The 144,179-nt window shown below is 43.7% G+C and overlaps 4 protein-coding genes across 6 annotated transcripts in view; 2 read left to right on the top strand and 2 right to left on the bottom strand.

Annotated features, from left to right (window-relative positions):
• megf6b (multiple EGF-like-domains 6b) overlaps positions 1-72,031 on the bottom strand; it is a 112,983-nt gene extending 40,952 nt beyond the window's left edge. Inside the window, exons 1-7 of one of the 2 annotated variants that reach the window (XM_060909941.1) lie at positions 71,932-72,031; positions 70,449-70,583; positions 68,267-68,376; positions 54,331-54,435; positions 19,250-19,372; positions 2,564-2,686; positions 119-241 (exon numbers count right to left, since the gene is read on the bottom strand). In XM_060909941.1, the coding sequence (XP_060765924.1) occupies positions 119-241; positions 2,564-2,686; positions 19,250-19,372; positions 54,331-54,435; positions 68,267-68,376; positions 70,449-70,583; positions 71,932-72,017 (805 nt within the window). In that variant the 5' untranslated portion in view covers positions 72,018-72,031. The remainder of the gene's footprint in view (positions 1-118; positions 242-2,563; positions 2,687-19,249; positions 19,373-54,330; positions 54,436-68,266; positions 68,377-70,448; positions 70,584-71,931) is intronic. The other variant, XM_060909942.1, reaches the window with a different exon arrangement.
• Positions 72,032-84,391: 12,360 nt separating this feature from the next.
• On the top strand, positions 84,392-100,277 carry LOC132874417 (aflatoxin B1 aldehyde reductase member 4-like). The gene is made up of 7 exons (XM_060910584.1): positions 84,392-84,704; positions 86,588-86,775; positions 87,891-87,995; positions 88,094-88,190; positions 90,475-90,574; positions 98,608-98,737; positions 99,692-100,277. The coding sequence occupies exons 1-7, from the start codon at positions 84,413-84,415 to the stop codon at positions 99,851-99,853; spliced, it is 1,074 nt and encodes a 357-aa protein (XP_060766567.1). The 5' UTR covers positions 84,392-84,412; the 3' UTR covers positions 99,854-100,277.
• A 348-nt stretch (positions 100,278-100,625) lies between these two features.
• Positions 100,626-107,713, bottom strand: LOC132874428 (mRNA turnover protein 4 homolog). Its single transcript, XM_060910605.1, has 2 exons — positions 107,605-107,713; positions 100,626-100,863 (listed from the first exon to the last, which is right to left on the bottom strand). The coding sequence occupies exons 1-2, from the start codon at positions 107,692-107,694 to the stop codon at positions 100,720-100,722; spliced, it is 234 nt and encodes a 77-aa protein (XP_060766588.1). The 5' UTR covers positions 107,695-107,713; the 3' UTR covers positions 100,626-100,719.
• An 8,721-nt stretch (positions 107,714-116,434) lies between these two features.
• Positions 116,435-138,165, top strand: LOC132874354 (aflatoxin B1 aldehyde reductase member 4-like). Of its 2 annotated transcripts, XM_060910473.1 has the most exons (7): positions 116,435-116,743; positions 118,617-118,804; positions 119,229-119,333; positions 119,432-119,528; positions 119,820-119,919; positions 136,452-136,581; positions 137,540-138,165. In XM_060910473.1, exons 1-7 carry the CDS (start codon positions 116,452-116,454, stop codon positions 137,699-137,701), a joined length of 1,074 nt encoding a protein of 357 aa, XP_060766456.1. In that variant the 5' UTR covers positions 116,435-116,451; the 3' UTR covers positions 137,702-138,165. The 2 variants fall into 2 exon arrangements, with proteins under 2 accessions (XP_060766456.1, XP_060766457.1); XM_060910474.1 differs by lacking the exons at positions 136,452-136,581; positions 137,540-138,165 and adding an exon at positions 126,050-127,715.
• The last annotated feature ends 6,014 nt before the right edge of the window (positions 138,166-144,179 follow it).

The raw sequence follows: 144,179 nt of genomic DNA, 5'->3' as shown, positions 1-144,179 counted from the left end.
ATCAGGACAGTTCAGCTGGCCAAAGAAATGGATGCAAGATTCATCCAGGAGAACATTAAAGCCATTGAGGTGAAGAAAGAAGCAGAAATAACTGAAGAGCAATGAGCTGCTCCTTTACCTTTGCAGGTCTTTCCATCATCCGTCAGGTTGAAACCCGGACGACACTTGCAGTAGATGCTGCCCCCATTGCTGTGGCATTCCTGGGAACAGCTACCGTTCCTCAGCAAGCACAGGTTCTCCACTGCAACAGAACACACACAAATGCTGTATAATACATCATTCAAACATTTAAAGCGGAGTTCAGAATAATCACATACTGCATTTCTAATGTCTTCATCAGCACGTTAAAGTCAGCACCAGGGATGAAAACGGAGTTCATTTTGGACTCCGTCGTCACTTTGAGTGCAGATTTCAGATCTCAAAGCAAATCAGTGTGTTTCATGTTGAATAGAAACTCATGTGAAGTGAAAACCTTGTTGTGTAGAAAGGAATGCATCAGTGCTGGAGATGGCATCATGGGAAAATTTATCAATGGGATATCTGTTAAAGTGCACGGGCACACACACACTCTCACAGGTGCAATGTTTGCTGTCCTCCGCCAGCCTGTTTTTGGGTCGACAGCGGCACTGGAACTGAACCGCTGACTGCTGAATGCAAAAGTGTTCACACCCTCCATTACTAATGGCACACAAGTTGACAGCTACACACACACACACACACACACACACCATTCATATATATACAACCCCAATTCCAAAAAAGTTGGAACAAAGTACAAATTGTAAATAAAAACGGAATGCAATGATGTGGAAGTTTCAAAATTCCATATTTTATTCAGAATAGAACATAGATGACATATCAAGTGTTTAAACTGAGAAAATGTATCATTTAAAGAGAAAAATTAGGTGATTTTAAATTTCATGACAACAACACATCTCAAAAAAGTTGGGACAAGGCCATGTTTCCCACTGTGAGACATCCCCTTTTCTCTTTACAACAGTCTGTAAACGTCTGGGGACTGAGGAGACAAGTTGCTCAAGTTTAGGGATAGGAATGTTAACCCATTCTTGTCTAATGTAGGATTCTAGTTGCTCAACTGTCTTAGGTCTTTTTTGTCGTATCTTCCATTTTATGATGCGCCAAATGTTTTCTATGGGTGAAAGATCTGGACTGCAGGCTGGCCAGTTCAGTACCCGGACCCTTCTTCTACGCAGCCATGATGCTGTAATTGATGCAGTATGTGGTTTGGCATTGTCATGTTGGAAAATGCAAGGTCTTCCCTGAAAGAGACGTCGTCTGGATGGGAGCATATGTTGCTCTAGAACCTGGATATACCTTTCAGCATTGATGGTGTCTTTCCAGATGTGTAAGCTGCCCATGCCACACGCACTAATGCAACCCCATCCCATCAGAGATGCAGGCTTCTGAACTGAGCGCTGATAACAACTCGGGTCGTCCTTCTCCTCTTTAGTCCGAATGACACGGCGTCCCTGATTTCCATAAAGAACTTCAAATTTTGATTCGTCTGACCACAGAACAGTTTTCCACTTTGTCACAGTCCATTTTAAATGAGCCTTGGCCCAGAGAAGACGTCTGCGCTTCTGGATCATGTTTAGATACGGCTTCTTCTTTGAACTATAGAGTTTTAGCTGGCGACGGCGGATGACACGGTGAATTGTGTTCACAGATAATGTTCTCTGGAAATATTCCTGAGCCCATTTTGTGATTTCCAATACAGAAGCATGCCTGTATGTGATGCAGTGCCGTCTAAGGGCCCGAAGATCACGGGCACCCAGTATGGTTTTCCGGCCTTGACCCTTACGCACAGAGATTCTTCCAGATTCTCTGAATCTTTTGATGATATTATGCACTGTAGATGATGATCTGTTCAAACTCTTTGCAATTTTACACTGTCGAACTCCTTTCTGATATTGCTCCACTATTTGTCGGTGCAGAATTAGGGGGATTGGTGATCCTCTTCCCATCTTTACTTCTGAGAGCCGCTGCCACTCCAAGATGCTCTTTTTATACCCAGTCATGTTAATGACCTATTGCCAATTGACCTAATGAGTTGCAATTTGGTCCTCCAGCTGTTCCTTTTTTGTACCTTTAACTTTTCCAGCCTCTTATTGCCCCTGTCCCAACTTTTTTGAGATGTGTTGCTGTCATGAAATTTCAAATGAGCCAATATTTGGCATGAAATTTCAAAATGTCTCACTTTCGACATTTGATATGTTGTCTATGTTCTATTGTGAATACAATATCAGTTTTTGAGATTTGTAAATTATTGCATTCCGTTTTTATTTACAATTTGTACTTTGTCCCAATTTTTTTGGAATCGGGGTTGTATATTCATATATATATATATATATATATATATATATATATATATATATATATATATATATATATGTGTGTGTGTGTGTGTGTGTATATATTTTTTTTTTTCAATAAAGCAACCACAGGAACACACACACACGTACTTTTTCAGGATTTTTTTTAACAAACTGTTAAAGAATGTGTGATACGTCATGATCTCTAGAGGTTCCTCAAATCATCTTACCGATGCAGGTGCGTCTGTCTACGTGCAGGCGATACCCAGGGTCACAGTGGCAGTGGAAGGAGCCTCGGGTGTTCACACACTTGTGCTGACATCCTCCGTTATGGATGAGGCACTCATCAGTATCTGTAGGGAAAAACATCACAGGCTCTTTCCCCCCAAAATTCAGTAAATGCAGTTTGATTGGCTTTGCAGCTGCGCCATCAGTTTCATCTGCACAGCTAACACATGATCACCTGAGCCACCCTTGAACAATTTTCACACCTTTAAAAAAACTCTTCCAGTTGAATTCTCATCATTGGAGTCTGAACGAGGAGGAAAAGTGACATCATAAAATTCCACACAACCAATCGGAGAGAGAAAAAAAATGAAGAAACGCAGCTTCTCGCTTTGCAGGCTGTGTGAGAACGAAATCGCGTGACAGCATTACAGCCTCAGTGTGTCAGATTTCTGCTGACCTGTGACTTCATGCCTCACCGAGACGTCACACAAGTTGCTTGGAGTTTAATGACTGCTGCTGAGATCAGAACTAATCCGACCACACCTCATTTACAAACGCACTAACAATCCGCTCGAGCTGAAGTGAGATCAGATCAACATTGCTCTTTAAGTCGGTGTTGGATCAGCCAGACTACTTTCCCATGGAGTTGTAACACTAACAGGAGCGTATAAACAAGGTTTACACAGATTCCCATGCTGTTCAAAATGACATCCAGACAAGCTTTACTGGATTCAAATCGGATCGCTTTCTGCTCCGAGAGCTGTTTTAGGACAGAGATCTGCTAACGTATATTCTGTATACAAGCTGTGGTTTGCCAAACCCCACCACCACCTTCTAACACATAAAACACATAGTGCTGGACCTTCATGCCAGCAAGACAACCCACATTAAAACTGCTTGCATTCACGGGTTGTGTTTACAGAGAATTTATAGGTCATTTAACAAAACTTAAAAACATTCATTCAGGGAAAATTCTACACAATTAGAAGGAAGGATTAGAAGGGATCCTAGATCTTGAGTGTCACAGAAGAACATTTTTCATGCTGCTGTTTGGGGAATGAGGAGTTTGAATCATGGCGATGCCACCAAAGTCTGAGAGAACGTTACTGATGCTGCTCTCTTGCCTTAAGCAAGGTATCAGGTCTCATCTGCATCCCTCCATCAACAATCCATCCCACTTCCAAGCTGATGTTCAGCTTTTCAGCCCTGGATCTGAACACACAACCAATTTGTGGTCTATACTTTGATGTTCTTCACTCCTCCAGCTCCTGAGGGTGTTTGGTGGTTCCACTGGGAAGACTGTATTCCTCAAATTCTCTCTCTCCAAGCAAGACTCAGCTCTCGCTCCCATTCCTCTCCCCTTGTTACTTTATTATAAAACGTTGTGCTCTCACTGCTTTCTCTTCAAACAAAACCTGCGACGTCTTGTGCCAATGTAAGCACCATTCCCTCCAAAAGGAATGAAAGAGCCCAGTGTTGTATAGCATCACCTCTCTAACATAGAACACAGCAATAACCAGGTCTGGAGCCGTGCATCAACACAGAACCTCTGCAGGACATGAGGCGTCATCCAGCTTTCCTTGGCGACTGTGAAAGAGCCGTTCTTTGGAAATGTGCACCATATGGGATATGAACATTACAGAACGGCTCGGATGCATCTTCATCCTAATCGATCAATGGTGAAATAAAACTGTGTCCATAAAGCTCAAGAAAGACGATGTGTTGGTCAAGTTCAGGAATGTTCTTTATGTGAGTGCCAATAGTTTCTGGAATTGTTCAAATGAATTCCATTAATGACCTACGAAGTGGAAATGAATTCAGGGTCATGCATAAGAAATTCCACTGAACTCCTGCTGGTGATTTTGCATTGGAAAGTAAATCTGAGTATGAATTGAATTGGAACCTCCTGACAAATTACCTTTGTGAAGTTTAATTAGGGATTTAAATACAGGGGCAGGGAAAATTAACCCATGGATCCTCCAAAACATACAGTCAGTGTATTACTATGAAGTACACCAATTTTCACAAAGACTACAGGAAGAATGTCTACATTCAGTACATCAATTAAAGTCTTAGACTGCGAGCTGGTCTAGTGGTTAGCATGTCCACCTCTCAACCAGGAAATCGTGAGTTCTACTCATAGTCGGGTCATACCAAAGACCATCATAAAAATGATACCTACTGCTGCCTGGCAAGGCATGCTGCAATACAGATGCAAGTGGGGAGTCAAACTCTTGTGGTTAACAGAGGACCTGCTCCCCGCTGTAACCCTAGCTGGACAGGCGAGAGGCCGAGGGCTATAGAAGCAGAGATCGGCACCGCCCAATATGCCTTAAGGGCCTGATTAGTACTGGGATGGAAGACTGCCTGGGAAGACCAGGTCCTAAGCACTGGAAGGACTTTGACTTCAGGTCTTAAGGCCTCTTCCATTCCCTCTGAAACATTTGATGTAGAAGCCAAGACTTCCAAGCAGAATGCTTTTAAGTAGGTCAAGAACTCTTAATTATCCAAATATCAGTGTGTCTGTCTGCTGCCATCCTCACAGCTGAGGGTCGGCGATCCAGGAAGCCATTAACTAGCTTCCATGTGATTATAGCTCACCAGAGGGACATGAGGAGAACATGCAAACTCCATCCAGAAAGACCCCAATCAGCCACTGGGCTTGAACCCAGAGCCTTCTTGCTGTGAGGCAACAGTGCTAAATTAGCCACTGCACCATCGTGCCACCCAATTATCCAAATATCCAAAGCATTAAAGAATGCTTTTTCCTAAGAGTGTGCCAATTACCAAGGCATTTCTCAAATTTACACACCACCTAAATAAATATTTTTTTCTAATAATGTGATCAAATCGAACTGCAACTAAAATTCAAACGCTTGGATCAGACTACATGAATTCCGCCTGGTGGCACGGTGGTTAGCACTGTCGCCTCATAGCAAGAAGATTCCGGGTTCGAACAGCACAGCCGACGAGGGTCTTTCTGTGTGGAGTTTGCATGTTATCCCCGTGTCTGTGTGGGTTTCCTCTGGGTGTTACAGTTTCCCCCACGGTTCAAAGACATGCAGATTTGGTAAAAATACCCAGCCACTGTGGTTGGACAAGCCAGCACGTACTTGGTGCCAGTCCCAAGCCTGGAAAGACTGGGGAGGGTTGCATCAAGAAGGGCATCTGGTGTAAAAATCTATGCCAAAGGGGGTTGAAAATCAATTGGGGCTTTGCCTTGTATTCTTCCCCGGTCACTGTGTGACAAATCAAATAAATTCAGCCTGATTTTGATAGCTTTGTTATGGCTGACAAATTTACAGCATCAGGTCTGAATATGAACATCGGGGAAGATGAACAGGCCTTGTAGTGTAACATAATCGAAGAACAGCAATGTGGTGTCTGTGACACCCCATGATGCCCTGAGGAAACATCTAGCATGTCAGAAATTTTGTATTTTCCCCACCTAGTTTGACGACTCCAACAACTTGTTTCTTGATCATGATAGCATTGTTGCATTGATAGCATGATTGACATTTTCTTGACCCTAATTCTTGAAGGGATGCAAGGACGTAAATGATTGGTGGACATCAAACTTGTAGCATTGCCAGTCTACCAACCAAGACACAGCAAAAATTTATGGCACTAGGATTGTCTAATCTGACATGGTGACCATTGTGGAAGATAAAAATACCATGTAGCTTCTAGCTTTGCTTTATAGAGCTACCATTTTTCCATAGCATCCAGCACTTGCTTACAGGTTGAATATGGAGCTTGTGTTGTGGACATATCTGTGCTTATAGAGACTGCAGGTCCTTCCAGGAACGCTGTCAAACCAAGTTCTCCTGTTCCATTCATACACTGCACATTTGTTTGGTCTGGAGGTTTAACTGGTAAAATAGACTTAATTTTTTTTTAAATAATGGACACCAGGTTGACACAAGGAGTTAAACCTGCTACCTGCTGGCTTTGTTCTGTACAAAGTGAACAGCTCAACACACAAGGGATCTGTAACACAGTTCAAAACGGCTGATCTGTGCTAATCCAAAACCAGTAATCCCACCAAAAATTCCCCATGTGATGGAGAAAGGTGAATCTTCTCAACTTTGTTTCTTTATAAATTGCTCGTGATGAAGTAAACTTGGCGGTGCTGGACACCTCTCTGGCCAAGTATGCACTTGATGCAGAATCAACACCGAGATAAATCCTCCATCTTTCCTGAGAAGTATGAAGAAGTGGCCTGAAGAAGCAGCCAGCTCGTCTGGGTGGTACAGTGGGAGTCGGACTAAACACAGCTCCTGTATTACGATGGAGGAGATCAGTAGATCATTCGTTATCTAAAACCACCTACACAACCTTTTAAATGCTGTCTGTTCTGACTGTAATGCAGCTACAAAGCACAGGTTTTTATTAATGTGCTCATTTAAATAAATTATCGTTTCTATCGTAACATTCACAGGGACTTGTACGGTGGATGTTCCACATAAATGGATTAAAAACATGTGTAATCTTTGATGTGGTGAAGTTTTCTGTAAGATGATGTTTACTGAATAATTATGGAAGGAGTCTCCAGTGTCAGAGCTTTGTACGCAACAGTCAGAGGTAAAGGTGTAGTTTTTGTATATTTTCTGACATATTTACGCTTCTTTGCTGTTTCTCTGTAACATGATGGAACATTTTTGCTGCTTTTTTTTCTGTCATTGTATTAAAGTGACCCAGGTCGATGTGTTGGTTCAGGAATCATTTAACCCACTCCCCTTTCTGAATTGTTTGAGCTGATACCCATCCCCATAGCTGGTACTGTATGAATCATCTTGCTTCCTAATGCGAGGCATCCTACTGTAACCACGTTAGTCTGTTTACAAACTGCTCGGCAGCCAGTTCAGAAGAGTCACGTGAGGTCATGCGCAGGTCAGAGGTCGCGACCGCAGAGGCACAACAAGCATGGCGGATCACCCAGATTGAACGAAGACTCCTAAACTGAGACAAATTGAAATATTCAGGAAAATATTTTCAGAAAAATAAAACTTGAGAATTGAAATATTCCAAATCTAAATGCACCTGTGAGCTTGAAGGCTCTCAAGCACTCGCTTCTGTGTCGGAGGCCGTCATGTTTGTTGTGACCTCACTCATTATAATATTATAATGAGGATAAACTTCAACCATTTCCATACCCAAGGGTAAACATTAGTATGGGGTGTTTGTCCAGCTCATTCTCCTTCACGGGCATGAGGCAGCGGGCAACACAGTGTGTGATTCAAGTACCTAGCAGTTATTCTAGTGCCACGGGGTACTATTCATCTTTTTAATACATGGACCTGTGTCACTTTAACTTCAAGAGAGAAAAAAAAAAAAGAGACTGGTGAGGGAACAACTATTTATAGCTGCTATAACGTAAGTGACAACAGGAACGTATTTAGCAGACACTGTATAACATAATACGCAAAATGTTTCATTAGTTACTTTATAATATTATAATCTGTGGTATGGTACAAGATTAACAAACCACTTCATGATGTCCTGTTATAGGAAACTAATCACCTTAATCACCTTCAGGGTCATGGATCTGGTTATATCCTGTCCCATTTTGTCCATAATCTATTTTCTTGTGTATATGTAAATATTTTTAAAAAACATTTGCATAGTTGCGTACTTTTAATTTATTTAAATTCTCTCCTGTGTCTTTATGTTCTTTTGTCTGATCCTGTAACACTAAATTTCCCACCTGTGGTTAATTTCACAATAACTGCACAACGCAGAGGTTTTTTCTTTTTGTATTCCTTGAATAATACAGCGTCGATTCGGAAAGTCACTTGTTCATCACACACTTGGAGCAAAAATTAAGCTGACTGAGCACTCACCTGCTCTCAGGTGTCCCATGCTGAACCTGTGATATGCAATGAAGCACTGTGGCCTGTAACAGCCCCGAAAATGGTGCCAGTACCCGGAATAATATGTCGAATAAACAGAGCTGAGATGAAGCCCAGTGAAGACGAAAGAAAGCAGCAGCCACACGTACGTGAGCATGCTGAGGAACACTTCAGTCCCGGTGATGGACACCGATATGGAAACACGCAAGGAGACTGGGGTCCGAGTGAGGTTCAGTGCTCAGAGAAGAAACCAGGAGTCAGGAGTGTTTTTCCTTTCATTCCTCCCTCACTCAGATATGGTCATACTCACCTCTCTCTCTCTCTCTCGCTCTCTCTCTCCTCCAACCTCACACTTCTTTTATTGTGGGCCAATTCAACAGTCACAAAGAACTTCAGCTTTCTGTTAAAAAATAAATTCACCCCCCAAAAAATCTTTCACCTTTAAAATGAAATGTGCTTATTGTACATCAGGCCCTAAAATGACTTTGTTGTATTTGTTACTATGTGCTCACATCATTATATGGATGAAAGACGACGACTGAGACTGAAGACTAAATCTCTTACAGAAAATGATTATATTCCCGTTCACAGTGCTGTTCTCTAATCAAGATGTTTGCAGGAAAAAAAAACAAAAAAACAAAAATGAAACAATACATTAATGGAGAGAGAAATTTCTCAAGTGCATTCATAACACTGGGCTTCATACATTTGTAACATCGAAGGTTTTTTAGCGCAAGCTGATCGTTTCCATATAACAAAGCATTATATTTCTACAACATAGTGGATAAATCAGTATAATACTGTAAATGCATTTCAGACTTCAGTATAGCAGACTGTGTGGAATTCTGGGAAAAGATTTGCAGTTTAAAAGACCTTGCGCTATGATACTGTCATAAAACAATATCGTAGAACCAGGGTTAGGGTTAACCCTAGGCTTAAAGTTTTAAACTTTTTAAGAGGGTCCAAGAGTCCGAGTCCATGATTAAGGGCTGTTTTCATTTCCTCATTAGCTCAAAGTTGTGTCAAATTAGATTTCTCAAGCATCACACTGTGTTTCACTAATCTACATGAAATAAATGAAACAATCGAGATGTGGAATGGCAATGAAGTCAATATCGTGGGAAAAGGAATAAATACCAGCATTGCTCAAACATGTTGAAAGGAATTTTCCAGTGTTTTAAATAATGTATAAACTTAAATAAAAGGTTTAAAAAAAAAAAGCCTCTTTTTGTATTTTGTTGAGAGATGAAATAAAAAACAGGGTCTGGTCGTTCTGGTCATGTTCTCAGCTTTCTGGAGCCTGATTTCAGTAATAAGCAGCTGACAGATCATCTGATTACATCATACTTACAAAGCCAGAAAACGAGGAATGAAAAAGACATGATTTAGCGTAACGGATTTCCCACAGACTCATCAGTGAGATCAGCAAATGAATTCGACGTGACAGCAGTAATTTGTGTGATGAGAAGCACAGCGGAGTGTTATTCAGCCTCCAGACAAACGTGCTGTCGAGATAAACGCTGCCCCGCTTCCACAGGTCAGGAGACAGAACGTGTTTAACATCAGCCTGACCCTGGATTCCTGCACATTCAGACTCTTATCAGTTTCTTTTTCCTTTGATCAAAATGTGGCTTCTCTCTCAAAACACAAGAAGAAACTCAAACACCAACCTCCGATATATTTTTCCATATTCATTAAACTCTCTGTAATACCAGTGAACACACAGCATGAAACTCTTCTTTACTACACTGCATCTGTGTTTATATAAAAATAAATAAAGGCAGAGCTCCTGATGAGTTTATGAGCAAAAGCACAAAATCCCCCTGAATAGAATAATAATATTACAGCACCATGAATGAACCATCAAATTGTGCCGTGTCATGTTTTTCACCTCAATAAAATCACTGCATTGTCTTGTGACAGTGAGACCAATAATGAGAGATGCATCGCAGTTACGATTCATATTTATTCCTTTCTTTGATGCCGCATGCCATGCGCCAGAAACAACACATTTATTATGGTGTGAGACTGCTGGGTGCCTGGGGGACAGCAGTGAACCAACGCTTTCACTTTACACGACTACTGTAGAGTTACCATCCAACATCACACTCCATATGTCAAACAGCTCTCTGGTTACATCCGTCACGTCAACGTGCGCACGCCATTAGGACCAATTACCATGCACCTGTTCCTGATTAGAGTGCAATCACAGCAAAACTATCAACTGTCCAACAAGCTAGTGGACTGATACAACTGTTTTAACTTATTTTATATGAAACGGTCATGAACATTTTCTGTAAAATGTGTTCGTAAATATAATAATCCCACAATTTTTTAAAAAGCAAATTAAAAATAAGCACTGGATAAAAACCCATCTATCTTATGGAAATAAAGATACAAATTTCATTGTCTGGTAGTCGAGTGTTTGAGATGCATTGCCTTGCACTTATGATCGGGTTTCCTGTGGTGGTACACGGACATCGTATGTACGGACGTACATACAGACAACATACGGTCACAAAAGCCATCAAAAATCAAGTCAATGCTTTACCATATTCTCTTAAGTATAGAGCTCTGCTATAACTACAAATTCAGTTATATTACTGCTTCTATAAATTTATATTTGACTATTTCTACTATTTTGTTTGCTATTGTGAGAGAATTTTGTTTCTAGCTTGTGGTTTAGAGCTTCAGAATGTGTTGGGATTCCCATAGACTTTCTGTCTCTGGAGGCACAAAAAGTGTGAAGATCTCCATCTCTGTAGCCACAGTTATCTTTTTGATCCATTGGTGACTAGTTGAGAAAGACTGCACTCCCATTTCAATATTTTATGGGCCTCACAGTTCCAGTCACATACTGGGGCCCCCCACCACACACACATACATACCATACACCCCTACACACACACAAACTGTTTTAGCTTGCTACAATTATTTTTGAGAGCATGGTGAAACTGTTGTATTATTTCGCATGAATTTATGATTGTTATACTTGGGAGGTATTTTAACATTAAGCTCCTTTAAAGGTCCCATGGCATGGTGGTTTGCTGATGCTTTAAACAGGCTCGTGGAGGTTTCTGGATGTTATATCCGCAGCCTTTCTCGAAATGAACCCTCGGCACGTAAATATAGCCTCCTGGGAGAAAGCCCCATTTCAGCGCTTTTCCCAGTGCGTCGTTTTGCTAATGAGAAGCAGGAGGCGGGGAAGGGTAGAGGGTGGGGGCGGGCCATGGGGGGAGGGGCTTGACCAAGCTGCGTGCACACACGTACTCGCTGCTATCAGCGCCTGTAGCCACGCTGCTAAGACAAAACCCCGTTCTCCCTCAGACTCCTTTCGTAAACTCAACGTGACACAGAGAACAGAGAGTGTGTTCGGAGTGGTAGTTTACGAACGTATAATACCCTAGGCTTGAACACGCACTCCATAACCAAAGAGGATAGAAGCAGCAACTACAGCAACATAGCGCTTATCCAACAGAAGACATGCATTGCAGAGCAATAGTCAAACATAAGCTCATAAGTTACAGTCAATTTCCAGACTAAACTCAGTTTAACAGAGCATGCTGCATGCTCTTTAGTTTTGTAGCGCAGATTACCTGGCTAACTGCAGGAAGCGGTTAGCTGCACAGCTAATGTAGCCACTGCTAGGCTAACGCACCGATTTTAAAACACGGCAAAACGACTTAACAGTTATACACTTACTTGTTCGGTGTTTGTGGCTGATGCGGCAGGGATGCTTGGTACGGACCCAGGCTTCAGTGACAGTTGATGTGCAAAACCTGCCCTGTACTGTCCCAAGTTGTGGAAACATTCATCAGGAAAATGCTTCCGACAAACATACACCGTCTTAGGTAGATTCGACGGTGTATTATTGGAGTAAATAAAATTAAGCCACTGAGTCTTCAGGGGCTCTCCCGTCGGCAGTAAAAACAGACTCCTTTCTGTGTTGTCACATCCATGTACAGCGCAATTTCCATGTTTCGCTCGCTTAGGTGATGCCATGTTGTTGTGTCCTCTATGGTCTCCTCACTACAACTGGGCGGGGCAATCCATACAGTGGGTGGGAATCCAGAGGGGGGGGGGGGATCATCTCCCTTGCTGACGTAGTAAAGGGAAGAGCTTATCAACGCGCCGTTTTGACGCGCCATTCTCAAATGTTGGGCATAGTTTGGTTTACACATTATGAAATTTGTAGCCACTGGGGTGACTTAAGAAGGTCAGAGGAACTCATTTTAACGTTAAAAAACCTCAGAAAGTGAAAATTTCATGCCATGGGACCTTTAAGCTGAGCCCAAGTATACGGAGTTTAAATGTTTAGAGGACCTCATGTATATGTGATCATCTTGTGTTCTCCACCAGTGGTCATCATTGTAAAGGCATTTCGTGTGACAAACACAGACTTGTCATTAAGTAGTAAAACCCTTAGAATGCCACATGGTAAATGCTAGCATGTCCGTTTTCTTTTGAAAAATAGCAGGAAATGTGTTTTGGCTAAATCAGAAGTCTGTTTCTCAAACAAAGAAAAGCCTTTTACATTGATTTTAATAGGAGCCACCATTTTGTTTTGGGGCGGTCCTGGGGCGGGTCTCCCAAAAAGGGATGCAACATAAAAAGTAATGGAAGAAACTTAAATTTCAGTGTTTTCCAGGAATCACTCACACTTGCATAGTTTCTGTGCAATAAAAGCGTTTAAGGAAACTTCTTTCATGTAGGTATATTTTTTGGCTACTTTAGATGTACAGACTTCCACAACATTATACATCTTTATTTAATTTTGTACTTTCTGAACTACATTTAGAGCCACAATTACTGTAAACTTAACGATTTACAGTACAGATCGAATCAAATCAATAAATAAACAGTCTTGACTTAATAGTCTATTAATGTAAGTCTTGACAGACAGAGGGTTTTTAAACAATTTAAGAAATAAATCAAAACAGATTTAATGTAATAAGTTAAATATTAAATTAATTTTAAAAACTAGTTGCTAATTGATTCATTCATTAACTAAAAATTGCAATCACACGGCATCTTAACCCAACCCTCACTGGTAATTCAGGTCTGTCGGTATAAAGGCTGTTAAAGGAAAAAGACTGAAGTGTTTATTTTATTTTAAGACTCCGCAGCCAGACTCCCTTAGGACCATGAGCCAAACCTGTGCTCTGATATGATCTTCAGACCTTCCACACTACACTGCTGGAGAGACAAACTCCAGCTGCTTCCAGTTTCAGTATTTTTTTTTTGCCTGGTTCTGAAGTGCCACGTGCTCACAAAGATACAGACTCTCCTCCTCGCATAAATCACGTCTAGAGCTGATTAGCATAGACATTCCACAAACCCCATGGTATTCCAGGAGGTGTTTAGGGTGGAGATTGGAGAGGAAAATGATGATAAGGGTGGAGAAGGAGACGATATGAAGCTTTTGGAGGGTCAAGCAGGCGCCAAATTCAAGATCAACTAATAACATGAGATTATTTGTCAAGGTCTGTGAAGTAACTTTAATTAGACTGTCAAGGAGCTGGAGTGAGTAAGATGTACTGCACTGTGTGTGATGAGGAAAAAAATCATTTTTTAAATGATATAAAGATCTGGAAGATTTGTTGGCGTTTCATAAAAGGTCCTGGCATGAGCTTGGTACTGCAGTGTGGGCACTCACAATGCTGACTCTCAACATTTTCACTGGCGCTCATCATGGAGGCACTTTCAGCCAGTAAAAAGATCTGATCAAGAACCGTACACACACAGCTTCTGATCTATAATTTATCCAAAAGCTTTAGGAACACCAAATAAACACATGGCACATCTCAGACATCATTTACAGCTAATAAAGACGCAGATGCACTAAACAGGAAATACAGCAATTATTTGTCAGTGTCGTCATTTAGTGTTTATATTCTTACTGTTGCACGATCCTTGATGAAATATGAATTGCGATTTTTTTTGGCACAGGATTGAAATCACAATTCTGAGTCAGGATTATTTGATGCTAAACCAGAAGGTCAAGGACATAGTAGCTCATCTGGCCTGCCATTAAAACAACCATGACGACCAAAACATCAAACAGAACTGAAATGTGACGATGTGAGAGAGGACACACTGTTTCCACGACAAACTGTTTACAACAGGAAAATCAGCAAACTAAATTTTGTTCCCCGAGGGAAGATCGACCCAAAACATCGATCAGAACTGAATTCGCATGATGAGAGAGGAGATATAATTCTAGTCAGAAGAAAATGTGTTAAGTTGACCTAATTACTAATTTGTTAGCAAAAAATTGACAATACAATGACCAAGTTTTGTGCAGAAGGTCGAGTTCTTTCAAATAAAACAATCAGAACTGAAATCCATTGAGAACTGAGGGAGGACACATGATTTAACTGAAAATAAACAAAGTTGTAAACAAAATTGTTTACAACAGGAAACTCAACAAAATCCTACATTTTGTTCCCCGAGGGAAGAGCAACCCAAAACATCGATCAGAACTGGAATTGGATGAGAAATGAGAGAGGAGATACAATTCTAATGAGAAGTCCGAAAACTTAAGTTGACCTAATTAGCAGTTCGTTAGCAAAACAACCACCAAGTTTTGTGCGGAGTGATGAATTCTTTCAAACAAAACAAACAAATCGGAACAGAAATTTGTGGAGAATTGACGGAGGAGATATGATTTAACTGAAGTGTGAACGACGGACATCACGCCACGGCAATAACTCATCGGCCTTATGGACAGATGAGCTAAAAACGTGACTGGCAATAAAATGATAAAGATGATCAACTCATTTATGAAGAAATTATATTTAAAAATCACAGCATCTCTGAATTGATTGAATAAAAAGACATTTCTCTCTTCCGTGCGTCAGCCCTGCGATGACCTGGTGACTTGTCCAGGGTATAGCCTCGCTAGCCTGGGCCCGCCCATCCTAAGCGTGACGCAACACGAGGGCCTGTTGCGAGCTTAGTCTGGCCAGGCAAGCTATAGACCCCTTTCACTGACGTCACCCGAAACCGGAAGTAAACAGACCCTGCGCCATTTTGGAAGACCAACAAATTCGTGATTGGGGGAAATAACGGCAGCGGTATGTGAACCCACGAGAATAAAGTGGAGTGGCAAACGACTTAAACAAATCTGAGCTGTTTTATTTATGATTTATTGGCCCAACAGTAGACTTGAAAGAAACCTGTGTGAGACTTGGCAAAAAACTGTGGATATAATGGATAAGTCTGTGCATGATCTGCGGACACTTTGAGGTAAGCAAACGCAAGAAATTCAGATTTAAAACATGCTAAAGTGGCCTCAAGTTGATAACTGTATGAGGAGCAAGCCTCCCAGACTTCTACAATTTAATAATAATAATAATAATAATAAAGGATGGTTTGGGGCTTGCTCTCCCTCCTATTATATAAATAAAGCATAGTTGTTGTGTAGGCATATATCATAAATACATATGTATAATTTGGATAAATTAACCTAAATTATGGATACCTTAATAGTAACAAAAAGTATCAATTTTTCAACTGAAAAGATATATTATTAAAAGATAAATATCAACAAGATTACCTTGGCCATAACTATGTGTAGGTTATTCTTAATAACAGCTGTAATATCACGAACCAAGCCACTAACAACATAATTGTAAGCCTGTAGCCCTTTGTAGGCTTTCAAGTCATCAGCAGTGTAGGCAGTGTTCGAACTACAGGGGTACTCGGGGGATCCGAGATCCCCTGAAACAGACATGAGATCCCTTGAAAACATGATTTGGGAAATGTTGGGGGGTCTCTAAAATATAGGCAAAATGATGTTTATTGACATAGCAATCGTGTGTAACGGGAAGCATTTGCATATCCGAAGTGTTGTGTTTACATCAAAGATAAAATAAACCGATATGACAACGACTGCTGCTGCCAGGTTGGTTGTTGAGTAGCCTGACTGTTTTTTTTTTTTTTTTCTTGCGTGTGGTATCACTGTTGACGCGAGGTTGTTTTTTGAACATGCCAATGCGGACACGATTTCCCCTGATGAGTTATGACTTCAGACGCGATGCGTGTGTGGAGTCCACGTGATATGTGTGTAAGATAGGCTTCTCATGTGTTTGGAGATCCGCGCTCCGAGACAAGCGCAAGCACCCCCCCCCAAGGGAAAAAAGGGACCCCCCGAAAATATCGGCATAGTTCGAACACTGAGTGTAGGCACTGGGTGTAAACAACAAATAGTTTACAATGTCTGGGTAGCAAACAGATGGCAGAATTGGTGTCCGGTCCTCCTTATGTTTCCATTCTCCCTTGCCCCGAGTCTTATCATATGGGTCAAACCCATCAATCACAGCCAGTTTCTCCACATACCGTGCCCTTTCTGCAGCTGGTAATGTACTCACATAACCAGAATTATCAGCCATCGTGTCACTTTACTCTCGCTCGTACTTTGTTTTATGTTGTGAGTGCATGTACTTGGTCTTCCAATATGGCGCCTAACAAAATCTCGCGGCGCGGTGACGTCATGCGGTAGCCCTCTATCTACAGCTCTTCCAAGCTCCCGAAAAATCGGGAACCAATCAACTTTGAGCATCTCCAACAACCCTGGGTAGAGGCGTGTTCAAGGCACTGATGTAGTAGAACTGTGACCGGAAGCCATAGATTGTTTACAGAATCTATGCCGGAAGCGCTTCATTCACGCTTCCGCATCTATTACGCATAGATGCTGTATTGAAAGCATTCAACGGGAAGTTCTCATTGAAAACAGAGCAAAGAGCAGCCCTGGAGGTATTTATTGAAAGGAAGGACGTTTTCGCCTTGCTCCCCACCGGCTTCGGTAAGAGTTTAATCCATAGATTTACATAGACTAGATTCCTCACCGCGTATTCCAGAACGTCCGCACAGGGCGGCCATCTTACCACAGACAAGGGGTATGAAGACTTACGCAAGCACAGCACTCATATTATGATTTACAGGAAATCAAAGTACTGACTTTGATGACAAGGTGATGTGTGTGTGTGTGTGTGTGTGTGTTTTAATTGTAGATGTTTATATCAGTATGTTTAGTTTTATTTTAACTGCACATTGGAGCCTAGTCAAATGAAATTTCAATCTTCTGTGCTAACATATATTGACTTTGACATGATAATCAGCTTTGAATGTTCTTTTTGTAAATGTAAAGATATCTTTTTATCCTTGGAAGTATAACCACATGTGATTAATTAAATGCTTTTTTTTGTCACAAACTACCGTGAGTCGCTGTCACTGTTTTATACTATTACTTACTCGGGCAGTGCATTTGTTATTATGCTATGATGTGAGTTTACATTTGTTATTATGCTATGATGTGAGTGCATTAGGGTTTTGAGGTGGATGAAATATTTCTGAAGTTTCAGAAGTGAGTAAGCTGTTTATTTAACTTCAGCTTCCCCTACGGCCCTATCACATGTAAAAATATTTTCACTAAAAATTGGAAATAAATTGTATGGTTATTTGTCCTAAGGCCGCAGTTATCCATAAGTATGCAGTGTTCGGCTTCTCACAGCAGAGGAATTTCAGCATGCATCCTGTCTTACAGTCTATAGTATACTGAAATATTTTCGCCAAGCTATGCGTATTTTTTAAAGCATAAAATGATTATTCATCATTAATATCATAAATACATACTTCCGTTTTTTTTTATATAACAAACCAAACCGTTTGAATATCGATTGAAATTTGAGGACGTTACGGTCATCTGAAAAGTACATATCGCTACCAACACAATGTAATGGGTAAGCCAGCTGTCTGAGGCAAGATGGCTGCCATGTGCGGACGTTCGACTTCGTTGACGGGCAACGGGGACGAGGCATCTAGTCTTCTATGTAAATCTATGGTTTAATCTACCAGTTAGCCCCGTCGCATCGCATACGTCAGAGGAAAGAGTGATGTGATTGGTTTAAGCTTCGTCACAGCCTTTTCTGGCTTCGACCAGTAGCAAACTGAGGCATTTCCGGGAGGTGGGTCAACCACGGGCTCTGGGAAACGGTTGGGCTTAATATCTTGGCCAGACCAATAGCTCGGAGAGCTTTGAAGTCGCGTTAGCCAGGCTATAGCCTCGCCTCTCACCCACAGTCAGCTGGGATAGGCTCCAGCTTGCCTGCGACCCTGCACAGGATAAGCGGCTACAGATAATGGATGGATGGATTCTCTCTTCTGACTCGCTGATTTCTATATTTTATTTCACATTTTTCACTAAATCTACATTTCCCCCTTCAGTTCAATATTTAACTTTTTACCTATCAACACTTTAGTAAAGGCTGAGGGTTTGGCCTTGTGATTTATTTCTAGTTTAAAAAAAAAAAAATTGTGAATCACGACCATACTTGAAAATAATATATTGTACACTTTTGGCATATTGGAAAAATGAAGAACATAATGAATGCTCCAAGTGGCAGGTATTGACGTACCTGATACTCTGTGCTCTTTTACCCATACCTGCTCCAAGTGATTCACTGTCCATTAGATGGCAAGATCCTTTCCATGATGGAGTGAAGTTGCACAACTTAATGAGTATTGTATCGATCACGATGAAAGGAGGAAACCCGAATGATGGAGTCACGACCTCTTTAAAAGTCAATAAGCCACAGCAGAGATGTAGCGTAATGTAATGATGGTACATGCTGCAGCAATACGCCACAGACTATCATGTAACGTGAAAGCTCATCACCTCCAGATAGAGACAGAAAACGTCTGCAGGTCTCATGTGATAATGATCAGATAACTTCACATAAAAACAGACATATTTTGTTGCAGATCATAGAAATGAATCGAGTTACAACAACTTGCACAAACTTTATCCATCAGAACTTCCTCATGAGTGCTCACCTTGGCAGGTCTTGCCGTCCTCCTTGAGTTCCTGTCCAGATGGACATTTACAGTAGAAGCTGCCAATAGTGTTACAGCACAGAACCTCGCAGCCTCCATTCGTCTCCTCGCACTCGTTCACATCTCAGAAAGAGAGAGAAAGAGAACAAAAAAGACACATGGTTCACACGCAGAAGTTCAACCAACGCCTTCAGTAATCTATGCCAATTCCAAAAAAGTTGGGATGCTGTGTAAAACAAAAACAGAAAGAGATGATTTGCAAATCATGGAAACCCTATATTTCTTTGAAAATAGAACAAAGACAACATATCAAATGTTGAAACTGAGAAATGTATTATTATTATTTTTTAATATACGCTCATTTTGATTTCAGCAACACATTTCAGAAAAGTTGGGACAGGGGCAACAAAGACTGAAAAAGTTGTGTAATGCTAACAAACAAACAAACAAACAAACAAATAAAACACTAACTAGACTGCATTTCCGCAGAGAAAATGCAAAGTGTGCTTGCTGAGCTGTAGCAGAACAGCTATCATGCTAGCATGGCAACATGCTAACAGCTACAGTAGCATACTAGAATGGAGGAGCTCCTTATGACATCACTCCAAAGTTCTACCCATCAATTTCAATGGCACGGAATTTTGCCAAAAAAACAGGAATACAGAACGAATGACAAGGGGTAGTGCAACCATTTTAACAAGCACGCCATTCCAGATCGGGCCCTACATTTCAGCGTTGGAACGGTGTCCAAAACTCTTCATTTGAATGGGGCCAAAAATCAAATGGAAGCCTATGGAGGGAAAAAAGGATGTGTGAAAACCAAGAAAAAGACGAGTGCAGGTCTCAGATGAGGGGATGGATATGTGTGGGGACTTGTCCTGAGGCATCGTATGAAGTCTCTTGAAGTTTGGTCACTCAGTTAAAAAATTTGACAGAGAGTGAAAGCTTTTTTCCTGAAACTCCATTCATTTTCAATGGGGCCAAAAATGAATGGAAGTGAATGGATGAAAAAGTGGGGCATGAAAAGCAAGGGAAAAAATGAGTGCGGGTCAGAACCGAATGCATGCGTGTGTCTGGGGAGTTGGCCTGAGGTATCACATGAGGTTTGGTGCGTCTGCGATGAAGCGTGTCCGAGCAGGACGATTCAATTCGTGAGCCCTATTCATTCTCTATGGGAAAAAAATGACAGAAAAACGACAAGAACGAGAGAACAGGTGTGTCGATCCAAAAGCTGAAAACAAGCATGCCATTCCAGATCGGGCCCTACGTTTCAGCGTTGGAATGGTGTCTCTATCTCGAAAGCCATAGGAGGAGTAATGGATCCAAAAAACGGGTGAAAACGAATAAAAAAAATAAAAAAACTTAAGAACAACAATAGTGTGCTTTTGCAAGCACACTAATTAGGTTCATTGGCAACAGATCAGTAAGATGATTGGGTATAAAAAGAGCATCCCAGAGAGGTGGAGTCTCTCAGAAGTAAAGATGGGGAGGGGTTCACTGCTCTGTAAAAGACTGCGTGGGCAAACAATGCAACAATTTAAGAATAACGTCCCTTAAATGTAAAACTGCAAAGAATTCTGGGATCACATCATCTCTGGTACATATCATGAAAAGATTCAGAGAATCTGGAGAAATCTCTGTATGCAAGAGACAAGGCTGAAAACTGACATTGGATGCCTGTGATCTTCAGGCCCTCAGGAGACACTGCATTAAAAGCAGACACGTGTCTGTAGTGGAAATCACTGTATGGGCTCAGGAACACTTCAGAAAACCATCGTCTGTGAAAACACTTCATTACTGCATCCACAAACGCAAGTTAAAACCAGATATAAACAATATCCAGAAACCCCGCCCCCTCCTCTGGGCCCGAGCTCTTTTATGATGGACTGAGGCGAAGTGGAAAACTGTCCCGAGGCCTGACGAATCAAAAGTAGAAATTCTTTTTAGAAATCATGGACCCCACGTCCTCCAGGCTAAAGAGGAGAGGGACCATCCGGCTTGTTATCAGTGCACAGTTCAAAAGCTGCATCTGTGATGGTATGAGGGGGCATTAGTGCACATGACATGGGTAGCTTGTACATCTGGGACGGCATCATTAATGCTGAATAATATAAACACGTTTCAGAGCAACATGCTGCCATCCAGACCAAATCTTTTTCAGGGAAGGCCTTCCTTCTTTCAGCAGGACCACGCCAAACCGCTTTCTGCGCATATTACAACTGCATGGCTCCGTAGTAAAAAAAGAGTCTAGGTGCTAAATTGGCCTGCTGCAATCCAGACCTGTCTCCCATTTAAAACATCTGGCGCATTATGAAGCGCAAAATACGACAAAGGAAACCTCGAACTGTTGAGCAACTGAAATTATATATCAGGAAAGAAGGGGACAACATTTCTCTTTCAAAACTACTGCAGCTGGTCTCCTCAGGTCCCAAACGTTTACAGAGTGTTGTTAAAAGTAGAGGTGATGCAACACAGTGGTAAACACGCCCCTGTCCCAACTTTTTTTGAAATTCAAAATGAGTCTATATTTTTCAAAAAGCAATAAAAATTTATCAGTTTCAACATTTATGTTGTCTTTGTATTATTTTCAGTTAAATATAGGCTTTCTATGATTTGCAAATTATCACATTCTGTTTTTATTTACAGTTTACACAGCGTCCCAACTTTTTTGGAATTGGGGTAACACTATGTATAAAGAACCAGGTCAAGAACCATGAATGTCTAATGATGTATAACTTCATGTTGGAAAGGGACACATTTATGGCAAAAGTAAAAAAACACACATATTGTATTCAGCCTCATTTCAATAAATGAATAAAGATGATGTTCATGTCAGTCATTATGGACTTCATAACACGTACACAATCACACTGTGTTGTAATCCTTTTTTAAATGTGTGAGAATCTAAAATCAGAGCCACAGCCTATAAAATAATGAAGGAAATCCTCCAAATATCGCAGAGGAAGTAAACAGCAAGACGCTTCATCATTCCGTCAGCTCCACCCCATGTAAGAGATCCCTCACCGCACACACGCAGATATTTTCACCACTCACACCTCTGTACTGTGCATTTCTCCAACAATTCATTTCATTTCAGTAAACACCATCACACCGGCCTCCAGACACCAATTACAAAGTAGAAAGATGGTTAAAGAGGCAGAAAAACAGCTTTCATTATGAATGGAACTCCACCCTGAGGTGTTCTGACAATTACTGCAATGATTACGTGAACCTCTCTTCAGGAGAACTTCAGGAAACTGTTCCAACACCTGGCAAAAGAAAACCTCCAGCCCAATATACATATATCCTCCATGTGGTCATGATTTCACACATGAGGTCTGGACCACAAGCTCTGAGCAACTACATTCCTGCAAGATCCTGAACTGGGATTCCAGGTCAGTCTGAACAACAAAAACATGGTGGAGCTTCTTCTGTCTCTCTTGGGGAACCCATAAATGTTCTATGTAGAACTCTACCACAGAATATTTTCCCATCAGAAAGGGTTTCAAGGACAGTGAGCAAGTTATGAACCTTGAATTATCCAACAAACAATAAAGAACCGTTTTTAATCATCTACCTGTACTATTTAGCTAAACAGTAAACTCCTGACAGGTTCTAGATATTCTTAAGAGGATAACCATTTGAAAAGCAGTCATTTGAATTTCATACCATAAACCCACCCAGAAGTTCCTTCAAGAGTTCAGGGTTGTGTGGAGAACTCCTGAAGGCCCTATGTAGAACCATACAACAGAGTGATTCTCCACCAGAAATGGTTCCAGCAAGAACCCATGTTCTTTATAACCAAGAGTGAAATTAAATCAAATTGATGCTGAAATGTTTTCACACACCGGCACAATCTTCAAACAAGGGGCTCCATCTAGCACCCTAAAGGTCTCTTGAACTTGTCCCTCTTGGGGAACCCTTTATATACAGCCCAACAACAGAAAGTTTGCTTTTCAAAAAAGGTTCCAAGTAGAACCACTTCACCAAAGAACCATTAAAGGGGAACTGAAGGCAAATTATCAAAATTCTATTTCTCTCATTTTATTAAATATAGGAATGCATTTTTGATCGCTATTTTGTCGCTGCTATAGCAAGTTATGAGTGTTTGAAATATATCAGTCCATATGTCAAAGCAATGGCTGTAAACGAGATTCGTTGAGACCTGTGCGAGACATCGTAGGACGGAAGTAAAACGTACAGCGGAAATCAAAGTGACCGACATCTGCCAACGTTCCCTGTCACAATATAAGGTTACTAAAACCGAAAACGTAATTGAATAACGCGTTAAGAAATAAAGCAAGTTTAAAAATGACTTCAGTTCCCCTTTAACCACCAAAACAACATGTGATCAATTGTTTTCTTGACCGTTTCTCTAAGGGTTCAGTGGATATTTACAGGATCTTAGGTATAAAAAAAAAAAAAAAAAGTTCTCTTCAGTGTGTGTAGTCAGGATCAACAAGGTCAAAGGTCACAGCTACTTCTACAGCACTGAAAGTTCAAAACTAGCACAAATGTCCGAGTAACGTTTACTTCAACAGTTTGGCTTAAATCCTAGACCAGTGTTCCTCAAACGTGGGGCCTGAGCCCAGCTGAGCACGACTGCAAAGGAAAACCATGGAAAAATAAGACAATAAAGCAAATTGTTTCAGAAAAAGTAAAAAATAAAAAAAATAAAAAACGGAACCTCAGCCACTGAAAACTTCAGTCAGTCATGTTGTGCGTTCAATCAAATTCTGTCAATTTTGGTGCCAATTCACGTGAAAAATTTGGTGCTAATTAATAAACAGAGTGAAAGTCCCCAACACTTGTACTCAGGATTATGTGTATGATTGACTACATCGCAGCCCATTTGCATATTCATGTAATGTGAATATTAAATGTAATGCACATTATTAAATCAAGAGCAAAATTAATTAAACTGATCATTTCCATTGTAAACACTTACACAAAAAAGGTATAACCTCAACAACCCAGTATGTAAGCCAATTTATTTCCTGTTACTCGATATAGAAAATTATTATTCAGCTTTATTAGGCCTATACAGTGGATAATTATTAGTATTCACATTATCAAGCAAAATTAATATGTATCGCTTAACTTTACTCCTGGATGATAAACAACTATTGTGCAGTGTTGGCATGGCATAACTTCATATCCAACATAAAATGTGGGTTCTGAAGCAGAACCAACGAAGAACCACTGACCTCTGAAATCATGCATGGGTCGCCCGCAGACTCCAGCACAGGACACACTCATGCATGACTCCAGAGGGCAACGGCAGCTCACTTTAAATCCCAGCATTGGTGCTAATGGGCTCAAGTTCAAAGGTGAATGATTAAGACATGGATTTGACTCCTTCAGAAGGTTTTCATGGTCAGAAAGAGCTACAACTACAAGTAAGCAAGCACTCGGTCATTTCAATTAGATGACTGAGTCAGAGTATTTGACAGATCCATCCCTGATCTCTCCTGCAGCAAATGGGAACTGAGCTCAGAGAAAGGTGGATCACGAAGCATCAGACGGATTTCCATCATCCAAAACCTGTGACTTCAAACACCAGGAATGTTCAATTGGAATATTTAAAGTCCTCATGGTGTATTATCATCATTTCTGTTGATACAGGAAACTGATGTGCGACAATTAACTCCATTTTCTCTTTCAATAAACCTGATTTAATCTATATTGTTCTCCTGGCAGCTGCTGCTAAACATAAAAGAAACTCCATTCCTTTCTTCTGATGTGCACGTGGTGCCCCTTGAGGCAGAACTCACACTGCTCTTAAATATTTATTCAGTTGTTTCTCATCATGTTGTCTGTTCATGGGTTCCTGCACTTTAACAAGCTACCAGTCAGAGCTGCTGAAGATCCTGCAAAGCTCCGTTACAGCACCTGAGCACCAGCTTCGGTTCTCATCCACACTAATTCTTTTACAGCAGGCCAAAACCGTGACTTTTACAACTTTGGATTTCTTTCACTGGATTCTCAGTGTGGCCCGTAAACACGCCCGTCACTCCACAGGAACTGTTATCTGACGCCAGTAAAAACCATCAGCGTCTCCTGAGCAGTCAGTGAACACCTCAGCCCGCCCCAAACCCAGTATATCACAAAACCTGTAAATACAGAAGCTCTGTGTGTTTGCATTCCTGATATGTATTGTGTCTCTTCCTGTGATGTAGCCAAGCTGCTATGTAGCCTAACGCTGATAGCGTAGCTTCGGAGTCTTGTGCTAACAGGCTGCAAGCCAAAGTAAAGCACTGGGGTTTGATAGCGTCGCTTGGATAGTGTCATTGTTAGCACAGAGAGACAGCATTTCTACATCACATAATTGTGAGATCATGGCATGAGGAATTAAAAAGAAAAAACAAAACAAAAACGGTGACTTAGTCCACATCACATTGGCACGTGTTGGAAAATGACATGAAGTGACCTGGTTCATTTGGTACTGGGTTACAAATAACTGCTATGAAATAATAAAAACTATTTAAAACGGCATGACAAACGTTTCCGGTGACAGAAATGAGCGAAGCAAGCCGTGTGAGAACGTTGAGAAAAGTTCAATTTATGCAGAGAAGAAGTGAAGCGGGCGGTAGATTGGACAGCAATAAGAGGGACAGCGCTGTGTTTCTGCTTTCCTCCTGAATGAAAAAAAATCATTATTTCCAAATATTCGCTCCGGTCATAAAAAAATAACTCCAAGAAGTTAACAATGAAGAAAACAAATATGTCCTTCAACACAAAAGTGATGCATAATTAACAGTTAGTTCAGAAAGAGCCAATAAGTCTAATGCTTTGCCATCAACCTCTTTTAGCGTATGATATCTTGAGGAGTTGAATCAAAGATGACCTAAAGAATATGGAGTTGAACATTACAACGCATTAGGATGCAAAAGCTGTTCGGAAGAAATACAACAGGTTGGAGAGCAGGGTTTTAGAGAATACAAGTTATTAGAGATTATTATCCATACAGGACACTTTTTCGATGGAATAAAAATGTGTTCTATTCCCTTCTAGCGGGTTCCATTCATTTGGTTTGATAGCATATCGCTTATCCTACGCGCATTACGTCACTCTATTCAATGGAGAATGAGCGTTGAATATAGTTTACGATATTGCATGGTTGTCAAGACATGACGTCACACGTCGGAGACCTAAAACTTCTGTTTTAGTGAGCGACTGTGACAATTTATAGAACAAACATGGCCATTAGGTTTGCTTCGTTAAATACGGAAGATTTTGAGAGAATTTTGAAAGAGAAAGACACGTTGAACACCTGAAAGGAATGTGTATGTATAATAATAATAATAGGATTTTTTTTCATGGTATATCAGATATATTCCACTCAGCTATCTGTCTTCGATTTGTTCAATATCATGCTAGCTGAATGGAATATATCTGATAGACCATGAAAAAAAGCCAGCCAATATTATTTAAATATACAGTATGTAGATTATATTACAACTTTTGAACTGTTACTTTATGATTTTATTATGAACATTACAAACCATTTTTGTTACTTGGTGTTAGTGTGTAAAATCTAAAATACTTAAATCTAATTTCTGTCTTTATCCTATGTGTAGTAATTAAAACAATTAGTGAACTAAGTTGTGTCTAATATAAATATATACATACAGGATGACATTATTATTTAGAAAATAAATAACTACACAAAACCAAGCTTCAATATGAAGGAAAGTCTTTACACAAAAGTTAAATTGCTCTGTCTACAGGTCTTCAAACCTGCTGCCGGAGGTCACTCAGTCCTTTTTTTTTTTAAAGGAAATTCAAGCATCCAGGATTCTCTGTTAAACCTGATCTGCACTCCTGAAGGTCAGCATTCAGAGTCATACTACCATTTATTTACGCTAAACACCTGAAGGACGGAGCTCATGTAGTCTTCTAGATATTGCAGTTTTAAAATGGCCACTCAATACACGGTTCTAGAAAGACGCCTAAAAATAACACAACCTCCATCTCTGGTTATTTATTTTTTGAGAAAACTAATGAGACCTGAAACTTTGTATTTTTCTGATTAAGAACTTCATCCTGCCGCTGGAATTTTTAGGCAAATCTGAGGTTGTCAGGTAGGAAGTTTTTCTTAAATTTGATGGTTTGATACGGAACAACCCTAATATCAGAGACACAAAACACAAACCTCATACAATTAAATGAAAATGACTGTGCGTGTCGTTTGTGAGCGACTCGGCTGTCTGAATCGACTCCTTTAGGTGAATGTTGAGACACGATTTGCATACAGGAGCTTTTTTTTTCTTCAACTTCTGTATATTCAATATCTTTACTAAATCAAGTGTAATTTAATCCTCTTGTAATCTCTCATGACAATTTCAGGAAAAGAACTATAAAATCACTGAACTGGGGGGAGGGAGAGAGAGAGGGGGAGTGATAGAGAGAGGGGAGTGAGAGAGAGGAGGGAGAGAGAGGGGAGTGAGAGAGAGGAGGGAGTGAGAGAGAGGAGGGAGAGAGAGGGGAGTGAGAGAGGAGAGAGAAAAAGGGGAGTGAGAGAGAGGGGAGTGAGAGAGAGGAGGGAGAGAGAGGAGTGAGAAAGAGAAGGGGAGTGAGAGAGAGGAGGGAGAGAGAGGGGAGTGAGAGAGGAGAAAGAGGGGAGTGAGAGAGAGGGGAGTGAGAGAGAGGAGGGAGAGAGAGGAGTGAGAAAGAGAAGGGGAGTGAGAAAGAGAAGGGGAGTGAGAGAGAGGAGGGAGAGAGAGGGGAGTGAGAGAGGAGAGAGAAAGAGGGGAGTGAGAGAGAGGAGGGAGAGAGAGGAGAGAGAAAAAGGGGAGTGAGAGAGAGAGGAGGGAGAGGAGAGAGAGGAGAGAGAAAGAGGGGAGTGAGAGAGAGGAGGGAGAGAGAGGAGAGAGAAAGAGAAGGGGAGTGAGAGGAGAGAGAAAGAGAAGGGGAGTGAGAGAGAGGAGAGAGAAAGAGAAGGGGAGTGAGAGAGAGGAGTGAGAAAGAGAAGGGGAGTGAGAGAGAGGAGTGAGAGAGAAGGGGAGTGAGAGAGAGGAGTGAGAGAGAAGGGGAGTGAGAGAGAGGAGTGAGAGAGAAGGGGAGTGAGAGAGAGGAGTGAGAGAGAAGGGGAGTGAGAGAGAGGAGTGAGAGAGAAGGGGAGTGAGAGAGAGGAGTGAGAGAGAAGGGGAGTGAGAGAGAAGGGGAGAGAGAAGGAGAGTGAGAGAGAAGGGGAGAGAGAAGGAGAGTGAGAGAGGAGTGAGAGAGAAGGGGAGTGAGAGAGAGAGGAGTGAGAGAGAAGGGGAGTGAGAGAGAAGGAGAGTGAGAGAGGGGGGAGTGAGAGAGAAAGGGGAGAGGAGAGGGAGAGAGAAAGAGGGGGAGTGAGAGAGAAGGGGAGAGGAGAGAGAGAAAGGGGAGTGAGAAGGGGAGAGGAGAGAGAGAAAGGGGGGAGTGAGAAGGGGAGAGAGAAGGGGAGAGGAGAGAGAGAGAAAGGGGGGAGTGAGAAGGGGAGAGAGAAGGGGAGAGGAGAGAGAGAGAAAGGGGGGAGTGAGAAGGGGAGAGAGAAGGGGAGAGGAGAGAGAGAGAGAGAGAAAGGGGGGAGTGAGAAGGGGAGAGAGAAGGGGAGAGGAGAGAGAAAGGGGGAGTGAGAAGGGGAGAGAGAAGGGGAGAGGAGAGAGAGAGAGAGAGAAAGGGGGGAGTGAGAAGGGGAGAGAGAAGGGGAGAGGAGAGAGAGAGAAAGGGGGAGTGAGAAGGGGAGAGAGAAGGGGAGAGGAGAGAGAGAGAGAGAGAAAGGGGGGAGTGAGAAGGGGAGAGAGAAGGGGAGAGGAGAGAGAAAGGGGGAGTGAGAAGGGGAGAGAGAAGGGGAGAGGAGAGAGAGAGAGAGAGAGAGAGAGAGAGAGAGAGAAAGGGGGGAGTGAGAAGGGGAGAGAGAAGGGGAGAGGAGAGAGAGAGAAAGGGGGAGTGAGAAGGGGAGAGAGAGGGGAGTGAGAGAGAAAGAGAGGGGGAGTGAGAGAGAAGGGGAGAGAGAGGGGAGTGAGAGAGAAGGGGAGAGAGAAAGAGAAAGGGGGGAGTGAGAGAAGGGGAGACAGAGAGAAAGGGGAGTGAGAGAAGGGGAGAGAGAAAGAGAGAAAGGGGGAGTGAGAGAAGGGGAGAGAGAAAGAGAGAAAGGGGGAGTGAGAGAAGAGGGGAGTGAGAGAAGGGGAGAGAAAGAGGGGAGTGAGAGAAGGGGAGAGAAAGAGGAGAGAAAGAGGGGAGTGAGAGAAGGGGAGAGAAAGAGGGGAGTGAGAGAAGGGGAGAGAAAGAGAGAAGGGGAGAGTGAGAAAGAGAGGGGAGAGAGAGAAAGAGAGAAAGGGGGAGAGAGAGAAAGAGAGAAAGGGGGAGAGAGAGAGGGGAGAGCGAGAGGGGAGTGAGAGAAGGGGAGAGGAGAGGGGAGAGAAAGAAAGGGGGAGAGAGAGAAGGGGAGAGGAGAGAGAGAAAGAGGGGAGAGAGAGAAAGAGATGTAATAATATGTATGAGTCCTAAAATATTGAGAATTTCAGAGTCTATACTGCCTCCTACTGTTAGTTTGGTGTACACAAAAGCTCCATAAAAGCTGAAAACATAAAAACAGTAAATATTACATTTTTATTTTAAATATAGTCTAGTCATATTGCATCAGTAGGTATTCTTTCAAGTTGCCCCATCTCATCACCTTGGCCAGACAGGACAATAATTCTTTACTCCTCTTTCTATCTGATCAGATAAAATATTTTAAAGCGCTGTTTGACAATCGGGAAACTTTTCAGGTCCACAACATTCCGAAAATCAAACCTCAGATTTTTGTGTTTCTCTGCTGCCAAAAACTCCCTTCTGAGATGGAAATGAACTGCACAGAGTTTCAGAGCTACAGGTCGTACACTGGGCGTCACTGTGGTGAGACGAGGTGTGGAGGTGCATTTCTAAAACTGATCACCTTTCTTACAGTCCACAAGAGGAAGGAATATAAAGTGAAAAACTGTTGAGTGATTTTAAGGACCGATTTTCCCGTCCTGTGCAGCGATGTGTGGACACGGTGGTGACTGTAATAACACCTGAAGTGGGGACGATCCCTGTGGATTTCCGGAGAGGACACTTTCTGACAGACTCACATTTCACCCACATGTGAAGCTCTGCTGCAGATGTGTCTCACATCTGTTTCAAGTCCTGGTTTTTACTGTGCAACAATAACAGTGTTCTGCTTCAAAAGAGACAATCTCTTCATAAATCATTTACAACCTCATCATATGGGAGCCATTTCCAGAGAGGACATTTCTGATGGATGAAGGATCCTGTCTGTCAGAGGAACTTAGTTTACAAAAAAAAAAAAAAACCACTTCCACTTCAATATCTTTCTATAGTGAATGAAAGTACTGAATGTGTCCCAAAGTAAAACCAAATTAATGCTAAAATAATTGTAATTCTGAATTTAACCAGTAAAAGTGTCCAAGTGTAATAATTAAAGTAGAATTAACTGACATGACCCCAAGGTCAAAACTGAGCCACATTTGACTCAAACATGTAACAGAAATGATATAGCATCCAATCCAAAGCATATACAGTCAGCTCTAGAATTATTGGCACCCTCAGTAAAGGAAAATAAAATATGATGGGGGAGGGGTCTGTAGTTAACTGGCTTGAATTCATTTTACACTGAAAATATGAAAGAAATCTTAAATTTAATTAAAGTAAATTAATTAAAAAAAAAAGAAAATGCTTATAAAAATATATACAATGTCCAATCTGAGCTTTAATATACATTTTCTTTGAACAAAACCACAAGATTCATTATTATTGGCACCCCTGCAGTAATTTTTTAAAATCATGCTTAGTGAAGATACCAATCATCCTGGAGCTGACTAACTGAGCACGGGTGAGTTCAAAGCCTCGTTTAAGAACCTGCAAGTGATTTTGGAGAAATGGTGAGATTTGAGCTCACAACTTTCTAATCAGAGGCACAGTTGGCAGCAGGTCGGTCTAATTTTACAGATTTCTACTGACATTCAGTTCCCAGAAGGTCAAGATGTTCCTCAAACCTGGAGAAAATGAGCTTAATCAGGCACATCCTCACTCAAAAGAACAGATCACAAAGGGAAACTTGGGTGTAGGAGTCTTCTAATGACACGCAGTCCTGTTTAGACATTAACCTCTGCGTTTACTTTAAATATCCTTTGGAGATTTAACTACAATCAGAAACAGGAAAAAAACAAAACGATCAGAGTTAATGAGGTATCTGGATGTAGTAGGCGGAAACAATTTCAGACCACAGCAGTGCAGCTGAGAGAACACAAGTGAGAACAGGAGCTCATTTGTTTTGCTGATGTTCCAAATCAACTGTTGAAAAAATGCTGTGGCATCAAAGGAATAAAACACTTCATGCTCTTGTAGGAAAAGAATCAACTTCGGGATGGTCAGAGTGACTCTGCTTCATTACATTACACCACCCCATCACTGATTATTTTACTATAATAGCACCACACACAGTGGATTATTCCTTACTTAAAGGATATGGGACATGAAACATAAAAGCACGCTATATCGGTTTCTTTCCATTAAAAATATGAATTAATTGCATCAACAAATACAAAATCATCTATTAAATTCAGCAAAATCGTTATATTCGTGATGATTATATGGCATTTCTGCTCGACTTCCAATATGCATTTTTTGCAACCGGAAGAGCCGCTGTCACGTGATCATACGTCACAAAAACTTTTGGGCACAGCACAAGCGGGTAGATGAGTGGAGAAGTGGATGACAAGAAAATTGTTTTTATAGTCTTTAAAGTACATTGGACATCATACACTGGACATCATGGTGTATTGTGCTGTTTATGGTTGCAATAATTCCAATGGGAAATGCCCTGGAGTAAGTTTTTTTGCATTCCCCAAGGACCCGAAGCTGAGGAAAGTGTGGGCTCACCTGCGCATGCGCAGTAGGCTTCGCGCATGCGCAGTTGGCTTGGTAGGACAACTTTACAGAACACTTGTTGAAAAAAAAAAAACTTTGCACCTACTGTTTCCCACAAACTGTATTCGGACCATTTCACTGAGGATTCTTTCAACATTAATACTCAGGTATTGAGCGATATTAATTCATGAAACAGGAAGCATAAGGATGAGAAAAAAAAAAAACAGTTCAAATCGGGAAGCCGCGCACACCTGCGCCAGGCTGCACAAATGCGCGCAGCTTCCCGACCCAAACCGCCTCTCTCTCATCCTTACACTTCATGCCTCATGCTCTATGAACCAACATCGCTATATTTTTTTTTTTTTAAATCGGATCTGCGCAATTCAGCCGTGAAAAAGGCGGCATCCGCCGAAAGGCGCGCTGTTTGCATCCCTGCACGGAGGCCAGGGGACAGGGCAGGAATATTTTTGTTGATATGAGTGATCCGGTGCGATTTCGCGACCCCCCTGTTGAAGACCTCTGCGCTAAGCGACTGAAAGCCGAGGTAAGGATTAGTATTATAATTTTGGGTGTATCAATTATTGATTATCATAATTCTGACTCGTTTCGCCATTTTGAATGTTTTCATCTCGGACTCTGGAAGCATTGTATCTCAATCAATCTCGAAAAATATCAGCAAAAAAAAAACTAGCTTGCAACGGACTTTAGCTAGATCTATGATGAACTTTCAATGTATGATACAAAAATAATACTTCTTTCAACAGATCATTAGCCTTTGAGCAGAATTGTTTTTAACTTACCAGGAAGTGTTATCCAGCCGACCGCTTTCAGTTTCATGGGGACTGAATGAACTCTCACTCTCAGAATCATCTGACCCGTCAGAGTAAAGACAAGATCCATGTTCATGTGAATTTCCAGCTATCGGTTCGAATTGATAGGGTCTAACTTCACATCTCTGTGAAACATCGGGAATGTCACTGTCGATGGTGTCCATTTCGGTAACCTGTTTACATTAGATTCCCAAGCGCTGGCTCCTTGGAAAGTTTTTGTGACGTCACGAGTCACGTGACCACCTAGCTCATTAACGAATCCTTGTTTTACACTGATGTATAAAAAAACTTGAATAAATGTGATGATTTTCACATTTTTGACGCCCTGCAGTGATTTAGATGGCATTTCTTATGTCCTTTATACATAATTATGCCCAGGTAAAAATCCATGTCCCATATCCTTTAAAGGTAGACTGCCTTTCAGATTTTTCAAATGTAGGTCATAAAAATAAATTTTTCCTGACACCCAATTATTTTTGTTTAGTGACCGAAAGCTACCGAATTTGAATCACGGACTTCCAATTTTATTCTTTTTTTTTTTTTTAAATAGAGTAATTAATGGTGTTTAGAGCCACACATCCCTAAAGTCTCTGCTATTTTTTCCTGCTTGACCATGACCCGATTCAAGATACTACATCATGCATCACGTGGTGGGCTTTCCCCGTTCACACAAGGCATTGTGGGATACAAATTTGAAACAGGAGAGAAAAATGGAGGACGTGAGTGTGCAAATGAAACGTGAAAGAGCAACTACAGTAACGGAAAGAAAGTGAGAAGAAAAGACGTTATGTTCTATACGAAGGAAAGGAAACGCAGGACCAAACTAATAAATATGGGCGCTCAGCGAGCACCTCGGTGTGATCAGCTGTTCGTTTAGCGACAGAATGATGGAACTGTCAGTGCACGCTCAAAGGGAAACCTGTAGATGGCAGTAATGCAACACTGTGGATGCCAGCTGCCGTAAAACCCAAAAGAAGGCAAACCTGCGCATGCGCACACGGACTTCCTCTGTCTGCTTGACTGCGCGAAACGAGTGATTTCATGCATATTATTTGCTTTAATCCCCTCAAATTAAATAACTTCCCAGCCACAGAATGGCCAGATATTTTGTGAGATATTACAGAAATAAACAGATATCACAATCACCACATTTCAGACGGAACTAAATCTCATAGATTTTATGAAATCGAAAGGCCGTCTAGCTTTAAAGTATTAATTATATAAATTAACTTGAGGGAAAAAAAATCATTCGACCAACAACAATAAAAGGAAACAAGGAGTCATTCTTGACAATTCACTTAAAAGAATTATAGTTGAAGGAATTGAATCACTAAAGTGAGCTGTAATGGCTGGTGAATAAAATCGTTGCAATAAACTAATCACTATCATGATAAAGGAGACTAATTTTGGACTAAAACTACTTGCTTAATAAATTAAAAACGATCGTACAAACATCTTGACCATCGCATCAAAGAATAACACAAGAGCTCATTCTGCCTGCCGTAGAAATGAGTCGAACTGATGAGTCAGCGTTTAGTAAACACATTTCTCACCACAGTAAAGAGGACACAGGCTGTGTACAAATTCTCTGCATATCTCTCTTTTTAACCAGCTGCATTTTGGTTTTCACACTTTTTTTTTGTCCCAAAGGCATGTGTTGACAGGACACGGCAGACAAACACCCGTCGTCACTCAGTAGATAACATAGCCATCCGTAGGCTGGTCTCAGACTCCAAAATACCGTCTGGAACACAGCAGGGACGCAAACTAACACACCAGAGTGAAGCGGGTCAGAGTAAACGTTCTGTCGCTTCGGTTTTCCTTTCTTAAAAAGGCAAGACAATATATGGACAGGAACAGACTGAACAACTCGTCTGGTTAAGCGGGGGGGGGAACCTCCATACTGAAACACGTTAAATATGTTTATAGTGAAAAAAAATTGTGTGACGTGTTGGTGTCATTTCTGTAGTCGGTTTTGTTATTTATATTTCCTGCGTTGACATCATACAGGTGGCTGTTGTTATTGCTAACACAGTTACAATTTCAACTCTCTCAAACCCAAGGAATCCAAATGTAGAAGTAATGGAGGCTCTGGAGCAAATTCTGGACTCAAAATCCCAGAATGCAATGCAGCTATACATCTTGGCTCGGAGATGGTGATGGCGCTCATGGCAATATTAGTATAAAAGTTCAAGCTCGAGCTGGAAGCTAATCTGTTCAAGCATGATGTACAGATGAAGAGGTGAGCCAGTTGGACAAACTAAAGCATTAAAGGAACAGTCCACCGTACTTCCATAATGAAATATGCTCTTATCTGAATTGAGACGAGCTGCTCCGTACCTGTCCGAGCTTTGCGCGACCTCCCAGTCAGTCAGACGCAGTCAGACGCGCTGTCACTCCTGTTAGCAATGTAGCTAGGCTCAGTATGGCCAATGGTATTTTTTGGGGCTGTAGTTAGATGCGACCAAACTCTTCCGCGTTTTTCCTGTTTACATAGGTTTATATGACCAGTGATATGAAACAAGTTCAGTTACACAAATTGAAACGTAGCGATTTTCTATGCTATGGAAAGTCCGCAATATAATGATACAGAGCTCAGATATCAATGCGCTGCCGAAGCGCGCAGAAGGTGTTAGTACGCCTGTCATTATAGTGCGGACTTTCCATAGCATAGAAAATCGCTACGTTTCAATTTGTGTAACTGAACTTGTTTCATATCACTGGTCATATAAACCTATGTAAACAGGAAAAACGCGGAAGAGTTTGGTCGCATCTAACTACAGCCCCAAAAAATACCATTGGCCATACTGAGCCTAGCTACATTGCTAACAGGAGTGACAGCGCGTCTGACTGCGTCTGACTGACTGGGAGGTCGCGCAAAGCTCGGACAGGTACGGAGCAGCTCGTCTCAATTCAGATAAGAGCATATTTCATTATGGAAGTATGGTGGACTGTTCCTTTAAAGCCCTGCTGCATCACTGCCTTGCAGTAGAAATGAAGTGAGAGCTAAATCACTCTGCTCCACCATCGACAGGTATTCAAATGGTTAAACCATTAACCAGCGTGAAAACAGAATAAGTTGATGAAAGAAGTGAACTAAACTCAGTTTAAGGAATAGCATGTTGGGGGGGAAAACCCCCCCACAAATCTTCACAAATATAAAGTTAGGCAGGACTCATTTCTGTTTGTGCCAGAGTTCGTTATAATAATTGTAACATGTAGCTAGTGGCTAGCAGTTTAGCATCTAAACGTACTTTATCATGTTTAGCATAGTGTGCTTTCACACCCATTAGCCCATTTACTGAGTCTGAATCAGTGAACTTTGTTTTGTTTGCTTTGGTTTCATTTGGTTGCACAAACATTATCTGAGGGGTGTGTGTGTGTGTGTGTGGGGCTGAAAACGTCCTCGTAATACTCTTTCCTTGATTGGTCAGAACTCTTCATAACCTTTATAAACATTGCATACGAATTGAGTTGTGCAACACGACAAGAAAAAAATATCACTGGAGTAACGCCCACTTTCCATTACAACGCTTTAATCGCTCTACTTGATGTAAACAGAGAACGAAAATATGCTTTTCAGACCCTCAGGTCTGACCTTTGACCTTTTGCATGTGCCATTTCTGTGCACTACCTGTTGGTGCTGGGCAGTTTGACCTTTTGTTCCCGGAGATGTGGTGTAGAAGCCTGCAGCGACACGGCACGAGCGTGAGGAATGCCCCAATTACTACAGTGTGTGCTGGAAGGAAACACCGCAGTCTGATTTGGTGCTTTTAGGCGGGTTTTGATAACAATGTCTGCATATTTCTCTCTTTTTTTTTTTTTTTCAAAATATGCATCAGAAATTAAATGCGTGGATCCACCCTGTGATTTGGATCCTCTCCAAAATTTTATGGATTCTTCCTTGTCCCATGCTACACCCTTCCACCAAGTTTCATGGAAATCAGGTTGGCAGGTTTTGTGCAATCCTGCCGCCTGCCAGAAACAAATCGCACAGAAAACAACCGCATAGGCAGAGGTAAATAACAGCTGCAGGATAATCTGATAAATGGCATATCACAATATACTATTCTGATATAGCTCAGGTCAGAAATTGGAAATGATTGGAAGCAGATTGGATGCAATATTTAAAAAAAAATGTTTTAAATGATCGAAAACTGGAAAAAAAAAGTTCATTCTTTCCAAATTTTAACACCTTTTCTACTTTAAATTATTTACAGAAATCAGATTAAAGTGTCACAGCATCAGATTTCTTTTAATGCAACACTGTTTTGCTGGCAGTTTATCATCAAACCTAAATATCATGACACATTGTGTATCATAGAAATGTCTTCAAGTATTGTGATATTTGTGTCATATCGGTCTCCACACCTGAAATTAATACTGTAATATATTTTCTTTATGCTGTAACCTCAATGTCGACTTCACGCAACCTGTGATAGAATTAACAACCAGACAAAATAATGTGATAAACGTTCAGTAAACATTCGACAGGTTCTCAGAAGCTTAGACTGTAATGTTCCAGAAATAACATTCTCAAAACACTGTAAAAACACAGAGTTACTTCATGTTCTTACATTTATCTGGTAGTCTTGACCGCAGTGTTGTAAACAAAAAATAATAGCGAGGAACTATGTTACTCCATCAGAAATGTTTCAGTAATGCTGCAGGAACGTTTATAAAAAATTTTATTAAAACAAACATTCAGATAATCAGAAAACTTGACTCATTCTTGGAACTAAAATTTTCCAGAACCATACCATTTGGAAAATGTTTGGCTAATATTAAAAACATGCCAGCTGGGTATTGATGACCCATTGATGAATAAGATTACACCTGTTATCTGTGTCCACTTATTCAAGATGACCAAGTGCTGGCTCGGGTTTGTCCAGCTCCGATAACTACAGCGTCCTCAGGCTGGATGTTATCAGCACAGATGTGATCAGCAGATGTGTTATCTTGTCCAAACCCAGAGTAAAGCTGTTGAGTGAAATGGCTTTCACTCTCATGTTAAACACAGGCCCTGCTTTCATAATGAAGCCTTCAGAGAGTCCGCATCTGTCTGTCTGTCTGTCTGCTGAGGGTCATCAGGGCAAAAGCGTCAGGAATGAAGACTTTAGCATGACAGAACGAAGCTTGGGAACCGCTTTGTGTTGTCTCAAATACAGCTGTTGGTGTGAAACCACACTTGGTGCCCCCCCCAAACCAGTGGAGGTTTTACATGATGCTCAGAATGTGGCACTTTGAAAAAGCTCAAGAGCCCGAGTTGGTTTTATTTTCAGTCACAGCAGAGCACTTCCACAAAGTTCCAATTTCCAGAAAAGCAGCAAGTAACAAAGCATTTATATTTTTTTGTTTGTTTTTACCATTTTCTACCAAGATGCACAAAACCCAACCTGTGCATCATTCCAAATTCTGCTCATTGTACATCTCAGGGCAGTGTAACACACTCGGAGGAAAGCTCTGCTGTCTGCCCTCTTCCTCATACACGAGATCACAGATGCTCATGATTGGCTAGTGTCAGTGTGATTGATAGGGGAGAGAACCCACCCTCCAAGAGAGCATGGCCAATTTTGTTTGCCTGGCTCCCAGCCAAGGGACGACTGTCAAGTTGTCAGGATTCTAGGCAAAGGTGTTTCTGCTGCTCCTTTTTTTTTTTTTATTTCCTGATCAGTCAGATCTCTGTTTGAGGAGCAAATAAGAAAAACCATAAAGGATAGTCACTGTAGAAAAGATGCAGCAATAGATTTCAAAGGTGGAGATTGAGAGATATATATCTATATCCATCCATAAATATCAATTACCTGTATAAAACCGAATTTAATCAAAAAAAAAAAAAAAAACACCACACAGCTCTAGAAGGAAGACCACAAGAAAGCTCCGAACTCCACGGCGTCCAACGTTGTACTGACTCACGGCGGCGTGCGTGTGCATCTCATGTTAACCGGAAGTACGTCACTGCGATTTGGTAGAAAATAAATAAATTATATTATATATATATATATATATATATATATATATATATATATATATATATATATATATATAAAGAGCCTTAAAACAAGTGTTCATGAGTGTGGAGATTTTATATAAAATGTTTAAAATTGTGCTTTCTTTAAAACAAGAAGTGATAAAGCATCCAGAGGGAAGATCTGGAGAAGAATCAGCTCCTTGGTGCCGAGTGTACACGGAGCGTCAGTAAGGGTGAGGAATGAGACTGAAGACTTGTAATCACTCAGTGATTCACTAAGCATCACGACAGGAAGTACAGCAATAAAGAACAGGAAACAGGAATGCCAGGTTTATCACGAATGAAATGAAAACAGATGAAGAAAGTGATGCATCAAATTCAGAAAGAAAAAAACAGGTAAAGTGAGGATCCATAGGCAGAAAATTCCAGAATAAAGTGAGAATGTCAGATGTCTGTGTGTGTTCTGTGATCAGAGCCGGTGGGACAAACCGGATATACAGTAACTGTTTGGAAATTTCCATTCAGCTTTATGTGAATTTTAACACTATTTTGTTGGCCACATAATTCCACATCTGTTCCAGATGTTGTTTGAGTTTTGATGTCTTCAGTTTTGTTCTACAGTGTAGAGAATCATCACAATACAGAAACACCTATGAATGAGTAGAGTACGGGTGTACAAACTTTTGACTGGTAAATAAACGGGGTCACAGAGCTCATTCATATACACTGTTTGGACAACGAAGGTTTTTTTTTTAAATCTAATTAATCATCATCATTAAACTGATCAAGATAAAGTACAAAGTTAACAAATCTCGAATGTTAAGTTTTTCCACGACGTTGCTGCTTCTTCCCGTACACAGGTGAAAATCAGCCGCACGCTTTTGGGGATTGTAGTCTTTTGAGTCTTTTCTCAAAATCAATTTTACTTCATCTTCAGCATTTTCAAATAGCTGTAGCTGATGAAAAAAATCATTTAATTTTGCTAACATTTTGGAAATTAGTTTTAAAATTGTGAAATATCTGAACGGAAAGCCAGACTGTGTTTGTGTCTGAAATCAGTACACAAATGTCATCATACAAAGAAGTGAAGAGCATTGATATGATGATGACCTTCAAGATTCTGAAGCTTATGGCCAGAAAAGTGTAAAAAAAAAAAATGCTTTATCAAAAGGAGGAAAACTACAGTCTCCCACTTCTACACATAAAAGCTCACAAGTTGGAGGAAAACCTGAATCTTTTCTTTCTCCTTCTTCATTCTCCCTTCCCTTCCTTCCCATTTACACTTCCGATGTTTCGTGACTCGAGGTGGACGGGGGTAAAGGCGTGGTGGAGAAGCACAACGCAACGCAACACTCAAACTCGTAAATGATTTCAGTGTGAGGGCCCCCAAATAAAGGGGTGATTAGGTTTAAAAAAAAGTCTGACACGGGATTTAATAAATAAAATAAACTATACAGCATTCTAGTTTATGGTTCAGACTTAATGTTGATGCGTTTTCTTAGCAGGAAGTTAAGCAGAATTCACCCACGAATAAATCCAAAGTACATAACCTTTATTAAATGTTTTAAAATCAGTGAATAGTCAATCTTGTGTGTCCAAAATTTAACTAGTATCAAATATAATCTGTACACACTGGAAGAAACACAAGAGAAACACGGATTACAAGAGAGTTATAAAAAAAAATAATAAATGAAAAATACAATTATTTTATTTTTAAAAAAAAAGGAAAAAAGTGTTTTGTGCCTGGGGTAAATTAACTAAAAATTATCTAGTTAAACCCAAGTTCATTTTGAACAGAAATAATTGATATGGTGAAAAGGAAACTATAAAAAACAAAAGCAAGAATTTTACATTTATGCAAAGTTCATTTTAAATAATTAAAATTTAGGTTTTAATTTAAAAAGAAAGGCATGCTCCATAATATCAGAAATGCATTTATGAAGTTTAAAAGTGCTAGTCTTATGAAAATGACATCACCCCTGGAAATTATACCTTTTAAAACTAGACATGTTCAATAGCTTACCATTTAAATTGTATTTTAATACGAGCCTGGGGACATGTTCTGTTTAGCTGGTAAAGTTCAGCTCTTGGAGTCTGCCATTACATAAATGCATTTCTGCTAAGTTATTGTTAATTCAAAGGAAGTGATGTCATATGCGGACGCTTGAAAGTTCATGCCATTTCCGGCTTCTTCTGCTTTGCAAAGTGTAGCACGTTTTTAATGTTTTTTTTTTTTAATTCCAAAACAAAATTAAAGCTAGACGGCCTTTCAATTTCATAAAATTGGTGAAATTTAGTTCCCTCTGAAATGTGGTCATTTTGATATGTTTATTTCTGTAATATCTCACAAAATATCAGGCCATTTTGTTGCTGGGAAGTTATTTAATTTGCTTTGATCCCCTCAAATAATGTGCATGAAATTGCTCACTTGGCGCAGTCAAGCAGACAGAGGAAGTCCGTGTGCGCATGCGCAGGTTTCCCTTTGAGCGTGCACTGACAGTTCCATTATTCTGTCGCTAAACGAACAGCTGATCACACCGAGGTGCTCGCTGAGCGCCCATATTTATTAGTTTGGTCCTGCGTTTCCTTTCCTTCGTATAGAACATAACGTCTTTTCTTCTCGCTTTCTTTCCGTTACTGTAGTCGGTCTTTCACGTTTCATTTGCACACTCACGTCCTCCATTTTTCTCTCCTGTTTCAAATTTTGTATCCCACAATGCCTTGCGCAAACAGGGAAAGCCCACCATGTGATGCATGACATAGTATCTTGAATTGGGTCATGGTGAAGCAGGAAAAAAATAGCGGAGAATTTAGGGCCATGTGGCTCTAAACTCATTAATTGTTCTATTAAAAAAAATTTAAAATACACTAATAAAATTGGAAGTCTGTGATTCGAATTCCGTAGCTTTCAGTCCACTAAACAAAAATAATTGGGTGTCGGGGAAAATTTATTATGACCTAGACTTGTAAAATCTGAAAAGCAGTCTACCTTTAAAACAGCAGAAGCTCAAAGGATTTGCTGTGGTGTGTTTTTCAGAGGTTTTGTCTGCATCTGTATGCATTCCTCTCACAACTGAATCTCATTAAATGACTGTGGTTGAATTAATTCGATGATAAACAGTCAGGTTAAATGTGTACAGCAAGTATTTGGTCCTGCATAACTTTGTGCAGCTTTACATTCTTCCCTTTTAAGATTACAACGTCTCTACTGACCGTAAATAAGTTTCCCTCATACACAGAGGCACCGCTATAAACCACGATGAAGGCCGAGTTATAACACTCACTGCACAGATCTTTACAGCTGACCTGTGGAAACACGTCGATAATTTTAATTCCGCTGTTTCTCGCGAGGCTCCATGAGTAAAAGTTTTACAATTTATAGTATGATAAACAGCCCTCAGGGGAAAAACCTTCACCTCTCATTTCCATGTTTGATAAGTAGTTTACATTGAAGGAGCCAAGAAGGCAGGCATGTGTAACAAAGACCCCATGGAATATTTTCGAGATAAAAGTTTAAGACCCGAGATGTAGCACAAGTCTACACATTAACTGAATTTATTCTCTTCTAATCTAAAAATAGCACGAACATCTAACTTGGGCATGTTCTCGTAAACGTTTGTGCCCGGCCCTGAACCCTGAGCACGAGCAGGTGGTTCAGGACAAATGTAGCATTAAACCATGAACACTGAACCACAAAACATAGGAGGCTGTTTTCACACTTGCATGAGATCCATGAAATCCTACAGGAGCAGCTGAGCTTCTAAAAGTTTGGGGTTTTTTTCTTTTAAAAAGGTTAACTTTTCAGAAAAGTTTTTAACCTTCCGACCAATCAGGTGATGAGTTGGGCAAGAAAAACGAACAAAGAGAAAACTAAGTGAAAAACAAGTCTTACAGAGTCAGCATGAGAAAATATTTAATTATCAGAATTCCACTGTTGTTCTGTTGAAAAATAAGAGCATGTGTATTTTTGGGATACGACAGATGATGCTCACGTCACACAAGCAGCTCAAATTCTCTTTATTTTCTGCCTCTAAAGCTACAGCAAAACCAAACAACCTCCTCATGAGCAGACTTACACCGATATTTATTTAATCTGCATTACAGATAATAATAAATCTAATCTAGAGAGCAAGCTAGGCTAGTTAGTTAGCTGTTACTCTCTATGACTGGTAAAAGCATTGTTATAAGTGTTGCATGGGTCACTTTTTCATAATCAGTGATGTTTCCATTAAAATTTTTTAAATTACAAAATGTGAAAAATACTTGTGTCATTCTGAATCTCCAATCCAGACCAAAGTCACAGCACCGGTCCATCCGAAACCCTACAGACCACCAGAGGTGAAGGTTTTGTAAAAATGCCTATGTTTATGATGTCTTAAAGCTCGGACCTTCACACCTGACCCTGTTGACCCAATATAAAGCGAGCTCATTAGCAGCACTGATCCCTCACCCTCCTGGATCGCCACGATGGACCTCCAGCACAGCTTCAACACTGCTGCATTCAGCAGAACACGAGCACCAAGGAAATCCATCATCCACTATAATATTCTGATTGGCATGGATTCTGACCACAGTATAGCTCAGAGCCCTTTCACTTTTCACTAAGGACATGGTGATGACTGATACGGGTCAAAACGCTAAAGAGAAAAAGGGATCATGATACTCTTGAAAGAGTTTGGATTGGACGGAGGAATTTTGAAGCTTGTCCAGTGTCTTAACCTGTAATTACACAGGAGGAGTCAAATCACTGAATAGAGCCTTGTGGAACCAAAACATGATGTTCTGTGGCATCACTCGAAACAAGTTTTGTGCCATCTTTAGTTTTAAGAACCGAGGTACCAACGTTCAAGTTTATTTCCAAAACACTTTAAAAGCTAAAACTCTTAAAATAAATTCTATGATTCAAATAAGAATGATCTATTTATATTTTATTCTATCCACATTCACTGGATATGAGCAATCGCGCACTCCGATTGGCTACTCTACTACAACCCCGATTCCAAAAAAGTTGGGACAAAGTACAAATTGTAAATAAAAACGGAATGCAATAATTTACAAATCTCAAAAACTGATATTATATTCACAATAGAACACAGACAACATATCAGATGTCAAAAGTGAGACATTTTGAAATTTCATGCCAAATATTAGCTCATTTGAAATTTCATGACAGCAACACATCTCAAAAAAAGTTGGGACAGGGGCAATAAGAGGCTGGAAAAGTTAAAAGGTACAAAAAAGGAACAGCTGGAGGACCAAATTGCAACTCATTAGGTCAACTGGCAATAGGTCATTAACATGACTGGGTATAAAAAGAGCATCTTGGAGTGGCAGCGGCTCTCAGAAGTAAAGATGGGAAGAGGATCACCAATCCCCCTAATTCTGCACCGACAAATAGTGGAGCAATATCAGAAAGGAGTTCGACAGTGTAACATTGCAAAGAGTTTGAACAGATCATCATCTACAGTGCATAATATCATCAAAAGATTCAGAGAATCTGGAAGAATCTCTGTGCGTAAGGGTCAAGGCCGGAAAACCATACTGGGTGCCCGTGATCTTCGGGCCCTTAGACGGCACTGCATCACATACAGGCATGCTTCTGTATTGGAAATCACAAAATGGGCTCAGGAATATTTCCAGAGAACATTATCTGTGAACACAATTCACCGTGCCATCCGCCGTTGCCAGCTAAAACTCTATAGTTCAAAGAAGAAGCCGTATCTAAACATGATCCAGAAGCGCAGACGTCTTCTCTGGGCCAAGGCTCATTTAAAATGGACTGCGGCAAAGTGGAAAACTGTTCTGTGGTCAGACGAATCAAAATTTGAAGTTCTTTATGGAAATCAGGGACGCCATGTCATTCGGACTAATGAGGAGAAGGACGACCCAAGTTGTTCTCAGCGCTCAGTTCAGAAGCCTGCATCTCTGATGGTATGGGGTTGCATTAGTGTGTGTGGCATGGGCAGCTTACACATCTGGAAAGACACCATCAATGCTGAAAGGTATATTCAGGTTCTAAAGCAACATATGCTCCCATCCAGACGACGTCTCTTTCAGGGAAGACCTTGCATTTTCCAACATGACAATGCCAAACCACGTACTGCATCAATTACAGCATCATGGCTGCGTAGAAGAAGGGTCCGGGTACTGAACTGGCCAGCCTGCAGTCCAGATCTTTCACCCATAGAAAACATTTGGCGCATCATAAAACGGAAGATACAACAAAAAAGACCTAAGACAGTTGAGCAACTAGAATCCTACATTAGACAAGAATGGGTTAACATTCCTATCCCTAAACTTGAACAACTTGTCTCCTCAGTCCCCAGACGTTTACAGACTGTTGTAAAGAGAAAAGGGGATGTCTCACAGTGGGAAACATGGCCTTGTCCCAACTTTGAGATGTGATGTTGTCATGAAATTTAAAATCACCTAATTTTTCTCTTTAAATGATACATTTTCTCAGTTTAAACATTTGATATGTCATCTATGTTCTATTCTGAATAAAATATGGAATTTTGAAACTTCCACATCATTGCATTCTGTTTTTATTTACAATTTGTACTTTGTCCCAACTTTTTTGGAATCGGGGTTGTACTAGGATATCAGCTCATATATTGTGAGTAGAGAAAAACAAAATGGCAGAGCACATCAAGTCAGATATATCACTTTATCAAGTATTTAAAAGAAACAGAAATAGCTAAAAAGAATATAGGTTTTTTTCCCCCCTGCAATATCTCCTGTTCCACACTCCAGCCCAGTTGGTGGTGGTAATGCACCTCTAAGTTAGTTTGCCAACCAGCAAAAAACCCTAAAGAAGAAGAAAAACAAAATGGCGGCGTGCGTTACTGAACAAGCCAAGGACGAAATAAAACGTCTACTCGAAAACAAAACTCCCAAAAAATAAAAAAAAGAAACAAAATATGAAATAAAAGTATTTGATGGTAAGAACGCATCGTTTTATTTTACAAAAAATTATTATTAATTATTATTATTATTATTACTACTACTACAAGACTTGTAAGAATGCTTTAAAAGTGTGGCCGTTTCTTAGGCGTATGGTAAACTTGGGTGGAAAACAAAAATGGAAAAAGCTAATTAGTGTGCGATTCCTACAATTTGAAGAGAATCGCAGATTACGAAAAGCACAAGGAAAGGAGAGGAGAGAAGAAGTGATAGTATACTTTTTTTTTACCCGTTTTCGGGCTCAGGCATCAATATATTATTATTATAGCATTTTTCACAAATTACTACCTTCATCTCGCCGGTCTGTTTACATTCTCAGTGGAAATGATTTTGTCGGATGTTTTGTATAAAGTTTCTATTTATCAAATTTGCAAAAAATAAAATGCCCTGTTTCTCAAAATCCAATGAATGTGGATAGAATAAAACCGTTATTCCTCTCAATCTCACTGTACATGACTTATAGAGAGCGTGCACGTGACGTCACGAGGTCACGTGATATTTGTTTATCTGCCATCTTGGACGGCATGGCTGCACATAGAACTTAGACAAACCCGTTCTAATTATCAAGTGTGTGGGAGTAGATCTTTCGAGAATGGTTATATCTTGTTCAGCATTTGGTTGTACCAATAGACAGGGCCAAAAGGAGGGCGTGTCATTTTATAGATTCCCCGCAGACGAGGAGAGACGCGCAAAATGGGTGTCCACTGTGCGAAGAGAAAACTGGTACCCCAGTTCTACCAGCCGAATTTGTAGTGAACACTTCATATCAGGTAGGTGTAATCTTCTAATACATTTATATCTGATATTGAATAATAATTCGGCACAGATAAAGATAGCGGTGATTTGTGATGTTTTTTTCAGACAAAAACATACATATTTACAACCCTGTCATTATCTGGAACTGAGTTTAGATTTCGAACATTCTTACGATAAAACGTCCTGCATAGTCTCTTTATGATAAACGTCTTAATGCCACTTACCCGTGAGGTTATCAAGTAGACATTCTTCTTCAGAACCTTCCAGAGGTATAGTTGGGATACGCATCCCGCAACAAAATATTTATAAGCTTCCAGGCTCTTGTAAGCTTTGAGGGCTTTGCCAGTGTAACACGATTCACGATTAACAAGAAAATTGTAAATGTCGTTTGTGGTAGGCCAGATCGGGCAAATCGCCGGCACCGCAGCTCCGAATTTCCCTGAACAAGGATTGCAGCAAGTTGTACGAATCTGCAATCCCCAACCTGGAACACTTTTCCACGTAACGCTGCCTCACGTCACCTTCAAGATGCTGAACAAACTTAGACAAGTTATTGCGCGATGTAGATGGGGTATTTTCTTGGGAATTACTCCCTGGATCCATTACACTCGCGCAAGGTAAACAATCCTGAAGCCGTCCAATATGGCGGAGTAAACACGGACGGGTCACGTGACTGCACATCCTCTATTGAGGTTTTTCACCTGACGTCACAGGGTCACGTGACGCCCCGGTGTCCGCCATTTTGAAGGTCAAGCTAGCTAATGCCAACAACATAGTAGCTGGTATGTTACTGTAGCAATGTTTACGTTCAGTCATTTGGATGACTGTTAAAACCTTTCAGTCTCAAGTTTTTCCTTTACTGGATTTACTAGTTTACTGTAATTATGATCCGGCAGCTATTTACACCGGATCCAGTGTAAATAGCTGCTGGAGCGCGCTCCGGCTTGCTCCCCCTCAAATTAAGCAGCGCGCTCCGGCAGCTATTTACACTGGATCCGGTGTAAATACTGTAGCTGCCGGATCATAATTACAGTAAACTAGTAAATACAGTAAAGGAAAAACTTGAGACTGAAAGGTTTTAACAGTCATCCAAATGACTGAACGTAAACATTGCTACAGTAACATACCAGCTACTATGTTGTTGACATTAGCTAGTGCTAACAGCTAGCTGCTAGTACACTGCTACAACACAGACACCGACCCTAATAATACAGTTCTTGGTCATTGCCTGGTAACAGCAAATTTATAACGGGCCATGTCTCAACAGACTAAGAAGTTATTTCAATGACATTTAATAACATTTTGTTTATCCTGAGGACCGAAAGTAAATGAAAATGTGAACAAACCTTAGCTGTAATAAGATGGCGACCACCGGCTCCAGGGATGACCCGCTGATGTAGGCATGTTACCCAGCCTGACACAAAATATTTGTAGGCATCCAAACTCTTATACGCTTTCAGATCAATACCTGTGTATGGCGATGGGTTTTTAACGACATAGGTATACAGATCATGTGGGCCGAAGTCAGGTAAAGACGAGGGCTTCGTGTACTTCCGTACGTCAGTGAACAATCCTGGTGGAAGCAGGTAAATGTCGTTCTCTAAGCCTGCTAACCTCAATTTTTGCAAATACCTCTCCCTCTGCTCGCCCTGTAAATGCCCTACGTCGCTGGATAGTGAAGGTGTTTTCTGCATCTCGCTCCTTTTTCTTTTATGTTTTTCGTTTGTCGCCTTCCTCGCATTCAAACCGATTCGAGCCGTGACGTCCAAAATGGCAGCCTAACGATGCACCACATGACTTGGTCACGTGGGTGAAAAACCTCAATAGTCAACTCGGTGCTACACGCCTCGTCAGCTATCAGCTCATGTACGACTCAAGTTCACGGTTTCTTTGAATAGTTTAAAAAGGTTTTTGTTGAATTCTACAGAAGGACGATGTGAAGAACCTTTCAGCATCCTAGATTTAACCATCAAGAGTGAAATCATCACAAGCAAGACCAGAAAAAAAATCTTTGTAAATTCAGAAGTAGGAAGAGGTCTAATTCCTCAACACTTACAAGCTGCAGCGTTTTTTTTTTACACGGGGATTCTACACGTATACTTTGCTAGAAGGAAAACACTCTGATGTATGACAATCGATAGATCCTTAAAAATGTGCAGGAAATCCAGAAAGCCAGATTTATTGCTATACAATTTCAGCAAAGTGTCATCCATCAGCCCTGAGCACTCCATCTGTAAACCTGTTCAGCCGTTATGTATTTGGAAAAGCAGAACATTTTCGACTTTGTACTCCAGCACACTGGATTTTAAATGGGGTGAATGTGTCAAAGATGTTTATGGGCATATATTACAGGACTCACAGCTCTTAATACACTGTCCACCATTTTAGGAGACTAGGATAAATCAGTGTGTAATTATTTACTTCACTGCATGGTAACATCACACTTGATTTGAATATTTTAAAATTTCAGTGCTCCATCCATCTATCCATCCTACACATGTAAAACAGCAACGTTTATACTCCTGCTGTAGCGCAAGATCTGAAATCGTTTCTGAGGAGCACGTCTGAATACCACGTTAACCTGGTGATTGGATCTTTCCGTGTCTGTCTGCAGTCTGAATGTAGACCAAGTACAGCTGTTGATTTGTAAACAATGCTGACTGTCGTCACTAATCTAAGGACACGCACTGCTTTTTTCTGCATGAGAATAGAGATCGGTGTGGTCAGGATGGTTTTCTTTATCTGATTTCCTCCATTTTATGGCTTTAAAAATAACAGGGCAAATTAAAAAGTGATTTAGTACTTCACTGCAATTTCCTTGCAAATCTGCAACCTGTAAAGATCACCAGATGCAGAGTGAAGCTCTGCCAGGTTCATAATAAAAACCTGTTAAGCTCTAACTTGTTTTCTGGCTTCAGTGTTCTCTTCCAGAGTCCTAACTCTGACTCAAACAGAAGAAAAAAGGAGGAGAAATAATGTTAGAAACTAAGAAAGCCATCAGTCACTTTATCCACTTTTCACATTAGCAAGCAACCAGCAGTAACTTGTTATTTGTGGGTGTGGCCATGCCAAGAATTTATTTTTAGCTCAAGTGAGAAATTATATTAGCTATACATGTATTAAATACGGGGTGGCACGGTGGTGTAGTGGTTAGCGCTGTCGCCTCACAGCAAGAAGGTTCTGGGTTCGAGCCCCGTGGCCGGCGAGGGCCTTTCTGTGTGGAGTTTGCATGTTCTCCCCGTGTCCGCGTGGGTTTCCTCCAGGTGCTCCGGTTTCCCCCACAGTCCAAAGACATGCAGGTTAGGTTAACTGGTGACTCTAAATTGAGGCTACGTTTACACTAGACCGTATCTGTCTCGTTTTCTTCGCGGATGCACTGTCCGTTTACATTAACCCCCCTGAAAAAGCGGGGAAACGGGAATCCGCCAGCATCCACGTATTCAATCTAGATCGTATCAGCTCCGGTGCTGTGTAAACATTGAGAATACGCGAATACGCTGTGTTGAGCTCTAGCTGGCGTCTCATTGGACAACGTCACTGTGACATCCACCTTCCTGATTCGCTGGCGTTGGTCATGTGACGCGACTGCTGAAAAACGGCGCAGACTTCCGCCTTGTATCACCTTTCATTAAAGAGTATAAAAGTATGAAAATACTGCAAATACTGATGCAAATACTGCCCATTGTGTAGTTATGATTGTCTTTAGGCTTGCCATCCTTCCACTTGCAAGTAATAAGTGATATGCGCTGGGATCTCACACACAGCGGCTCAGTCCCGAATCGTGGCTTGTTCACTTCACTCGCGTGCTCTGTGAGCTGCGCAGGGCCGGAGTGCGCACCCTCCAGAGGGCACTCGCTGTTCAGGGCGGAGTGATTTGGAGCGCAGGATGCCTGCGGAGCCGAGCGTATCCGCGTATTGGTGTTGCTGTGTGCACGGCTAACGGTTTTAGTGTAAACGCGAATCGTTTTAAGAACGTTAATCTGATGATCCGCTGATTCGACGTAATGTAAACGTAGCCTGAGCGTAGGTGTGAATGTGAGTGTGAATGGTTGTCTGTGTCTATGTGTCAGCCCTGTGATGACCTGGCGACTTGTCCAGGGTGTACCCCGCCTTTCGCCCGTAGTCAGCTGGGATAGGCTCCAGCTTGCCTGCGACCCTGTAGAAGGATAAAGCGGCTAGAGATAATGAGATGAGATGTATTAAATACAAATTAAATGCTGTTCTAATCAGTGTGAAAAACTGAAAGATTGATCCACGTTACTCAACTTCATAGACGAATAGCAGCTTTGTTCTTGGATTTAATTAGCAAACCAAGCTGACAAGCTACAGATGCTCAGAGGCACCAACGATCTCTGCTACTTCCTTTCAAGCTTTATTTTTCTTCAGAACATCTCTACACACGTTTAATGAGAGGATGGATGAGACAGGATAACATAAGATGAAATTATGGTTAAAGTTGTTCTGCCATTTTTGCATCCAAAAAACAAACAAACAAAAAAGCCCAAAGTAAATGGAAAGTAGGAACTAAGGTTAAGAGTGAGGAACTGAAGAAACATTAAACCTCACGTGTCGTAGGATTGGTCTGAGGAATCCTTCGAGACAATTATTAGCTCATCCGACCGACAGGTGATGAGTTTATGCCATCATGTGTTTTCTGTCATCCATCCGGCATCGTCCACATTTCATGAAAATCGTTTCTTCTCTCAATTCTTCACTGATTTTTATTCTTTTTAGTAGGAATGTAGAACTGCCTGGGGTGCATATAGCTTCTACCCAAATGTGCATAATTGCAATTAATAATGAAAATATGGAGTAATTAAGCCCTAATGAGCAGTTTCCACACAAATCACTTTTCCCTCAATTCTTCACCGATTTTGATTCTTTCTGGCATGAAGGTAGGGGAACCTAGGGTGCATAGAACTTCTACCCAGATTTGCTTAATTACAATTATTAATGAAGTTATGGACTAATTAAGCCTTAATGAGCAGTTCAACAAAAAACACTTCTCGGTCAATTCCTTGCCATTTTGGACTCTTTCTGGCAAATAGGTCGGTATTCCTAGGGTGGATATAGCTTTATATATATATATATATATATATATATATATATATATATATATATATATATATCTTGCATATAGTGTATATAGCTTGCAACATTTATTGTGCAACATGGCCCACTTTAGATCGTTCCTTCTGGACTAGATGGGGTCGGAGTGAGCTATGCCTTCATTGATGGTCTGGTTTGGGTTTGCTGCGCTATCACCGTCTACCTAATTTTGCACAGAATTGCGAAAATCTCATTATTTGGATCAAGTTCTTAGCTCTGATCCTATGCCTCCTTTCCATGTGCTACACGCTTCTGTCTTCCAAATGATGTCTGTTGGATTGAAATGAGACCACTGAAAACCCCCTCAGTGTACCACTTGTTTAGTGATAAGCCACAAACAGAGCAGTTGATGAAGAGCCACAGGAGAAAACGATCATGGGAACGGGATGAGCCAAGAGCTCAAAGCCAGAAAAGACATCCTTCATGGGGTGCCAACTCCAAACCTGCTTCTCTCCGAGCTTTATTACGGGCTAACACCACATGAATATGTCAGGTCAGATGTCATCACTTGTTGCTCCACCATTACAGGTAAGTATGATGGACAGGAATTCAGTAACAGTAGTGTATTAGTGTGGAATTCCTGCTTGACATCATAACTGGCAGAAAATGACTTGGTGTTTATAGAGCTCACGCCAGCTTGTCATCTATTAAGAATTTAGTCCTATCGGTCAAAATGGAAAAAAGAAATCAACAACTTTTGTTTGAGGAAAAAAGGTCAACTTGCTGATTTCACTTGATAGAAATGTCTACTCACACTGGGGGGAAAAGCAAGTGAATGATAAACTAACTAACTATCATTTCAAATCTTCTAAATGTCTGAACATCTGAGCAGAGAAACTATTACAATTCTGCTTCCAAAGACTTTTGTTCTTCTACAGTGCAAAATTACCATATTCTCTGTATGGTTTATGGTCTGGATTAGACCTTCTATCTTAGTTAAGTGAAAGTTTTTGTGATGCATGGTATTTTGGTCCTTTTGAGCTGGCACTTAAGATGATGGGTGTGTCATGCATCACTTTGAGAAGCTACAACTTTGTTGAAAATATGTATAGCCCAAATACCAAAGCGAAAGCCAACTTGAAAGCATGTGCTTCAGCACAGTGGTACTCTAAGGACCATGGTGTTTGTATAATATTTTTTCCTCCATCACACTGTTCCTGTCATTTCATGTTGCTAAACCCTAAGGACATCCTACAGATCTACAGAGCTGCCACAAAAGGCCAACATGGAGTCTATGAGTCTCCTAGACCCACCCCACAGGTAACAGCGACCAATCACTGTCCATGATCAGGCTGGGTGTCAATCACAGAGCAATATAAGCATCACACTATTCATAAGCTAATAGCTTTCCAAAGGAGAGAGGGCAAGACCTTATGCAAAGCTCTCCACAGTCCGGACAAAACAATAGTAGCAGGTCTCGACATGGCGGGAAAAAGTCATGTGGAATTGACGTTTCCTTTTACCACTTCAAATGCGCGGATGGACATTTTGGAGGCAGGGGGTCGACCACATGCAGGATCTGGAGAATGGGTGTAATTGAACCATCGTTTAGACCAAACAAAGAACTGAAGAGGAAAGGGCTTAACAAGACGATCATTGATTCATGGCAGAGACAGGGCATTGCTCTCAGCTCAACAAGTAAGTACTTTTAATTTAAACTAATAGTGTAATTCAAAAAAAAAAAAAAGTCCAATTATTGATTGACCCACATTGACGCAAATAGAGTTATGCAATCATTAGCTGATTTACAGAAAGTGCAAGCAATACTTCTGATGATCAGGTTATTACCAATATCTGGATATATATTTTTTCAAATATCAGAATTTATACACAAACTACAGATAAACATGCATTATGGCACAGTGTACATGTTTATAGTCAACAGACAAGCAAAAGATAAAATGAGCCCTATTCAGATGGGATTAATTTACATGGTGCACTCAGTCAAAATCACATCAAGACTGCTAAACTCACCTCACAACCAAAAACTGATTTTATGATGCACGACAGCAAAATCTGGGTTAAATTTTTTTTAAATATATAATAATAATAAAAAAAATCAGTGCCCATGCCATAATATTTCAGTGTATTCATACACCATACGACTGGTTTAGAGTTGCATCATTCTGTCAATCCATCTCATAAAAGCTCTTTCCTTTCCTTAAATTATCCCCAACTGTTTGAATATGATGGGACAGTGATTATGGATAATGGAGGGGGAAGAAGCGGTGTGAGGAATTTCCTGTCTTGTGTGGATATCACAAAAGCAACAGCCTCTTCCATTCCCAACACACCACTGAACTGCTGGCTTCTGTTCCTCATTTGCAGGAGATAAAATTCTTGGCCTTCGATGGCTTGAGACCAACATCAGACAGGAGGAAGCTCAAATTCAGCCATTAAGGAAGCACAAGGAAGGACAGAAGGTTGTGCCAAGATACCGTGATTGAAACATAGCAGCTTGGGAGATGTGAAACAGATCCACCAAGACAAACTGTTCTTCATGAAATCTATAGCCGGACGTGTTGCATGCATCAAGTTGGATGTAAATGTGAACCGTAGTTACTCACCATACTGACAGCTCGGGCCGCGGAAGCCAACCGGGCACTCACAGAGCCGCGAGGATCCTTCTCTGCACCGGCCTCCATTAAAACACACTCCATAGCTACAAGTAGCTACCAGGAATAAAGAAACACATATCAGAGATGAGCAAAATCCTGACAGGTGATGTAAACATTAAAAGGGGGGGAAAAAAACAAACAAACATATAAATATGTACCATCTTACACACAGCTGAGCTTTAACAATTAATACTTGCAGCATGTTTGGCACATTTACCACACTGGAAGTGAAAAACTGTATTTGTACAGAACTACATATTGATAATAGTATCAGAGCGTTACCAGTTTTCATGGATATAAGGGTTCAGATAAATGTAACACTTAAAAGAAGCGTAGAGATGTTGATAATCATGCACCAAGCGAAACACCAATTAGTTCTCAACTTGTGCGTAAAACAACAAAAACACTTGGAAAATATCTGCAGCTGGGGGCAGCAATTTTCTAAATATGTAAATTGTGGGATCACGTGAGCATGTCGTCACCGGTTTTTGTGGACTCACGTCATTCTTTAAAGTTCAGTCATCTACAGTGTATCTGGTGGGCCACGTCACTGTTAAACATGTTTTAGGAACAGAAGAAACAATCACGAACAAATGAACAACAAAAACTGTTTATTCAGAAAATAAAATCACGTGCAAATCACGTGAAAATACAACTGGATATCATTTGGCAAGTGCCTTTACAGGTGACACTGAATGACTGCATGTCATTTGTTCAGGGACATTGTGCTTGCGGGCTGCTTTGCAAACTGACACTCTATTATCCTTCACATCACAGAATGCATCGGTCAGTGCAGTAGGAGAGTAGGATCTGTACTTGTGTCTTTTCAAGGCAGGACAGTCCTGCAATGATAAGTAGATAAGAGCTAGGGCTTCTTTGAAAATAAAAATTCAACATGAAAGAAGGACATTGACAACAAATGGTGTTAAAGTGATAAAGCTGATAATGGACATGTCCTATCTGGGCATCCGTAGAAAGGAAAAAAAAAAAATGTATGGGCACTTCCTGTGGACCACGTGCTTTTGTTGTTATGGACCTTCTCAATGGAAGCAGATGGCATTTGAGCCGCTCTGTTCTAAGTTATCAAATATTAATAGGATTACATCTTTTTTGTGAAAAGTTATAACAAATTGAAGCTATAGGCAAAATTATATCAAATACCATTGTATTTCCATACCTGACTTGACACAATGCGGAACATTTTTCCAAAAATGACATCTGCCAGACCACAGCTGTCAAAATGACCCCTGATGTTGGGTGACTGAACACGCATGTGCGAGAAAAAACAAAACAAAACACGAAACGGAAATTCCACAAAAAACAGGTAACGGCACTGTATATTAGCTTCAAAATACAGTTGTGCTTATAAGTTTACATACCCTGGCAGAATTTTTGCTTTCTTGGCCTTTTTTCAGAGAATATGAATGATAACACAAAAACTTTTTTCCCCACTCATGGTTAGTGGTTGGGTGAAGCCATTTATTGATACACAACTGTGTTTTCTATTTTTAAATCATAATGACAACAAAAAACATCCAAATGACCCTGATCAAAAGTTTACATACCCCAGTTCTTAATACCGTGTATTGCCCCCTCTAACATCAATCAGTGCGTTTACATGCACATAGAGAGAATCGAATTTCTGCCGTTGCTCAACTGAAATCGAAGTTCAAAATGCCATGTATACACCTTAATTCGGCTGAAATTGAACCGAACTTGATTTCTCGGAATCGAGCTACACGACCTAGATTATGCGATTTCTGCCAAGCTACTTAGTGCATGTAAACCCTATTGAGCTACGTATTCGAGCTACTTACTTCAGCACTTCCCCTTCCGGAAGTGACGAGTGACGAGACCACAAGGGAAACACAACAGCCTCGGTCGGCATGACAACGAATCATGACAACGGCATGAATCTTTTCTTTTTGTGGCATTGTTTGCACTGTTAAAATTTAGCTCACTTACTGTATCACCAAATACATCTGTACAGCTGTTGCATAGCTGTGAATTGTGTACATAAACAAGTCATTGTGTGTGTGTGTGTGTGTGTATACACACACACACACACACTAGTGCATCTCAAAAAATTAGAATACCATGAAAAAATTCTTTTCATAATTTAATTCAAAAAGGTAAACTTTCATATATTCTATATTCATTACATGTAAAGTGAAATATTTAAAGCCTTTGTTTTAATTTTGATGATTATGGCTTATAGCTCATGAAAATCAGAAATCCAGTATCTCAAATTATTAGAATATTCCCCAAGATCAATCAAAAAAAGGATTTACAATACAGAAATGTCCAACTTCTGAAAAGTATATTCATTTATACACTCAATACTTGGTTGGGGCTCCTTTACCATGAATTACTGTATCAATGCAGTGTAGCATGGAGGTGATCAGTCTGTGGCACTGCTGAGGTGTTATTGAAGCCCAGGTTGCTTTGATAGTGGCCTTCAGCGTATCTGTATTTTTCAGAAGTGGAAAAACCCGGGTGCAGAAAGTAAAAACCCTGCCACATTTTTGCTCCAGCCAATTCAATGAACCAGCTGATCCTAATGACCACATCCCCTAAGCCAGGTTGATGAGCTAATTGGTGAAATCACCTGTGTTGAGAGCACAGGCAGAAGGAAAACCTAAGCAGGACTTTTACTCTGTCAATCCAGTTTTTCCACCTCTGGTATTTTTGGGTCGGGTGTTTCTCATCTTCCTCTTGACAATACCCCATAGATTCTCTATGGGGTTCAGGTCAGGCAAGTTGGCTGGCCAATCAAACACAGTAATATCATGGTCAGCAAACCATTTGGTAGTAGTTTTGGCACTGTGGGTAGGTGCTAAGTCCTGCTGGAAAAGGAAATCAGCATCTCCAAAAAGCTGATCAGCAGATGGAAGCATGAAGTGCTCTAAAATCTCCTGGTAGATGGCTGTGTTGACTTTGGACTTGATAAAATACAGTGGACCAACACCAGCAGATGACGTGGCACCCCAAATCATCACAGACTGTGGAAACTTCACACTGGGCTTCAAACACCTTGGATTCTGTGCCTCTCCACTCTTCCTCCAGACTCTAGAACCGTGATTTCCAAATTAAATGCAAAATATACTTTCATCTGAAAAGAGGACTTTGGACCACTGAGCAACAATCTATTTCTTTCTCTCCTTAGCCCAGATAAGACACTTCTGACATTGTCTCCGGCTCAGGAGTAGCTTGATATTAGGAATGCGAAAGTTGTATCCCCTTTCTTGAAGATGTCTGTTCGCGATGGGTCTTGATACACCGACACCAGCCTCAGTCCAGTCCTTGTGAAGCTGTCCCAAGTTCTTGAATCAACTTTTCTTGACAATCCTCTCAAGACTGCGGCCATCCCTGTTGCTTGTGCACCTTTTCCAGCCACCCTTTTCAGCAATGACCTTTTGTGGCTTACCCTCCTTGTGGAGGGCATCAGTGATCATCTTCTGGACAGCAGTCAAGTCAGCAGTCTTCCCCATGATTGTGGTTGTGTGTACTGAACTAGACCGAGAGATACACTGTGTTCATACTGTTTTACTCAAACTTGAAATGAAATATTCTAATATTTTGAGATGGGTTTTTTTGTGTTTTTGTACTGTATGCCATACTGATTAAAATTAAAATAGAAAAATGCTTGAAACATTTTAGTTTGTGTAATGAGTCTATAATATATAACATTTTCACTTTCTTAAATAACTGATGGAAAATATTGAACTTTTTCACAATATTTTAATTTTTTGAGATGCACTAGTACATGTCCAACATCTGAAGAATGTCAATAAAAACAAAAAAATTGAACTGTGTGTGTGTTTATTAAGACAAGTTAAATTGTAAGCAAAAAAATGGACTTTAGAAAAATATACAATTGTGCAAAATAAGTTGTCTTACAAAACAGTGGTCTGCACAGGACAGTTTGTAGCCATACAGTCTGTTAGAGCAAGCCTAACAGCTTGAGCACGGAACTTGTGAACACGGAACTGCCAGTGTTGCCAGATTGGGCGGTTTTAAGTGCATTTTGGCGGATTTGAACATGTTTTGGGCTGGAAAACATCAGCAGTATCTGGCAACACTGCTGATAACTTTGTTTATACTCTTGAATAGCTCTTCTTCATGACGACAACCAGAAGTGTACCAACACGATGGGGCGTGTAGCGCCACCTGTGGCTCGGGTGCACAATGTACCTCACACAATAGCTCGATTTGCTCGTGTGCATGTAGGATTGGATTTCTCTGGCACCCCTGCTGGGACCCTTTGCTCGATTACCGACAGCAGCTTGATTTGGATGTGCATGTAAACGTACTGAATGACAGCCTGAAGTCTTTTGTGGTAGTTGTGGATGAGGCTCTTTATTTTCTCAGATGGTAAAGCTGCCCATTCTTCTTGGCAAAAAGCCTCCAGTTCCTGTAAATTCCTGGGCTGTCTTGCATGAACTACGCGTTTGAGATCTCCCCAGAGTGGCTCAATGATACTGAGGTCAGGAGACTGAGATGGCCACTCCAGAACCTTCACTTTGTTCTGCTGTAGCCAATGACAGGTCGACTTGGCCTTGTGTTTTGGATCATTGTCATGTTGGAACATCCAAATATGTCCCATGCGCAGTTTCCGGGCTGATGAGTGCAAATTTGCCTCCAGTATTGGCTGATAACGTGCTGCATTCATCTTTCCTTCAACTGTGACCAAGTTTCCTGTGTCTTTGTAGCTCACACATCCCCAAAACATCAGTGATCCACCTCCGTGCTTTACAGTAGGAATGGTGTTCCTTTCATCATAGGCCTTGTTGACACCTCTCCAAATGTAACGTTTATGGTTGTGGCCAAAAAGTTCAATTTTGGTCTCATCACTCCAAATTACCTTGTTCCAGAAGTTTTGAGGCTTGTCTCTGTGCTGTTTGGTGTAAATTTTTGTTGGTCTACCTGACCGTGGTTTGGTTTTAACAGAGCCCCTGGTTTTCCATTTGTTAATCACAGTTTGAACACTGCTGACTGGCATTATCCACGGAATTGATATCTTTTTGTATCCCTTTCCTGTTTTATACAGTTCAACTACCTTTTCCCGTAGATCTGTTGACAATTTTTTGCTTTCCCCATGACTCAGAATCCAGAAACGTCAGTGGCTGGATGAAAGATGCGAGAGTCTGTCTGGATCCCAGAAACTCACTCAGCTTTTATGCACACACACTGATTACAAGCAAACAGATCACAGGTGAGGACGTTACCTTTAGTAGCCATTCAAACCCATTTGTGTCAACTCCTGTGCATGTTATCAGGCCAAAATCACCAGGGTATGTGAACTTTTGATCAGGGTCATTTGGGTAGTTTCTGTTGTCATTATGATTTAAAAAGAGAAAACACAGTCGTTTGACAATAAATGGTTTCACCCAACCACTAAGCATGAGTGGAAAATATGTTTGTGTGTTATCATTCATATTCTCTGAAAAATGGTCAAAGAATCATAGATTCTGCCAGGGTATGTAAACTTATGAGCACAACTGTAAATAATATGCTGCAGTTATTTTTAACATCATACTGATGTTTTAACACTAACAACCAAATCAAGATCTTAAGATCAATTTAGAAAATTCTAATCCTCAGAAAATTCTCACAAACTTTTGTACCACAGCATTCATTTAATTACCTTTTCCAAGTAGCTAGCTAGCTAACTTTACTAGCTAGGGTTTTGTGCTGGCTAGCTAGCTAGCTAGCTATGTTAGCATTAATTCATCTGTTAGCTTTGAATACAGTCTAGGTGCAGGACATACCTATATTCCAGATCACTATCAGTGTGAACATCCATGTTTTTTTCCCCCATTATTATAATCTGTATTTTTAAAAAAAATAAATACCAAACTCCTATTTTAAGGCTAGCAACCCTTAGCAAAAAGAAGTTTATTCAAGTGTACTATGAGTATACTTATTTTTTACTAAAACTGCAGAAGTATACTTGAAGTTGACTTTTTATAAACTATATTTTATATACTTAAGAATAGTATAGTGAAGTATACTTGGCTTATACTGAAAAGTATAAATAAAAGTCTAAGACTAAGTACATTAATACGAAGACTTATACTTTAATACTAAAACGTATACTTTAGTATACTTTTCACGTTTTTCTGCCACAAAGTACTAATACTTAGTATATCTTGCTCCAAGTGCATAATAAGGTCAAGTCATTGACTCATGCTTAACATTTAATTTATATATTAATATAATATAATGCTGGAGTTTAAAACTTTACAGTATATAGTATGTGTGCTCAATTGCATTATCTTTATGTACCTTAAAATCATACACAAAAACAGAAAAACTTTTGACTTGACTTTATTGATCAATTTCTCCAGTAAGGAAGGACTTGATTTCATAGGTCTTTATTTTTGAAATGTTTGAAAATATATCAAACTTGTTTTCAACATTGTCTTGTGATTTTGTAAATGCATCACACTCTTGTGTACATACAGTATGAGTAAACTTTAAGAATACATTAAGGAGTATATTTCCAGTATATAAATAGTAAGCTACAAGTAATATGCCAAGCAAACTTAAAGTATAACAAGTAAACTAGTGAAATAACCAACGTTTATAACAGTATACTTAAAGTATACAATAATAAACTAAAAATAGGGACTTGAAGTATGTAACTAAGGGGTATTGTGGCTCAGTCAACTAAAGCGCCATACCATAAATCTGGGGACCTGGGTTCGATTCCAACCCAAGGTAATTTCCTGATCCCTCTCCTGCTCATTTCCTGTCTCTACACTGTCCTATCCAATAAAGGTGAAAAAAGCCCAAAAAAAGAAGTATATCGATAAGTGTACTTGCGGTATACTTTAAGCATGCAAGAGGGATATACCAAGTACATTGATAGTATATAGATGAGTGTACTTGTTGTATACTTTAAAGTGTACTTTTGCAAACTTAAAATGAACTTTAAAGTATACTTTTATAAACTTGAAATGTTCCAATTTAGTCCCAAAAAGTATTAAATTTGTATACTTTCTAGTACACTAAAAGTACATGGTCTGTAGTATACTTGCTATACTTATACTCATACTGAAGCATACTTAATAAAATGAACTTTAAGTATACTACTTTTTGCTAAGGGAAGCTACTGGGTAGCTAGCTAGCAAACGTTAGCTAGCAAGGCTAGCAGTTGTCCTGTCAGGTCTTCTGAATAGGTTGCTGCACTTAGCCTGGTTTGCTGATATTTGCTTTTTAGTGTTTTATTAAAAGTAAGGGGGAAAAAAATAAATGTAAAACTGTAACATGAGGGGGGAAAATGAATGGGAAAAATAAAGCAGAGGAGCATTCTTTGCTGATTCGGCACTCATATCACATGGGCTGCTGTATTGAAATGTAAAAGACATTTAAAATTATTTTATTGTACAAATTACACAATTTAAAATAGTCCGTCTTATTTCTTCCACCCAAGCCTGGTTTATAGAATAAAATGTGATATGTCTGTATCTAAAACTAGTCAGCTTCACAATGCCTAAATATCTAAATATTGACAATATTAGACTCTAGAAGTTTTCTTTTATAGATGATCCATAATGTAGACTTAGTCATTTGCTTTGTAAAAAAAAATTCTAACGTTATGTTCTCTGCAGATCTTTCAGTTGGTGTATTCCAGGGTTTACAAAGAGACCGAACAAGCCATGTCATGCTCAGACACTTAATCCACCGAAATGCATTTGGGACTTTTCTAACATTTTCTGCTTTTCATTATTTATACAGCCCAAATAAACTTCAGCTGCTGGATCACAGCTGAGCATTTCCTTCATTATTTGCTGCGTTTCGCTGACATTTTTGTAAAACACCACAGAGATCGTAGGCTCTTCCAAGTAGTGAGCTGAAGAGAACAGGGGCTGAATGTGTTTTCAATCAGCAAGAATTACAGCCACCAGCCATGCTAAATCCCCTCCAAGCTAAGCGTTCTTTCATTTTCTTTCAGCCGTGTGCGCGCGTGCTGCTAGGAAGCTACAAATCCATAAACGCATGTTATATGACCTGTCAGGTAGTCTGTGCCTCATGGGTGCCCCTTAGGCAAAATACAGACCATCAGACATCACAGTCCATGAACACCCATCACTCAAAACTAATGACCCCCCACATCTTTTAGCCTGGATGTGTGAGAAACACTAAGGCAGAGCTGGTGATAGTTTTTGGTGGTATTCTAATCCACTTTAAAATAATTACTTAAATGTACGCATCTTTATGTAGAGAACCAAGAAGACCTTTACAGTAGACCTTTATAACTCCTCATTGAAGCTACATAATTACACCCACAATTGATAAATGTTAGTTTATTTACATTGTTTCTGTACTAGTACAGTATTTTCTAAGAATGAACCCTCACAAGCTCTTGCTTTATTCATAAATGGCTGGCCTTGAGTATTGTTGTGTCTCGGGACTATTTTTTTTCCAATCTTATTTTCTCACAATTTAAATATTGTCAATATTGCTAGTTTTTCTTTATCTCACCTACGCAACAGCCACCATCCTAGGAGGAAAAAAAAAAAAGCTGAACATCCTTTGAGTAGAATCCCAATTGCCGTCTTTCATATGAGAGAGTTTATAGATGACCACGATTGACTATAGATAGTTTTCACTGACGTCACGGCATTCCGGGGAACGCCCTCCAGCTGCCATATTGTGGGGCAAACAAAGGACCATTGCCATTACCGGCTACGTTATCTCAGACGAATTTATAGTCAGTTTTCTAAAATAAAGATCAATGTCGGCAAAATCAAGCAAACGGAAGTATATGGATACATTGGACGACATCTCACGACAACGGTATGCAGCCAAACTGGCCTTGATTGGGGGAATTGACCCCTACGAAGTGGACAAAGATGCATTTTCAAGTGACTATGCAGGGCTGCCATCCATATCGTACCCTGATATTGTGAACTATTTCGTGAATAGTAAAAGTGCCTACACACTTGACGACCTCAAAGCATACAAGTCGCTGGAGTCATACAATTATTTTGTCTGTGGCTGGGTCTGTGAAGTCCACCATATAAAAAACAAGCAACAGTTGTGTCCTAATTACAGCCAAGGTATGTAAACATTGGAATTTTAGAGCTCTCAACACTGCATATAAGTAAGTGTGTGTGTGTGTGTGTGTGTGTGTGTGTGTGTGTGTGTGTGTGTGTGTAATATTGAGTTGATTTAAGACTATTATGAATACTGTGCAATATTACTTTGCATCGGAAAGCTGCGCACATTTGCGCGAAGCTGCGCAGCTTTCCGATTCACTTTTTTTTCCTCATCCTTATACTTCCTATGTTTCATGGACTGTAACGGATTTGCTTATTTAGTAATTTTAAAACAGAATTTACTTTGAAATTATAATCAGACACTCCAACGCCCCCCCCCCCCCCAAAAAAAAAATCGGATCTGCGCAATTCAGCCGTGAAAAAGGCGGCATCCGCCAAAAGGTGCGCTGTTTGCATCCCTGCATACAGAATAGACCTAAAATGTTTTTCAAAAATGACCCTTGCGTGAGTGAAGTGACAAGTGTCAAATAGAAACGTGACAAACGAGCGATATTAAGTGTACATTACAATGTAAACGTACACTCAGCAGTTCCAGTTAGGCATTCTCCAGAGATTGTTTACACGATGTTTTGGTTTCCAAAAACAAACTTAAACACAATTGATTGTTTATTTAAACAACTTACCACTTATAAAATGATCGGAGCAGACTTTGCTGTGTTTGGAAGGCTGATAATCCTTGCGGTTGATTCTCGCAAGCCATAGATTTCTCCTTTGTATGCAGAGTTTCTTTGTTTGCTCGCTTTCGTGCTCCCGTACAGTGGGAATTCCATAAAAGCTCCGCTTGACGTCATCATCTGACCTATTACGACAGCCGTGAATACAACAGGTGTGCACCATTGCTAGCTTTAAATAGCCTGCTTGGGTTCTTTTGAAGACCTTGTACTCGCGCATTACAATGTGTGCTCAGTGGCCCGAACGGTAAGCTTGACCCGCAAGATGGCCGCCACTAGGGAATCCCCGACTCTGTGACGTCATTTGAAAACTATCCATTGGCTCCTTCACTGACACAACCCGTTATGGTCTCTTGGACACCTAGTCACTGGATCTCCTGATAAAAAAAAAAGGTAAACCACTCAAGAGCCCTTTTAAAATGGGTGATGGATTCTGTCTCCAAACCAACAGGACATCACCCCCCTCGGTGGTGTGCCTTTAAGAAGCAATCCCATCCTTGATCTAGTGGGAATCGATCTCAAACAGGAAGCAAACACCTCCCTACCTAGTTCCACTGAAGGAAGGATGGAAAAGATGATGCATGATGCTTGTCCGTCTGACTTTTAGGAATCCTGTTACGGTGTGAGGCCAAAATTTTCAAACTGAAGCCAGCAGTTCCAAGTTTGGGGGGGGATACGCTTTCATTAAAGTGTGCAGAGCCACAGGTCCTAAAATGTTATGCTATTTTATCAAATTGCCCTTCTGTCTCAAGATAATTACATTCATAAAAAGAACCAAAACATTTTAGAGCTTTCTTTCACAAGTCCCAAACAGGTACAGCACAATTACAAAGCATTTTAAATTATACCACTTTGGAGAGTAGATGAATAAACCCTCTGCCTAGCTGCAAAGTACAGTCGTTGAAAAATGCAGAACAGGAACAGCCTTTAAAAAAGCCCATTCCTGTGTGAATGCACTCAGAAGCAGTAAATAGACCTTGAAACAATGGGTCATGAAAATGTCATGTCTGAAACAGTGAGAATTCAACAGTCACGTGGCCTTTGTGACGCTCACATTGTTGTGTACAAGTCAGTGACGTCCGCTGGCCCTCAGACCACCCACTGACACCTCTCAGAACATCCCGTAAAAGCTCCCGAGATCCACATGGATGTCTGCTCAACACTGGATTCAATCCGCTGCTGAAAAGAGAGCTGAATGAAAGCGGTGGTGTAGTATCGAGGAGCAAGTGAATGGTCCTCTCATTAGAATCAATTGGTCCAAAATCCACTTCCGATTCCCCAGTTTGCATTACTCTACATCTCCATTGTACAGAAAGAGATTCTTGAAGACGAGAAGAAAAGAAATACTGGTTAAAGCTGAGGAAGTCTTCCAAAGCATCTTCACTGCTAAGAGCACTTACAAAAGAAGAGTCAAGGAGTCAACTGGTGTACTTGAGAAACAGAAAAACAAGTGTTCTGTAAGTGCGCTAGGCTAAAAGCCCATTAGTGTGTTTTTTTTTCCCCCATTTATTTCCTGGACTTGAAGAATGGAAATGGGTTATGTTAAGGATCTCAAACTGGACGTTAAGTCTTCCCACTTCCTGTTTGACTTTTCACAAGGAGTTCCTGCTAATTCTGTGTAAAGCTACATCTTACATCTGGGTCAGATTTGTTATATTTAATGGAACGGAGCACACTGATTTTAAAGAAAGAAAAAAATTCCAAGAAAGAACATTTTTTTTTAAATTCAATATGTCCTCTTTCAGCTTCTAAAAGGCTTAATCGATCAAACACTTGACACTCTTGAGCACCAACATGAGCAGCAGCCAAATAATGACTGTCATTAGACTAATTACCTTAGCCAGGCTTTTGTAGCAGTATGGTGGTGTAATCTTCATGGTTACACCCTGTCTTTATCCCGGCCACTCTTTAATTCCCCAGGGTGTGAAGGCAGAACCCTGGAGACAACCTTTCATTCTGTGGATACAACCTAGGCAGCGTTCAGGTCCACATCTGTGATTCTGCTCCAAAATGTTCAAGCTACAAGCAGTAGGACTGAATCAGGGGCATCTTGAGATCTTCAAGTGTGTTTCAAAACAAACTGGCGTTTGGTTTTGGCCGGGATAACGAGTGGTATAACCTTCACGAACACACAAAGAGCCCTTTGAGGGTAGTGTTAGATCCAGTAACACGACCCGTAACCTGGGAACTGTCTGCAGCAGCCCTGTGTGTCTGTCTAAAGGTCTTTTCTCTGAGCAGTGCCATGAACCTAGCTCAGGAATCAAGCTCTGTTTATTCCGCACTTTCCCTGTTACTACATCCACAATGCAGTGTATCTTTACCAGTCAACCTGTTCTGACAGAAACAGAGTTTTATTGGGGTGTAATGTAGATTAAAATAAGATTTACTTCTGTATTTAAGAGTCAGTTTCTACTTTACTTCTTCCGACCTCAGCACTGCTGCCAAAAAAAATTCCAGGTTTCAAGATGACAAGGCCATTCTTCATAGAGTTATGCATGCTATTTCAGCTCAAAGACTTTGAGTTAGTCCAGCCCATTGGACACAAGTCCTAAAAGACCAGTGTTAGCACACTGACTCTGGAATATCTGATTGAGCATATGGTTCAATCAATGGTCTCATTATTTTTTTCTGCCAGCACTGTTTTTCAGAATTGTTTTTCCTCGCTTACTCACCAAGCTGTAACGTGATTGGTCAAAGGGTAGCAAAGTGCTTGTCATTATTCTGCAAAGATATCAAACATAAATTCACACTAGCAGGTGATAAGCCGCTCAAGTTGCTTGTAGTCGCATGTAGCCACTGATACCATTGTTCCTTGTGGGCGTGGCCTTTCCACTTTTTTTTTTTTAATAGTTCCAATGAGAAATGGTAGTAGCTATATATACACACAGTATATGTAACTTCTAAAGTTAACTAGTTAAACACAAGTGAAATTAGACACTAATCAGGGTGAAGTTTGGTTGTTGATTCACACGTTTCCTGCTCAGCTTTGTATTCGCTGTATTCTCAGATCAGGTTGGCAAAACAAGCTAGCTGTACTAGCTACACACACACACTCGCAAAAGGCATCAAATCTGATCTCTGCTACTTTCTTCCAAGCTTTATTTTTCATATATGACAGCATAAAATGAAACTACAATCATTTTTTTCTTCTAATCATTAAATGGGAACTAATTTAGCTGTGACCAGGGAACTGAAGAAACTTCGGTCTGAAAAATAATTTGAGCAAATTGTTTGGATTTGTTGCCTTGCCTTAAATTGGTCATACCAAATTTACACAAAATTGAGAAAATCTGTATAAAGATGCTGCTTGTTGTTGAAATCGCAGCTCAGTGTCAGGAATGTACATTAAAAAAAAAAAAAAAGTCATGTGTCACTGTAGGGCTTGATAGTCAGTGCGTTTACATGCACACAGAGAAAATCGAATTTCTGCCGTAGCTCAACTGAAATCGAAGTTCTAAATGCCATGGAAACACCTTAGCTCGGCTGAAATTGAACCGAACTGGATTTCTCGTAATCGAGCTACGCGACCTAGATTATGCGATTGTAGCCGAGCTACTTAGTGCATGTAAACCCTATCGAGCTACGTAGTCGAGCTACTTACTTCAGCACTGCCCCTTCCGGAAGTGACGAGTGACGAGACCACAAGTGGTTCAACAAGTGCTGAGCTGCTTCGTTGTTGTCCATCTTCTCTCTCTCTCGATGTTGCTGTCCTCGTCGTCGTTCTTCTTGTGAACACGGAACTGATAACTTTGTTTATACTCTTGAATAGCTCTTCTCCATGACGACAACCGGAAGTGTACCAACACGATGGGGCGTGTAGCGCCACCTGTGGCTCAGGTGCACAATGTACCTCACACAATAGCTCGATTTCCTTGTGTGCATGTAGGATTGGATTTCTCTGGCACCCCTGCTGGGACCCTTAGCTCGATTACTGACAGTAGCTCGATTTGGATGTGCATGTAAACGCACCGACTGTGAACATGTGGTAAAACAAGTACTGGTGATTAAGAAAAACAAAAACTGTCTAGTGTGAAAGCAGCCTAAGGTAACGTAGACACGAAATTCAACATTGGATTAATCATGTGGTGTAAATACGCATCGTGTTCGAAACGTATGAACACAATACCAAGATAATGCAGTACTTACGGTACAGACATCCAGCTTCCCCATTGAGCTGCGACCATCCCGGGCAGCACTTGTGCACCGTCTCATAATCCTGTTGATACACTTGTCTGTATGCAGTGTAATACGCCGTCCTGCAACATGACACACCAATCCTTTATTACATTCCAACATTATCAAAACAACCTCTTTACTGAGTCACACCCCAATAATGACCTGCTACAGAACCATGTGTGACTCCGTCATCACTTCCTTTGCTTTGACGATGATCGCAATAATCACCTCAGCACTCGCCTCAGGTCGTGTTTGTGGTTAGATAGTGAGTGAGAGACCTGAACCGTGACTAATATTTAGCGATAAACTTCAATGCACAAAACATAAACAGTGTGTAATTTGTGAAGCATCTTCCAGCCTTTCATGTTCCTTTCTCAAAGCATGAGAGAGACCTAGGCTTTGTGGTAAAGCCACAACACTGGGGCCTGTAGTTTGGGGCCCTCTCTGGCTCCGTCACACTGCACTCATGGCTCTCCGTTTATGAGCTCTAATTGCAGGCTGGGTGGCTTTTAAGAGCAAGGCTCAGCTCACTGGGATGTACACAGAGAAAGCAAACTCAAAGCTTCAGCCACGTAGGAATGCCAGGATGTCCTGGAGATGCCTCTCAAATTGCAGCTTTCTGGAAGAGCATGGTGACACCTTGCAGTTTGGGGTCATTAAAGAAAATCTACTGATTAGAGAACAAAAAGACGAGCAAATGAAAGAGACACGTCTTGATGTATTTTTCCCCCTCCCGGAGTTAAAATGCACAATTTTCCAATTCAAGAGTAAAACTGAAATATTTCCTTCACTTAATTTCTTGCGAGAAAAATGAAAATTTTATAAATCAGACTTCTTTTAAAAAAGGAATAAGGTGCAGAAGGTGACTGTTAAATAGTAAATACAAAGCAAATAAGTGATTTTAATCAATCATGAGTTATCTCTATTAATTAGACTCATCTATCAAAGGGTTTCCAAAAATATTGTTTATACTGTAAGTGAAAAGATAGTAGAGTGTGTGATAACCTCAATGTCAAGTAAAATCAGGAAGGTTAAATGTGGAGGAGAGAGCATAGGGCTTTGATCAGATTAGTTAAAACAACCTGGATCAGAAACAGTACACAGACCTCGGTGGATATATAAACTGTGTCAATAGCATGGAATTTGTGGAATTTATTAATTCAGTAAAAATATTCCTGTCTAAGAAGGTTTTCACATATTTCAATAATGTCATTTGATCCTTTAAAAAGCCAGAGGTTTGTCAGTTTGTGTAGATGGAAAAAAAATGCAACCAAGTTTCAGTGAGTCAGTGATTGGAGCGTTATAAATTACCAGTGGATATTACGTTCAAGAATACTGTATAACCGTAATCATTCTACACACATTCACTAGATATGAGCAATGGCGCGCTCCGATTGGCTACTCTACTACTAGGATATCGGCTCATATACTGCGAGTAGAGAAAAACAAAATGACGGAGTGTGTTGCTGAACCAACCGAGGATGAAATAAAAAGTCTACTCTAAAACAAACCCCCAAAAATTATCATCAAGTATTTAAAAGAAACAGAAATAGCTGAAAGAATATAGTTTTTTTTGGTCCCCCCAATATCTCCTGTTCCACACTCCAGCCCAGTCGGTGGCAGTAATGCACCTTTAAGTTGGTTTGCCAACTGCCAAAAAAAACAAAGAAACCCTAATTTTTTTTTTTTTTTAAAAGCAACAAAATATGGAATGAAAGTATTTGATGGTAAGAACATATGTTTTATTTTTCAAGAATTATGACGACCACATTTTTCACAAACTGCTCCTGTCATTTTGCCGGTTTGTTTACATTCTAAGTGGAAATTATTTTGTCTAACGTTTTGTATAAAAAGGTTTTATTTCTCGAATTTGCAAAAAATAAAAAATACTCCATTTCTCAAAATCCAGTGAATGTGGATAGAATAAAACAGTTATTCCACTCAATCTTGTCGTACATGGATTATAGACAACTCGGTGCTTCGCGCCTCGTCAGCTATCAGCTCATGTACGATTCGATTTCGTGGAATAACTGTTAAGGATTCTATGGATGGAGATTTTCTTGTATGCATCTAAATAAAGCGATAAACGTAGTGTCAGATAGAAAGACTGATAGAAATCTTAATGAATGAATGAATGAATGGAGGACCCCACCTCCGCTCATAGCCCATGCACCACAGCTGTCCTTCACATCCTTGTTTCCACATTTTGACCATTCGGGTGAAAGCCTGCACACAGGGCTGCACACGAGCCAGCAGCTTCACCTCATGTTCTGTACACACATTAGGCCTGCAGAGGACACGTGAACAGACAGTGAGTCAGAGACATTATCTAATGAGTCATAACGAGTCAACATGCGTGTGTGTTGACCTTTTAATTCTACAGCTGTATCTCATTCAAAAGCATTTCCTAATCCACCAATAAAAACAAAACACCAAATATCCAACATCTAGTTTAACTGAAATGTCTAATGGTTCTAATCTCACAACAATTACACAAATCACATCAGGATAAAAACTATAATATGATATGGATGTGTCCTGTGATGAAAAAAAATTACTTTAAAAAGCCCAATTTCAGTTCAGTTTCCAGCACAGATTCACTTCAACAGTTCATGATCAGGTTCAGTAAGTGCACAAAAGCAGGAAAATCACCAGACTCTGCAGGACAGGCAGCTGATTTACACACACACACACTTCAAACTTGCACTTTTACAAAATGAAAACTATGAAATCACATCTGAAGTGACGTGATCACGACACCCTTCATTCACACAGAATTATGATATAGTGCATTGTACACTGGAAGCATTCATTCTAATATTTTTTTGCACCAAAAACAATCTGATTAGACGTTCATATTTTGTACTGATAGCAGCTTAAAAATCAGATAGACAATCTAAACATCAGTTCCTGCGTAAACTTTTACTTAATTCATTCCTCAGCTTGTACTGTTTAGTAATCATTGTGTGAAGGTGACATCTGAAGATTAAAAAAAAAAAAAAAAACACAAACCATAATTAAAATTTTACTATCTGTATACTTACACTTCTGTCTAACAAGACTGCATTTGGTTGTGTGGTTAAAGAAATACTGAGTATTATTGTGCATGATTTTATTGCAGGATATTATTGTATAATTTTACAAATATGATTTTTAAAATGGATTCAGAGTTGACAGAAATAAGTGTCCTGTCGGTCTCATGCAGTAAATACAACTTTAACAAGATGTGTATGTTTATGCAAGTGTAGGCTGGTTGTTGTACCTTAAATACAGTATTTACCTGTATATTAGAAATTATATATGAAAGGAGAAACAAAAGTTCTTAAAAATGCAAAACAACTGAACTCTAACATCAACCTAAACACACACACACACACAAAAAAAAAGGGAAATAAACACTGAACTAACATTTCAAGCACAGTTCCTTCACGATGCAAATCACGTGACTGCAGGTGAAGGCGCTGGAATTAAGGTCACGTGACTGCTGCACCTGGTTAATTAGTGATTATTATTTATGGTCTATTATTATAATAGAGGTTCTCAATGTACTGTTACAGCTAAGTGCTGCTCCAAATCCACCCTACAGTGCAGACAGGAAGCTCTAAACCCTGATGATGCTCAGATTCATAACTCACATGTGAGGCATCAGATCTGACCCACGCGACGTGGCGTGAATTCCGCTTAATAACAGCATCAGAAAAGCAGCTCGTAGGAGATCCATCCTCTGAGGACCAAGGGGGAGTCTGCATGAAGCTCTGACCAGGTTCATCATCTCAGAGAGAGGAGGAGAAGAAGAAGTTGAGTCCATGCTGGAAGACACCCGAATGGTGTCTCAGGGCTGTAGGAAACTCACACAAGATGACAAGCAAGGGGCAGAACAACCTACTGACTGACACACACACACCAGCCCACCTATCCTAGAAAGAATTATGATTCACTCCTGAATCGATTCTTCTCAGTGAAAACTACCCAACTGTTGATTTGTCTGATTCAGGATCATAAGTGTAACCTAAGACCACATTTACAACAGTTTATGAATAATTATCAGTGTATAAAATTATTTTATAGTGAAACATCTACAAGAGTCGGATCTTTCAATTCATGCTTTCGAAGAATCGTTTAATCGTTTCGAAGAACCGACTCCTTTCTGCATCGTCTATCTGAACTGATAAATAATCGGTTATGCGGCCAGACATAGCTAAAAAAAAACAACAAACAAACTCTAATAACACTAGTTTTGTACAAATTTACACTTACTGAATTGATTTCTTAGTGTTCAGCTCAGTGTCGATTCAGTGTCATTTGAATATGTGAGAGTAATACTTGAAGTAAGAGAGAGGGAGAATTTGTAATAGATAGGAGGCCATTTGAAATGGCCATCAAATATCACTAATATGTTCAAAGATTTCATATCAGAAACCAAAATAAGACTTCAGCCATTTTCTTTTACATCCTTTATATCCAATAAACTATAAGTGACTCAATTAGTCACTTAAAAGTCATTTTTGCCTGAGATGTGTGATATGAATTAAGTTTCTATATCAAAACTGAACAAAATATGTAAAACATCCTCACAGGGGTGAGTTCACATAATTTACATCACATCACAGCTTCAGAACTATTATGCAGTTCAACTTGTTTTGTCATGTCCATGTACCTTTCTGTCCTGTCCTGAATGTGCCTGCACAGTGTTTGTTATCTGCTTCAGATATGAATTAGACGAGAAGAGAAAAGCTCCAAAACACGTTACAGGATCAGGGTGAGAATAAAAAACACAAACATAAAAGCAAAAGAGTGAGGTTGAATTGACTCTCAGAGTTTATTTGTGTCCAAACAAATGCAAAAGGCATGTAAAGCATTCACAGGTTCAGATATTACAGATCAGGGTCAGGTGATGTTCAGGGACACATCCTTCCACAGTCAGAAATGTGATCAGCAAGCTGAAATGCAGCTACAAAAACAATCCCTGGTATTTCAATACTTTACAGGAGGCTTTTACAGGAGTCTAGGATAATGGTGGTAAATGAAGGCGCTACAGATCAGGGATAAGAGTCTTCAGTATACAAAGATCACACTGTTTTAGCATTAGTGAGGAAAGAGCTGTTCAGATGGATCTGTTTTTCACACTGAATGGTCAAGAAGAAATGATAAAAGTGGCTTTTTAAAATTATACTTTATTATATTTGCTCTGGTGGAGCTGGGAATGGAAGTGAAGTGGACTTGAAGTTCCCTCTAAAACACTCACTATACATACAGGAATCTCTCATATTTAAAAAGGTCTACATTTATATGATGTCTAGTTTATAGTGAAGAATCTGGATGTGTTTGTGTAAATATTTTATTTAGGAGAAAGCTGTGCAGTGTGAAATAATCATCCATAACTGTTCACACACTAAAACCGCACACTGCTGCCACCTGGTGGCCATTCACAGAAGTGCACTGTTTAACAGTTCCCCGACATCTCAAACTACCTGCTGCTGCAGACATCGTTCTACACTCGGGTGACCGGATTTCCCGAGTCTGAAACCGGGACACTTTTGCGCGCGACCATGCTCATGCACGCACACCTTTTTTTTTTTACGTAAACGTGACACTCAGAGAGGTGCTCTTATCATTTTGTTGAAGCTCACATTCAGGGCCGCTGACAGCTTTGGCTGGGCCCGGGACAAAATGCTCTGAATGGGCCCCCCCCCGGGCCAACCCCCACACACACACCCACCTCTCTTATCCCAGTCTCTACTCACATGATTGGGGTGCTCTTGAAGAAGCAGCGATGGACGGGGGATTTCGGGCAGAGCTGGGGGCGAACATAGTGTACTGTGCGTGCGTACTGTCCAGTGTGAAAAGCAGAGAAGAACACACCGCTCGAGAAACGGCGGGATATGATTGCGGGCTAATGTGAATATTCTTAGCTTCAATCAGATATATGAAACACAATGTTATTAAGCCGTTGTGGTTATGAAATGATTCAATGCCTTGTGCGTTTGATATGGTGTTCAGTGTGACTTGCTCTCCCCTCGTTTGTAACATGAATTGCGTGCCGTGTGTGCCTTGGTTGGGGTTACTTTATGGGGCTGGAAAAAGTTGGCTGTACCTGGCTCAGCTGCCCCACTGCCTTTGCTAGTACCTGCTGCATCATCTGAATCTTTTTTAAAATATTTATGCAGTGAGCCCGAGTCTCTTGGTTTCTTCCTCTCTTTTTCTCTTTTCTGTGCTCCTGACTTGTGCATGTTGGCAAATGGCACGCACGCTGATTGTCGAAGCATTTTTTTCCCCTTAAAGGTGGGGTACGAGATTTTGGAATAACGGTTCCGCAAGCCATATTTTGAAAAGAAACACACCCGCCCTCCCCATGCTCCTCCCCCTTATAAAGCCTGAGAAATTCCACCTTTATAATGGGTGTCTATTGCGTTACACACCAGTGGAGCTCGTTAAGTTAGAGTGTAGAGAGCTTGGAAAAATAGCTCAAACTTTCTCATTTAAACTGTTTTCAGCCCCAATTTTCACTCCACACACATAATTTTCTCAAAAGTAGTAGCCACACTTGTCCTGATTCACACAATGTGTCTACCTACATGATAGGACTTGCAGTTTTTGAATGAGAAGCCTGAAAGTGAGGAGAGGACAGCCGCGCAGCCCCATAGACTGCCATTATAAACTTGGCAGAAAAGTCACTCGTTTTTAACTTGCTCTAGTGACCTCATTTTTTACACTACAGACAAAAAATTACATCAGTGTGTTCAGGAGAGCCTTGTGGCGCTCACTGTGAAAGAATTTTGTGAATATCTCCTTCCGTTTTCGTGTAAATCCCCGTTGTTTGGAGGGAGTGCACTGAGAAAATCCTGTGACACTCTGCTCGCAGCACGCGGGTTGGGGGAGGGGCTGCTCGCTCTCTCTCTCACACACACACAGAAGGGACGGGCTGAAAGAGTCAGACCAAACCATTTTTGCATTAGGGGTGGTAGGGGGTTCTTGACGCCTTTTTCAAAGACAATAAAGGCAAAAGATCTAGAAATCATTTATTGAATGCAAATATTGCACATTTCTCCCCCAAATCAACGCATTTTGAAATGAAATAAAATAATCGCAACTTCATGAGAGCCCAGTTCTGGGGCCCCCCCCATTCCTGGGCCCGGGACAACATACCCGTTTGTCCCCCCCTGTCGGCGGGCCTGCTCACATTTATCAACATCTCACATGAAATAAAACAAACAGGCATTTTGTTATCTAGTAGCATAGTGGTATACAGATCAGTTAAATTATGGTCAGACAACAGATTTTGTAATGGCTGAGAATAGGCCAGGCTATGTCCATAGGCCAAATTTAAACTGATTTATTTCACCTGTTTGTGAGAACACCAAGAAGAATGCATATGCACATGTAGGCTATATCTCTAAAATTGTATGCACTATAGCATGAACTTAAAAAGTAGATATGTGACCTCAACATAGCCTAGGTCAGAATCAACCTTACTAAGAAACTCTGCCACCTCAACATTCCACCACCCCTCATCCGCTGGATTCATAACTTCCTCATCAACAGACCACAGGCTGTCAGGATAGGCACAGTGACATCATCCACCATCATCACTAACACGGGAGCTCCGCAAGGCTGCGTTCTCAGCCCTTTCCTCTACACCCTCTACACTAACGACTGCATCAGCCCCTCACCCGTCACCACATACTTTAAATATTCTGACGACACTGCCATCCTTGGTTTGCTGAGCGACAATGACTCCATCACGGCCTACCAATCATCCATCTCCCTTTTTACCCAGTGGTGCACAGATAACTTTCTGGAACTCAATGTGGCAAAAACAAAGGAAATGGTATTTCATAATTCAGACACCACTGTTCTGCCCTCCACCCTCATCTATAATCAGAAGGTTGAACAGGTCAGTCATTTCAAGTATCTGGGACTCATTATAGACAATAAGCTGACATTTGATCAACACATCACTAACATCCACAAGAGGTCTCAACAAAGGCTCTATGTCATCCGTAAGCTCAGTGCTCTCTCTGTCGCCCCTCATCTTTTGTCCATTCTGTATTCCAGCATCATTCAGCCTATTCTACTGTACTGTTCACCCTGCTTCTATAATATGCTCTCCACCTCCAACAGAAACAAACTGACAAAAATCACACACACAGCATCCAAAATCATTCACCACCCCACACGCAACCTTACTGAGCTCAACCTCAAAGCTGTCACACGCCTCGCAGTGTCAATAATTGAAGATCACAATCATCCTCTTTACCCACTTTTCACACTGCTCCCATCTGGCCGCAGGTATAGGACTTTAAGATGGAGACGGGCACGTTTTAGTAAGAGTTTTGTACCGTCTGCCATCTATGCACTGAACTGCCTCCCCCAGTAACCCTGTACGGACTTTCCTGGACTGGGTAAATAGTGACGGACTGTCTGATGCAGATATGTTGTAGGCCTACTGTCTGAATGGTTTCCTGTCCTAGTGAGCATATTTGATTTGATATTTGATTTGATATCTGTTCAATGTCTTGATGCCTGTCGCTTGTTTTTGTCTGAATGTTTTCTGTCTGTGTGTATACATTTTATACCTGTTTAATGTTGGTTATGTCTTTATTGTACTTATATGTTGTAGCTGTTCCAAGTCTGACAGTTGGTGAAGACAAATTTCCCTTGAGGGGACAATAAAGATCGATCGATCGATCGATCGATCGATCGATCGATCGATCTATCTATCTATCTATCTATCTATCTATCTATCTATCTATCTATCTATTCCCCACAACTGAATGAATAAAGCAAGATGTGTACAAAAGTGAACACTTTAATGGAAGGTGCAACAAGCTGTTCAACACAGCAATATGGCCAAACTGTCAGAATGGTATGTTAAACAGAAACAAAAAAGAGACAAGTGATTTGAGAATATACACTCAAACAAAACAGCAGTAAAGGAGGAGAGGGGCGACAGCCCGAGGAAAGCCCCCACAGGAGCGCACAGCATTTGCAACATAGGCTACCCAACTCAGTACAAGAACAAAGCACAGGAACAAAGCTAAGGCGACTGTCAATCCACCCACCCTAAACAAAATGCATTAGCCTACGTATATTTACAAGAAGAGTGAATCTTTTCCAGTTTTAATGTGATCCTGTATATCGGCGTTACCACCATGGGCTACGGAGAAGGAACACTTACAGTGTGTGCAGTAGGCTTCGTGTACATTGTTCTGCACCTCTCAGAGGAAGGGGTAGATGCCCTGTAAACCTTTGGAAAAGGTACATTTTCTTTCCGGCATAATTGCTGCGGCATTACTGCTGCTAGCTGCTAGACAAAGAACATTCACGCCAGTTAATTAGGGCCCGAGCCCTATGGGCGAAGGCCCTATTGTTCTTGTAAGAGTTCACTATTATTATTCTTCTTCCGTCTTCTTCTTCTTCTTCTTCTTCTTCTTCTTCTTCTTCCGTCTTCTTCTTCTTCTTTATTTTTCTCCGCTGTTGGGCCATTTTCGGGGCGCTTGCCATGGGCGAAAACGCACGAAATTTGGCACCAGTTCCGAGAATTGCCACCGCTACTCAGAACCAGAAGCCCAAACTTGGCCGGGGCTCCGGGCCTCTATAGCGCCCCCTAACTCGTTGTGATTTTGGCCTCCCGCATTAAGGTGCCTGGGTGCCATGTAGTTTGTAGTAGTGGCATGCCATTTGGTACGCATATGTATCTCACTAAGCCGGACAAAAATGTAATGCCAATGCATTAGCCACGCCCAACAGGAAGTGAGGTAATTTCACTTTTGTGCGAAATGCATGGCCACGAAAACGGCGCAACTCCTCCTACACCGTTCATAGGAATGTCACCAAAATTGATACACATCATCTACAGACATGGCTGACAAAAGTTACTAAATACGTTTCACGTAGGATAAGCCGTTCAGAAGTTATACGTCAATCAATTTTCGCTGCAAAATTTTACATGCTTAAAAATTCATAACAAATCTTCTGATTGCTCAAAACTGCTCATACTTCACACGCAAATCCCTCATTGGGCTTCTGACACGTTACCCAATTTCTGTGATATTTCGCCACTGGGGGCGCTATTTTTGGGCAAAAATTCCAATCTTTCCTCAAATTTGGTCAAACCTCACGGCCACCCTCTTACTACCTCCCATGTCATGTCTACCACATTTTGGAAATTTTCGTCCATGGGGGGCGCTGTTTTTGGCCGATGCAATTGCTCCAAAACTGGTTTTTGGTAAATAATTCCATAATGCTTTTCCTTCACACCACTACCTTGTGATAGTACGTTGCTGTTGTAGACACTTATTTTTCCAACTCATAATCGCTCATGTACAGCATAGCGCCACCTACTGACATGGGAAAAACCAAAAAATTTATTCTTCAAAAATCTATATCTCATCTTCTATTTACTCAATTGTCATCAAACTTTATACGCAAACTCTTCATAGCTCACCTGACATCTACACCAAATTTTGTGCACTTTCGCCCCTGGGGGTGCTGGTTATGGCTAAAATGATATTGCAGCTTCTGATCTGTCAAACTTGCCAAGCAAACTCTTTACAAGACCCTTATTGGCGCGCTTGCCATGGTCGACAACGCACGAAACTTGGCTCCTTTTTCTTAGACTGCCACCGCTACTGAGAACCAGAAGCCCAGATCCAGGCGGGCCTCAGGGCCTCTATAGCGCCCCCTAACTCGTTGTGATTTTGGCCTCCCGCATTAAGGTGCCTGGTTGCCGTGTAGTTTGTAGTAGTGGCATGCCATTTGGTACGCATATGTATCTCTCTAAGCCGGACAAAAATGTAATGCCAATGCATTAGCCACGCCCAACAGGAAGTGAGGTAATTTCACTTTTGTGCGAAATGCATGGCCACGAACACGGCGCAACTCCTCCTTGACCGTTCATAGGAATGTCACCAAAATTGATACACTTGATCTACAGACATGGCTGACAAAAGTTTCTAAATACGTTTCACGTAGGATAAACCGTTCAGAAGTTATACGTCAATCAATTTTCACTGCAAAATTTTACATGCTTAAAAATTCATTACAAATCTTCTAATTGCTCAAAACTGCTCATACTTCACACGCAAATCACTCATTGGGCTTCTGACATGTTTCCCAATTTCTGTGATATTTCGCCACTGGGGGCGCTATTTTTGGGCAAAAATTCCAATCTTTCCTCAAATTTGGTCAAACTTCACAGCCACCCTCTTACTACCTCCCATGTCATGTACACCTCATTTTGGGAATTTTCGTCCATGGGGGGCGCTGTTTTTGGCCAACGCAATTGCTCCAAAACAGGTTTTTGGTAAATAATGCCATAATGCTTCTCCTTCACACCACTACCTTGTGATAGTACGTTGCTGTTGTAGACACTTATTTTTCCAACTCATAATCGCTCATGTGCAGCATAGCGCCACCTACTGACATGGGAGAAACCAAAAAATTTATTCTTCAAAAATCAATATCTCATCTTCTATTTTCTCAATCTTGATCAAACTTGATACGCACACTCTTAACAGGTCACCTGACATATGTGCCAAATTTTGTGAACTTTTGCTACTGGGGGCGCTGTTTTCAGGCAACAATTTATATCTCGGCTTCTGATAGGTCAAACTTGATCAAACTTTACAAAACAACTCTTCATAGGTCCCTTGACATGTATACCAAATTTGGTGAACTTTCACCCCTGGGGGCGCTCATTGCGCTGTAGCAGTTGCAGGAGAGGTGTTTACAATCATGAGGCACCAGGAGTATGTTGTTTTGGTTGCCTTAAACACACATGACTTGTGGACCACTGGGGGCGCTCATTGCACTGTAGCAGTTGCAGGAGAGGTGTTTACAATCATGAGGCACCAGGAGTATGTTGTTTTGGTTGCCGTAAACACACATGACTTGTGGGGAATGGGTAGGCAGTCGGGAGCAAGTGTTGTAGCGTTACATACAGACTAATAGATGTCTAACAGAAGACAATCCTATGTAGCTATAGCTTGGTGACTGATGAGGTAAATACATTAATTTGGTTGGGAAGCCATGGCATAAAATGTTGTGTCCATGACAACATCTCAGCGCACCGTGTACTCTGTGTCCAATTCTGTGCTTTGTCACCATTGTGGGAGTAATGTCTCTTGCCAAAGAAGCTGTGGAAGGTATTTCGCGGGGACGCATGCCCCCGCCCCCCTTGGCCGCTGGCGCGAGGGCCCGTCGAGGCCGCTTGCGGCTTTAATGTTTATTTTATTGTTGCATGGCAACACGTTCTGTTGTCTGGAATAATGTGGCTAAATAAACACCCATGCCACAGGGCCAGTAACCAGGAAAGTTTGCGATTCCTGTCAATTCATCAAAATAGTAAATGCAGACATTTCTCCGCTAATGATTCCCACGCTGCTCAGTCGCAAACGTCACGAGTGGTGAAAACTGGGACATATCCGTGTCCCGACAGACTTTTTTTGGGACTCGGGACACACAACCCCAAATCGGGACTGTCCCGGTAAAACCGGGATGTCTGGTCACCCTATTCTACACGGACAAACAGATGAAAACATGGAGGAGTACAACTTTTAATATGTGGCTGGGTTAAAGATCTGGTGATCAGGACACTACAAGGTAATCGGATCTAAGTGCAGGAGGAGTGTCTATTAGCAGGCATGGTATTTATAAAAACAAAAACACAAATGAAAGCAAAGCAGAGTATTTAAACAGCATTATAAATCTAGTTAGAAACAAACATGATAATGATACTTCGCAAAGACTGTAAAAACAGCGTCTGTATCTGCGCGTGCTGATTGCGCTCAAATCAGTATCAGGTGTTTCCCATAACGACCAGGTTGCAAGAGCTCGCACAAGGCGTGACAGTCAAGTGTTGGCCTGCTGTGTGACCACAACTTTTAGCTCACGTGTATATTGCCATGCATCACCACCAAAATGCCTCATTTTCATCGATAACCGATCGCAAAGCATCACAAACTGTAGTGTGACCGTAGCTTAATGAGGCGGATGTGACATCAGATGCAATCCAGCAATTGTACCCTACTACGAGGAAAAATTAGCTACAACTTGGAAAAAATTTGTGGCCCACTAGATGGCACTTCGTGGCGCACTAACAGGCCGCTGTCTAGCGGTTCAGAAACAGTGAATAATGGATAAGTGAATGAATGAAAATTTGACCTTGGAGAGACAGCTGCAGAGTTGAGCATCTCTAAAAATCAGTGAAAGATTTATCATAATTCAACCAGTAATTGGATGTATTTATACATAGGTATGTGAGAGTAGAGTTATGCCACTGAATTAGGTGAATAGAAGATAGGACATACTGCTTTCCATGGATGTTTAGGGGGTGAGGAAGGATTTATCCCAGTTGGTTCAAGAACCAGAGAACTGGCCAAACTGAGTAAACACATGCAATATTTGAGGGTGAGACTTGCATGCATGCACACAACATGAACTTTTCTTCATGATCTGTTGTTTCTGGAGTCTCACAAGGTTCAGTTTTGGGACTGGTGCTATTTCTTTTGTTTATTAATGACATCTTTAATTCAATCAAATTTACGCCTATTTGTGGATGACTGTGTTCTTTATTGGGAGGCTGTTAATCAGCAAGATTGTCAAGTCCTCCAGCAAGACCTTCATCGTCTGTTTCTATGGTCCAATACCTGGCAACTGACCTTCAATGTAACTAAGTGCTATCACCTTGGGATAACGTGTAAGAGAACTCCCTGTTGATTTCAACTATTCACTGAATGGTCAACTTATCGCAAGAGTTTCTTCAACCACCTATTTGGGAATAACTATTACTGATAATCTATGCTGGAATGAACGTTGTGACAACATTTGTAAAAAGGAGACTCTTGGTCTACTCAGGCATATTCTATCTGGTTGTACTCAGGAGGTTAAGAATACAGCTTATCTTACACTTGTACAGTACGTCCTAAACTCGAGTATGCTAGTAGTGTATGGAATCCCGACACACAGTGCAACATCGATAAGATTGTAATGGTTCAATGCCAAGCGGCTAGATTTGTTTACAGTGAATATTCTTGTTTCAGTCATGATCAAAGCACTGGGCTGGGACACTTTGGAACATCGTAGATCTATCAACTAAGTGTGTATGTTCTACAAGATCTATCAAGGAGATCTTGGCATTTGTCTTCCACCTGAAGTGTCTTGTAACACAAGAGCATCCAGATGACCTTACTGTCAGCCTTTTCACCAATGTAGAACATCGAACAATATATTTAAATATTCATTTTACTCAAGAACGATAAAGACTTGGAATAATTTACCTATATCCACAATTCCTGAGGCTCTTGATAAATTTAAAGCCATTGCCACAAGTATTTATATGTAGATATTTCATATTATATTTCATTTTATATTATTGAATTCTAGTCTAATTTAATTCAAATGGCACTTGATTATATATAGATAATTTTTTGAACACATACTGTAGTTATGCTGACTTAGCAGTATACTTACTGAAGATTAAAAATTAAAGATGTCTCGTGTGCCTTGGAAATTAATAATTAGTGATACTAAGGGGTCTACTCTAAAAAGAAAGACCGTGAAAGATGGGTATGACTACGTAAACACCATGAAATAACATTTCCGGATGTGTTTTGAATTAAAATCAGTTAAATTTTATAGAAACAAAAAAAAGTAACTTGTTTTTATCTTCAGTCTAAAAATAAATCTCAGTTCCACAGTCTGCTTCTCTAAACCGCACCGCCACCTGCTTCAGTTATTGATGCATTTGAAAGAAAAGTTTGCATGTCAATGTTACCAGGTAATAAACAAAATTAGTCTAATTATGCAGGTGATCATAGAAAATCGTGCTTGCTGATTGGTCGAGAGATTCGGACTATTTCTCAATAATCACCTCGAGCGACTCGGCAAAATGGCGGCCGATCGCTTCATCACTGTAAGTGAGAAAGAATTACAAGTTATGAAAGAAAATGCTGTTCCTAAAAGCACGAAAGATGCTACGAAGTTTGGTCTAAAACTATTCAAAGGGAAGGTGGGATTGTGATTTATTTTATCGATTTCAAAACAAAAGTATTTTATGTGACTCGGCGTAGATCAGTGACCAGTCTGCGCTGCAAACTTATTACATTTACATCCCACTTTTAAAGATTGAAAAATTGTTTTATGATCACCTGTGGATTTATACTAAAACAATTATCCACCTCAGGTTCTGTAAATATCGATGACTTATCCATACAGGACACTTTTTTGATGGAATAAAAACGTGTTCTATTCCCTTCTAGCGTTTGATAGCATGCAGTATTTTAGCATATCACTTCTCCTAGGTGTATTACGTCACTCTACCCAATGGAGAACGAGTCTTGAATATGGTTTACCATATTGCATGGTTGTCAAGATGACATGACGTTACACGTCGGAAACATAAGACTTCCACACTAGTGAGTGACTGGCAATTTGTAAACAAACATGGCTGCCAGGTTTGCGTCGTTAAATACGGAAGAGTTTGAAAGAGAAAGACGTGTTGAACACCTGAAAGGAACGTGTACGAATAATAATAATAGGGCGGCACGGTGGTGTAGTGGTTAGCGCTGTTGCCTCACAGCAAGAAGGTCCGGGTTCGAGCTCCGTGGCCGGCGAGGGCCTTTCTGTGCGGAGTTTGCATGTTCTCCCCGTGTCCGCGTGGGTTTCCTCTGGGTGCTCCGGTTTCCCCCACAGTCCAAAGACATGCAGGTTAGGTTAACTGGTGACTCTAAATTGAGCGTAGGTGTGAATGTGAGTGTGAATGGTTGTCTGTGTCTATGTGTCAGCCCTGTGATGACCTGGTGACTTGTCCAAGGTGTACCCCGCCTTTCGCCCGTAGTCAGCTGGGATAGGCTCCAGCTCGCCTGCGACCCTGTAGAACAGGATAAAGCGGCTACAGATAATGAGATGAGATTTCAAAACAAAGTATTTTATGTGACTCGGCGTTGACAAGTGACATCTTTATAGTCAAAGATTTAAACATCCAAAATATGCACGTTTTCTGTTCTAACCATTTGCGTTGAGATTCTGAGTTGGAACTTTTGCGACGGTCCCTTTACGCCGACTTTACGCCCTTTGCCCCTTGTTTACGGCACGACTGTGACGCGCTTTGCTGATATGCTGCTGAAGGCAGTAAAAGGGACTCGGTTCGACACTCAGAAGCTCGCCGTCACACTCAAACTTTATTGTTCAGAGCAGTTTGTCAGCATGTCATTGGGTCAAAGCCCACGCAGAATCCCAGCCACGGTTCTGGGCTCCATGGCGTTCGGGGGGCGCGCGGACGCGGACACGAGCGCGAAGATGGTGAGGGTGTTTTTGGAGCGCGGGCACAGCGAGCTGGACAGCGCGTTCATGTACACAGACGGGGAGGCGGAGACTCTGATCGGGGCGATGCAGCTTCCTCCGGCGGGTAGGGGGCAGCAGAGCAGCGCTTTCAGCACAGGAAGCAAATAAATAAATAACGCTTCAGTGAAGCCTAAAATAAAATAATCATTATAAAAACCTATCCACTGCTTTTAAAGTTTATCATTATAATTTGTAAATGTTTTGCAATATTAAAAGTAGCATTAAAACATAGTTTAGTAAAAAGCTCTTTCAGCATGGTGTTGAAATGGCCTCGATATTACTGACATGACTCTAAAGCACACATTCATACAGGAACACACACTGTCGGATAGGGGAGACTGGGGTCGGTTGTAAGCATGTCACATGAGGTTAATATCCGAGGACATACACAAGTGAGTTAAAGGAGTAAAACATGGCAGAGATTCAGGTGTAACATCTAAACATTTAGTGTTTATCCTTTTAGATGCAGATGATCAATCGGTAGTCTTTTGCATTTACTTTCCTACAACACATCCTTCAAAAAAAAAGAAGGCACAACTTTGTTCATCACACACTTGTGAAATTCCTCTCTGCATTTAACCCATCTGAAGCAGTGAACACACAGAGCAGTGGGCAGCCATGCTAACAGCACCCGCGGAGCAGTTGGGAGTTCTGTGCCTGCCTCAATGGCACCTCAGCCCGAGGCTGTCCCATATTAACCTAACCGCATGTCTTTGGACTGTGGGGGAAACCGAAGAAAACCCACACGGACACGGGGAGAACATGCAAACTCCACACAGAAAGGCCCTCGCCGGCCACGGGGCTCGAACCCAGAACCTTCTTGCTGTGAGGCGACAGCTCTAACTACTACACCACCGTGCCACCAATGTTGGTCGTATATCAATTACACGAATAACAACTGGCCTGAGTTTCCCGAAAGCATCGCAGCACAAAGATCGTCGTTAAATGGAAGAGCCAGCAGCACAACGAATGCTCTCGCTCGCTCACTCTCTCCTTGTTAAGATGCTCTTGGGAAACCCACCACTGATATCTTATTTGCGTGATTTGACATATCACAAGTCTTTAAGGTTTATCTTTGAACCACAAAGTTTTCCATGAAAGAAGCCGTTTTTCACGAGTGTAGAATCTCGTTTGTGTTTTGCTAAATATCTTGTTGTGGGACATGGTGGAGGAACATGAAGTCCTCCTCCTGCATTCACCCACACATGGGGGTCGTCCCAAACTTAACCTTTTTTTTTTTTTTTGCTTGACCGAATGAATTGTGATGTTATACACCACTCCCAGCACAGGTGACTGTGTAAACGGTTTAGTTCCCCATCTTGTAATTACTGTCTCCTTTTTCACTGTTCCAGAAGTCTTATGAGCTCAGGTTGTTCTTTATAATCAGGACCTCTGGATGAACAGTTAACTTTGACTGTAATTAATTTATCTCTCCGGAAAGACTTGCTGTTTTCTTGCACACAGCACTGAGTGGTGCTTCACTCGGCCAGACAGGGTTGGGGTTTTTTTGTTGTTGTTTTTTTAAATCTGGCTTCCTCACATCCTTATATTTTACAGAAGTGATGATATAATTTGTTGAACACAGTTGGCCTGTGTGCAGTGAAAATGTCACGTGATCGCAGTAGAATTGCATCACTTTTCATCAGCACTTTGTCCTGGTCAGAGTCACGGGGGATCTGGTGTATATCCCAGGAACACTTCACCACCCTGCGGCTCTGTTGGGCACTTATACACCATCATTATTATCAAACTCATAAAAGTGTACTGAATAATCATTGCTGCTCTAGTTAAGTGATCTCCACCATCATTTAAAAATAAAATTACTGACCGATTAGATGTCCGTCATGGGTTTCTGGACTGAGTTTTTGAGAATCGTGGTCATTGTGTGATTAATGTAATTAAAATCTGTCCGATTGAAACAGGCTGAATTTTCATGCTTTGTTTTAGTTCGAATTTCCACCAAAGCGAACCCCTGGGATGGTAAGACGCTGAAGCCGGAGAGCGTGCGCTCTCAACTGGAGACGTCGCTCAAGAGGCTGCGCGCTCAAAGCATCGACATTTTCTACTTACATGCTCCAGACCATGAGAATCCTATCCTGGACACGCTGAGAACCTGCAATGAGCTGTACAAAGAGGTAGAGCAGTGCAGCATGACTGCGAACTTCTACATCCAGGCTCCAGGAAAACGTTCTGCTCTAATATGCCGAGCAAATGTCACCACCAAGTAATAAATTACCCACAGGACCTACTAAAAAAGCTGTAGGAGCTGCCAGTTTACATTTATTAACATGGGGGTGTATTGGACACCGTGGTAATAATAATAAATTATTATTTTGCTAACTTGCTAGTTTTTAAACAACAGTCCCATCTGGAGGTCTGAACTGGCATGATGTAGCTGAGTTTGAGGAACTCTTATGCCGCTTTTCCACTACAAACGCGTCTGAGTCGGGCTGAGCCGTGCCGTGCTGAGTCGGGCTGAGTCGAGCTGAGCGGGGCTGTTGGAGTTGCATTTCGACTACAAGCGCGCTGAACCGTGCTGGCTGGAAGTGGGTGGACACATTGGGTGGAGTTAGCGAAAGTGGGTGGACGTCACGTGATGTCGTTAAGCAGCGCAAACAGTGACATCAGTGAGCTTTTAAGCGGTAGTCTCACGACCCGAATAGTAAACAATAAACATGGAGGACATGGAGTCGTTAGTGTTGCTGGTCTTGGTGCTGTGGCTTGTTGTCACCGACAACGCCAACAGATACTGGCAAGAGCGTATAGATGAGGCGAGGCGCATAAGGCATTATAATTCTCGTAATTCTTCTCCTTCCGGGTTTGCGGTGTTTACAGATCCCAGCGTGCTCGCGGGGCGTGTGTGGGCATGTGAGGACACTCCTCCTCACCAATCAGTGCACAGGGGAGTGTCTGCTCACACCCCCAGCCTCACTCGGCACGGTTTGGCTCGCTTCAGCCCCACTCCAAAACGGTGCGAGTTTTAGGGGCTAAGCAGGGCTGACGCGAGCTGAGTCGTGCTGGTTTTTGGTAGTCGAAACGCGAGCCGTGTCGGGCTGAAGTGAGCTGAAGCGAGCTGAAGTGAGCTGAAAAAGGGTAGTGGAAAAGGGCCATTAGAGCCAGAATTACCCCCCCCCCCCCCCCCCCCCCCATGGCGTTAATGGTAGGATCCATTTAATAAAACCTTTTTGGTGTAGGCCACACCCACCACCTACAGCGCACTGATCAAACTTTTGACCTTCTCTATTGCTAGGGAAAGTTTAAAGAGTTCGGCTTATCCAACTACGCCTCGTGGGAAGTAGCTGAAATCCACTCCATCTGCAAACACAACAGCTGGGTCCTTCCCACCGTCTACCAGGTGAATCGAAGTGCTTGCATTGTTCTCTGATTTATTACTCACGCGTGTTCCTTTTCATGGAGCTTAAAGCGAGTTTTGATTGTGCGTCTTCATTAAAGGGCATGTACAACGCTATCACGCGACAAGTGGAGACGGAACTGCTGCCATGTCTGCGACACTTCGGTATGCGTTTCTATGCATACAATCCCCTGGCAGGTACGTTGGCATAACGATGTGTTTTTGGATCATCTTTTACCCTGCGTTTGTTTACACTAGCAAGTGACAAGTCATGTGTGTGCCCCCCCGATATAAAAAGTAATCCCACGTGATGCTACCACCACCATGCTTCACTGTTCTCACTGTGACGAGCAGCGTTGTTTCTAGACACTACTAGCATAATTGTACAATCGACTGTAAACGTTATACCAGAGTGCAAATTACCCCACCATAATTGGGGGGTACCATCATGGTCCACTATCCTATCAATCGCCCCCCCCCGGTCCTGTCCCGTCTCATCTATGAAAGTCGGTGTCAGTAACTCAACACAATAACTCTGAACAATAATTTTTAATGTCATTAAGAAGCATGACAAACCATACAGTATGACCACAGAAGAAAAACAGCAGTACAACCTGATAACCTTCTTTGTCAGAACAAACTGGGTATCAACACTACAAATGAGTCACATACAGTATATAGACACATGCAGAACAGTCCTGCTGAATGTCTTGCTCTCTTTCATCCTGCTGTGCCTCTCCTGTCTGCTGGGAACCCATTTTCTTTATTCACATGAACAGTGTATAAAGCCGAACTGCACCTACACTTGTACTGTAATTGTCTGTAGATCTTAGTGCTAATATTTACTACTTTTTTAGCACCAAAAAAATGCCTGATGTCTGGCCCTTTTCTTTTCCTCATGTTTGGCCTACTGTCTCTGTAAATAAACTCAAACAGGGTACTCAGATGAAACTATGACTATCTTAAAAATAATACAAAAGGAATGTAAGTAAAAACAATAGAAAACATCCATGTACTAGGCTATTTTGCCTAGGCTAGCCTACTACCTGGCTCTTTTTATGTTGCCCCCAGTCCCCAGAGGTTCTGATTGTAATTTTACATAGGCTTAGCGAGGCCTACATCAGAACTTCTTGTGCCTAATCACACACACAGGATGGGCCTATGTGCCAAATGAATTTCAGAAGGGCACAATTTATTCATGATAAAATGAGAATGGAAACATATGGAGTTCTTCTCCTTTGAAATGAGAATCGTTTCTATACCACACTGTAATAAGCTTGATTTAAATAGAGACTTAGCTTATCTTGCTAACTAACGTTGGTAACTAACGTTAATGTCCGTCCACTGTAGCGTACTGGCCTCAGTGGGTAAGTAATTCAATGTATAAAGATGTGACATGAGCTGAAAGAACAAATCACTTTAATAAATGAAAGTTGTAAAATAACACATTTTCAACAGGCTAAAAGTTGGTTAGCAACTAACATTACCAATGCACGTCTTCTGCTGCAAACCACAGACTGTATAAATTGCTGCAAACCCATGGACTGTATCTGATGAATCAGCTGAATACGGTGTGGACTAGAAGCTGTTGCTTCTAGCGCAGGACTTATCAAAGTGTGGGGCGCGTCTCCCCTAGGGGGCGCCAGAGTTCTTCAGGGGGGGCGCAACGTGAGGAAAAATAAACCAGAATAAGTTACTATTGCGGACATTTAGCGAACTTCAGCTAGCCTTTACCAGAGACAAAATGGATCGATTTTTAGTACCTAAAGCTACAGTGAGTGAGGAGTCAGAGTCTGGGCCAAGCAAAAAAAGAAGTATGACCACGATTATTTAAAGTTTGGATTTTCATGGACTAGATCTGAAGATGCTCCACTGCCACAGTGTGTTGTCTGCCAAGAGGTGCTAGCTAACGATGCTATGAGACGTTTAAAATGTGTAAAACAAGATGTTTAAAAAAAGCACAGATGTTTAAAATGTGTAAAAAAAAAGATGTTTTCAAAAAGCACAGATGTTTAAAATGTGTAAAAGAAAATGGAGCATTAAGTATAGCAACAACAAAAATTGTAAGGGGGGGCGCTGTTGTTTATTTGCTCTCTGCGGGGGGGGCTGACTCTCCCACACTTTAAAAAAACCCTGCTCTAGCGCGTTCTAGCGCTGCGGTGACTAAAAATGGTACGGTCCACAATAGGGGTGTCTGTCTGAAATCAATTTACATTAAAATGTTCCTACAATAAGAATGCCGAATGGGAGTTGGTTTGAATTATATATTCCTTTTCACAATATCAAAAAAATATCGGACCCCCCCAAAACTTATATTTTTGTCTCTTTGGGGGGTACTGGGTCTTCATTGGGGGGTATAGTACCCCCCAGTACCCCCCGTAATTCGAACTATGCGTTATACATGTGAAAATGTATTTCCTGTTGGAGTAAAATCTTTTGAAATGAGACACCGTGACTTAAATACCCTGGAATCTTTAATCAGGAGGCCTGCTTACCGGAAAATACCAGTACGAGGATAAAGATGGTGCTGAGCCTTCAGGACGCTTCTTTGGAAATACATGGGCTGCTGTTTACAGAGACAGGTAAACCATCAGACCTGTTCCTATTTCTTATTTCTGACATTTTGTGGAATTTATTCCTTCTAGAAGTCCTTAACTCTGAGTTGTACTGAGTATCTTAAATCTCATCTCATTATCTGTAGCCGCTTTATCCTGTTCTACAGGGTCGCAGGCGAGCTGGAGCCTATCCCAGCTGACTACGGGCGAAAGGCGGGGTACACCCTGGACAAGTCGCCAGGTCATCACAGGGCTGACACATAGACACAGACAACCATTCACACTCACATTCACACCTACGCTCAATTTAGAGTCACCAGTTAACCTAACCTGCATGTCTTTGGACTGTGGGGGAAACCGGAGCACCCGGAGGAAACCCACGCGGACAACATGCAAACTCCGCACAGAAAGGCCCTTGCCAGCCACGGGGCTCGAACCCGGACCTTCTTGCTGTGAGGCAACAGCGCTAACCACTACACCACCGTGCCGCCCCAGTATCTGAAATGCAGTGTTTAATACTGTAGTTTGGACTCAGGGTTCAAGGGATGCTTGAACCAGGATAAAGGCAAAAAAATCAAATCATCTGCTTTATGTTCACATCTATAGATTAACGGTAATCAGAGATTCCCTGAACTTACAAAATTAATTTTTTAAACAGTTAACTCGTTGTGCATGGTGGTGTTTTGGTCAGGGGCTTTTTTTTGTTTTGTTTTTTGGCACCACATGAATAAATTCATATAAAAACTCAGACTTTATGACCTGTCTTTAAAGCGGAGATTGGTGGACGATGTGGTACCAGAACCGGGTAACTGTCTGATAAATTAGCGAGTGAAGACGATGCCACTGGTGAACAGTAACGCAGTTATTAGTTTAATGTATTTGTTGCTGTAGTAAAGCGGTACATTTGTGTATAATCTTGGGAATGGTTTATTTATTTGGGGTGTAAACCTCAGACTTCTACAGAGTACAGTGCAGTTTCAATATCAACTCATAACGCAGCAATTTAATACAACCCCGATTCCAAAAAAGTTGGGACAAAGTACAAATTGTAAATAAAAACGGAATGCAATAATTTACAAATCTCAAAAACTGATATTGTATTCACAATAGAACATAGACAACATATCAAATGTCGAAAGTGAGACATTTTGAAATTTCATGGCAAATATTGGCTCATTTGAAATTTCATGACAACAACACATCTCAAAAAAGTTGGGACAGGGGCAATAAGAGGCTGGAAAAGTTAAAGGTACAAAAAAGGAACAGCTGGAGGACCAAATTGCAACTCATTAGGTCAATTGGCAATAGGTCATTAACATGACTGGGTATAAAAAGAGCATCTTGGAGTGGCAGCGGCTCTCAGAAGTAAAGATGGGAAGAGGATCACCAATCCCTCTAATTCTGCGCCGACAAATAGTGGAGCAATATCTGAAAGGAGTTCGACAGTGTAAAATTGCAAAGAGTTTGAACATATCATCATCTACAGTGCATAAGATCATCAAAAGATTCAGAGAATCTGGAAGAATCTCTGTGCGTAAGGGTCAAGGCCGGAAAACCATACTGGGTGCCCGTGATCTTCGGGCCCTTAGACGGCACTGCATCACATACAGGCATGCTTCTGTACTGGAAATCACAAAATGGGCTCAGGAATATTTCTAGAGAAAATTATCTGTGAACACAATTCACCGTGCCATCCGCCGTTGCCAGCTAAAACTTTATAGTTCAAATAAGAAGCGGTATCTAAACACGATCCAGAAGCGCAGACGTCTTCTCTGGGCCAAGGCTCATTTAAAATGGACTGTGGCAAAGTGGAAAACTGTTCTGTGGTCAGACGAATCAAAATTTGAAGTTCTTTATGGAAATCAGGGACGCCGTGACATTCGGACTAAAGAGGAGAAGGACGACCCAAGTTGTTATCAGCGCTCAGTTCAGAAGCCTGCATCTCTGATGGTATGGGGTTGCATTAGTGCGTGTGGCATGGGCAGCTTACACATCTGGAAAGACACCATCAATGCTGAAAGGTATATCCAGGTTCTAGAGCAACATATGCTCCCATCCAGATGACGTCTCTTTCAGGGAAGACCTTGCATTTTCCAACATGACAATGCCAAACCACATACTGCATCAATTACAGCATCATGGCTGCGTAGAAGAAGGGTCCGGGTACTGAACTGGCCAGCCTGCAGTCCAGATCTTTCACTCATAGAAAACATTTGGCGCATCATAAAACGAAAGATACGACAAAAAAGACCTAAGACAGTTGAGCAACTAGAATCCTACATTGGACAAGAATGGGTTAACATTCCTATCCCTAAACTTGAGCAACTTGTTTCCTCAGTCCCCAGACGTTTACAGACTGTTGTAAAGAGAAAAGGGGATGTCTCACAGTGGGAAACATGGCCTTGTCCCAACTTTTTTGAGATGTGGTGTTGTCATGAAATTTAAAATCCCCTAATTTTTCTCTTTAAATTATACATTTTCTCAGTTTAAACATTTGATATGTCATTGTAGTGGCTCAGTGTTGGTGGGTGGAGCACAGAGGATGGCAGGACAGAGATCGGGTTCAACAATAGCGTTTATTGTTATACTTTTCAGTTTAACAATCTTTACTCAGATCAACACACACACACGACTGGCGTCTTGTTCAGGTATGAGCTATCCTCTGCTCTCTGCTCTCCCTCTTTTTAAATAGGGTGCGGTCACTGGGAAGACACACACAAACACAGGTTAATTGACGTCAGGTGTAGTGATTCTGCCACTTACCTTCCCTGACTCCGCCCTCCTGTCACAGACCGGCGCTTGACCACGCCCCCGCTGCCACATGCCCCCACCGCCCGACTCAGGCCGGGCGGCTGTCCGGCCTGCAGCTGACCCCCCCCCGACAGGAGAGGAAGTCTGCCACGACCATCTGCGCCCCCGGCCTGTGGACCACCTTGAAATTAAAGGGTTGGAGTGCCAGATACCAACAGGTGATCCGCGCATTGGCATCCTTCATGCGGTGGAGCCACTGGAGGGGCGCGTGGTTCGAACAGAGGGTGAAAGGGCGCCCCAGCAGGTAGTACCGGAGGGCGAGGACCGCCCACTTGATGGCCAGGCACTCTTTCTCTATGGTACTGTCGCGCCCTTCACGCACCGACAGCTTCCTGCTGATATACAGGACGGGGCGGTCCTCCCCCTCCACCTCCTGGGACAAAACCGCCCCCAGCCCTCTGTCCAATGCATCGGTCTGCAACATAAAAGGGAGAGAAAAGTCAGGGGAGTGTAAAAGTGGCCCCCCACACAGTGCAGCCTTTACCTCAGAAAAAGCCCGCTGGCATTGCTCCGTCCACTGGACCGGATCTGGTGCCCCTTTTTAGTGAGATCAGTCAGCGGGCTGGTGACGTCTGAATAATTAGGTATAAACCTACGATAATAGCTAGCCAGCCCCAGGAACTGTCTCACCCCCTTTTTGGTCTTGGGCCTCGGGCAGGCCGCAATTGCTGCAGTCTTGTTAATTTGGGGACGCACCTGCCCGTTGCCCAAGTGGAAGCCCAGATACCGTACTTCCACCCGCCCAATCGCACACTTCTTCGGGTTGGCTGTGAGACTCGCTCGCCTCAGTGACCTAAGGACGGCCCTTAGATGTTCGAGGTGCCTCGGCCAGTCATTACTATAGACGATGATGTAGTCAAGATAAGCGGCCGCATAGGTGGCGTGGGGGCGGAAGACCCTGTCCATCAATCGCTGAAACGTAGCGGGTGCCCCAAACAGCCCAAATGGAAGTGTGACGAATTGGTGTAAACCAAACGGCGTGGAAAAGGCTGTTTTTTCTCGGGATAGTGGAGTCAAGGGGATCTGCCAATATCCCTTCGTCAAATCCAGTGTCGAATAAAAGTGAGCAGTGCCGAGTCGATCGAGCAACTCATCAATACGAGGCATTGGGTATGCGTCGAATTTAGACACCGCGTTGACTTTTCTATAGTCCACACAGAACCGGACCGACCCGTTGGCCTTGGGTACCAAGACCACCGGGCTGTTCCAGTCACTGTGGGACTCCTCGACGATGCCCATTTCGAGCATGGTCTCAAGTTCTTCCCGAACCACCTTTTTTTTTGTGTTCGGGTAGCCTGTAAGGGCGGCTACGCAGTACCACCCCTGGGGGCGTCTCTATGTGGTGCTCTATGAGGTTAGTGCGACTGGGCAGGGGCGAGAACACGTCCGAAAACTCGGTCTGCAACTGGGCGACCTCCGTGAGTTGGGTCGGGGAGAGGTGGTCTCCACAGGGGACCGGAGAGGTACATGATGCCAATGCCCCTTTTTGAACCTCCGGCCCCAGCTCCGCCTTCTCCGGAACCACCGACACCAACGCCACGGGGACCTCCTCATTCCAGAGTTTAAGCAGATTGAGGTGGTAAATCTGTAGTGCCCCACCCCTGTCTGTTTGCCTCACCTCGTAGTCGACGTCCCCGACTCGCCGTGTGACCTCAAAGGGTCCTTGCCACTTGGCGATCAATTTGGAGCTTGATGTGGGCAGCAGTACAAGTACCTTATCTCCCGGTGTGAACTCCCTAAGGCGCGTACCCTTGTTGTACAGGCAGGCTTGCCGTTCTTGGGCCTGCCGCAAATTCTCCTGGGTTAGGTGGGTGAGCATGTGGAGTTTTGCACGCAGGTCCATAACGTATTGAATTTCGTTTTTGCTTTGTGGAGGTCCCTCCTCCCAATTTTCCCGCAGCACGTCTAGAATGTCGCGCGGCTTACGCCCATATTTATAATTCGAATGGGGAGAACCCCATGGAGGCTTGGGGGACCTCTCGCACTGAAAACAACAAGGGCTTGAGCCACTTATCCCAATTACGTGCGTCCTCACGAATTTTTTAATGATATTCTTGAGGGTGCGATTGAATCGTTCCACTAAACCGTCCGTTTGTGGGTGATACACGCTGGTGCGGATCGGCTTAATCCCCAATAACCCATACAGTTCGCGCAGTGTCCGTGACATAAATGTGGGGCCTTGATCAGTCAGAATCTCTTTCGGGATTCCAACTCGGGAGATAACGCGGAAGAGCGCCTCTGCAATACTGCGTGCTGAGATACTGCGCAGAGGCACTGCTTCCGGGTATCGCGTTGCATAGTCCACCAGAACTAATTTAAAACGGTACCCTCGTGCTGACCGATCTAATGGCCCGACGAGATCCATCCCAATGCTTTCGAACGGGGTCTCGATTAATGGGAGAGGGCGCAAAGGTGCTTTTAGAATGGCCGCTGGATTTACTAACTGGCATTTGCGGCACGCCATACACCACCTATGAACATTGCCACGAATCCCTGGCCAATAGAATCGGGCCATTATTTGGGCTAGTGTCTTATCCTGCCCTAAGTGTCCAGCCATGGGATTAAAGTGAGCTGCCTGGAATACCAATTCCCGGCGGCTCTTTGGAATTAAAAGTTGCATGACTCGCTCTTTAGTTTGAGTGTCCTGCGTCACACTGTATAACCTATCCTTCATAATCGCGAAGTAGGGGAAGGATGGGGTGGCGTTCGGCTGGAGCGTTTGACCATCGATTACTCTCACTTGGTCAAACGCATGTCGCAGAGTCTCGTCTCGCGACTGCTGTAATGGGAAATCTGCGAGGGATTCCCCAATAGAGAGAGGAGAGGCCGGCGGCTCCTCACTCTGACGCGGAGATGACGTAGACGGCTCTGTGACAGCTGCTCCCACCAAAGGGACACCGGGACCTCCCCCTGTTAAATGGCAGGACCCACTCTTTACTAAGCGTGTCATTAAATCCCGAAATCCTGGCCAATCAGTCCCCAAAATTAAAAAGTGGGTAAGGCGAGGATTAACTGCCGCCTTCACTATAAATTTTTTCCCTCGGAAAAAAATGTGGACTGACACCAAAGGGTAGCTGTGAACGTCCCCGTGCACACACAACACCTTCACCCCCTGTGCTCCCCCCAATGCCTCGTTTTGCACCAGGCTTTGGTGAATTGAGGTCTGATTACAACCAGAATCCACCAACGCCTGATATGTATCCCCTTGAATACTCACCGGTATGCAATACTCTCCGGCCCGATCGAGGGCGGCTCCTGGCGCGTCGGGGATCCGAACCACCGCGCCCACCTCCATCGCCGTGCACTGCTGTTGGAGGTGGCCCGGTTCCCCGCAGTGCCAGCAAACCGGCCCGGGCTTCCTCTCTGCACCAGTGTTCTGGGGCTCACTCACCTGAGGGGGGGGAGAGACAGACACCAGAAGGGAGGAACGGGAGGGCACCACGGGTGCGGTGGGCTGGCTGGGGTGGTGCCGGCCCCCGCAGTGGGGGAATGGGGCGAGGACGGGACACAGAAGGAGGGAGAGAGAAGAGGAGAGGCGGTCTGCTGTCCTGCTGCCGTAACAGCCGCCAAATGTTCCTCCGCCAGCTCGATGGCCTGATCCAGCGACGCCGGGCGGTGGCACTGGACCCACTCCGCGGTTCCTGTCAGCAAGCCCGCGATGAACTGCTCCAGCACCACCTGATCGATGATCTCCTCGGTGTCGTGGTTGTTGGCCCTCAGCCACCGCCAGCAGGCGTCCCAGAGTTGCTGGACAAACACGAACAGCCAGCCGACTTCCTCCAAGCGCAAAGCGCGGAAGCGCTGGCGCTGCTGTTCGGGGGTGCGCCCCACACGCTGGAGGATGGCCCGGCGAAGGTCCGCGTAGGCCGGTCGGCGGGGAGCTGTAGCGCGGCCAGTTGTGCCTCTCCCGTTAGCAGGGGGAGGAGGCGCACCGCGCGCTGATCCATTGGCCACCCCGAGGTCTCCGCGACTTGCTCAAAGAGCGTGATGAAAGCCTCGGGGTCATCCTGCGGGCCCATCTTTGTCAGGATGAGGGGGGATGGGCCCGCGATGGAAGCGTCGGTTGTCCCCGCCAACGCGAAGAGGTGCCGGAACGCCTGTCGGTCCCCTTGCTGGGCCAACACCAGGGCCTCGAAGCGCTGCTCCTGCTCCTTACAGAGCATGACTAGCGCCTGATGCTGGCTTTGCTGGGCCGTGGCGAGGGTGTGGACCAGGTCGGCGAACGGGGAAGACTCCATGGGGCGGTTCGGCGTTGGTGCTCCAATTCTCCCGGGTTTCTGCACCACTGTAGTGGCTCAGTGTTGGTGGGTGGAGCACAGAGGACGGCAGGACAGAGATCGGGTTCAACAATAGCGTTTATTGCTATACTTTTCAGTTTAACAATTTTTATTCAGATCGACACACATACAACTGGCGTCTTGTTCGAGGATGAGCTCTCCTCTGCTCTCTGATCTCCCTCTTTAAATAGGGCGCGGTCACTGGGAAGACACACACAAACACAGGTTAATTGACATCAGGTGTAGTGATTCTGCCACTTACCTTCCCTGACTCCGCCCTCCTGTCACAGACCGGTGCTTGACCACGCCCCCGCTGTCACAGTCATCTATGTTCTATTCTGAATAAAATATGGAATTTTGAAACTTCCACATCATTGCATTCCGTTTTTATTTACAATTTGTACTTTGTCCCAACTTTTTTGGAATCGTGGTTGTATTATAATCTATTGTATGATTTGATTTAGTCGCCTCCAAATCGATGTGTCCCCAACTTTGTTCGGGGTCTGGAGTCGGCCTGCTGTTAATTCGAGAATGATGAGAACGTAGAGAAGGAATGGTTAAGTATCAGAGTTCGGGGCAAATCACCTTGCTAGCCTTTTAAATTACTTATCTGTTTTTAAATATGAGATGATTATTATTTTAAAATACACTGGTCTTTTTTTTATTCATTTCGAATCAATTCTAATTGATCACAGTAGATTTTATATTTAATAATTGTCCAATTGTTACACCCCTCATATTTAGCTTGTGACACAATATTGTTAATTAAGCTGTTAGTTTTGTGGGCGAACTCCATTTAACTGTCATTCTCGTTTGTTTTTGTGGTTTTACAAGACCACTTTACCTTTTTGCTGTAATTGATCAATAAATCCAGTTCAGTTTGGTTTTTATTTCTGCACTAAACCATAAACAGATTAGGTGTTTGATTAGTTTTTTGTTTTTCCCCCCATTCTGTTAATCTGAATCTTTTAGGTATTGGAAAAGGAGCCATTTCGACGCTATAGAAGGAGTCCTGAAGGGCCTCGACACGGCGTATGGTGCTGAGAAGCCGAGCTTAACTTCAGCCGCTATACGCTGGATGTATCATCACTCTCAGCTCAAGGTACGAGCTCCTGAACCGAGTGTAGAACATTCCATGGATAATGATCTCGGAGTCTCTACGTGTGTGCATGGAGTGAGAAGATTTGCATTTGAGCTGATGGTTTTTGAACGTGGAGGATGACAAGGGACCTTTAATAATTTATCTACCAAAAAAAAAATTCCAGGTTAAAAATTTAATATGGGTGAATTCTGTAACTATCCAAAATATAAGACCGAAGCAAAGTTTTTTTTTTTTAATTAACATACACGACGACCACTTGCGTAGCTGCATAGAGATTGCAGTTTCTGTTTTTATGATGTCCTAAGGGGATACAAACTTTTGCACTCAGTTTTAGCGTAGCCCCATAGGCATAGCGTGGATACAAAGAAACTCATCGAGTTGTGTTCTGATGGTTTCGGTCCTGTGCATGCCTCCACCATACCATCCATCCAGGACGAACCCAGGACCTTCTTGCTTTGAGGCAACAGTGCTAACCAATGCTAACCATGCCAGTGTGTTAGTAATTACCAGTCCTAGACGCCGTCTAGTGGCCAGCGTTATAGCCGGCAAAGAAATAAAACAAGAGGCTGGCTATGATCTAAGAAAATTCTATAACCCAGAAACAGATGGGAGCTCCGCTTTTAGCCAGTGCCTAAATTTATATATTATCTGTATGCAGTTGAACCTGTAGGACTGAGCCTGGATCAGCACTCTGTGATCCTAACACTGGCACTACGGAAGAATGGCATCAATTATTCTACATGAAGTCTTTAACTGCAGAATTCATTGTTTTAGCAAATAACTTGTGTACATTTTGAAACGCATCCTGTTCTAACATGATTTGCTAAAATTGTAAAGTCTGCAGCAACTTGCATTGTGTGTAAATAACGTATCTGGGAGAAAATGGGCCAAATCACCTCAACTGCATGAGCCGAGTTGTTATATTTTCTATAATTATGCCGGTGTGTGTCTCAGGGTGAACGTGGAGATGCCGTGATCATCGGGATGTCCACCATGGAGCAGCTCCTGGTGAATTTAGCAGCAACTGAAGAAGGTCCTCTAAAGCAGGAAGTGGTGGACGCTTTTAACCGTGGCTGGGATTTAGTGACTCACGAATGTCCTAACTACTTCCGCTAGAGATGTGACGGACCTGAGGGGAAACTGCAGACACCTCGAGTTACACCTGTAAACGAGGACCATCTACTATAACCTTATTAATCCCTGAGCTATATTCTATAAAAAGGAGTTATAATCTACAGGGACTTGACCAGAAATGCCTTTGATTCTATTCATGTTTAATAATTCAAGCTGAATTTGGAATTTTTTGTAATTTAGCACTTATTTTTGATGTCACTGGTAAACAATTTGTTTTTTTTTTATTTTTTAAATATAAAGATTAAACATGTAATCCCATCTCAGCACACCTAAAGTAAGTAAACTGTCATCTTGTCATGTAGTATATTATTTGGGACGTTGAAAGGCTCGAACAACTGTATGGATCAGTCGTATAAAACATTTGGGTCAGGAATTACATAACACGCTGAATAAAAATTTGCACAAATATGTATCCTGATTTTGCAAGCTAAAACACGTCCATGTGAAAAGTCTATTGTCCATCATTTCTTTTCATGAACTGTCCTCATCATCAAGTCAAGTCAACTTTATTGTCAAATATGCTATACATGCTCGACATACAGCACAGATGAAATTTCAGTCCTCTCTGACCCACGGTGCAAACAGGCAATGCAATAAATAAAAATAGAATAATTGAAAAAAACAAACAACAGTATAAACAGTAGATAGGAACTAGACATAGACTAAACACTCAGACAAACAATATAAACAGCATAAACACTCTAGATATGAACTAGACGTAGACTAAACACTTTTATATATATATATACACACACACACACAAATTGGTTCAAATAACCAAACAGTCAAGGGCACTTGAGGTATAGCAGGTAAACATGAAATAAGCAGTATAAACAAACTAGCAGCTGTTAAGATGAGGTAGTGTCGTCGTTATCTTTTTCCTGCTCGGCCTCTTCATCACCTTCCACTAGCAGTGTGAAATCTCCAGTCTCTGAGTTCCACATGCACTTTACAGTCACTTTGAATTCAGCCATCTCGATCCCGAACAGTTTCTGAAAGGAATTCATGATGAAATACGATTAAAGCATAAAGTTCACGAGGTCACCAGCGCGCAAACGGCCGAGTTTAATCAGCTTAAAATTCTCACACCAAAACCTTCAGCTGTTTGTTTTATAGGGAAAAAAAAAGTAACTTGTTTTTATCTTCAGTCTAAAAATAAATCTCAGTTCCACAGTCTGCTTCTCTAAACTGCACCGCCACCTGCTTCAGTTATTGATGCATTTGAAAAAAAGTTTGCATGTCAATGTTACCAGGTAATAAACAAAATTAGTCTAATTATGCAGACAATTATAGAAAATCGTGCTTGCTGATTGGTCGAGAGATTTGGACTATTTCTCGATAATCACCTTGAGCGACTCGGCAAAATGGCGGCCGCGCATGAGAAAAAAAAACACAGTGGCCTGACCAGACCCGTGAACCTGGCTGCAGTGGAGGGCACTCCTGAGCCTCACCAAGATCGAGCAGTACGCTGTGCATGCAGAAGGCTGCTGAAAGGAAAGGAGAAGACAAAGTCAACACAAAGAGACCAAGACCTACATGCCACCACTCTTGCTCTTCTCCAGACTGCTCAGCCTGGACCTAGAGGAAGAGGTCAAGGTAGGGGCCGAGATAGGACGACCTGGGGTGACTTGTCCTGGATAAAAGGCACAACCTGCTACAACTGCAATCAGAAGGGACACATTGCTCGAAATTGTCTCCACAGTAGCAGCCAGAAGCCCTGTGAGGAGTACAGCAAAGCAGACTGATGGGTGGACTCCGGGAACGGGCCCCGCACAGAGAACAGGGGAGGTAACACACACCTGATGATCCACATACACAAAGACAGGAGCATTCACATAACGTTAAACACATTAGTAGCAGCACCTGCATGCAACAGCAAGACTACACAGAAACGCCCGATACACCAGTCCAGATAGATACACCTGAAGTTGAATTAAGTTTGTTAAAATACACAACTACTCCCTTTTCTAAACTCCCTTGTATGCCCCTCACTGTATGTGGGCATGTGTTAACCTTTTTAGTAGATTCTGGAGCAGGACACTCAGTGATACAACATGGGGTACTTCCAGTAGACCCACCGCCCAGCTCAAATTCTATTCAGACAATGGGCATCTCAGGACGACCTGTAACCGAAACTTTCTCCGTCAACCTCCCGTGTACCGTAAAAGCGAGGGAGGAATAGTTGCGTCCCACTTATTTCTCATCTCACATACATGTCCAGTAAATTTGTTAGCATGCGATTTAATGTGCAAATTAGGGGTAAATCTCACGTCCACTCCAGATGGACTAACTATTGAAGTAAGTGAAATGTGTGGTGTGCAGTATGGGTTTGGAAACCCTCTGTATGTGTATGTCTGGCGGCTCTGCTGAGATCAACTCACACAAACTCCCAAACACCTTGTACAGCTCGCATACTTGAACACCTCATCAGATGACACAGATTATATGAAAGAGGAAGATTTGCACTGCACAGCACATGTTCACCAAGGGCAAGATGTAGAGTTTGAAAAGACTTGGTTTGCAGACTCCCAAGCATGTGAAAGATTGACCCTCAAAACTACATATTGGTCTAAACGTTATTGCGCTGTGCAGGTCCATTTTACTCGTTGTCCGAACACCTGCATCAATGTTCATCGCAGTGTTCTCAAACATGTTATACGCGGCCTCGTGTCAGAGGACTTTGAGGTCGACTGCTGCCAGCATGATTTCTTTGACATCGTTAATTCTATACCCCATGTCTCATTAGCAAAGCCATGAGCCGCCCATTGGAAAGACGTGGGGGTGTGGCTCAAGAAGTGTGCAGCCAATGGCAATGAATGGTCCCAAACAGAGGACCCTAGTGTGTTGTTTTGCCAAAAGCTTGGGGTCTACAAACAAAGTCATGCTATGTGTGTGTATGTTAAGCGCAGTGTAATATTAGCCACTGATGACCAGGGTCTTGGGGACCCCGGCCATAGTGGCCTGTTTGTCTCTGTTTCCACAGGCATAACTCCAGCAGAGGTGCACCCCAAATTGGCGGGAGTTCCAAATTCCATTTGGGCGAAGGGTAAACGTGATGTAGGCCTAATAAAGAATGCTGAACCAGTGGTGATCACCCCAAATCAGATTTCAGGCCTAGACAGACCCAGTACCCACTCAAACCAGAAGCAATCGCAGGTATAAAACCGGTCTTTGATTCGTTGCTGAAGGCAGATGTAATTGGCCCTTGCCAGGACTTTCCAGTGCGCACTCCTATTTTTTCCAGTTAAGAAGGCAAGAAAACCGTCCCAGCCCAATGAGTGGAGGTTTGTCCAAGATCTGCAAGCAGTCAATGCTGCGGCTGTCCCGCGCACACCAGATGTCCGTAAAGAGCGCTCTGCAGACCACACCCACGCTGGGACTGCCTGACCCCAATAAACCATTTTGTTCAAAGTGTAGATGAAAGGAAGGGTTTTTATGACCTCTGTTCTTTTGCAGAAACACGGGGATAGATTGAGAACTGTAGCCTACTTCTCCAGCAGGGTGGATCCAGTGGCGGCTGGACTTCCTGTTTGCCTGCGTGCAGTTGCTGCAGCTGAAAAGGCAGTAACTGCCTCCAGAAATATTGTGGGGTATCCTAACCTCACCCTTTGGTCCCACATGCTGTCTCCCTGCTTCTGTTGGAGAAAAAGATGTCACATTTGTCAGCACAGAGATGGTTGAAGTCTAACACGGTCATACTTGATATGCCTAACATCATTGTGAAACATTGTTCTGTTCTGAATTCTGCCTCTCTTCTCCCTACAGAGGACGATGGAGAGCCACATGACTGTGTTGCTCTCACTAATGAGTTTTGTTCCCCCAGGGCAGACTTAAAGAGTGATCCTTTGGAAAATCCAGACATGATCCTCTATGTGGATGGTTCAGCCTCCAGAGACGGGAAAGAACAAAATAGGTTTTGCCATAGTCTCAGATCACGAGGTCCTCAAGGCGTCATGTCTGCCCTCAAACTTGTCGGTGCTGGCCGCAGAGCTCTGTGCCCTTATCGAGGCATGCAAATTGGCTGCAGGGCAATCTTTCAATATTTTTACGGACAGCAGGTATGCATTTGGCGTTGTGCACGATTTTGGCACCATTTGGAAACACAGAAATTTTCTCACTAGCACAGGATCTCCCATTGCACATCATAAACTGGTCTCTGAGTTGTTGGATGCTGTTCTACTCCCTAGAGCCATTGCTGTGTGTAAGTGTGCTGCCCATACTAACAATACTGAATCTTGTGTCTCAAGGAAATGCCAGGGCGGACGCAGCAGCTAAGTGTGCAGCCTCAGCTTCCAGTTCACCCTCTAACCTTGCTTTTCCTCAGGTTTCTACCTCCTGTTTACAGCTAGCAGACCTTCAGAGCACTGCCACCCAGGACAAGAGACAAGTCTGGAAACAGGCTTGCTGTATCTTTGCAAACTTGGTCTGGGTTTGTCCCTCGGGCCGTCCCTGTCTACCAAAATACATGTTCCCTTTCTATGCAAAATTGGCACATGGGCTCACCCATGTGTCAAAAGGGGGGATGGTAGCAGAAGTAACAAAGAGATGGTTCACAAAGGGGTTTTCAAATTATGCTGTGAAATTTTGCAAGCAATGCTTGATATGTGCACAACATAATGCAGGTCAAGGTATCAGACTAACTCAAGCAACACAGTGCTGAGCACACCCAATACCAGACAAACCATTTGATCATCTCCAAATGGACTTTATTGAACTGACACCTAGTGAAGGGAAAAGGTATTGCCTGGTAATAGTTGACGTTTTCAAAATGGGTTGAAGTATTCCCCACAGCTAAACAGGACTCAGAGGCAGTAGTCAAAGCACTCCTGAGAGATATAATTCCTAGGTGGGGTATACTTAGCAAAATCTCAAGTGACAATGGAACACCCTTTGTTAATGCAGCCCTAAAGAAAATAGGAGCATTCCTAGGGATAGACCTGAAACAACATTGTGCCTACCATCCTGCCAGTGCGGGAGCAGTAGAGAGGGAAAATGGGTCCCTTAAAAAATAAACTAAGCAAAGCTTGTGCAGAAACAGGACTAGGATGGACAAAAGGTCCTCCCTGTAGTACTCACACAAATGAGGATGCAAACTAAGCCTAAACATGGGTTAAGCCCATTCGAAATTCTGTTTGGATGAGTACCCAACACGGGGATAGGGCCAGCTCAAGGAATACTGCTGGACACCACACTGTGTGATGATGCAATGTTGAATTACTGTGCAACATTGTCCTCTGCTTTGAAATCTATCCACAAACAGGTAAAAGAAGCACTTCCCAAACCCGCTGAGGGATCTACAACCAGGGGATTGGATCGTGGTGAAGGACTTCTGACGAACCAAGTGGAACAAGCCACGGTGGAATGGCCCGTTCCAGGTCCTGCTCACGACCCCAACGGCAGTGAAGATCACGGGCAGAGTGACGTGGATCCACGCTAGCCACTGCAGGAGGGTTCCTGAACCGGCTGAGCAGGAGGAAAAGAAGGCCTAAGTGACCCAGACACTGACTAAAGCTTGTGAGGAAGAAAGGCATCACTGCATGGAACAGTGCAAGTATCACATCAATCACGCACGCACCCTCAATAGGGAAGAGTATTTCAGTGTCTAGCCGATAGACAAGTCTTAGGGTTTCGAGTTTCCTCCAAGTCCCGGTGAGGTGGGACGAGGGCTGATAGGGCGTGCCCGCCCTCTGAGCACCAATACACGTCAAGAAGGGCAAGGGTTAACTCGGTAACATCACTGAGGCACTGAACAAGATGCGCAAGGTTGCTGAACAATTATGAGCAGACTAACATGGAGGAGACAAAGACAGCTGGTGGCGTTGGTTCAGTGGATGGAAGACTCTGATTCTATCCACCATACTGGTCCTGGGCTTACTGATTGTGATGTTATGTTTGCTCCCTGTTTTCTGTCAATGTTGTATGTCTGTGTTTCAGAGGCAGCTGACAAATATCGGTTACCAGATGGTGAAAATAGACTCAGACAACTTGCCTGACTGGTCTCCAAACCCACACGAAGACCACAACCCACCGTTCGATGACATCAGCACAGTTGACATGAAATTAGCTTGAACTTAAAACATTTTCATTTGTGGTCGTTTCCTGTTCTATTGTTTCCTGATCTATGTATGTAGCTTGCTAGCATTAACTTAAGATGTCTGTCTTATAAAAAACAGCCCCAGCATTATCCCTGTACACTCAATGACGTGTTAAGTCGAATCTCTCTGAGAACTCTTATCACTGAAACTGTGTACAGTTCTTTTCTTTCTTTAGCAATTATTATCCTGTAGGATAAAAAGGGGGGAGAATGTGAGGGAAATTTAATGGACAAATATTATTATTCTCTGTGTTTCTGTGTGTTGAGCTCAAGTGGCCTAATATACTGAGAAAGATGTTTTTTCAATGTTGTAATCACTTTTCTGTGGCCTTGGCTGGTGATAAGCAGGGTGCCTGAGTTCTCCATAACTATGCATCCGCCTGCACATACCAGAGCACGCCAGGTGCACGCTTTAACAAAGCTTCATAGAAAATCTTGAGCCAAATCACATGAAGATGGAAGCAGTAAGCGAATGCCTTTAGAGTATAATAACAGCCACTAAAACACAACTCAGAGTACGCGTTACTCTCGGCATCATTAGAAGTGGTGTCTTCTTCTCTTTCCTTTCCTATTTTATATATCTGTTTATATGATCTACTATAATAACTGAAAAGACGACTGCTAAGCGTTCTGAAGTGTTTATTAGAAATTTCCATTACACATCCCACTTTTAAAGATTGAAAAATTGTTTTATGATCACCTGTGTATTTATACTAAAACATTTATCCACCTCAGGTTCTGTGAATATTGATGACTTATCCATACAGGACACTTTTTTGATGGAATAAAAACGTGTTCTATTCCCTTCTAGTGTTTGATAGCATGCAGTATTTTAGCATATCGCTTATTCTACGTGTATTACGTCACTCTACCCAATGGAGAACGAGTGTTGAATATGGTTTACCATATTGCATGGTTGTCAAGACGACATGACGTCACACGTCGGAAACATAAGACTTCCACACTAGTGAGTGACTGACAATTTGTAAACAAACATGGCTGCCAGGTTTGCATCGTTAAACACGGAAGAGTTTGAAAGAGAAAGATGCGGTGAACACCTGAAAGGAACGTGTATGAATAATAATAATAATAATAGGGCGGCATGGTGGTGTAGTGGTTAGCGCTGTCGCCTCACAGCAAGAAGGTCCGGGTTCGAGCCCTGTGGCCGGCGAGGGCCTTTCTGTGCGGAGTTTGCATGTTCTCCCCGTGTCCGCGTGGGTTTCCTCCGGGTGCTCCGGTTTCCCCCACAGTCCAAAGACATGCAGGTTAGGTTAACTGGTGACTCTAAATTGACCGTAGGTGTGAATGTGAGTGTGAATGGTTGTCTGTGTCTATGTGTCAGCCCTGTGATGACCTGGCGACTTGTCCAGGGTGTACCCCGCCTTTCACCCGTCGTCAGCTGGGATAGGCTCCAGCTTGCCTGCAACCCTGTAGAAGAGGATAAAGCGGCTAGAGATAATGAGATGAGATTTCAAAACAAAGTATTTTATGTGACTCGGCGTTGACAAGTGACATCTTTATTGTTTTGTTTTGCTCACGGTGCGTGGCCGAGATAGTGGGTGGAGTTCACTAGGTTGCACACGGCAAATGAAATTGAAAACAACGCAACGCAAGAAAATGAGCGAGAGAGATGTCTTACCTGGTTGGTGTGCAGGGCAAATTTAACTGTTGTGACGCGAGCCAATGCGATCTGAAGCTGCCGATTTGGCATCCAATTGGAGCTGCACATGCGCTTTAAACCAGCGCGAGATCCAAAGTTTAGTATGGCGTTCCATCGAGACAGCAGTACACCACTGGTAAGTCATCTCTCCTTCATTCATTCAAGCTGCAGTTTTAAATTGTACTTTTGGCCTTAATCCACTATTTTAGTCCACTGGGTGAAATCCACTGTTTGTAAGCTTGGCGCTGGTCGCGGTATCTGATTTGATCCGACGTTTGCGTTGACAATGAGTTAGTTTACTGATAATTGCATTTATGGCTTTGTGCTCTTGGTTGCGTGGATAAGTATTATTTGTGGGCTTGTCTTGTGTAAATGTAGTGTGTAAATATAGTGTTAAACTTACTGGTAATGGCTATGATGTTTAGTAACACAAATGGTTTAATGCAATGTTGAATGTTATGGCTATGTGTTATGTTGCTAACTGCTATGTTGTGCTAACTGTGCTATGCTGTTTATTTACATTGCTAACTGCTATGCTGTGCTAACTCTGCTATGCTATGTGGTTTATTTGCAATGCTAAACTTGTGTAGCTAGAGTTAAAGAGCAAGGCTGTTGTTGTATTGTGGCCTTTTCCTTATTCAGTTAAATGTGCATTTACTGATTAATATGTTGACATTATAGACATGTAGTATAATGCGATCTACATTTAACTGTAATATTTATAATTCTGGGTACATATTTTCATCTTTAGCCTATTGCTATATATGTTTGTGTACTCTGATGTTGTTGTTTAGTAGACTTGGCTTTCACTTACATCATGGCCTTATGGCCTCTTGTGTTTATAGGTTAATAACCTAAAGATTGTGGAACTAAACCTTGAATTCAACTAAAGAAATGTGGAAATGAACTTGAATTCAGCTAATGAAAGTGTGAAACCACTAAAGAAAATGTGGAACTAAACTTGAATTGAAAAGGAATAAAGAACCACAAAGAGTTATTACGATCTACTGCGTCTTGATGCCCCCTTTCGGTGGGATAACCGAACAGTTATTAACCAAGGTGCACCACCAAGTAAACCACCAAGCCATCTAGTCGACCTGTTAAGAAGAGGAAGAGGAAAAGCCCTCTGTTAAGCTCCACTTCATATAGCAAAATGGAGTCGACCGAAATTGTGGCCCTAAAGGGAAAGCAGGCCTCTGTACACGCAGCATTGACAAAAAGGAGTAACAAGCTCTCTCTCACTATTGACATTATAGAAAAAGGAGCACTCATTGAAGAAATCTGTGCACTTAGTGGTGACTTCAGCAAGGTGCATGACATCGGCCTAGAGCTCCTGGAGGCCTTAGCAGAGGTGGATGGTGCTGAAGGAGAGGCAGCGAGGGTCAAAGCAAAAACAGAGCAATGCCTTTCTGTCTACACTGAAACCATCCAGCTGGCCAGAGAAACCCTGTGGACCAAGTTTGCTCAGCCAGAAATCGAGCTCTATGCTGAAGCCACAGAAGAGAGATGTAAAGTGGTGGAAGCCACAAATATCCAAGACCTGCTGGAGCATGATTATGAAGCCCTACGTGACAGCCTACTTGAAATGATACATGAGCTAGAGCAGAAGGCGCTTGCATGGGAGCGCATCGTCTCGGGCAAGGTCACCCACCATAAGCAGCATCTCTTCAAGCTCAGGAACAGAGCACGGGACTGGGAGCTTGGCTGGAAGATATCAAGCCACACACCCAAGCGAGAACCAAGCAGATCTGGTGTGCAGAAAACACTCAGCCAACCCACCACCCCAGCAGCCTTACCACCACCTAGCCCGCCTACCATCTTAAAACCACAAATCAGTCTGGAGAGAACACGGCTACCTGTCTTCTCAGGAGACATGACTGATTACTATTGGTGGAAGGCTGAGTGGGCAGAATTGGAGCTATTGGGCAACCCACTGAGGACTGCTGTGGTCACTCGGTTCCACCTGTTGGCAAGCCTGAGTAAAAATGTGAAAAGAGACCTTGTCTTGTTTAGTTGTGCCATGACCGATGAGATGTTCAGACGCCTCGATAACCGCTTTGGGAATAAAGCGAGGATCGTCCTGAAGATTGCTGAGGAAATCGAAGGCCTACCCCTGTGAAGGGAAATGACCCCCGGAAAGCGATCGAGTTAATCCAGGCCATGGAGCGGGCCCTGAGCAATCTGGTGATCTTGGGGGAAGAGGACGTATTAAAAAACCGCCTCGTTGCACAGTCATTGAAGAGAAAGTTGCCCAGCTCGTTAAAAGGAAAATGGATTGAGCATAAGGCAGAGCCACTGAATGAATTCAGCCCGCAAAACCACTTTGACTGTCTACTGAAGTTCCTCCAGAAACAGGAGGCTATGCTGGAGGAGCTGGACCAGTTAGATGACAGCCTCAGAGAAGGCAACTTCTCAGCAAAATCACCAGTGGACAAGTCAGCCAAAAAGGCATTCTCCAAAGCCACCTCAGGCCAAAGGGGGTCAAAGTTACAGGCAGGCTCATGCACAGCTTGCTCTGAAAAGACCCATGCCGGTAGGCTTTTTGCATGTGCCTCGTTTAGAGGGATGGATCTTCATACAAAGAAAAGTCATCTCAACTCGCACGGGCTGTGCTGTCAGTGTCTTGGCTCTCACATGCAAAGTGCTTGCAACAACAAAAAGTTAATCTGCACCAAAGCAGACTGCCGATCTGATGAGCCTCACCACTACCTACTCTGTCCCCGAGTCATGCCTCTGGAAAGTGCCAAGAGGAGGACAAATAGCAAAGGCCTCGGTCTCACTAGTTGGCAAGAAGAACTCCTGGCAAAGGTCGCTTTGAGTTGAGGCAGGAATTCAGAAACGCCTTTTCAAATAAGACCTCTGCCATAACCTGTGCTGCTGGAAATGGACCAGTGGAGTATCCGGTAGTGATGCTGCTGCTGCTGGAGGTCACAACCAACTCAGGCCAGCTCATAGGCACCTTGATAGATCTCGCCTCTGACACAAATTACATCACCCATGGCGCCGCTCAGCGGCTCAGACTGAACGGTGAGAGCATTCGACTGATAGTTCATGGTGTCAGAGGAATGACCAAGAAGGTCAGAACAAAGAGGTATACCCTCCGCCTGAGAGTGAGGACCACCAAGGGAACGGTGGTGGAACACAAGCTGCTTTGCTATGGGCTGGAAAGCATCGCTGAGGTCAGTCACCCAGTCACCCCTCAACAACTCCAGAAAATATTTCCTGATGTTGCTATGGCAGAGCTGGCCCGCCCTGAGACTATCGACCTCCTCATAAGTCATAGAGAAGGCCGTCTGGTTCCACAACCATTCAAGAGGGAGGGTGATCTCATCCTCTGGGATGGCCCGCTAGGCAAAACGGTTGGCAGTACCCACCCTGACCTCTTCGAGTCTGTTGACCTGACACTACACCAGTCTGAAACCCACTTTGCTCGAACCATGAGGACCTCCTCAAGGCTTTACAGAGAGGTCCGTGTAAGCATAAAAAGCCCGGATGAGGACTCAACACGGACCGTAACTCTCAGTAACACCAGTGCCACAAATAAAGAAATTTTTGAATGGTTCAAGTGGGACAGTATTGGGGCAGCATGCAACCCAAAATGTGGGGGCTGCAAGTGTGGCAAATGTCCCCCGGGTGGCCAAGAGATGACCCTTGGAGAAGAAAGGGACTTGGAAAAAATAAAAGCCTGTCTCTCGTATGTACTGGCAGACAAACACAGTGATTCTCCACACTGGGATGCTGCTTATCCGTGGAAGGCCAGCCTGGCAATTCTGCCAAACAACCGCCAAGCAGTTGAAGCAACCTTCTGGAACACTGAGGCACGGCTGGCAAAAGAACCTTTGTGGAAAGCAGCTTATGGAGAGCAGATTCATGACATGGTGGCAAGAGGAGCAGCCATTAAGCTCACCAGGAAGCAGAAGAAAGACTGGAATGGGCCTGTGTGGTATATCAGCCACCTGGTCGCACCCAATCCTCACTCCAGCTCCACGCCAGTAAGAATAAAATATAAGAATAGTCTGGAACAGCAGCCAGGAGTTCAAAGGGATGAGTCTGAACAACCTGCTCTATAAAGGCCCTGATGTTCTCAACCCTATCCGAGGAGTCCTCCTGAGATTCAGGAGCGGGTTGTATGCAGCCCTCGGTGATGTCAAGAAAATGTATAATTCGGTGTGGCTTAAGGACAAAGAAGTACACCTTCACCGATTCCTCTGGAGGGATGACCCCAAGGAGGAAATCAGTGAGTTTGGTGTTCTTAGGGTCAACATTGGCGACAAACCTGCCGGGTGCATTGCTCAGGTCACCATGAGGGAGACTGCTAACCTGCCCCAATTCGCATCCATGATCGCAGAACGCCGCATTCTGACAGAGGACTGCTATGTTGATGACATATTAACCTCCCATGATGACCTCCACGCTTTAATTAGGATGACCAGAGGAGTCGAAACTATCTTAAAGGCAGGAGGTTTCTCGTTCAAACCCTTGGTCCTGACCGGTCAAAGTGGGAGGAGTGAGGAACTTGACAGCGCCAGTAATGACAGGTCAATAGAGCCCAAGACCCTGATACTCCCAAATCAGATGCAGGACGAAGAAAATAAGGCTCTTGGGCAAGGATATGAGCCAGAATCTGATAAACTCCGCCTGCTGACATCGGTGAATTTTTCAAAGCGGCGAGGGAAAATGAGGACGGGCCTGGACCTACGAGAGAATGAGGTCAGAGCAAACACCCCTGACCCTCTCACCCGATGAATGCTGCTGAACCAGATTGTGGGCTTCTACGACCCTACTGGCCTGGCCTCACCAGTCAAGCAAAGAGGAGTGATGCTTGTGAGGGAGTCCTTTCAGGAGGCTGGAAAAGACCGTCCTGCCAAAGACACCTGGGATGAGCCTCTCTCTCCGCATCTCCGGGAGGCTGCAATAACACTCTTTGAGCAGTGTGTAAGACTTGGCCAGGTGAGATTTGACAGGAGCCTTACACCCCAAGGAGCCATAGGCCGTCCAATGGGAGTAACGTTCTCCGACGGCAGCGAAACTTCCTACGGAGCCGTTCTCTACCTTCGCTGGAAGACAGCGCAAGATGGTGTTGTTGTAAAGCTAGTCGAATCAAAGGCCAAACTCACCCCACTAGCTCAAAAGGGTGATGTCATTAAGGCAGAGCTGTGTGGGGCTGTGTTTGCAACCCGTCTGAAGACCTATTTTGAAAAGCACTGTCACATCAAGGTCGATAAGTGGATCCATTTTGTCGATAGCCAGACAATACTGGGGGCCATCCAGAAGGATAGCTATGGCTATGAGACATTTTTTGCAAATCGGATAGGAGAAATACAGAAGGCTGGACCTGTTGATAGCTGGAGATGGGTCGAAGGAAAAGAAAACATTGCTGACCTCATCACAAGGGGAGCACCCCCTGAGGACCTTGCTGAAGGATCAGCCTGGCAGGAAGGCCCCGGATTTCTCAAACTCCCCTTTGAAGATTGGCCTGTTAAAACTGCCAGGGAAATAATCTCCTCTGTCACCAAGGAGATCAGAGGACTCCAAAGAAAGGCATTCTCAGCGGTCACAGCGACTGGAGATCAGTCCTGGAAATGGCCAGGCCTGACAATCATGGCACTCGTGCAGCTGGTAAAACCCAAAAGATTCAGCTCCCTGACTCGTCTGTGTGGGGCTGTGGGCTGGCTGAAGAGAGCAGTGGACACCTGGCTGGGTAGTTACACGCAAGCCCCAGGCCGCTCAAAGTGGGAGGCAAGAGCATACCTGTCGGCAGAAGAAAGAGTAACTGCTTTCAAATTCTTGGCTCTTGAGGCTCAAGATGGTGTTGAGTTTCGTCACACAACTCTTGATCGCCTGGTCGTTCAAAGGGAAGAAACAGGTCTCCTTGTCTGTGGAGGGAGAATTCAATGTTGGGATGAGGACCAAGTGGCAGTACCATTGATCCCATGCAAATCGTGGCTCGCAACCCTAGTGGCCAGGGAGGCCCATGAAGAAAACCACGAGGGCGTTGCCTCAACCCTCCTGCGAACACGAAGGAAAGCCTGGATCATGCAGGGATGAAAATTGGTTAAGAAAATCCTTAATAATTGTGTCACCTGTGCAAAGCAGAAAGCTAAATTGTGTCGCCAAGTAATGAGTGATCTGCCTCCAGAACGCACCCAGAGAGCCAGCCCCTTTGAGTTCACTACCTTTGACCTGTTTGGCCCCTTTGAAGTGAAGGACACTGTGAAAAGGAGGACGACAAAGAAAGTGTGGGGTATTGTCTACTGTTGTATGGCCTCCAGAGCAGTCCATGCGGACCTCACTGACGACCAGTCTGCAGAAAGCTTCCTCCAGGCATACACCCGCTTTGTTGCCCTAAGGGGGCATCCAAGAAAACTATGGTCCGATCGAGGGACAAACTTCATTGGTGCTAAACCTGCCCTGCAACAGCTTTACAAACATCTGGATTGCCTGCAGGCTGTGTCCATGGAGAATGTGGCTGCCAAGAATGGAATTGAGTGGAAGTGGGAGTTTCACCCTGCAGATGCACCCCATAGAAATGGAGCTGCAGAGGCCGCTGTGAAGCTTCTGAAGAGGGCGCTCACAAGCCTTGGTGGGACTACAGGGTCTCTTACATGGGGAGAACTGCAGACTCTGTTCTATTAGGCAGCCAATTTAACCAATGAACATCCAATAGATGCTAGAGCTCAAGAACAGGAGAACTCCGTTGAATACTTAACACCGAACTCCCTAATCCTGGGTCGGGCATCGCCTCGAGGAGACACCTGTAGTCTTGATCTTGAGACTCATTCCTGGCGCCGACTACGAGCCATCCAAATCGGGGTGGACCACTTCTGGGCAAAATGGAGAGAACTTGCCGGCCCAAATCTCTTCATTCGACAGAAGTGGCACCGGTTGGAGAGTAATGTTCAAGTTGGTGACCTCGTCTGGGTAGCTGATCCAAATGCTTTAAGAGGTCAGTTTTGTCTGGGCCGAATTCTGACTGTCTACCCTGACAACAAAGGGATTGTCCGGGATGCAGAGATTGTAACCTGTGCTGGCATTCCAGCCTCCCAGGCAGGTGGCCGCAAGAAGGGCAGTTCTCCATTGCCCACGGCAGTCATCAGGAGGGATGTAAGAAGGCTGGTGGTCCTTCTTCCAGCGGAAGACAAAAATCCTCCTCTGGTGACCACTTGATCCACTTTCCTTGGGTCAAGTCATTATTGTCAAAACTGGCTGGTGGTGTACGCTGAACGCTGCCACCATGCCCAGTACATTGCACATGCGCCAGGCTGGTGGTGTACGCTGAACGCAGCCACCATGCCCTTATATTGCACAACATGAAGAACAGAGACTAACATAAACATACGCACTCGCTGCATTCCACGTACCCAAGCGGGAAATCACACACCTGCCATGGAATGTACATAACTATGGACACTGAACTGTGCAAGGACACTTGGTGCAACGCAAAAAAAAAATTGTATATGTGGTATAATGTAATATTTGTGTGTGACCTCATTGGATCTGTGATCACTCGGTCAAGTGGGAGGTGTTTTGTTTTGTTTTGCTCACGGTGCGTGGCCGAGATAGTGGGTGGAGTTCACTAGGTTGCACGCGGCAAATGAAATTGAAAACAACGCAACGCAAGAAAATGAGCGAGAGAGATGTCTTACCTGGTTGGTGTGCAGGGCAAATTTAACTGTTGTGACGCGAGCCAATGCGATCTGAAGCTGCCGATTTGGCATCCAATTGGAGCTGCACATGCGCTTTAAACCAGCGCGAGATCCAAAGTTTAGTATGGCGTTCCATCGAGACAGCAGTACACCACTGGTAAGTCATCTCTCCTTCATTCATTCAAGCTGCAGTTTTAAATTGTACTTTTGGCCTTAATCCACTGTTTTAGTCCACTGGGTGAAATCCACTGTTTGTAAGCTTGGCGCTGGTCACGGTATCTGATTTGATCCGACGTTTGCGTTGACAATGAGTTAGTTTACTGATAATTGCATTTATGGCTTTGTGCTCTTGGTTGCGCGGATAAGTATTATTTGTGGGCTTGTCTTGTGTAAATGTAGTGCGTAAATATAGTGTTAAACTTACTGGTAATGGCTATGATGTTTAGTAACACAAATGGTTTAATGCAATGTTGAATGTTATGGCTATGTGTTATGTTGCTAACTGCTATGTTGTGCTAACTGTGCTATGCTGTTTATTTACATTGCTAACTGCTATGCTATGTGGTTTATTTGCAATGCTAAACTTGTGTAGCTAGAGTTAAAGAGCAAGGCTGTTGTTGTATTGTGGCCTTTTCCTTATTCAGTTAAATGTGCATTTACTGATTAATATGTTGACATTATAGACATGTAGTATAATGCGATTTACATTTAACTGTAATATTTATAATTCTGGGTACATATTTTCATCTTTAGCCTATTGCTATATATGTTTGTGTACTCTGATGTTGTTTAGTGGACTTGGCTTTCACTTACATCATGGCCTTATGGCCTCTTGTGTTTATAGGTTAATAACCGAAATATTGTGGAACTAAACTTTGAATTCAACTAAAGAAATGTGGAAATGAACTTGAATTCAGCTAATGAAAGTGTGAAACCACTAAAGTGGAACTAAACTTGAATTGAAAAGGAATAAAGAACCACAAAGAGTTATTACGATTATTCTACTGCGTCTTGATGCCCCCTTTCGGTGGGATAACCGAACATTTATAGTCAAAGAGTTAAACATCCAAAATATGCACGTTTTCTGTTCTAACCATTTGCGTTGAGATTCTGAGTTGGAACTTTTGCGACGGGCCCTTTGCCCCTTGTTTACGGCACGACTGTGACGCGCTTTGCTGATATGCTGCTGAAGGCAGTAAAAGGGACTCGGTTCGACACTCAGAAGCTCGCTGTCGCACTCAAACTTTATTGTGCAGAGCAGTTTGTCAGCATGTCATTGGGTCAAAGCCTACGCAGAATCCCAGCCACGGTTCTGGGCTCCATGACGTTCGGGGGGCGCGCGGACGCGGACACGAGCGCGAAGATGGTGAGGGTGTTTTTGGAGCGCGGGCACAGCGAGCTGGACAGCGCGTTCATGTACACAGACGGGGAGGCGGAGACTCTGATCGGGGCGATGCAGCTTCCTCCGGCGGGTAGGGGGCAGCAGAGCAGCGCTTTCAGCACAGGAAGCAAATAACGCTTCAGTGAAGCCTAAAGTAAAATAATCATTAAAAAAACCCTATCCACTGCTTTTAAAGTTTATCATTTGTAAATGTTTTGCAATATTAAAAGTAGCATTAAAACATAGTTTAGTAAAAAGCTCTTTCAGCATGGTGCTGAAATGACCTCGATATTACTGACATGACTCTAAAGCACACATTCATACAGGAACACACACACTGTTGGATAGGGGAGACTGGGGTCGGTTGTAAGCATGTAGCATGAGGTTAATATCCGAGGACATACAAGTGAGTTAAAGGACTAAAACATGGCAGAGATTCAGGTGTAACATCTAAACATTTAGTGTTTATCCTTTTAGATGCAGATGATCAATCGGTAGTCTTTTGCATTTACTTTCCTACAACACATCCTTCAAAAAAAGAAAGAAAGCACAACTTTGTTCATCACACACTTGTGAAATTCCTCTCTGCATTTAACCCATCTGAAGCAGTGAACACACAGAGCAGAGGGCAGCCATGCTAACAGCACCCGCGGAGCAGTTGGGAGTTCTGTGCCTGCCTCAATGGCACCTCAGCCCGAGGGCGTCCCATATTAACCTAACCGCATGTCTTTGGACTGTGGGGGAAACCGGAGAAAACCCACGTGGACACGGGGAGAACATGCAAACTCCACACAGAAAGGCCCTCGCCGGCCACGGGGCTCAAACCCAGAACCTTCTTGCTGTGAGGCGACAGCTGTAACCACTACAGCACCGTGTCGCCAATGTTGGTCGTATATCAAGTACACGAATAACAACTGGCCTGAGTTTCCTGAAAGCATCGCAGCACAAAGATCGTCATTAAATGGAAGAGCCAGCAGCACAACGAATGCTCTCGCTCGCTCACTCTCTCCTTGTTAAGATGCTCTTGGGAAACCCACCACTGATATCTTATTTGCGTGATTTGACATATCACAAGTCTTTAAGGTTTATCTTTGAACCACAAAGTTTTCCATGAAAGAAGCCATTTTTCACGAGTGTAGAATCTCGTTTGTGTTTTGCTAAATATCTTGTTGTGGGACATGGTGGAGGAACATGAAGTCCTCCTCCTGCATTCACCCACACATGGGGGTCGTCCCAAACTTAACCTTTTTTTTTTTTTTTTGCTTGACCGAATGAATTGTGATGTTATACACCACTCCCAGCACAGGTGACTGTGTAAACGGTTTAGTTCCCCATCTTGTAATCACTGTCTCCTTTTTCACTGTTCCAGAAGTCTTATGAGCTCAGGTTGTCCTTTATAATCAGTACCTCTGGATGAACAGTTAACTTTGACTGTAATTAATTTATCACTCCGGAAAGACTTGCTGTTTTCTTGCACACAGCACTGAGTGGTGCTTCACTCGGCCAGACGGGGTTGGGGTTTTTTTGTTTTGTTTTTTTTAAATCTGGCTTCCTCACATCCTTATATTTTACAGAAGTGATGATATAATTTGTTGAACACAGTTGGCCTGTGTGTAATGAAAATGTCACGTGATCGCAGTAGAATTGCATCACTTTTCATCAGCACTTTGTCCTGGTCAGAGTCACGGGGGATCTTGTGTATATCCCAGGAACACTTCACCACCCTGCGGCTCTGTTGGGCACTTATACACCATCATTATTATCAAACTCATAAAAGTGTACTGAACAATCATTGCTGCTCTAGTTAAGTGATCTCCACCATCATTTAAAAATAAAATTACTGACCGATTAGATGTCCGTCATGGGTTTCTGGACTGAGTTTTTGAGAATCGTGGTCATTGTGTGATTAATGTAATTAAAATCTGTCCGATTGAAACAGGCTGAATTTTCATGCTTTGTTTTAGTTCGAATTTCCACCAAAGCGAACCCCTGGGACGGTAAGACGCTGAAGCCGGAGAGCGTGTGCTCTCAGCTGGAGACGTCGCTCAAGAGGCTGCGCGCTCAAAGCATCGACATTTTCTACTTACATGCTCCAGACCATGAGAACCCTATCCTGGACACGCTGAGAACCTGCAATGAGCTGTACAAAGAGGTAGAGCAGTGCAGCATGACTGCGAACTTCTACATCCAGGCTCCAGGAAAACGTTCTGCTCTAATATGCCGAGCAAATGTCACCACCAAGTAATAAATCACCCACAGGACCTACTAAAAAAGCTGTAGGAGCTGCCAGTTTACATTTATTAACATGGGAGTGTATTGGACACCGTGGTGGTAATAATAATAAGTAGTAGTAGAATAAATTATTTTGCTAATGTGCTAGTTTTTAAACAACAGTCCCATCTGGAGGTCTGAACTGGCATGATGTAGCTGAGTTTGAGGAACTCTTAGAGCCAGAATTCACCCCCCTGTTTCCAATGACATTAATGGTAGAGTCCATTTAATAAAACCTTTTTGGTGTAGGCCACACCCACCACCTACAGCGCAGTGATCAAACTTTTGACCTTCTCTATTGCTAGGGAAAGTTTAAAGAGTTCGGCTTATCCAACTACGCCTCGTGGGAAGTAGCTGAAATCCACTCCATCTGCAAACACAACAGCTGGGTCCTTCCCACCGTCTACCAGGTGAATCGAAGTGCTTGCATTGTTCTCTGATTTATTACTCACGCGTGTTCCTTTTCATGGAGCTTAAAGCAAGTTTTGATTGTGCGTCTTCATTAAAGGGCATGTACAACGCTATCACGCGACAAGTGGAGACGGAACTGCTGCCATGTCTGCGACACTTCGGTATGCGCTTCTATGCATACAATCCCCTGGCAGGTACGTTGGCATAATGATGTTTTTGGATCATCTTTTACCCTGCGTTTGTTTACACTAGCAAGTGACGAGTAATATGTGTGCCCCCCCCGATATAAAAAGTAATCCCACGTGATGCTACCACCACCATGCTTCACTGTTCTCACTGTGCCGAGCAGCGTTTGTTTCTGGACACTACTAGCATAATTGTACAATCGACTGTAAACGTTATACATGTGAAAATGTATTTCCTGTTGGAGTAAAGTCTTTTGAAATGAGACACCATGACTCAAATACCCTGGAATCTTTAATCAGGAGGCCTGCTTACCGGAAAATACCAGTACGAGGATAAAGATGGTGCTCAGCCTTCAGGACGCTTCTTTGGAGATGCACGGGCTGCTGTTTACAGAGACAGGTAAACCATCAGACCTGTTCCTATTTCTTATTTCTGACGTTTTGTGGAATTTATTTCTTCTAGAAGTCCTTAACTCTGAGTTGTACTGAGTATCTTAAATCTCATCTCATTATCTCTAGCCGCTTTATCCTGTTCTACAGGGTCGCAGGCAAGCTGGATCCTATCCCAGCTGACTACGGGCGAAAGGCGGGGTACACCCTGGACAAGTCGCCAGGTCATCACAGGGCTGACACATAGACACAGACAACCATTCACACTGTGACAGTTCGTATGGGTGGGTGGAGCACAGAAGGACGGCAGTCCAGAACTGAGTTCACAAAACTCTTTTTTTTTTTTGTCACACTTTTCAGCGTTTACACTCTCCCAGGCACACGCGCACACATCAGTCGTCTGGTTGGGGAGAGAGCTCCCTCTGCTCTCGCTCTCTCTCCTTAAATAGGGCACGATCACTGGGGAAGACACACAAACATATTAATTAACGTCAGGTGCAGTGATTCTGCCACTTACCTTCTCTGACTCCGTCCTCCGGTCACAGACCGATGCTTGACCATGCCCCCGCTGCCTGACTCAGGCCGGGCGGCCATCCGGCCTGCAGCTGACCCCCCCCCTGACAGGAGAGGAAGTCCGCCATGACCATCTGCGCCCCCGGCCTGTAGATCACCTTGAAGTTAAAGGGTTGGAGTGCCAGATACCAACAGGTGATCCGCGCGTTGGCATCCTTCACGCGGTGGAGCCACTGGAGGGGCGCGTGGTCCGAACAGAGGGTGAAAGGGCATCCCAGCAGGTAGTAACGGAGGGCGAGGACCACCCACTTGATCGCCAGGCACTCTTACGCAATGGTGCTGTAGCGCCCCTCATGCACCGACAGCTTCCGACTGATATACAGTACTGGGCAATCCTCCACCTCCTGGGACAAAACAGCCCCCAGCCCTCTGTCCGATGCATCCGTCTGTAACATAAAGGGGAGAGAAAAGTCAGGGGAGTGTAAAAGTGGCCCCCCACACAGTGCAGCCTTTACCTCAGAAAAAGCCCGCTGGCATTGCTCCATCCACTGGACCGGATCTGGTGCCCCCTTTTTAGTGAGATCAGTCAGCAGGCTGGTGTGGGTGCAATCAGTTAATTATTGATATTAAGTGATCAATCTCGTTAAATCAGTCTCATTAAATTTTGAAGGTTAATAATTAAAATGAATCAATCCCATTGAATCGTTTACTTTGACTCCTTTGAATTGAATCATACCATAGAATCACTCTCATTTGAAGTGAATCGTTCAGTGAATCGTTCAATGAATCATTTAGTGAATAATTTAGGGAATTGTTCAATGAATCATTTAGGGAATTGTTCAATGAATAATTTAGGGAATCGTTCAATGAATCATACCATGAATCCTGGATAAATTACCAAACAGCTAGATTATGGTATATTTCCAAATTATTACAATCACTTACCATATTACATAACTTTTATATGCACCCTTTTTGAATTCTTTGAGAAGATTGGGGACTTCAGATGTTGTTCACACAAATAAACACAGTTTGTTTAATAAATGAATTTATTATACGAAGATAAAAGATAAAATAATAAATCAATATATACAAGCAGTGAGGTGTGTGTGTGTGTGTGTGAAGGACTTGACCATGTGTTTAGCCTCGTGTAGCTAACTACACGTGGTGGAGGCCTAGCTTGTTGGTAGCTAAACAAAAGAATGTTATCTAAACAGAACAAAGGATTAGCTCTGTGTTTAGCCTTGTGTTGCTAGTGTGAGTTTGCTAAAGGCCCTATGGCCTAGCTAAAGTGTGTTTGTTAGGCCTGGTGAGGCCTACTGAGCACGTGTTGCTAAAGACAAGGGTATTAGCCGTAGCTAACTAAAAGCTAGCTTGTGGATTTCTAGCTGAGGTGTGGTTTATCAGGCCTGATGGCCTGCTGAGCACATGGTAGGCCTTGATTAGCTTTGTGTTGCTAAGCAGACAAAAGGGAAGCTGTAGCTAACCCACTAGCTCATAACCATACTGAATCCACTGAAATCTTAATGACATCAAGATGTATAATAATGAAATTATAATGTTAGTAAGAATAAAAGAGAGAAGCATGCGCAGCCTATCTATTAAACAATTGAGAGAACATAGAACCAAAATAAATCAACACGCTGCGTGTCTAACAGTGTAACAGATAAACCTGGGTTTAAATTCACACTATTTCAAATAAAAGCAAATTCCTAAGACTATCCTAATTATGCCCAAATGCCAAAATCTTACTTAATCCTGCCTTTAGCAAGATATGAAGAACTATTCGCCGGTGTAGTTTCGGGCCTCGCCGTGGGAGCACGTGAGTCGCTCGTGATGGAGGCGCAGAGAACTTTCGGGTCCAGCGGAGCACTTGGGTGGTTCCCGTGGAAAGCAGAGGATTCTTGGTCCGAACCTCAGTGTTCGTGAGGAAAAGTCTCTGATCAGAATAAGATGCACAGCGCTTTTGAGTTAAAAAGGATTCAATCGCTTCTTAACTTTTAACTGCCTGGGCTGCAGTCGTGACGTCACTTCTAATGCAAGTAAACCGGTTGTAACTCAGGTTGAGTTTAAAGGTCGCGCGACTCTAGAGTTTACCTTTGCCAAGGGTAAGAAAGAAAATCGCGCTGAGTGATGGATCTTGCAAGAAAGATGTCTCTTTGACGGAGAGCGCCTCTTTATGCGCCTAGACTTCTTGAAAGTCACACGCGAGAGACAAAGATAGTGGAGCTTCCGCTTGGATTTATGCGTGCATGGCAGACTGATGTAGGTGATCCCGCCCACGCGTGACGTAGGTCACACAGAAGTTGCCTGGGAATTGTAGTTCTGACACAAGATGGCGGCATGATACCTACACTGGTGACGTCCGAATAATTAGGTATAAACCTACGATAATAGCCAGCCAGTTTGGTGTAAGCCGAATGGTGTGGAAAAGGCCGTTTTTTCCCAGGATAATGGAGTCAAGGGGATCTGCCAATAACCCTTTGTTAAATCCAGTGTCGAGTAAAAGTGAGCTGTGCCTAGTTGATCGAGCAACTTATCAATATGAGGCATTGGGTACGTGTCAAATTTAGGCACCACGTTGACTAACCGGACCGACCCGTCAGCCTTGGGTACCAAGACCACCGGGCTGCTCCAATCACTGTGGGACTCCTCGACGATGCCCATTTCGAGCATGGCCTCGAGTTCTTCCCGAACCACTTTTTTCTTGTGTTCGGGTAATCTGTAAGGGCGGCTACGCACTACCACCCCCGGGGGCGTCTTAATGTGGTGCTCTATGAGGTTGGTGCGGCCAGGCAGGGGCGAGAACACGTCAGAAAACTCGGTCTGCAACTGGGCAACCTCCACGAGTTGGGTCGGGGAGAGGTGGTCTCCACATGGGACCAGAGAGGTACGTGATGCCAATGTTCCCTTTTGAACCTCCGGCCCCAGCTCCGCCTTCTCCGGAACCACTGACACCAATGCCACGGGGACCTCCTCGTTCCAGAGTTTGAGCAGATTGAGGTGGTAAATCTGTAGCGCCCCACCCCTATCCGTTCGCCTCACCTCATAGTCAACGTCCCCGACTCGCCGTGTGACCTCAAAGGGTCCTTGCCACTTGACAACCAATTTGGAGCTCAATGTGGGCAACAGTACGAGTACCTTATCTCCCGGTGCAAACTCCCTAAGGCGCGTACCCTTGTCGTACAGGCGGGTTTGTCGTTCTTGGGCCTGACACAAATTCTCCTGAGTTAGGTGCGTGAGTGTGTGGAGTTTTGCGCGCAGGTCAATAATGTATTGGATTTCATTTTTACTTGGTGAAGGTCCCTCCTCCCAATTTTCCCCGCAGCACATCCAGAATGCCGCGCGGCTTACGCCCATATAACAATTCAAATGGGGAGAACCCCGTGGAGGCTTGGGGGACCTCTCGCACTGCAAATAGCAAGGGTTCGAGCCACTTATCCCAATTACGTGCGTCCTCACTTACGAATTTTTTAATTATATTCTTGAGGGTGCGATTGACCCGTTCAACTAAACCATCCGTTTGTGGGTGATACACGCTAGTGCGGATAGGCTTAATACCCAACAACCCATACAGTTCGTTCAGTGTACGTGACATAAACGAGGTGCCTTGGTCAGTCAGAATCTCTTTCGGGATTCCAACTCGGGAGATAACGCGGAAGATACTGCATGCTGAGATATTGCGAAGAGGCACCGCTTCCGGGTATCGCGTTGCATAGTCCACCAGAACTAATATAAAGTGGTACCCTCATGTTGACCGATCTAATGGCCTGACGAGATCCATCCCAATTCTTTCGAACGGGGTCTTGATTAATGGGAGAGGGCGCAAAGGCACTTTTGGGATGGCTGCTGGATTTACTAACTGGCATTCGCGGCACGCCGTACACCACCTACGGACATCGCCACGAATCCCTGGCCAGTAGAACCGGGCCATTATTCGGGCTAGTGTTTTATCTTGTCCCAAGTGTCCAGCCATGGGATTAAAGTGAGCCGCCTGGAATACCAATTCCCGGCGGCTCTTTGGAATCAAAAGCTGCGTGACTCGCTCTTTAGTTTGAGTGTCCTGCGTCACTCGGTATAATCTATCCTTCATAATCGCGAAGTAGGGGAAGGACGGGGTGGCGTTTGGCTGGAGCATTTGACCATCGATTACTCTCACTTGGTCAAATGCATGCCGCAGAGTCTCGTCTCGCGACTGCTCTAACGGGAAATCCGCGAGGGATTCCCCAATAGAGAGAGGAGGAGCCGGCAGCTCCTCACTCTGACGTGGAGATGACGTAGATGGCTCTGTGACAGCTGCTCCCGCCAACGCGACACCGGGACCTCCCCCTATTAAACTATGGCAGGACCCACTCTTCACTAGGTGACTCATTAATTCCCCAAATCCTGGCCAATCCGTCCCCAAAATTATCGAGTGGGTAAGGCGAGGATTAACCGCCGCCTTCACTATAAATTTTTCCCCTCGAAAAAAAATGTGGACCGACACTAGAGGGTAGTTGTGAACATCCCCGTGCATGCACAACACCTTCACCAATTGTGCTCCCCCCCAATGCCTCGTCTTGCACCAGGCTTTGGTGGATTGAGGTCTGATTACAACCAGAATCCACCAACGCCTGATATGTATCCCCTTGGACACTCACCGGTATGCGATACGCTCTGGCCCGATCGAGGGCAGCTCCTGGCGCGTTGGGGATCCGAACCACAGCGCCCACCTCCATTACCGAGCACTGCTGTTGGAGGTCGCCTGGCTCCCCGCAGCGCCAGCAAACCGGCCCGGGCTTCTAGACCATAAGGTGAACCCCGTTTTCGTTTTAGGTCGCTCCGACGTCTCTGAACCACATGTTCTTTAGCTGATAAAAAGGACCAAGTTATGTTACACTTATAGCAAAATTTCCGCGTCACAGAATCGCGCTCGTTTTTTTAAATCAAGACACTTTCTGAAGAACTATTTTCCTCAGATTGGAATGTGATTTTGACGTCACGACACACCACGTGACCGCGCTAAACCAATTGCGTAGCCGATTTACGACAACAAACTGGAAAAATGACAGCCTGCTTGTTGTTGTCAAATGTAACCAACATAAAAGAATCTCCCAAAATATCCTTGTAAAGTGGGCCAAATTGATTCTTAACAGTGCTTTATTTATAGCACGAAGAACATTGATGCAAGTGGATGATAAAGGCAGACATTTCATGTTGTCATTTTGATCAGTAAATGGAAACAATTTAATTATCAGTGATAACCATTCATGTATTTCTAAAGTGGGCTAAATGGATTCCAAACAGTGCTTTATCTATAGCACAAAGAACAATGATGCAAGTGGGTGATAAGATAGACCTTTTTCATGTCATTTTTATCAATAAATGGAAATAATTCTAATTATCAATGATAAGGAACATTCAGGTATTCATTTGTTCATTTATTCACTCACAACTATATACAACACATAAAAACAATCGTAAGTATACATTGACTGGCATAAACTTGTATACATATATAAATAAACATCATAATAAAATGAATGATAATGGAATAGAATAGAGGTAAAAACCACATGACATGCTATTCCTCAGTGTCAGGGCAGTTATCATCATCTTTCTCTTCTGTTTCCTTTGTGTTCGAACAGCTGGAACACCTGCACAAGTCTGTACAACAGAGTCCTACAGAGACACAGGAGCATCTATTTGTCTCACAGGCACTCCCTCTGCAACCACAGTGTATCACATGCAGAACAGTGTCAGGGGCTGGATTTCTTGTCATCCATGTCACTTGTAGATTTCCATCTTCCAGATGCCAACCATATCCAGCGGGAGATGGAGCGCCAATGTTTTGTTTCACACATGACCTCATGATTGCAGCCTGATAATTTGCCCTTTTGCAGTGCTGGTGGAGGGCATCACTTGTTGGGGGGATAGATAATTCTGGCAAGGCTGATGATGCCATACAGAAAGCCTTGTACCTAGCCTCATTGATATTTTCTGCAGCTGGCTGATCGTACAGATGGCATACATATTTGCAAAGTAATGCAAATGTTGAGTGGTCTAAGTTAAAGTCAGTCCCCAGATTTTTGAAAGCCTTCAGGTAGACATCTTTCTCACATGCCACAGCAAATGTCTTCCTTTTGCCTTTGCCATAAAAGGCACTTGTGGAGTCACACCCAGTGAATGTATGTATCCCAATCAAGGCTGAACACACACTGGCTCCGAGAGCTGATGACACCTTGGTAATGTCAATGATGCGTGTCCTGTTGCCCGTCCCTGTGAAAAAGTATAAGCTGCATGGTAATTCTTTCTGCAGACTCACAGCAATGACTTGCCACATCAGTGTCAGGGCTCTTAATAATGACAGTCTTGTGCTCCTGTGCAGCATGTTGTGCATGCAAAAACACCCTTGTGTCACATTCTTCATGGTCACACTGCAGGTCTTCCACAGCATGAATAGACTGCACACCGTCCAGTACAGTCACACAGTGACATTGGTCTCGATGTGTTCTGTACAAGCTGAGGTTTTTGCCCACTGCTGTAAGATCAGCATTTGTCCACGCATCATACAAGAACTCAGCAAGTGCTTCTTTATTTGTTCCTTCATAAGATATGTGCATATAACAAGTCTTGCGTGTCGAAGATTTAGTTTTTTCAACAGTTTCGGCTGAGTTTTCTTCTTCGGTACTGCTGGATGATAGCACTGCTACTCCGGTTAGGTGGCTGCCATGCTGCTTCTGTTTACATAGCACAGCTGGTAGCTACCAGCTACCCGATTCGTCCAGTCTGATGACGTTTCAACCGTGGTACCTCTCGCGAGCCAAAGTGTTTGTAGCGTGAATCGCGTGTGGGTGGAGCACAGAGGACGGCAGGACAGAGATCAGGTTTGTTAACTGGCTTTATTGCCACACTTTTCAGAGTTGCAAACAGTTTTCACTAGCGCGAGAGACACACACACACAGCGTCTCGTCCGGTTCTCCCTCTGCTCTCGCTCTCCCTCCTTAAATAGGGCGGTTTACTGGGGAGAACACACAAAACACAGGTTAATGACACTCAGGTGAAGCGATTCTGCCACTTACCTTCCCCAACTCCGCCCTCCTGTCACAGACCGGTGCTTGACCACGCCCCCGCTGCCACATACCCCCACCGCCCGACTCAGGCCGGGCGCCCGTCCGGCCCGCAGCCGACTCCCCCCCCCCCCTTGACGGGAGAGGAAGTCCGCCATGACCATCTGCGCCCCCGGCCTGTGGACCACCTTGAAGTTGAAAGGTTGGAGCGCCAGATACCAACGGGTGATCCGCGCGTTGGCATCCTTCATGCGGTGGAGCCACTGGAGGGGCGCGTGGTCCGAACAGAGGGTGAAAGAGCGCCCCAGCAGGTAGTAACGGAGGGCGAGGACCGCCCACTTGATGGCCAGGCACTCCTTCTCGATAGTGCTGTAGCGCCCCTCACGCACTGACAGCTTCCGGCTGATGTACAACACTGGGCGGTCCTCTCCCCCCACCTGCTGGGACAAAACGGCCCCCAGCCCTCTGTCCGACGCATCCGTCTGCAACAAAAAGGGGAGAGAGAAGTCAGGGGAGTGCAAAAGTGGCCCCCCACACAGTGCAGCCTTTACCTCAGAGAAAGCCCGCTGGCACTGCTCCGTCCACTGGACCGGGTCTGGCGCCCCCTTTTTAGTGAGGTCAGTCAGCGGGCTGGTGACGTCCGAATAATTAGGTATGAACCTACGATAATAGCCAGCCAGCCCCAGGAACTGTCTCACCCCCTTTTTGGTCTTGGGTCTCGGGCAGGCCGCAATCGCTGCTGTCTTATTAATTTGGGGACGCACCTGCCCGTTACCCAAGTGGAAGCCCAGATACCGTACTTCCACCCGCCCAATCGCACACTTCTTCGGGTTGGCAGTGAGCCCCGCCCGCCTCAGCGACCTAAGGACGGCCCTCAGGTGTTGCAGGTGCCGCTGCCAGTCATTACTATAAATGATTATGTCGTCTAAATAAGCGGCCGCATAGGTGGCGTGGGGCCGGAGGATCCGGTCCATCAGCCGCTGAAACGTAGCGGGCGCCCCAAACAGCCCAAACGGAAGTGTGACGAACTGGTGTAAGCCGAACGGTGTGGAAAAGGCCGTTTTTTCCCGGGATAATGGAGTCAAGGGGATCTGCCAATATCCCTTCGTCAAATCCAGTGTCGAGTAAAAGCGAGCCGTGCCTAGTCGATCAAGCAGCTCATCAATACGAGGCATTGGGTACGCGTCGAATTTAGACACCGCATTGACTTTTCTATAGTCCACACAGAACCGGACCGAGCCGTCGGCCTTGGGAACCAAGACCACCGGGCTGCTCCAGTCACTGTGGGACTCCTCGACGATGCCCATTTCGAGCATGGCCTGAAGTTCTTCCTGAACCACCTTTTTTTTGTGTTCGGGTAATCTATAAGGTCGGCTACGCACTACCACCCCCGGGGGCGTCTCTATGTGGTGTTCTATGAGGTTGGTGCGTCCGGGCCGGGGCGAGAACACATCCGAAAACTCGGCCTGCAACTGGGCGACCTCCGTGAGTTGGGTCGGGGAGAGGTGGTCTCCACAGGGGACCGGAGAGGTGCGAGATGCCAATGACCCTTTTTGGATCTCCGGCCCCAGCTCCGCCTTCTCCGGAACTACCGACACCAACGCCACGGGGACCTCCTCATTCCAGAGTTTCAGCAGATTGAGGTGGTAGATCTGTAGCGCCCCCTCCCTGTCCGTTCGCCTAACCTCATAGTCGACATCCCCGACTCGCCGTGTGACCTCAAAGGGCCCTTGCCACTTGGCGATTAATTTGGAGCTCGACGTGGGCAACAGGACGAGTACCTTATCTCCCGGAGTGAACTCTCTAAGGCGCGTGCCCTTGTTGTACAGGCGGGTTTGCCGTTCCTGGGCCTGCCGCAAATTCTCCTGAGTTAAGTGGGTGAGCGTGTGGAGTTTTGCGCGCAGATCCATAACGTATTGAATTTAATTTTTGCTCTGCGAAGGTCCCTCCTCCCAATTTTCCCGCAGTACATCTAAGATGCCGCGCGGCTTACGCCCATACAGTAATTCAAATGGGGAGAACCCCGTGGAGGCTTGGGGGACCTCTCGCACTGCAAACAACAAGGGTTCGAGCCACTTATCCCAGTTACGTGCGTCCTCACTTACGAATTTTTTGATAATATTCTTGAGGGTGCGGTTGAACCGTTCGACTAAACCGTCCGTTTGTGGGTGATACACGCTGGTGCGGATCGGCTTAATACCCAGTAGCCCATACAGTTCGGCCAGTGTTCGTGACATAAACGAGGTGCCTTGATCAGTCAGAATCTCTTTCGGGATTCCGACCCGGGAGATGACGTGGAAGAGAGCCTCTGCAATACTACGTGCGGAGATATTGCGAAGAGGCACCGCTTCCGGGTATCGCGTTGCATAGTCCACCAGAACCAATATAAAGCGGTACCCTCGTGTTGACCGATCTAATGGCCCGACGAGATCCATCCCAATTCGTTCAAACGGGGTCTCGATTAATGGTAGGGGGCGCAAGGGCGCTTTTGGAATGGCCGCTGGGTTTACTAACTGACATTCGCGGCACGCCGTACACCACTTACGGACGTCGCCGCGAATCCCCGGCCAATAGAATCGGGCCATTATCCGGGCGAGTGTTTTATCCTGCCCGAGGTGTCCCGCCATGGGATTAAAGTGAGCCGCCTGGAATACCAATTCCCGACGGCTCTTTGGAATTAACAACTGGGTGACACGCTCCTTCGTCTGAGTGTCCTGCGTCACTCGGTATAACCTATCTTTTAAAATGGAAAAATGGGGGAAGGTCGGGGTGGCATTCGGCTGGAGCGTTTGACCATCGATTACTCTCACTTGGTCAAACGCGTGTCGCAGAGTTTCGTCTCGCGATTGTTCCAGTGGGAAATCCGCGAGGGATTCCCCAATAGAAAGAGGAGGAGCCGGGGGCCCCTCACTCTGTCGCGGAGATGACGTAGACGGCCCTGCGACCGCAGCCCCAGCCAAAACGACACCGGGACCCCCCCCGGCTAACCGGCAGGACCCACTCTTTACTAGGTGTGCCATCAACCCCCGGAATCCTGGCCAATCAGTCCCCAAGATTAAAGAGTGGGTAAGGCGAGGATTAACCGCCGCCTTCACTATAGATTTGTCCCCTCTGAAATGTATGTGGACCGACACCAACGGGTAGCAGTGGACATCCCCGTGCACACACAACACCTTCACCCCTTGTGCTCCCCCCAATGCCTCGTCTTGCACCAGGCTTTGGCGGATCGAGGTCTGGTTGCAACCCGAATCCACCAACGCCTGATAGGTCGCCCCTTGTACACTTACCGGTATGCGATATGCTCCGGCCTGATCGAGGGCAGCCTCTGGCGCGTCGGGGATCCGCACCACCGCCCCCACCTCCATCGCGGCACACTGTTGCTGCAGGTGGCCCGGTTCCCCGCAGCGCCAGCAAACCGGCCCGGGCCTCCCCTCTGCAGCTGTGGACTGGGGGTCACTCACCTGAGGGGGGGGAGAGACAGACATAGAAGGGAGAAACGGGAGGGCACCACGGGTGCGGCGGGCCGGCTGGGGTGGGGCCGGCCCCCGCCTCCGTGGTGGGGGAATGGGGCGAGGACGGGACACGGGAGGAGGGGGAAGAGAGAGAGAGAGAGAAGAGGAGAGAGAAGACATCCGTTGTCCTGCCACCGGGACAGCCGCCAGATGATCCTCCGCCAGTCCTACGGCCTGATCCAGCGACGCCGGGCGGTGGCACTGGACCCACTCCGCGGTTCCGGCGGGTAGGCGGGCGACGAACTGCTCCAGCGCCACCTGGTCGATGATCCCCTCGGCGTCGCGATCTTCGGCCCTCAGCCACCGCCAGCAGGCGTCCCGGAGCTGCTGGCCGAACGCAAACGGGCTGCCGACTTCCTCCATTCGCAGCGCGCGGAAGCGCTGGCGCTGCTGCTCCGGCGTGCGCCCCACGCGCTGGAGGACAGCCCGGCGAAGGTCGGCGTAGGCCAGCCGGTGGTCGGCGGGGAGCTGTAGTGCGGCTAGCTGCGCCTCTCCCGTCAGGAGGGGGAGGAGGCGCGCCGCGCGCTGTTCCATCGGCCACCCCGAGGCTTCGGCGACCTGTTCGAATAATGCGATGAACGCCTCGGGGTCGTCCTGTGGGCCCATCTTAGTCAAAGTGATGGGAGATGGGCCCGCGGCCGGGGCGCTGGTGGACCCCGCCGACGCGAGGAGGCGCCGGAACGCCTCGCGGTCTTCCTGTTGAGCCAGTACCAGGGCTTCGAAGCGGCGCTCCTGCTCCTTCCGGAGTGTAACGAGCGCCTGGTGCTGGCTCTGCTGGGCCGTGGCGAGGGCGTGGACCAAGTCCGCGAACGGGGAGGATTCCATGGGGCTGCAGGACAGGTGCTCCACGGTCCCGGGTTTCGGCACCACTGTAGCGTGAATCGCGTGTGGGTGGAGCACAGAGGACGGCAGGACAGAGATCAGGTTTGTTAACCGGCTTTATTGCCACACTTTTCAGAGTTGCAAACAGTTTTCACTAGCGCGAGAGACACACACACACACACAGCGTCTCGTCCGGTTCTCCCTCTGCTCTCGCTCTCCCTCCTTAAATAGGGCGGTTTACTGGGGAGAACACACAAAACACAGGTTAATGACACTCAGGTGAAGCGATTCTGCCACTTACCTTCCCCAACTCCGCCCTCCTGTCACAGACCGGTGCTTGACCACGCCCCCGCTGCCACAGTGTTATTACGCCTGCCGAATATGTACATACGCCTTGGAGATACCAGTTCTTCATTAAATGTTGCGATTTAAGAAATGAGCGCGATTCTGTGACGCGAACTGTTTGTTGTAATCTTACCACAACTCATTCTTTTTTATGAACTGAAGCGTGTGCTGTTCGGAGAGGTCGGAGCGGGATCCCTTTTCGTAAGGACTTTTCGAGGTTCACCTTACGGCCTATTCCTCTCTGCACTAGTGCTCTGGGGCTCACTCACGTGAGGGGGGGAGAGACAGACACAGAAGGGAGAAATGGGAGGGCACCGCGGGTGTGGCGGGCCGGCTGGGGTGGCGCTGGCCCCCGCGGTGGGGGAATGGGGCGAGGAGGAAACACAGGAGGAGGGGGAGAGAGAGAGGAGAAAAGAGAAGAGGTCGTCTGCTGTCCTGCCGTCGGGACAGCCGCCAAATGGTCCTCTGCCAGCTCGATTGCCTGATCCAGCGACGCTGGGCGGTGGCACTGGACCCACTCTGCGGTTCCTGCTGGTAAACGCGCGATGAACTGCTCCAGTACCACCTGGTCGATGAGTCCCTCGGCATCGTGGTTGTCGGCCCTCAACCACTGCCAGCAGGCGTCCCGGAGTTGCTGGCCAAACGCGAACGGCCGGCCGACTTCTTCCAAGTGCAAAGCGCGGAAGCGCTGACGTTGTTGCTCGGGGGTGCGCCCCACCCGCTGGAGGATGGCCTGGCGAAGATCCGCGTAGGCCAGCCGGCGGTCGGCGGGGAGCTGTAGCGCGGCCAGCTGCGCCTCTCCCGTTAGCAGGGGGAGGAGGTGCGCCGCACGCTGTTCCACCGGCCACCCCAAGGTCTCTGCTATCTGCTCAAAGAGCGTGAGGAAGGCCTTGGGGTCGTCCTGCAGGCCCATCTTCATGAGGGTGAGGGGGGAAGGGCCTGTGGCGGTGGAGTTGGTGGACCCTGCTGACGCGAGGAGGTGCCAGAACGCTCGACGATCTTCCTGTTGCGCCAGCACCAGGGCCTCGAACCGTTGTTCTTGCTCCTTTCAGAGAGCGAGCAGCACCTGGTGATGGCTGTGGTGAGGGCGTGGATCAGCTCTGGGAAGGGGGAGGACTCCATGGGGCTGTTCTCTTCTGTGCTCGTCCCGGGTTTCAGCACCACTGTGACAGTTCGTATGGGTGGGTGGAGCACAGAAGGACGGCAGGTCAGAACTGAGTTCACAAAACTCCTTTTTTTTTTTTTATTGTCACACTTCAGCGTTTACACTCTCCCAGACACACGCACACACATCAGTCATCTGGTTGGGGAGAGAGCTCCCTCTGCTCTCGCTCCTTAAATAGGGCGTGGTCACTGGGGAAGACGCACATTAATTAACATCCTGTGCAGTGATTCTGCCACTTACCTTCCCTGACTCCGCCCTCCGGTCACAGACCGATGCTTGACCACGCCCCCGCTGCCACACACACCTATGGTCAATTTAGAGTCACCAGTTAACCTAACCTGCATATCTTTGGACTGTGGGGGAAACCGGAGCACCCGGAGGAAACCCACGCGGAGAACATGCTAACTCCACACAGAAAGGCCCTTGCCGGCCACGGGGCTCGAACCCGGACCTTCTTGCTGTGAGGCGACAGCGCTAACCACTACACCACCGTGCCGCCCCAGTATCTGAAATGCAGTGTTTAATAGTTTGGACTCAGGGTTCGAGGGATGCTTGAACCAGGATAAAGGCAAAAAAACAAATCATCTGCTTTATGTTCACATCTATAGATTAACGGTAATCAGAGATTCCCTGAACTTACAAAATTTATTTTTTTTAAACAGTTAACTCATTGTGCACAGTTGTGTTTTGGTCAGGGGCTTTTTTTTTTTTGGCACCACATGAATAAATTAATATAAAAACTCAGACTTTATGACCTGTATTTAAAGCGGAGATTGGTGGACGATGTGGTACCAGAACCGGGTAAATGTCTGATAAATTAGCGAGTGAAGACGATGCCACTGGTGAACAGTAAAGCAGTTATTAGTTTAACGTATTTGTTGCTGTAGTAAAGCGGTACATTTGTGTATAATCTTGGGAATGGTTTATTGATTTGGTGTGTAAACCTCAGACTTCTACAGAGTATAGTGCAGTTTCAATATCAACTCATAACGCAGCAATTTAATACAACCCCGATTCCAAAAAAGTTGGGACAAAAGTACAAATTGTAAATAAAAATGGAATGCAATAATTTACAAATCTCAAAAACTGATATTGTATTCACAATAGAACATAGACAACATATCAAATGTCGAAAGTGAGTCATTTTGAAATTTCATGCCAAATATTGGCTCATTTGAAATTTCATGACAGCAACACATCTCAAAGTTGGGACAGGGGCAATAAGAGGCTGGAAAAGTTAAAGGTACAAAAAAGGAACAGCTGGAGGACCAAATTGCAACTCATTAGGTCAATTGGCAATAGGTCATTAACATGACTGGGTATAAAAAGAGCATCTTGGAGTGGCAGCGGCTCTCAGAAGTAAAGATGGGAAGAGGATCACCAATCCCCCTAATTCTGCGCCGACAAATAGTGGAGCAATATCTGAAAGGAGTTCGACAGTGTAAAATTGCAGAGTTTGAACATATCATCTACAGTGCATAATATCATCAAAAGATTCAGAGAATCTGGAAGAATCTCTGTGCGTAAGGGTCAAGGCCGGAAAACCATACTGGGTGCCCATGATCTTCGGGCCCTTAGACGGCACTGCATTACATACAGGCATGCTTCTGTATTGGAAATCACAAAATGGGCTCAGGAATATTTCCAGAGAACATTATCTGTGAACACAATTCACCGTGCCATCCGCCGTTGCCAGCTAAAACTCTATAGTTCAAAGAAGAAGCCGTATCGAAACATGATCCAGAAGCGCAGACGTCTTCTCTGGGCCAAGGCTCATTTAAAATGGACTGTGGCAAAGTGGAAAACTGTTCTGTGGTCAGACGAATCAAAATTTGAAGTTCTTTATGGAAATCAGGGACGCCGTGTCATTCGGACTAAAGAGGAGAAGAATGACCCAAGTTGTTATCGGCGCTCAGTTCAGAAGCCTGCATCTCTGATGGTATGGGGTTGCATTAGTGCGTGTGGCATGGGCAGCTTACACATCTGGAAAGACACCATCAATGCTGAAAGGTATATCCAGGTTCTAGAGCAACATATGCTCCCATCCAGACGACGTCTCTTTCAGGGAAGACCTTGCATTTTCCAACATGACAATGCCAAACCACATACTGCATCAATTACAGCATCATGGCTGTGTAGAAGAAGGGTCCGGGTACTGAACTGGCCAGCCTGCAGTCCAGATCTTTCACCCATAGAAAACATTTGGCGCATCATAAAACAGAAGATACAACAAAAAAGACCTAAGACAGTTGAGCAACTAGAATCCTACATTAGGCAAGAATGGGTTAACATTCCTATCCCTAAACTTGAGCAACTTGTCTCCTCAATCCCCAGACGTTTACAGACTGTTGTAAAGAGAAAAGGGGATGTCTCACAGTGGGAAACATGGCCTTGTCCCAACTTTTTTGAGATGTGTTGTTGTCATGAAATTTAAAATCACCTAATTTTTCTCTTTAAATGATACATTTTCTCAGTTTAAACATTTGATATGTCATCTATGTTCTATTCTGAATAAAATATGGAATTTTGAAACTTCCACATCATTGCATTCCGTTTTTATTTACAATTTTTGTACTTTGTCCCAACTTTTTTGGAATCGGGGTTGTATTATAATCTATTGTATGATTTGATTTAGTCGCCTCCAAATCGATGTGTCCCCAACTTTGTTCAGGGTCTGGGGTCAGCCTGCTGTTAATTCGAGAATGATGAGAACGTAGAGAAGGAATGGTTAAGTATCAGAGTTCAGGGCAAATCACCTTGCTAGCCTTTTAAATTACTTATCAGTTTTTCAATATGAGATGATTATTTTAAAATACACTGGTCTTTTTTTAATTCATTTCGAATCAATTCTAATTGATCACAGATTTTATATTTAATAATTGTCCAATTGTTACACTCCTCATATTTAGCTTGTGACACAATATTGTTAATTAAGCTGTTAGTTTTGTGGGCGAACTCCATTTAACTGTCATTCTCGTTTGTTTTTGTGGTTTTACAAGACCACTTTACCTTTTTGCTGTAATTGATCAATAAATCCAGTTCAGTTTGGTTTTTCTTTCTGCACTAAACCATAAACAGATTAGGTGTTTGATTAGTTGTTTATTTTCCCCCCATTCTGTTAATCTGAATCTTTTAGGTTTTGGAAAAGGAGCAATTTCGACGCTATAGAAGGCATCCGGAAGGGCCTCGACACGGCGTATGGTGCTGAGAAGCCGAGCTTAACTTCAGCCGCTATACGCTGGATGTATCATCACTCTCAGCTCAAGGTACGAGCTCCTGAACCGAGTGTAGAACATTCCATGGATAATGATCTCAGAGTCTCTACGTGTGTGCATGGAGTGAGAAGATTTGCATTCGAGCTGATGGTTTTTCAACGTGAAGGATAACAAGGGACCTTTAATAATTTATCTACCAAAAAAAATGTAATATGGGTGAATTCTGTAACTATCCAAAATATAAGACCGAAGCAAAGGTATGTGTGTGTTTTTTTTTTTTTTTTTTAAATTAACATACACAACGACCACTTGCGTAGCTGCATAGAGATTGCAGTTTCTGTTTTTATGATGTCCTAAGGGGATACAAACTTTTGCACTCAGTTTTAGCATAGCCCCATAGGCATAGCGTGGATACAAAGAAACTCATCGAGTTGTGTTCTGACGGTTTCAGTCCTGTGCATGCCTCCACCATACCATCCATCCAGGATGAACCCAGGACCTTCTTGCTTTGAGGCAACAGTGCTAACCAATGCTAACCATGCCAGTGTGTTAGTAATTACCAGTCCTAGACACCGTCTAGTGGCCAGCGTTATAGCCGGCAAAGAAATAAAACAAGAGGCTGGCTATGATCTAAGAAAATTCTATAACCCAGAAACAGATGGGAGCTCCGCTTTTAGCCAGTGCCTAAATTTATATATTATCTGTATGCAGTTGAACCTGTAGGACTGAGCCTGGATCAGCACTCTGTGATCCTAACACTGGCACTACAGAAGAATGGCATCAATTATCCTTCATGAAGTCTTTAACTGCAGAATTCATCGTTTTAGCAAATAACTTGTGTACATTTTGAAACACATCCTGTTCTAACATGATTTGCTAAAATTGTAAAGTCTTCAGCAACTTGCATTGTGTGTAAATAACGTATCTGGGAGAAAATGGGCCAAATCACCTCAACTGCATGAGCCGAGTTGTTATATTTTCTATAATTATGCCGGTGTGTGTGTCTCAGGGTGAACACGGAGATGCCGTGATCATCGGGATGTCCACCATGGAGCAGCTCCTGGCGGATTTAGCAGCAACTGAAGAAGGTCCTCTAAAGCAGGAAGTGGTGGACACTTTTAACCGTGGCTGGGATTTAGTGACTCACGAATGTCCTAACTACTTCCGCTAGAGATGTGACGGACCTGAGGGGAAACTGCAGACACCTCGAGTTACACCTGTAAACGAGGACCATCTACTATAACCTTATTAACCCCTGAGCTATATTCTATAAAAAGGAGTTATAATCTACAGGGACTTGACCAGAAATGCCTTTGATTCTATTCATGTTTAATAATTCAAGCTGAATTTGTAATTTTTTGTAATTTAGCACTTATTTTTGATGTCACTGGTAAACAATGTTTTTATTTTTTATTTTTTAAATATAAAGATTAAACATGTAATCCCATCTCAGCACACCTAAAGTAAGTAAGTCATCTTGTCATGTAGTATATTATTTGGGACGTTGAAAGGCTCGAACAACTGTATGGATCAGTCGTATAAAACATTTGGGTCAGGAATTACATAACACGCTGAATAAAAATTTGCACAAATATGTATCCTGATTTTGCAAGCTAAAACACGTCCATGTGAAAAGTCTATTGTCCATCATTTCTTTTCATGAACTGTCCTCATCGTCGTCGTCATCTTTTTCCTGCTCGGCCTCTTCATCACCTTCCGCTAGCAGTGTGAAATCTCCAGTCTCTGAGTTCCACATGCACTTTACAGTCACTTTGAATTCAGCCATCTCGATCCCGAACAGTTTCTGAAAGAAATTCATGATGAAATACGATTAAAGCATAAAGTTCACGAGGTCACCAGCGCGCAAACGGCCGAGTTTAATCAGCTTAAAATTCTCACACCAAAACCTTCAGCTGTTTGTTTTATAGGGGAAAAAAAAGTAACTTGTTTTTATCTTCAGTCTAAAAATAAATCTCAGTTCCACAGTCTGCTTCTCTAAACCGCACCGCCACCTGCTTCAGTTATTGATGCATTTGAAAGAAAAGTTTGCATGTCAATGTTACCAGGTAATAAACAAAATTAGTCTAATTATGTAGGTGATCATAGAAAATCGCGCTTGCTGATTGGTCGAGAGATTCGGACTATTTCTCAATAATCACCTCGAGCGACTCGGCAAAATGGCGGCCGATCGCTTCATCACTGTAAGTGAGAAAGAATTACAAGTTATGAAAGAAAATGCTGTTCCTAAAAGCACGAAAGATGCTACGAAGTTTGGTCTAAAACAGGCCTGGGCATTTTCCGGCCCGCGGGCCGCATCCGGCCCTTTGGTTCATTCTGACCGGCCCGTGTAAGGTTAATTAGAAATTACAAAATAAACGTATTTTCTAATTTTACCTCATGCATGGACTGAATGTGCATTGCTTTTATTTTGAAGTTGTGTTCAACAAAAACGCAATGCGCGCGACATGAACATGACATGAAATCCCACGAAACCTAATCCCGCGAATTTGTCCAGACCAACCACAAACTTGTACGTCATCCTTCAAACGGTCCAGCCAATCACATAGTGTGACGTCACCAGCAGGCGCCGGAGCCCGAGCCGATCTGTAGATCTGCTACCTACACCCGCCTACACCGAATGGACTGATGATCATCTGTCAGCTGTGCTTCGCATCTCCACCTCAGACATTCAACCTGACTTTGATGCACTCGTTAAAGACCAACAGAGACTAGATTTCTCTCACTGAACAAATAAAAAACACCAAATGAGGTGATTAAACTACAAATGTGGGCATCATTATTATAATATGATGTATCTTGCTTGATATTTGGAGTAGAAAGACAATATTGTGATGTCTTTATTGTGTTTTGGGCTGAATGTGACTGAAAAAAAATGGTACAAACGTTCACATTTTGTTAACCACTGTTTTGGGAAATTTGATTGAATAAATGACATTTTTTGTAAGGCAACCTCGTTTTTTCCATACTCTTACCAGTCTTAGCAGCTTGTAAAAACAATGTTATTTATTGCTTTATATAAAGAAATACAATTAATATTATGCAGAATTTAGTTCAGCCTTATGGTCCGGCCCTCCACAAAATTTTCTGTTTCTCATGTGGCCCCATGAAAAAAATAATTGCCCACCCCTGGTCTAAAACTATTCAAAGGGAAGGGGGGATTGTGATTTATTTTACTGATTTCAAAACAAAAGTATTTTATGTGACTCGGCGTAGATCAGTGACCAGTCCGCGCTGCAAACTTATTACATTTACATCCCACTTTTAAAGATTGAAAAATTGTTTTATGATCACCTGTGTATTTATACTAAAACAATTATCCACCTCAGGTTCTGTAAATATCGATGACTTATCCATACAGGACACTTTTTTTTGATGGAATAAAAACGTGTTCTATTCCCTTCTAGCGTTTGATAGTGTTATGTCCAGTTCAGGCCAGTTCGATTATGCTTAAAGCATTGTGTTATGTCTAAGTATGTTGTGTTCTGTTGCTTGGGTCTTGCCCGGGGTTCGGGGTTCTAGTAAGTAAACACGAGGAGTTAAACTTCACCCGCTGTGTTCCGTGTGCTTCATTTTATTCACTACACGTTTTCAAACGTAACATTGGCGACGAGGATGGCTGACATAAACCTACCACCACCCGCACCATTCCTCGCACTGCCGGGTGAGCCACCGATTCCTTGGACCCGCTGGATTCAGTCATTTGAAACCTTCCTCCTAGCAATGGGACTGACCGATGTGCCTGCCGCACGTAAGAAAGCGCTGCTGCAGCATTGCCTGGGAGCCGAAGGTCAGCGTGTGCTTGGAGCACTCGAGTCAGGTACAGTTAGTGATTACAAAAAAGCACTGGAACTTCTGAATGCCCACTATGCTGCCCCACAGAGCGCCCTTTTGCGTCGATTTCTGTTTCGTCAAAGACATCAGTTGTCTGGTGAGCCTGTGCATCAGTATGTAGCAAACTTGCGTGCATTGGCCAGCTCATGCAAATTCGGTGCACTGCAGGATGAGATGATCCGCGATCAGCTAATTGAGCATACAAACAATGCAAAAGTGCGTGAAACTCTCCTGCTGGAAGCTGATGATTTAACACTTACGAAAGCCATGACTATTGCCTTACAAATAGAGAGTGCAGCCGCATACACATCAGCTTTGTCAAACCCACAAGCAATCGCAGACGCCCCCGCTCCTTCACCCATGCCCGTTCCGTCACCGGAGGCTAGCCAGGAGGCAGCTGACTCTCCTGCAATCCAAATGCTTCGACGTCAATCTCGCCCGCGGCCACGCCCACAGCCGCCTCCACAGCCTCCTCCTCCACAGCCGTGTAATAACTGTGGCTCGTCCTCTCACCAGTCTAGAGCCCAAAATTGTCCCGCTTGTGGCCAAATCTGCCGAAATTGTGGTAAACGTAATCACTTTGCCACTGTGTGCCACTCTGCTCCAGTGTCAGACCAAGCCACGTCACATGCCCCCACTGTCAACTCACAGCCAACTTCATTCAAAACATGCTCTGTGCAGTTAAATGATGTGTGTATCCCACTGCTCGTGGACACTGGTGCAAGCGTGTCTCTCCTGAACATGCACACATACAACTCTTTCTTTAGTGCATTGCCCCTGTCTGCACCAACTACCTCCCTGTCAGCTTATGGGGATGCAAAAATCGATCTAGTGGGGTCCATTAAACTGGCTGTGGGGTATGGCAATAAGGTCATATCCAGTTTCCTCTTCCAAGTTTCCCGTCGTGGAGCCAACCTGATGGGTCTGGACCTCTTCTCAGCGCTGGGATTCTCCCTGGTGGACACAAAGGGAACTGCAATTCTGGCTGTCACCACTTCATGGCAGCAAAAGTGGCCACTACTGTTCGAGGGCTTGGGCTGCCTCACCACATTTGCCCACCAGCCTCTGTTGAACCCCGACATCAAACCAGTCATACAACCCCTCCGCCGCGTCCCTCTGGCTCTCCGTGATGATGTCACCACTGAGCTCAAGCAGATGCTGGACGATGGCGTCATCGAAGCTGTGAATGCATCGCCCTGGATCTCAAACCTGGCGGTGGCAAAGAAGAAGTCTGGGGGCCTACGTGTGTGTGTCGATCTGCGTGCAGTGAACAAGGCAATTATCCCAGATAAGTTTCCCCTTCCAACTGCAGAGGAGCTCACTGCTCAGTTTCATGGCTCAACAGTGTTCTCCAAACTTGACCTCAAGCAAAGCTACCTGCAGGTGCCCCTCCACCCCAGCAGCAGGAACCTGACAACCTTTGTGTCTCATGTTGGGGTGTTCCGCTACACCCGCATGCCCTTCGGGATGAGCTCCACCCCCAGCTGTTTCCAAAAGATCATGGCAACTGTCTTGGCTGGCATACCAGGTGTGGCCATTTACCTAGATGATGTTGTGGTTCATGGGGCCACCCCTGAGAGCCATGACGACCGCCTCCACCGAGTCTTTGCAGCCCTCAGCAAACACACACTTACCCTCAACACTGAAAAGTGCGTCTTCTCTGCACCAGTTATTGAGTATGTGGGTTTTCAGGTGTCAGCAAAAGGCATCTCCCCACTTCACTCGAACGTGGAAGCGATTCTGGCCATCCCAGAGCCCACCTCAGCTGCGCAGCTTGCCTCCTTTTTGGGGATGATGGGCTACTACTTGAAGTTTCTCCCTCACTACTCTGCTATTACTGCTCCACTGCGACAACTGCTGCGTAGGGAGGAGCCGTGGGTGTGGTCACCGGAGTGCTCTGATGCCGTGCACACACTCAAAACTCAGCTCACAACAACTCCAGTGCTAGCCCACTTCGACATTGCCAGCCCAACCTTTGTCACATGTGATGCGTCGGCTACAGCCATCGGAGCAGTACTGTCACAGGTGCAAGCAGGTGTGGAGAAGCTGATCGCCTTTGCCTCACGGGCACTTAGCCCTACTGAGCAGCGGTACTCCGTAGGTGAGCGCGAAGCATTAGCCTGCATCTGGGCCTGCGAGAGGTGGCACCTGTACCTCTATGGCTGTGCTTTCACCCTGAGAACGGAACATCAAGCTTTAACTGCTTTACTCTCGACGTCTGGGACAGGCCACAGACCACTAAGGCTACACCGCTGGGCCGACCGCCTGCACCAATACAACTTCGACCTGAAGTTCACCCTTGGCCGAGATAATGTGGTGGCTGACCTGCTGTCGCGCTCCGTCTCACCACACCCTGTCACACACACGCATACTGACTCAGAGCATGCTGAACAGGACATGGTCCAGATGTTACACACCCCATTACAGACCACAGTATCGCTGCAAGAGCTAAAAGAGGCATCCGAGCTTGACCCTGTCCTCTCCCAGCTTCGCGACTACATCCAGAATGGCTGGCCTCACAAGGTGCCCGACGAGCTGGCTCCATTCTCCAGGGTAAAGCAGGAGCTGTCCTGTTGGAATGAGACTTGTGTGGCACGTGGCCTCTGCACCGTCATCCCTACTGCCCTGCGTGCACGTGTTCTAACCATGGCTCATGAGGGCCACCTGGGCATTGTAAAGCTGAAGCAGCGCTGCAGAGATCTGGTCGGGTGGCCTGGGATAGACAAAGAAATCGAGGCCCTAGTAAAGGACTGCTCAGCCTGCCTTCTAAGTGGCAAGACAGGTCACCAGCCGCCCCCACCCCTGCAACCACTAGCCTGGCCAACTCAGCCCTTGGACCATCTACAGCTGGACATTTGTGGAGAAATACAGGGCGTACCCCACCACCAACGCTTCCTGGTCGTTGCATATGACCTTCACTCAAAATGGCCCGAGCTCATCACCACTGGCTCAGTGACCTCGCAAGTTATAATCGACTTCCTGGACTCTCTCTTTGTTTGCTGGGGTCTACCAAACACTATTACAACCGACAATGGCCCACAGTTGACCTCATCCGAGTTCACCACATACCTCAAAGCTAAGGGTATCCGCCACATCCGCACAGCATACTACCACCCCCAAGCTAACGGGGGGGTTGAACGCTTTCACCAATCACTGAAGAACAGCATCAGGGCACACCTGGTCCAGGGCTGGGCCTTTCCACAGGCCCTACGTCACACACTACTCCATTACAGGGCCACCCAACACTCTACAACAGGGGTCTCCCCAGCACTCCTCATGCTCGGCCGTGAGCTTCGCCTCCCCCTGGACAGACTGAGCCCTGAATCGCCCCGGAGGCCGCCACCCAGGGTCAAGGCCTCTGTCACTCGCCAGCAGAGGCGCATGAAGCAGGCATTTGACCACTCAGCACGTGCCAAGGCCCCTGACATCAAGCCCATGGAGTGGGTTAGGGTCTGCAGGCCCCACAGGGGCAACAAACTGGCCTCATATTGATCAGCCCCTCTCCAAGTTACTCGCCAGCTAGGCCCAGCCACTTTCCTGCTCAGTGATGGCAGCCGTTGGCATGCAAGTCGTCTCCGCAGAGTGGCACCTCCAAAGCTCACACCACCTGTGACACCACATGTCATTCCCCCAGCTAGCCACTGTACTTCAGCCCCTGAGCAGGCACCTCAGATAGCCCCTGAGGAAATTACAGATACACCTATCAACCTGCCACCGACAATGGGTACTAGTACTAGCCCATCTGAGACCACCCACTCACAGTTTTGTGCCTCTCCGCGGCCCGTCCGCACTCGGGC

The sequence above is a fragment of the Neoarius graeffei genome, chromosome 26 (genome assembly GCF_027579695.1).
Source record: "Neoarius graeffei isolate fNeoGra1 chromosome 26, fNeoGra1.pri, whole genome shotgun sequence".
NCBI lineage: Eukaryota > Metazoa > Chordata > Actinopteri > Siluriformes > Ariidae > Neoarius > Neoarius graeffei.
Note: the sequence above shows the minus strand (reverse complement) of the source record. Positions and strands in the feature narration are given on the sequence as shown.

Coding starts and splice junctions, on each gene's coding strand:
- LOC132874417 (XM_060910584.1), top strand. CDS start 84,413: ATGCTGCTGAAGGCAGTAAAAGGGACTCGGTTCGACACTCAGAAGCTC. Junction 84,705..86,587: donor GATGCAGCTTCCTCCGGCGG/GTAGGGGGCAGC, acceptor GCTTTGTTTTAG/TTCGAATTTCCACCAAAGCG. Junction 87,996..88,093: donor TCCTTCCCACCGTCTACCAG/GTGAATCGAAGT, acceptor TCTTCATTAAAG/GGCATGTACAACGCTATCAC.
- LOC132874428 (XM_060910605.1), bottom strand. CDS start 107,694: ATGTGCAGCTCCAATTGGATGCCAAATCGGCAGCTTCAGATCGCATTG. Junction 100,864..107,604: donor TTGCCCTGCACACCAACCAG/GTAAGACATCTC, acceptor AATTCCTTTCAG/AAACTGTTCGGGATCGAGAT.
- LOC132874354 (XM_060910473.1), top strand. CDS start 116,452: ATGCTGCTGAAGGCAGTAAAAGGGACTCGGTTCGACACTCAGAAGCTC. Junction 119,334..119,431: donor TCCTTCCCACCGTCTACCAG/GTGAATCGAAGT, acceptor TCTTCATTAAAG/GGCATGTACAACGCTATCAC. Junction 119,920..136,451: donor GCTGCTGTTTACAGAGACAG/GTAAACCATCAG, acceptor TGAATCTTTTAG/GTTTTGGAAAAGGAGCAATT.